The sequence below is a fragment of the Plecotus auritus genome (assembly GCF_963455305.1).
Source record: "Plecotus auritus genome assembly, chromosome: 1".
NCBI lineage: Eukaryota > Metazoa > Chordata > Mammalia > Chiroptera > Vespertilionidae > Plecotus > Plecotus auritus.
Window position 1 is genome coordinate 30,336,901 of NC_137770.1, and position 119,683 is coordinate 30,456,583.

At 49.3% G+C, this 119,683-nt stretch overlaps 1 protein-coding gene and 1 pseudogene across 2 annotated transcripts; one reads left to right on the forward strand and one right to left on the reverse strand.

The window, feature by feature from the left end:
• Positions 1 to 19,350: 19,350 nt before the first annotated feature.
• Positions 19,351 to 108,171, reverse strand: GALNT16 (polypeptide N-acetylgalactosaminyltransferase 16). Its single transcript, XM_080658295.1, has 15 exons — positions 107,866 to 108,171; positions 51,730 to 51,887; positions 49,001 to 49,099; positions 47,744 to 47,811; positions 47,178 to 47,243; positions 44,887 to 45,008; positions 41,142 to 41,229; positions 38,530 to 38,614; positions 38,153 to 38,256; positions 33,398 to 33,524; positions 32,456 to 32,548; positions 30,990 to 31,073; positions 26,510 to 26,651; positions 22,971 to 23,099; positions 19,351 to 21,556 (listed from the first exon to the last, which is right to left on the reverse strand). The coding sequence occupies exons 1-15, from the start codon at positions 108,040 to 108,042 to the stop codon at positions 21,413 to 21,415; spliced, it is 1,686 nt and encodes a 561-aa protein (XP_080514421.1). The 5' UTR covers positions 108,043 to 108,171; the 3' UTR covers positions 19,351 to 21,412.
• On the forward strand, positions 70,705 to 71,195 carry LOC308253522 (NTF2-related export protein 2-like; annotated as a pseudogene). Its single transcript has one exon. The product of its transcript is annotated as an NTF2-related export protein 2-like (transcript).
• Positions 108,172 to 119,683: the final 11,512 nt, after the last annotated feature.

Consider the following 119,683-nt stretch of genomic DNA (forward strand, 5'->3'; position numbering starts at 1 on the left):
AAACTTTACTAAACTATTGGCCTGGTGCATGAAATTCGTGCACATTAAAAGGGGATTAATTAGAGGAAATAATTTAATACTGCTATTTGCCCTTTATAATAGAAGTGTCAGAGATGAAAGAAAATTAGTAAAATGTATATGAAAACCTTCCTCCTGTCAGAGTCTGGGGCTCACCATGGGACCCAGAGTCAAGTCCCGCCCACCCACGTGCACCTCAAAATCGTGTGAGACCCAGACCTGGCCAGTCCCACCCTTGTCAAGCCCTGCCAGGCAGGGGGCATAGCCTCAGGTCCCCTGGCCTGGTCCCAGGATGGGGGGCATGGCCTGAGGTCCCCCAGCCCAGACCGGGGCGGGAGCCATGCCTTGAGGTCCTCCGTCAAGCCCTGCCAGGTGGGGGGCGCGGCCTGAGATCCTCTGTCAAGCCCTGCCGGGTGGGGGACATGGCCTGAGGTCCCTTGTCAAGCCCCATGGGGACAGGGGAGGGCGTAGCCCAGCCTTGGGCAAACTACGGCCCGAGGGCCGGATCCGGCTGTTCTATCCGGTTCTCTTGCTCTCCCCTCTGCTCCTTTACTTTGAATTTATATTAGTTCACACAAACACTCCATCCATGCTTTTGTTCCGGCCCTCCAGTCCAGTTTAAGAACCCATTGTGGCCCTCGAGTCAAAAAGTTTGCCCACCCCTGGCGTAGCCTCAGGTCCCTGCTGATTGCTCATTGAGTCTCCTTATGGAAACTTGGCCTCAGCTGTGGGTGCAGCCGTCTTTGTGATGGAGTGATGGTCAATTAGCATATTCCCTCTTTATTAGATAGGGTGAGAAAGACATGGTCTTAACCTCAATGATCTTGAGGAGCATTGGGAATCTCATAAAATGAAGAGTTGTGAGGTAAGTGATGGATCTCTGATGCCTATCAAAGGAAACTTTTTAGACTCATTTGGATTCATAATACACGAACAGGTCGCATTTGTCACCTGTTTGCTCAGAAGTAAACACAGAAGACAGCTCACCAATCCAGCATCATTAAGTTTCTCTTTAATGGTAGTGAGTAGTCTTCATGGCAGTTTACACAGCCACCTAAGAATTATTCTCTGCACCACAAATGATAGGTCAAGTGCAAGAAATAAGACACGTAAGTTTAAGAGTTACCTTGGCTTAGAAGCCTCATATAAAAACAGGTGCCACAATCTATATACAGTATATAAAAAGCCAGTGATCATAATGCCAGAACAGCCAGATGACCAGTCGCTATGACACCCACTGCGGCCAGTGAACCCAGCCCCTCCCTCCGGGCCAGCCCACCCCTGATCAGCCTCTGCCACCCTGATTGAGGGCAGGGTGGCTGGCCAACCCCTCCCATGGCCCCTCACTCAGGCCAGCCCCGCCCCCAAGCAGGGACCCCCCCCCACACCCAGATCCAGGGCCCCCATCAGGGCAGGCCAGCTGGCCCCCACCTGTGCACCAGGCCTCTATCCTATATAATAAAAGGGTAACATGCAAATTGACCCTAAAGGTGGAACAATCAGAAAGATAGCTGGAGCAGTCACTATGAGGCGCATTGACAACCTCTTGGTCCCTTTCCCCAGCGGGCAGGCTCCAATCACCTGATGGCGAACAGGGAACTGGTGGTGGGTGGCAGGGGATGTGGGAGGCACCAGGCCAAGGCCCTCACCCCGCCAGTTGCCCCCCACACAGAAGGCAACCTGCGGTGGGGTTGGGGGCGGGGGCGGCAAGCAGGCAAGAACAGCCAACTTCTCAAGTCCCTTCTCCTGGCCGTCAGGCACTGATCACCCTATGGTGAAAGGGGAACCAGGGGTGGGTGGTGGCAGGAAGCGGGGCTGGCTGTGGGCAGCTGGGGAAGATGGCCCTGATCACAGGCCAGGCCTAGGGACTGTACCTGCGCACAAATTTCATGCACTGGGCCTCTAGTCCTATCTAATAAAAGAGTAATATGCAAATTAACTATCACTCTGCTATACCCACAAGCCACACCCACAAGCCAATCAGGAGCGAATATGCAAATAAACCCAACCAAGATGGCTACGGCCACAGAGAGCAGGAGGAGGGAGGCTTGGGTTTCCCCGGCAATGGAGGAAGCCAAGCTTTCCGCCTGCCCTTGCCAGCCTAGGCCTCCACTCAAGGCTACAAAGTTTCAGTGATAGAAGATACATAAATTGAAACAGAAATGGCAGCAGCCACAGGAGCTAGAAAGAGCAGGAGGCTAGGGTTGCCCCCGGCGATGGAGGAAGCCAAGCTTTCCACACTCCCTGGCTGGCCCAGGCCTCGCTTAAGGCTACAAAGGTCAATTATAGAAGATACATAAATCCCAACAGAAATGGCTGCCGCCATGGAGCAAGCAGAAGGCTTGGCTCTGCTCCAGGCTACAAAGTTTCAATTGTAGAAGATAAATAAACCCCAGATACCAGGGCCTCCACTTGGATCACCAGGGGGCGTGGCCAGCCTGCAAACCACCACAGGCCCTTCGCCCAGGCTGCCCCACACCCCAAGGGAACCCCCACCCTGATCCGGGACACCCTTCAGGGCAAACCAGCTGGCCCCCACCTGTGCACCAGGCCTCTATCCTATCTAATAAAAGAGTAATATGCAGATTGACCATCACTCCAACACACAAGATGGCTGCCCCCATGTGGTCAAAGATCCTGCCCCCATGTGGACACAAGATGGCCACCACAAGATGGCCAGCAAGGGAGGGCAGTTGTGGGAGATCAGGCCAGCAGGGGAGGGCAGTTGGGAGGGACCAGGCCTGCAAGGGAGGGCAGTTGGGGGCGATCAAGCCTGCAGGGGAGGGCAGTTAGGGCTGACCATGCCGGCAGAGGAAGGAAGTTGGGGGCAACCACGCCTGCAGGGAAAGGCAGTTGGGAGGGACCCAGGCCTGCAGGGGAGAGCAGTTGGGGGGGACCAGGCCTGCAAGGGAGGGCAGTTAGGGGAAAACAGGCTGGCAGGGGAGCAGTTAGGCATCAATCAGGCTGGCAGGGGAGTGGTTAGGGGGTGATCAGGCTGGCAGGCAGAAGCGGTTAGGGGAAATCAGGAAGGCAGGCAGGTGAGCAGTTGGGAGCCAGCAGACCTGGATTGTGAGAAGGATGTCCGACTGCCTGTTTAGGCCCCATCCCACCGGGATCGGGCTTAAACGGGCAGTCAAACATCCCTCGAGGGGTCTCAGATTGGAGAGGTGCAGGCTGGGCTGAGGGACAACGCCCCGCTGTGCACGAATTTCATGCACCAGGCCTCTAGTCTATATAATAAAAGCCTAAGCGATCGTTACAGCGGAACAACCAGAAAACTGGTTGCTATGATGCGCACTGACCACCAGGGGGCATACACTCAACGCAGGAGCTGACCCCTGGTGGTCAGTGTGCTCCCACAGGGGGAGCGCTGCTCCGCCAGAAGCTGGGCTCACGGCTGGTGAGGGCAGCGGTGGTGGTGGTGGGAGCCTCTCCTGCCTCTGTGGCAGCACTAAGGAACAGCGAGCCAAGCAGTAAGGAGCGAGCAGGCGGGCAGTTAGGAGCAAGGGGTCCCAGATTGTGAGAGGGCACATGCCGGGGTGAGGGACCCCTCCCCCCTCACAAATTTTGTGCATCGGGCCTCTAGTCTGTTAATAATTCCATAGACATAGCTTCTAGGTTGCTGCAAAAACCATGCTCCAGTTAAGAGTCACTGCATTAGAGAAGCACAAAGCTATTTCTTTCCACCAGGTATTTACAGTTTTCACTCAGTCCAGTATAAATTATCTATTAGAGGTCAATTGTACCATATGCGATCTTGCCTAGTAATACATTCCATCATTTCTCCTTAGAAACACAGCCAGAGCTAGAAAATTAACCCAAGGTCAAATTTGTCTATACAGCAGGAATTTTGTTAATCTTTTATCCATAGGATTTAAGAAGTGAGATGTCACATCTAGCTGGCTTCATGAAAGAGGAAACATTTGAGCTGGGCCTTGAAGAATGGCTAAAATTTGCAAAGAGAAATAATAAGGGGGTAGTAAAGAACTGGGGATGTTTGAGGAACAGCAAGTAAGTTCCATGGCTGGAATAAAGTGAGTATTTAGGAGAGTGGTGGTATAAAAGCCAGGACAGCTAATATTGGAGTGTCTTAAATGTGAAGCTACAGGGTTAGTTTCATAGGCTGTGGATAGTGTAAATATTTTTAAGGCATTACTTGTCAAATCTTTGTGTTTAAGAGGATTAAGCTCACTGCTCTGTGTAGACTAGATTGGAAAAAGAATATAATGTCCTAGAAGTCAAGAGATTTTTCCAGTGAGACAGGTAAGATGAGGGATTATAAAAAGGCTTTAGATTTGGAGTTTAGGGAGTCTTCAGTAGTATAATATGAAGACAAAAAACAAAGAGTAAAGGAAATGGAGTAAGTAAGTATAGGGAAGGAAGGCAAAGTTCACTGGAAACTAAGAAGAGAGTGGTAATATGGATGGAATTAAGTTGAAGGACTGATTTTTTTTTTTTATAATAAAGACACTTCGTTCATATATAAAAACTAGAAGCCCAGAGCACGAAATTCGTGCATGGGGTGTGGGGGGGTGTCCCTCAGCCCGACCTGCACCCTCTTGCAGTCTGGGATGTCTGACTGCCAGTTCGAACCTGTGGGATTGCAATCTGGGACTGCTGGCTCCTAGCCACTCGCCTGTCTGCCTGCCTGATTACCCCTAACCACTCTGCCTGCCTGCCTGATTGCCCCTAACCACCTCTGCCTCAGCCCCCACTGCTGTGGCTTCATCTGGAATGACGTCCGGAAGGTTGTTTGGCTATCGGTCTAATTAGCATATTACACTTTTATTATTATAGAGATCACATTCTTTCCACCACAGTAATAGATCCCAAATATTGGTCTACCAACTGATACTCCACAATCATTTTGGAAGCTTTTGAAAATCAGATTCCCAGACCCTTCCTCTGGATTAAGGGTCAGCAAACATTTTGTGTAATGGGTCAATAGTAAATATTTTAGACTGCATGGCATATGTAGTCTCTATCGCACATTCTTTGTATTTTTTATAACCCTTCAATGACGTAAAAACCATTCTTAGCTTGTCATCCATACAAAAACAGACTAGGCTGGATTTGGACATCAGGCTGTAGTTTGCCAAGCCCTGCTCTCAAGAATCTGATTCAGTCCATCTGGATTAGGACCTGGGAGTAGGAATTCTTAAAAAGCTCCCCAGGACTTCCACTTCTATCCATATAGAGTAAGGACCAGACGTAAGTGGCAAATGACAAACTAAGAGAAGGGACTTTTCCAGACATTGAACAGGTAGCAAAGAGATACAGAGGGCCTGGGAGGCTAACATCAGGAGGACATTTGGGAAATGGAGAAGTTGGAAGAAGCTAGATGATGGTCTAAAGCAGCGGTCACCAACCTTTCAGACCTCATGGACCACCAGTGGTCCGCGGACCACCGGTTGGAGAACACTGGTCTAAAGGGAATTTCAGCAAGAGAAACCTGAGAAGGGGGATTTCTTAGTGATTCACTTTCTGTCTCCTCCGTTACACTGACTTGTAAGCCTGATCTAAGAAATATATTTTACCTTCAAAGGCAATAGTAATCCCTTCAGCTACATTTAGAGATCCTGTGTCAACTTACCCAGCACACTCCTTTCTACTTGGTAATTATGTGTTTCGACTGGATGTTCAGTTTGAGACATATTGGGAAGAGCTTGGTTTAAAAGCCTCTTCTGTGCCAAAAGTAATTTTCTTTATGCTTTTCAAGAGAGTAGGGAGAAGGTTAATGAGGACAGATTACATCACTTACCTGAGACAGGCCCTGTATCCTTGTCAAGAGATGTTTGAATTTAAGGTTTGAAGACTGTAATTTAAGAGAAATGGGATAGATCATGGTTTCTTCCTTGGAAGTCTGAGGCTGGAGGGGTTGCCATGGTAATGCTAACTCCTACCTTCACCTACAGAGTAGGGGAGTACCTACTATGTTCCAGGACCACCCCCTCCCCCCCGCCCCGCCCCCAGTCTTGGCCAACTATATTGCCCCTCTAGTCTTTGGGGAAAAAAGTATGGTTGAGTCTTTTAGTACCTGCTCCAGGGTAAACAGTTTGAGGAGCACCCAATAATGCTGGGCCTCTTCTTTCCAATGGCCCTTCAGAGATACCTTTGTCCTTTACACTCTGAGCCCAGATGCCTGTTAGAGGCATGGTTACCCCACTTTCTTCCACGTATAAAGCAATTCCAGGAAGGATTATCATAATGCTCTCCCCAGTTATTAAGCAAATCCCAACAAGAGGTTACAGTTGTGAGAGAGGGGGATTCCTTCATACTCCTTCAGAGGAGTGTTATGAAAGGATTTGAAGGCGCAGGTACTAAAAGGCTGTTGAGGACAAATGTTCATTAGCATGAAGGTGTTTGTTTTTTGTTAATCCTCACCGAGGATATTTTCTTTCTCTCTCTCTCTCTCTCTCTCTCTCTCTCTCTCTCTCTCTCTCTCTCTCTCACACACACACACACACACACACACACACACACACACACACGTTGATTTCCAGAGAGTGGGAGGGAGGGAGGTGGGGAGAGACAGGGAAAGAGAAAAATTGATTGGCTGCCTCCCACACAAGCCCTGACCAGTATAAGATTCCACCAGTATTAAGGAATTATTGTGAAGTGTTTTAGGTTTGATAATAAATTTGTCATTTTTAAAGAGCCATGTAATGAAATATTTACAGATAAAATGACATATTTGTGATTTGTTTCAAAGTAATCAAGTGGAAGTATTAGATGAAACAAGATTAGCCATATATTGATAGTTGTTGAACCTGGGTGGTGGGTATTACTCTCTCCTTTTTTATATGCTTGAACTTTTCCATAATGATAATGCAGGTATAACCTGTCCGGACTGCTGCACAGCTATAGTTTCGGAGGCTGGCGATGAGTGCTTATCCCTTACTCCTAGTGCTTTGCTGTTATTTACAGCATCTCAGGTTCACTGCTCCATTTGACCCGGACACTCTGCCCAGCTCCCTCCCCACAACCTGAGCTCAGAAGAGAGAATGAAGCATTCTCAAAGCAGCGCATATTTGGGTCACAAAAGTCTTTGCTCTGTACTATTTGGCTTCTCAGGCAGGAGGAACTTAAGGAAGCTGAGCTAGTTGTAGTGAATCTGGGATTTTGCGAACCTGGAGCAGCAGGGCAGTGTGGAGCCGCTGAGGCTGCATTTCTGACACATGCTAATGAGCGTCGCCCAGAGATGTAAACACAGCACTTCAAGCTAAATTCTGGTGGAATTTAAACCTCTGCTTACCCATCTCCCTAGACTGCTTCGACTGGACACAGAATGCCAAAATAAAAGGGGCATTTCCCACTTCTAACAGCTTTATTACGCCAGTTTTAAAAAGCTGCCATCTCTGCCCAGCCTCTGTTTGGGCATCCCTAAAGGAGAAAAGCAAATGTGTTTTCTGAATACCCAATTTCAAGCTTCTCAATTCATCTCCATAATCTTCCCCAGTCTAGTTGGGAAGTAAGCTGTCATATAGGGACCCTTGAGAACTGTGCTGGGAGTCAGGAGGACTCATTAAGCTGACACTGACAGCTGATCTCGTCAGACTAAATTCAGGCCGTTCCTAATCAAGGACCACCAGTCCCTGAGGCGGTTGTGATCATTGCCTATTTGCAAAATTAGGTCTTTAGCGGGTAAAGAGGCTTTGAGTGTGCACAGTGGAGTCACTCAGTTAGTTACTGGTCAGAGCCAAGGAGGCCAAGGACAAGGATGGGTTAACGCCTCTGTTCCCTGAGACCAGCCACTAAACTTGAAAACACATTCCAGTCATTCAAAACGGAGCTCATTACCCCAAATGATGGACTCTCGCCCAATGACCCCATCCAAAGCAGCTCTTCCTGTCTGGACCAGGGCTGCCGGCCGGCCGGCCAGTAAGGTTGTATTTCTCCCTCTTTGGGTCAACAAGTCTTGCTTTTATTTTTGCCTTCCTGCCTTCATTCATTCACTTCATCGTTCATTTCCACAGATACCTACCGAGCACTGTGTTATGTGCCAGGCACAATTTTAACCTCTGGGGCTACAACAGTGAATGAGACAGTCCCACATGATCCCTGCCTTCAGTTCCTATATGCTCTCCTGTTGGGCCCTCATCACCATTCCCAGTGCCTGAGTTCAGGCCCAGATCAGTTAACTCTCACCTGAATTACTGCAATAGTTTCCTAACTGACTTGGCTGCCTCAGGGCAAGACTCTGGATTCATTAGCTGGTTGTCATTCTCTTGTTAAAAATGACAGAAACCCACCTTGAATTCGCTAAGGTGATAATAGAGGTGGTATAGTTTATTGACTCCTGTAACCAGACTACAGGAATACCCAGAGCACAGGTTAATCTCAGGAACAAATGCAACCCCAAAACGTGGGCAGTCAGGAAAGCCTACCATTTCTGGTCTCTGCTTCCCTTTAAGTGTTGGCTTCCTTCTTCCCAGGGACCAGCTTCTTCCACTTAGTGAAAAACAAGCTTCCCCATTTTAGAGAGATGCCTTCTCTCTAGCAGAGCTCACAAATCCTGGTAGAAGTGCCCTTGTGTTTTCCCATCCCTTCAGAACACATGCTCCTCAGGGCCAGGGACCTTGTATGTATTGCCTACTGCTATATCCCCTGCGCCTGGAGCACGGCTTGGTATGTAGTAGTAGATGAATATTTATTGCACTGGTTCATTCAGTCAGAAGTTTTTTAATGTCTTCATGTGGCAGACCCAATGCCAGGTACCCAGATAAAATGGACACTGAGAATCCCAATGCAGGCAGCCTCATGGGCCTGCAATCCATGCAGTTTTATAGGGCTCTGTGCTTAGAAGGACCCTACACCACTATCATTTTAAAATTCTTAATAGCTTATGAATTAGGTGACCCATAATTTCATTTTGTACCAAACCCCACGAAGTACATAGCCAACCCTATCCTTACGATAACTCCAGAAACCTCCTTAGCACATTCAGATTTGAAAACAGTTTATGGACAAGTCAGTAGACCTTGTTCATTACTGTTAATAATTTAACACATTGCCTTACATATGTTAAAGCCATGTAAAGAGTAAGTGGTTTACAGAGACAGTACAGTTTAAAAATATAATTCTGGGACAGGCCCTCTGCAGTCCCTGGATCTGTCTCTTCAGTGTTTGGACAGAACAGATCCTGGGACGCTCCTTCTAGCCTACCACCCTCCACCCTCTTTTCCAGTCACCATCGTCAGAACCATCTCAGCCATGCTTGGCCTCCAATATCAGCCGACACCATTTTTTGAGTTCAATTCCTTATTGCTGACCAACCACGAGCTCCCAGATTTATCAGAATGATTCCACTGACATGGAGGCTGCCATCAACCGCCTGGTCAGCCTGAATCTGCGGGCCTCCTACACCTACCTCTCTCTGGACCAAGGGCCCTGAGCCTCTTCTTGAGGATGCAAAACCAGTGCGGCCACCACTCCGTCTTCTAGGACGTACTGGAGCCTCCCCAAGGTGAGCAGGGTAAAACCCAGGACGCCAGGGAAGCTGCCGTGGTCATGGAGAAGAACCTGAACCAGGCCCTTTGGAGCTGCAGGCCCTGGTTTCTACCCAGGCAGAGCCTCCTCTCAGTGACTTCCTGGAGAACCACTTCCTGAATGAGGAGGTGAAACTCATCAAGAAGATGGGCCACCACTTGACTCATCTCCACAGGCTGGCCGGCCCCAGGCTGGGCTGGGCGAGCATCTCTTGGAAAGGCTCACCCTCAAGCATGATTAGGAGCCTTTGGAGCCCAGAGGCTTTTGAGGGGCCCCTCTGCATCTCCCTGGTGTCTGCTTGAGCGCTTCCCCAAAACCACTAGGCAGCCTTTTAATCACCCTGGAGGGCTCTCCCATGCCTTGGACCAAATGGAAACAATATAGCTTTTGCAGAAAAAAATAATAAAAATAATATAATTCCAGGAGCCACAGAGTTAGCTTCAGAATTAAAGTAATACTTAAAACACTTAGGTCAGGTTCTGGGTGTGCCCAGCTACTCCCTTCTTTGCTCTCCCTTCTTTGGCTCCTTCCACTCTCCTCTAGACACTCCTGGGGTGGAAAAATCTGCGTCAACATTAGTGGCTGCTAACTGAAAAGAATATTGAGAAAAAAACAAGGAATTAGAGCCTCCAGGGAAGCAATAACATTTTACTTAAAAATTGCTTGAGCTGAAGACTTTGTAGATGATTTCAATTTGTATGCAAATAAACTATATCCTGAGCAGAGACATAGCCCTGGGCGAAAACTTCAGGGAGACCAGGGCTTGGACCACAGAAAAGCCTTTATCAGTTTCTCTTTGCTGCCAGTTCAAACTAAAACCATAGATAATCCCAATGCTGCAGTTTTCACTGCCTTAGCCTAAATTTAACAAATTCCTTAGTATGTAAGTAGTTTTCTCACATGGTAGGTCCATCCCCACCTGTATTTGCTGCATCATCTCTGCTGTGGTTTTTTTGTTTTCACATTTGTTGTCTAATCAGGCACTGATTTGGCATTAACTTGCAAATGCTGCGTCTCCTGTGCCTGAGGAAAAGGAATATTCACTGGTCAAACCTCACCTGATTCCTGCAAAACCCAAATCAGCAGCCAGGTTAGAAGAGAAGCTGAGAACAAACTGCCATGCATCCCAAACCCTGCGTCCCAAGACCAGACTCTCAGAACTGAGGGGGACAGCAGTTTTAATGCACACATCCATTCACGCACCACATTACTGAGTACCTGCCATGCACTGGGCACTGTACTGGCTGATGTGGACCATGCAGTGAGCAATCTAAGGGGAGCACAGGAAAGTGCAGGCCAGTCCAATACAGCCTTGATTCGAGGTAAAGGGGTGAAGTATGGATATCCAGGGAACCCCTAGGAAGGCCTCTCACCCAGTGGCTAGAGATGGAGACAGGGAATCTCAGGGAAGCTGGAGATTGTCATTCTTGCCAATGAATTACATCCATTTGTCCAACTCTCAACCTCATGCCCAGCAGGATTCCTCTGTCTGCAAACTTAACAAGCCTGATGTGCACCTATCTTGAACACATGCCCACTTTGGGAGTCCTGGGACCCTGGGCTGGGGTGGGGGTTGGAGTCATGGCCTCCCCAGAGAGGCTCTTTTTCATCCCACAGAGCTACACTCTTCATTCATTCATTCATTCATTCATTCACAAATACTTGTTGACCACATCCTCTGTGCCAAGCTCTGGGGCTCCAGCTGCACACAAGGTAAATACCTACTCAGAGTCTGGACATTCCTTTGGGCACCATGTCCCCTGTTCTTTATTCCAGCCCATTCACAAATGCCACCTCCTCCAAATCTCACAACATCCCTAAGGAGTAGGTAGTAGTATCCCTGTTTTACCGGTGAGGGGCCTGAGGTCCGGAGAGGTAAAGTAACTTGACACACGTTGCCCAGCTGGCAAGAGAAACAGCCAGGCTTCCGCTCCAGGTTTGGCTCCACTGAGCACCTCAAGTCCCTCAGGCGGACAAAGCCACAGGGGCAGGCCTGCCAGAGGGGAGTCCAGCCGAACAAGCACAAAACCAGCATCTGAGGAGAAACGATGCAGCACAGATAACCTGAATGCCAGGGAGACATTTGGGACAGCAGGTTCCCGGCTGGGAGGTGGGAGAAAGCAAGCCTGGGAGCACAGCAGCCTCGGCCTGTGGGCAGGATCGCTCAGGGGTCTCACCCTCCTGAGCTCCGGAGAAGACATGGCGCCAGGCAGTCATCGGCAGCTCATCTGTCACTGTGTCCTGTTCTCATCCTGAGTTCTGGTACTCCTCATTTCCGGCTCTGGGACTGCGGGCCTCTAGGCCTCTCAGCCTATTTCCACTTTGGTCCATTCTACCTCGGATTTCTGAGAATGACTCATGCAAGTGTTGTAGGCAGTTAGACATGAGCAGAGCAAGAACGATGGGCCAGGTACAGGAGGTCACCAGGGTGGAAAGCCCCGGGTGCCTGGCAAGGGACAATCAATGGTCCGGTGGGACCTCGCCCCAGGGTGACGTTTCCTCCCATAGCAGTTTTCTGGTCATTCGATTCGGACCCCCTGACCTTTCTCTCCTAGAGATAACATCTAGGCCTCAGTTGTATTTTGGCTCCAGGCCCAGATTAGCAACAAAACCTGCCACTGGTGACCTCAGGACCAGCTGCATTGAATAATGATCCGCACCGTGCCGGCCAGTCAGTGGAGACCACAACCCTGAATGGACACATCTGGAAAACTGCTGAATATTTTATTGAGATCCTCCCCTAAAATCTCCATCTTTAAAACCCTTAGGACCGAAGCCCCTGGTCGCTCTCTCTGCGAGGAGTAAGCCAGTGCCTTTCCCTCCCCCCCCCCCAATGCCCGCTCCCCTCCCCCTCCTCTTCCCCTCCCTACCCCAGGCACTTGACCATTACCTTCCTCACTCTAAACTCCAAAGGTCCTTCTTTTACCTCCATAATTTGTTTCCTAAGCCCAATTCTTCTAGGTATTACTTTTTCTACCTCTGTGATTTACCAAATAAATGATTCTTACAGTTTAGGTCTTGGCTCTGAATTCTTCCCTAGACAGAAACCTAGTACTGAGGCTGCTGAACCCAGGTTTGGTCTGACCCCCACCCGTCAGACACATGGTGCTGTTCCTACAACAAAAGGATGTGTAGCGTGTGGGGGGACAAGCCTTGGGCTCCCGAGTGAGAAGGAGAGCTTTGCCTGGGCCCCATTTCCTTAAGTGCAAGATGGGGAAATAATACAAATGTCAGAGTTGGAATGAGGATCCTGGGCCAGACTTCATGATTCTACATCCTGTTTCTACCCCTTACTAGCCTGGTGTTAAACTCTCTGGGTTTCAATTCCCTAGTTTGTAAATGGGGTGACAATGAAAATTCCTACCGCCCTGACCGGTTTGACTCAGTGGATAGAACGTCGGCCTGCAGACTGAAAGGTCCCAGGTTCGATTCAGGTCAAGGGCATGTACCTTGATTGCGGGCACATCCCCAGTAGGAGGTGTGCAGGAGGCAGCTGACCGATATTTCTCTCTCATTGATGTTACTAACTCTCTACCCCTCTCCCTTCCTCTCTGTAAAAAAAATCAATAAAATATATTAAATAATAATAATAATAAAAGAAAAAAAAAGAAAAAGAAAATTCCTACCTGATAGAGTTGTTATCCTGATAGAGTTGTTATAAGGATTGAAGAAGCTAGACTGTGTGCACCTCACTCAGTAACTGGTGGACACGTGATCGGGCTGGCTGTGAATGTCCTCAGCTGGATGACCCATTGAAGAGGCTTAGCCACATAACCCTGGGAATGTGTGCCCATCCCGAGGGCTGCGAGGCGCCGCACTGTTCCCTTGAGTAATGACTCTTCTGGGGTGGAAGCTTTTCTATAATGAAGTCAGCCGTATGTGGCTGGTGTTGGGAAGAAACTCATAAATCACACAAAGCAAGGTTGGCATGTGACATCTGGCCCAGCCTCATGTGTACTGTCCTCCACCCTGGAAATCCATCACAGCCCAGCGCATGGAGGCAGCCTGCTTAGCGGAGGCATGGCCTGCAGCACACAGCGTCTGCTCTGAGCCTTCTGTGCCAGGGGTGACCCATGCCCTCCTGTCAGGGGACCAGGACCCATATCAGTCACCAAACCTGGTGGTTCTCAAACCAATGTGTGCCAGAATCCCCCGGGGGACTCTTCAAACTTGGATGGCTGAGCCCCCCTCCCCGAGTTTCTGATTCAATTGGTCTGGGTGGGGCCCAAGAGTTTGCATTTCTACAAAGTTACCAGGTAATACCGATGCTGCTGGTCTGTGGGACCACAGTTCAAGAACCACTGACCCATACTTCCATGGGACTGAGTATAAACCTTTCTATTTGTCCTTGGGCAAGTTTCTTCTCCTTCATAAAGTGGGCATACCAGAACCTACCTCAGGGGAGGTGTTGAAGACTGAATGAGAGAATGCCCATGGTACCAAGTTCTGGGTGCCCAGGAAATGCTCAATCCATGTCAGCCCTTAGCATCCCCAATGCATGGTTGTTGAGGGCTTAGAGAAAAGTGGAGTTGTGAAGATACCAAGCTTTTAAGAAGTGAGAGGAGCCCACCCGGTGTGGCTCAGTGGTTGAGCATCGACCTAGAAATTAGGAGGTTACGGTTGGATTCCCAGTCAGGGCACATGCCCAGGTTGCGGGCTTGTCCCCAGTAGGGGGCGTGCAGGAGGCAGCTGATCAATGATTCTCTCTCATCTCTCTCTCTCTCCCTCCCCTTCTCTCCCTCTCTCTCCCTTCCTCTCTAAAATCAATTTTTTAAAAATTTAAAAAAAGAAGTGAGAGGAAAAAAAATTAACAAATATAAACTGAGTGCTTTCTGAATGCAATGCACTAATTACTAAATGCTGTAGCGCGCGCGCGCGCGCGCGCACACACACACACACACACACACACACACACCAAATCCCAGCTAGAATCTTTATTTTGTTCATTCGGCAAGCCAACAATTACTGGAAGTCTGAGAACCAAGCTCTGTGCTGTGGCTGTGGGAAGTTGTATAAAGCTGGCGCAACATAGACCATGTTATCAAGGAGCCACAGTCCAACAGAAAACGAGATGAGAAATAAGGACTAGATGTAGGGCCCTAGCTGGTTTGGCTCAGTGGATAGAGCGTCAGTCTGGGTTCGATTCCAGTCAAGGGCACGTACCTGGGTTGTGGGCTCAATCCCCAGTGGGGGGCGTGCAGGAGGCAGCTGATCAATGATTCTCTCTCATATTGATGTTTCTAACTCTCTCTCTCTCCTCCTCTCTGAAATCAATAAAAATATTTTTTAAAAAAGGACTAGATGTAGGAAGTGGGCCTCTGTGATCCATCTCCAGCATTGTCAACTTTAATGGAAATGGTTATTGAATTTCCCCAAGGCAAACAGAATATAGGGAGGAGGGAAGAGGATATAAGAACAAAGAACTGTGTACTTGAGCCAGCATCATGGTGGAAAAGCCCAAGGCCCGCCTCAACTAGAGAGGGGGTGGGAGAGGCAACTAGAAAAGGCCTCCGCCCATTTTTTTAAGTGGCCCAATAGGAGACAATAAGACCTAGGCAAAGTATGAGGAAACTATTAACCTCATAGTACTCAGCCAATGAGGAGCCGGAGGAGGGACTCTTGAACCCTAAGGAGATAAATAGATTGTGATCGCTACTCCAGATGTGCCTGTACAACTGGACACCCGCTCTCGAGAACATATTAAAAGTCTAGTTTTTCACCATACTTCCGTCTCCGAGTGCGTTATTTGAATTCGGACAAGTGCGCATTTCTCTCACACTAGACAAGGCAAGTCCAATTTACTGCATAAGGAGGAAGGTGTTCTCTGTGGCTGGAGAGGAACAGTAATGATGTTGAAGAAATAATCTGGAGAGATGCTTCCAAACAGGTGGGAGATCAGAGAAGATTCCCTTATGGAAGCAGCATTTGTCTGAAAAAATGGGCAGCATTTGACCCACGGAGATGACAAGGTAGAGGGCAGGAGAGAGAGCAAACACACAAACACGAGAAGGCAGAAAACTCCCAGAAACAGGACACATGGCAGTTTGACTGGATTGCAGGGTGAAGAACATGCTGGCCTGGCTGTCTGGTGCCCGGCGATGGGTGGCCCTGCCCACTGGTGATTAACAGGGCTCCTCTGAGCCCATCCCACGTCCTCTGTGTGGTCGGTGCTCAGCTCCTCCTTGTGGGCTTGATGATGTTCATGGTGATGAGGTGAGAGCCTGCATGATGCGTGCAGGCATCCCAGGGGACCTGCAGCGGCTGCCCAGAGCCTGCTCACCTTCCCAGCATCCGTCGGAATGAAAGGGAAGGTCTGCAGGATGCGAGCACAAGGCGGAGGTCTCACACACTCAAAGGAGAAGCCCCCATGCCACTCTGCTGCCCCACCTGCTGCCCCCACCACTTATTGTGACATGATTTAATCTTAACAGCCCCCCTCTCCCTCCGTCACGGAGAAGGGGCTCAGGAGATCAGCGTCATCCTGGAGCTAGGGCAGCCCTCTTGCCACCGTGAACAGAGAAACCTGGAGCTCTGCAGCTGCCCCAGAGGTCTGTGGGGCCTGCAGGACACACCACTTCAGCAAGCCACCTGCCAGGCTGGGAGCTGCCTCTAACCCAGAGGCCCTGTTAGGGAGGCTCTAAGCAGCCACCTCTGAGTTCACCCCTGCCAGTCCTGGTTTCCTGTTCAACTGCTCTCTTGGGGTGCTGGTTCTGGCCCAGACCTCTGGCTCCTACATCTGGTCCCCACATTCATTGGTTCCCAGGGGAAGTGTAACAAGGAGCACGGGGGCGGGGTGGCCTCCTTCCCCTGGGCTGCTCCTCACAGGGAGGCCGAGTGCCCTCGTGCTCACTCGGAGCCTGGCCCATCCTGACTCTCCCCTGCATGGCTCCTCTCCCTCTTGCTTCAGAGGGAGGCAGACTCGCCAGGATCACCCCGGCCACTCACCACACACATGGAAGCTAGCATGTCAAACCCGCCAGCCACGAGTTAGACATGCTTGAGCTGGAGCCCAGGAACAGGCATGCTTCAAGCACCTCATGCGATCCCAGCAGCTTATCTGGACACACCCTGAGAGACACTTATTTTGAAAGACAAATTGTTGAAAGACAAGCCTATTTTCAAATATGTGAGGGTTCAGCTATAACTGGCGCCAGGGAGGAAGGAGAAAACAAGTCTTTCTGGAACACCTCCTGGTCTTTGTATTCATTCTCTCTAGAACAGCATCACTGACTTTTCCCGGCCATCTAGCCCCACCCTCCTTTCCTCCACCCCCGGAAAGAAAACTGGGCCCTGGAGGACCCGTCACTGGCTCCAGAAGCAGAAGACATGTCTGGTTGGGTTTAAGTGGCTCTCATAGCTCCCTTCTAGAATCCTTCTATGATCACAGACGGGTCCACACCACCCCGATGCTGCGGGCACTGGGGAGTAAAGCCCAGGCCACTCAGCACTGGCCCGCTGAGCTGCCAGCTGGCCAGTATGGCCAGTTGACCTCACCAGTCCTCACCCAGCCCACCCTTTCCCAGCCAGAGCATCAGGACTCCCTGGCCCCCACCTTGCTGCTCTGATAGCTCTTGCCTCCCTGTAGTCTCTGCCAGGTGGTACGATGGTTGCCTGCTCATTTGTCCATCTCCCCTGATAGAATATTAGTTCTTACAGCAGGGACAATTGTCTTGTTTACATTTGTGTCATTGCCCCTAGCAAAGTGTCTAGTTATGGGACAGGCGCTCAGAAAACGCTTAGTAACAGTATCACTGACACTTGTCTGCTAAGCACGCAGAAAGGGCTGGGTGCTTTGTAGTCATTAATAAATCACAAAAACCCTCTAAGGCTGTGTGCACCCTCATTTTACAGGTGAGGAAACTGAGGCTGAGAAAGGAAATTACTTATTTAAGACCACACAGCTGGTAGAGTGGGATGAATCCATCCCCGATGATCAGGTCTCTGGAGTCCATACTCCTAACCAGGGGTCCTTGAACTTTTTAAACAGGGGGCCAGTTCACTGTCCCTCAGACCGTTGGAGGGCCGGACTATAGTTAAAAAAAAAAAAAAAACTATGAACAAATTCCTATGTGCACTGCGGGCCCGGGACGAGTCGGCTGCTAAGCAGGACAGGCAGCGGCACCTGGCGGGCCGGATAAATGTCCTCGGCGGGCCGCATGTGGCCCATGGGCCGTAGTTTGAGGACCCCTGCCTAAGACCCTCCTCCCACACTCCTGCAGCAGAGGGTTATCCTCAGGTGGCTCCGGGGCCTCAGCCCCCCAGCCTGGAAGAGGAGAGGGCCCCTCCCTGTTCTGCCTCAAGGTCTTTGCTAAGTGCCTGGCAGTGAAGACCTCTTAAGATGAGAGAAGCTGCCTGGACCCCCTCCCTTCTGGAGGAAACTGACTCAGAGCATCTTAGGGGACACAAATACCAGATGCTGAGAACACCGTCGGGAATGAAACTGTGGACGTTATGAAGTCCAGGTTTCCTGTCCTGTTCGCCCGGTGGGAGAGGACCACGCCCCATTCAGGGCTGGAAGACACTCCGCAGGCCTGCAAATGCAGAGCCTGAGGAGCCAGAGAAGAGTCTGTGAAAACAGCAGCCAAGTCTCAGAGGCCCAGGGAGGGAGGGAGCCCTCCCTGCTGGACAAACCGGAGGTTGGCCCCACAGTGTCCCTCCCGCCCTCTCTACCCCAGGTGCTCTGGGAGGCTTGCTCTCTATCCTGTCGGGTTATGCTAGGCCTGTTGTTACTGGCCAGCCAGAGGGCGTTTGCTGAGTCCTCCAGGAGCTGGCTAAAGGCTGACAGCCTTCGTTTCCAGGAAAAAGAAGGGGCGTGGGGTGGGAGAGAAAATGGGCCTGAGAGGTCGGTTTGGAGAAGGGTAAGGGCGTGCCTCTGGCGAAGCAGGACCAGCCCTGCAAGGTGGGAGTGAAACAGACGCAAGCGGAAAGCTGGCCCAGCCTGGCCGGGAGGGAGGCCCTCGGAGGCGGTGGGCAGCGGGCTGCGCTCCCGAAAGAATGGACGATGGACAGACTGCAGCCAGAGTCCTGCAGGAAATTGCCACCTTTGCCCAGCTTAGCCCAAGCTGGGCTCTGCAGCCATGCTGTGTGCTTGGACTGGGCACCAGCCAGCTCTCTGCCCCAGACCCTCAGGCCAGGGGGTCATAAGTTCTGGGGAACCCAGATGAGCAGCCTGAGCCAAGGTGGGGACAGGGACGAAAATGGCTGCGTCCAGGAGAGGTTGTCTCCCACTGGTCTGGCCACTACAGTTCATATGTGCACCGAAGTGTTTATTTCTACCTGGGTAAGTTCAGCTTCTGATCATACAAATGGCAGGGGCTTGCCATTGGTTTCCATGGAAACATTAGGCAGAGCATCTGCTGCCTGATCAAACAAGGCTAGGCTGGTAGGACACTTTCCGCAATTATTTTACTGTTTCTATGCAGGAAATGGTCCCACTGGCATTTTTTCCACTGCCTTCTTGTGTGGCGGAGGCGAAGGGCAGTTCAGAGGCGCTGGGGCTGGGACTGGCGCTCAGGGAAGGAGAGGGCTGGCAAAAGGCAAGCATTTGGAGAAGCCCCTTGGTTTCCCATTCAAAGCCCCAAGCAGTGTCTCTCAGTGAGGTCACAGGAGCCTGGGCTCTGGTCCCAGCCTGCCCCAGCAGCAGGGCCACCTGCTGGCTCCCCCAGAGCAGCCAACCTGTCGTCCAGGAGTCCCTGGGGTACGATGGGGCAGGTAGGCCGAGGAGCAAGCTCTCAGGTGCAGGAGGGGGTGAGACTTGAATAGAGGCCCCAACTTCACTCCGAGGCAGGGGAGGGTGGCGCTGAGGGGCTCGACTCTGGAGTCAGAAAGGCACCGGTGCACGTGTCGGTGTGAGAAGTGGTTTTATTCCAGGTGTGTGTTTCCTAAAGGCGAGGTCCTCCAGGACAGCGAGTGGCACATGCTTTGGTCAAGAAGAGGAAAAGCAAAAACAGAACAGGGCTGAGTCCCACAGATGGGGGCTGACAAGTGCCGAGCCTGGTCTGACAGGGAAGGAGGGGCCTTTCTGAGGCACTCTGAGCTGCAGTCCTCTTACATTCAAGAGAAGCCCTCACGCCCTGGCCCCAAAGGTCCACGCTGCCCGCCAGGGTGAGCACGCACCGTGGAGATGGTGGTGGACGAAACATCACAGCAGAGGATGGGAGGAGCGTGGCCCCCATGCTGTGAGACCACGGGGTACCCGCGGGGGCACAGGAACACTGCCGAGCGGATGCCAGTGAGAGCCAGGAGGTGAGAGGAAACCACTGAGAACCCTCAGGGTGGGTGCTATGGCCCAGGGACCTTTGGCTCCTGGCCCCAAGGGCTGCATGGAGGGAGCAGGCGACAGCAGCTCAGGTGCACCAGGGAGAGAAATGGGCATGGCAGCTCCAATCCAGAGCAGAGGTTCAGACCCTTTAGGGGCCAAGGGCTTCTGTAAGAAGCTGGGGAAGTCCGTAGACACTCTCCTCAGGAAAAGGCATCTATGCACACACATGCATGATTTTGGGGGCAATTTCAGGAGATTCCTAGGCCTTCTGGAATCCATGAACTCCCAAGGCTGGTCTCAGGCTGGTTTGCTTTGGGAGGGGGACCTCTAGGGGTCCTGGCACCACCAGTCTTTTGCCCAAGATCACACTGCCTGAGCCATGGGGTGGGAGGAGCACGGAGAATAGCAGAAGTGGTTCTGAGACCAGGCCATGGGGTGGGGGAAAGGCCATGGGCTGTGAGAAGTACGTGGGACCTCTCTACACAACCAGGAGTCACCAGCCAGCCTTCCGCCCACTGCAGTGACTGACCTTCTGGGGCCTCCCTCCTGAAGTGTGTGTGTGTGTGGGGGGGGGGGGGGCGGGGGGGGGAGCATGAGGCTGAGCCTGGTGACTTACTCCCTAATGACTTAGGGAACGCCGATGCTCCAGACGGAGGTCCCGTTCTTATGGGCCACCCCCATTCCATCATGCTGTTTACAAAGACAAAGGCTTTGGAGAAGGCAGGCGTCACTGCGAACGAGGATGGGGCAGCTCAGTGGTGCATGGCATGGTGGCTGCCTGTCCTTACGGGGTCTTCCTGGTGGGCCCGGACAAGGGGCACGGGGTGCCAGCAGGTCAGTAAGGCCCAAAGGGAGACGCCTTGTCCTGACACATGGCCAAACAGAAGCGGGATCTGTTTAATTAACAGTGTCCCAAGGCTGCCCCTGAAGATTGCCCTGCAGCCTCTTTCTAAAAAGTGGGGACCAGAGCATAGGATGGAGGCAGGCACAGTGCCCGGGGGCTGGTGCAGTATGGGAGGTTGGGTCCCCGGGAGGAGACCCACTCTTTGGGTGCTGTGCTGCTTTCCTGTCCATGTCCTTCTGCAAATCACCCATCCTCTGCTCCCGACCCCATCACTCCCACACCCAGCCCAGCACTGAGCTACTCACGTCCTTCTGGTTCTCCACCCACACTGCAGGCTGCCCCTCTCCTCCCAGCCTCAGTTTCCCCATCCATGCCACCTACATTCTCTTCCCATGATCTCTCAAGCAGGCCCTGTGACACAGTGGGGACCCTAGGTGGGCTTCTGTCCTTGATCTACCCAGACAACAGGAGGGCACCCAAACCACTGTCCAGGCCCCCAGGAAGGAGAAGGGAGGGGACAAAGATGTGAGGGCACCTGCCCAGTCTCTACCCAGCAGCGGTCCAGCATCCTGACCTTCTCTCCCGGGGTGAGGGCTGGTCGGCAGCCTGGGCATTGAGGCACGCCCCCCAGGCCCGCCCTGTGCAAGCTTTGGAGAATGGTGTCTCATGGCAGGGGTGTTTGCTGATGGTTCCGGCAGAAATGTGAGAAGATGGAAACGGCCCGCTTTACACTCCCCCACCCTAACCCCCTTCCAGTCCCAAAGTCTCATGCAGAAGGTACAGGAGGCCCCGGGCTGCCATCATGTGTGCGGCTGCGGCAACAGCTGCCATTGCTGGGCCGGGGCGTCAGCCTGGCACTTGCTGGTCACCAGCTGGGTGGGCTGGGCCTCCAGGCAGAGGCCGCTGACCGAATGCTGGATGAAAGAGGCTTTTCTCCTCCATCTCTGGGGGGAGAAGCAGGGAAGGCGGAGAAGGAGAAAACAGTGATTAAAAGTAAGAATAATGTTCACGCCTTCACTGCACATGTATGTAAATGCCCTGCATATACCCAGGACACCCCTTACCCCCGTTTAAACAGTCCGTGTGTCCCTTTCATTGAGCTGAGCCTCCTCCCAATGCACGCTTGTTCTGTAGTTTGGCCCAAAGTCAGTGTCTGGATCAGAGGCGCAGGGGCTGAATCTAACCCAGGGATATATTTTGTTTGGCCTGCACAGCGTTAATTTAAAATTTGGCTTAGTTGCCACAAAAGAATCTGCGTTTCCAGCCTCCTTTCATGACTGCCTGGGGCTGAGGGAGCTGCTCGGCTGTAACTGGACGGTGACCTCAGTTCACCTGAGCCTTGCCCAGGCTTCCCCACTGCTTCCTGGGGACACTGGGACACGTGAGCTTGAGTTCCTGGACCAGGTGACTCCTTCAGATGGGATTTCTTCTTCCTGCAGCTCTAAGCTTCTCCCTGGCCTATGACTGTGAAGCCGGTACCCACACCCATTAGTAGGAACTGGCCGCCATCTCTGCAGAGAGGAAGAGTGAGGCCAGCGGATGGAGTGGGCCCTGAGTCCCCATAAGAGTCATGATGGGCCTCCCGGGTCAGTGCCTTCACCTCCTGGTGCCTCCTCTTCCCGAGGCTTGACAGGGGAAGGAGGGTTGTTCCCGTAGAACATTTTGGAAGTGCCTGGATGGAGGATGAAGTGTGGCTGGCAGGACAAGTTGGAAGTCACGCTGCATCTGTGTCCCCAGTCAGCCAGCAGTTAAGAAATACTTACTGAGCGTCTACTATGAGCTGGGCTAAGACTGTGGGCTCAGCATCACTTACCCGGGTTTTATTTATTTATTTATTTATTTACCTATTTATTTATTTATTTATTATTTTTTTTACCCAGGTTTGAGCTCCACCCCATCCCAGCTGTGTGAGTTAACACTGATGTCTCTGATTTAGGAAGCCTTGGTCTTGTCCCCTATAAAATGGGTAGTGCTAGAGCCTTCGTCGGGGGTTGCTGGGAGGATTAGGTGGGATGGTCCATGTAAAACTCCTAGTATAGCTCTCAGTAAAGGCGAACCTTTATTTTGGCTGTGGGGGTTGTCAGAGGCCAGGTACGGTGTTGACAGAGTCCCTGCCCTCATTCAGCTCCCAGTTGGTAGGGCAGACATTTAACAAATACTTGCCTGAAGAACTTCCTCATAAGTAAAATCATACACGTGACTTAGATAATGACTTAGGCCTGCACAGGTCCTCATTCCGGAGGGTTTATTTGAGTCTATATGTCTCAGCCTGGGGCTCCCCTGCAAGGGGCTGCCACCCGCATTGCCTGTCCTCCTGGACATGCTGGCCATCCTGAGCGCAGGGACAAGGAGGCTTACCTGTTTGCCTTCTCTCGGGTTGCATGTCTGTAGTCCGACCGGGGATCCAGGGGAGGTGGAGGTGGAGGTGGAGGTGGCGGTCAGGCACTTCCCCTGCTGCTGGATGAGGTGGTCACTGAACAGCCATGCCTGCAAGACAGGGACCAGGAAGGCTGAGTCAAAAGTACAGCGATGGGGAGAAACCAAGATGGCAGCATAGGTAAGCACCTAAACTGCTGCCTCGCACAACAATTTCAAAACTACAACTAAAAGAACGGACACCATCCAGAACCACAGGAAGGCTGGCTGAGTGGAAATTCTACAACTAGAAGGAAAGAGAAAAGCTCACAGAGAATTGGAGGTACGGCAAAGGGGCTTTGTGCATGCAGAAAGGAAGGGCGGCTGAGAGCCTGGCTGACTTTCTCTGGCAGGAGGGGGAAGGAAGCCCCCAACTGCACTGAACCCCAGTTCCGACTGCACTGAACCCCAGTTCCGGGCGAAACCCCGTGGACCCAGGCTCATACAGAGGGAGTCTGGACTGTCAGGTAGAGAGAAAGGCACCCGGACACTTGGAGACCCGGGGGAGACCCGGGGGAGCCCCAGCGGGAAGGGGTCGGGAGGTGCATGCACCAGTGTGCACAAAGACTGCGGAGGTTGCCACAGGCTTTCCCTAGCAGAAGGGAGTCAGAAGCTCCTGACTGCACTGAACCCCAGTTCTGACTGCATTGAACCCCAGTTCCAGGCGAGCCCCTGGGGACCCACGCTCTTATGGGGGGGAGTCTGGACTCTCGGGCGGAGGCTCGGGAGCCGGGGAAGACAGAGGTCTGGAGGCACGCGCGCCAGTGCGCACAGGACTGCAGAGGTTGCCACAGGCTTTCCCTAGTGGAAGGGAGTCAGAGGCTCCTGACTGCACTGAGCCCCAGTTCTGACTGCACAGAACCCCAATTCCAGGTGAGTCCCTGGGGACCCACGCTCTTGCAGGGGAAATCTGGACTCTCGGGTGGAGACTCGGGAGTCGGGGAAGGCAGAGGTCTGGAGGTGCGCATGCGCAAGGGCAAGGCTGACAGGAAGCCAAAACTGTCTGCTCCGCCCTGAGACTCCACCCCGTCCAAGCTGAGCACAGAGGCTTTTGCAATTTGGCAAATCTAATCCTATAAGGCTGTCTCCAGCACTGAACTTCTCCCAGCATAGACACAGCTGATCCTCACAGCCAACTGGCCTGGAGGTCAATTCCTCCCAGTGATACCAACAACAATCAAGACTTAACTACAACAAGGCTGTACACACAGTCCACAAAGGGGTGCACCAAGAGTATCCACCTCAGGTTAACTGGGGAGGTCGACCCACTGGGCCATATAGGAAACCTAGCACACAAAGCTACCCTACCAACTCAGGGAAGCAGTGAAAAATGGGGAGACGAAGAAACAGATCACAGACGAAAGAAATGGAGGAAAACGAACGGCTGGATATAGAATTCAAAACCACGGTTATAAGGCTTTTCAAGAATATCCTAGAAAAGGCCGATCAATATAACGAGACCCTCGAAGATATGAAAAAGGACCAACTAGAAATTAAACATACACTGACTGAAATAAAAAATGTTATACAGAGACCCAACAACAGACTAGAGGAACACAAGAATCAAGTCAAAGAATTGAAATACAAAGAAGCAAAAAACACTCAACTGAAAAAGCAAAAAGCAAAAAAAAAAATCCATAAAGTTGAAGATAGTGTAAGAAGCCTCTGGGACAACTTCAAGCATACAAACATCAGAATTATGGGGGTGCCAGAAGAAGAGAGAGAGCAAGATACTGAAAACCTATTTGAAGAAATAATGACTGAAAACTTCCCCTACCTGGTGAAAGAAATATACTTACAAGTCTAGGAAGCGCACAGAACCCCAAACAAAAGGAATCCAAAGAGGACCACACCAAGACACATCATAATTAAAATGCCAAGAGCAAAAGACAAAGAGAGAATATTAAAAGCAGCAAGAGAAAAACAGTTAATTACCTACAAGGGAGCACCCATACAATTGTCAGCTGATTTCTCAACAGAAACTATGCAGGCCAGACGGGAGTGGCAAGAAATTTTCAAAGTGATGAATAGCAAGAACCTACAACCAAGATTACTCTACCCAGCAAAGCTATCATTCAGAATTGAAGGGCAGATAAAGAGCTTCACAGATAAGAAAAAGCTAAAGGAGTTCATCACCACCAAACCAGTATTATATGAAATGCTGAAAGGTATTCTTAAAGAAGAGGAAGAAGAAAAAAGTAAAGATAAAAATTATGAACAACAAATACATATCTATCAACAAGTGAACCTAAAAATCAAGTGAATTAAAAACCTGAGGAACAAAATAAACTGGTGAATATAATAGAATCAGGGGCATAGAAAGGGAGTGGACTGACAATTCTCAGGGGGAAAGGGGTGTTGGGGGTACGGGAAGAGACTGGACAAAAATCATACACCTATGGATGAGGACAGTGGGGGAGATGTAAGGGCAGAGGGTGGGGTGGGAACCAGGTGGAGGGGAGCTATGGGGGGAAAAAGGAGAAACAATTGTAATAATCTGAATAAAGATTTATTAAAATAAATAAATAAATAAATAAATAAATAAATAAATAAAAAAAATTAAAAAACACACACACACAAAAAAAACCCCAAAAACAAAACAAAACAAAAAAACAAACAACCCCCCCCCCCCACACACACACACAAAACAAAAGTACAGTGATGGAGCCCTAGCTGGTTTGGCTCAGTGGATAGAGTATTGGCCTGTGGACTGAAGGGTCCTGGGTTCGATTCTGGTCAAGTGCACATGCCAGGGTTGCGGGCTTGATCCTCAGTGGTGGGCATGCAGGAGGCAGCCAATCCATGATTCTCTCCCATCATTGATGTTTCTACCTCTCCCTTCCTCTCTGAAATCAATAAAAAAAATTATTTAAAAAAATTACAGCAATGGATGCGTAGGTTGGTTATGTGATAAAGCAAATATACTGTATATTGTGGTAGAGTTTTCTAATAGGCGTGGGTGTGTGGATATTCACTGTACAATTCTCTCAACTTTTCTACATGTTTGAAATTTTTTCATAATAAAATATTAGGGAAGTTTGGCTGGAGCTGGCCAGAGGGCCATGGCGGAGACGATGGCACGGGACCGGGGCAGCCAGGAAACTTGTCCATGATGGGGGCTCCGTGACCTGCTCTGGTTTTGACCTGGGTGCATTGGCATTCATATTCTGCACGTGTGTCCTGGATGCCCTGCTGCCCGCCATAAAAGCTGACCACAGCTGTGTCCCAGGAGAGAACTGGGCGCTGTTTGGGCAGCATTTCTCCCTCTGTAAGTGTACAGTGGGCGGTGCGCAGAGGGCAACTGTGTCACAAGCTGGAAAGGAGAGGGGAACGTGGCAGAAGCAGACAGACCCAAGGAGCAGAGTGGGAGGACGGCTGGCAGGGTCCCTGGGACAGTGGGTTTGTGGAGGGTGCAGACAGAGAGAGGATGAACATGAGCGGAGGAAAGCCCCTCACCCCACTCTGAGTCCTCAGCAACTTACCTGGGGTGCTGGTGGGTTCTTGGCAGACCCCCTGCAGGTCCCCACTCCGAGCAGGAAGTTACCAGCAGTGTCCTGGCCCTGGGATTCCAGGCAGTTAACTCCTTGCTTAATGATGCTGGGTAGCACTTCCTTCACTGGGACCCTGAGAAAGGCAGGGCCAGGCTTGTTTCCGGCCCTCCTCAGGGCTTACCCACGCTGGTTCAGAGGGCAGCCCCTCAGCTCCTGGGGCACCCAGGTGTCAGGGGGAAGGAGCATGGGGGGGTGGTGCTGGTGATTGGGGGGGAGTGGGGGTAGGGGGACAAACCTAGCCGGCAAGGAGGGGAGAAGGGGGAGAAGGGAGCAGGGATTCCTCAAGGAAGACAGGCCTGGGCCCCAATGGGTTCTGGGTAGCGCCAGGAGCCCAGGGACTGCCTGGAGGCTAGGTCTGGGAGGAGCCCGGGGGAGAGAGCTTAGGCCAGAAACCCAGGACTCCCCAGTCCAGAGAGAGGAGAGCCTGGGGAGAGGCGGGGGCCTGAATGAGGGCTCAGTAAGCAATCTCAAAACAACAGGGATGGGGACGCTTTAAAGAGGGCAATGTAAAATAAATATGAAAATGTGTTCAATTTCACTAAGTAGCCTTAAAGAAGTACAGATTAGACAGCACTGTTTACCACACAAGTATGTATATATTGTGTATTTATATACATATAAAATATAGTACATATGTAACAATATATACTTATGTGTATACATGTAAATATATATACTTAATATCAATGCCCAGTGTTGGCACTAGCTGTGGGATTGGATCATCTCCTACCCTACCGGCGAAACATAAATTAGCCTAACTGTTCTGGAAGGCAATGTGTTATCACTATTATGTATCAAAGGCCTTACCAATGTGCACACCTTTGCCCTGGCCAGTTGTTCAGTGGTTAGAGCATCGGCCCGCAGACTAAAGGGTCTCGGGTTCGATTATGGTCAAGGGCGCGTACCTTGATTGCAGGCTCGATCCCCGGTGCCAGTTGGGGCACGTGCAGGAGGCAACCAATCAATGTGTCTCTCTCATATCGATGTTTCTCTTTCTGTCTCTCCCCCTCCCTTCCAATCTCTCTGAAAAAAAAATCAGTGGGAAAGCAATGTTCTGGTGAGGATTAACAACAAAAACATGCACACTTTTTTAAAAAATATATTTTATTGATATTTCACAGAGAGGAAGGGAGAGGGACAGAGAGTCAGAAACATCGACGAGAGAGAAACATCGATCAGCCGCCTCCTGCACACCCCCCACTGGGGATGTGCCTGCAACCAAGGTACATGCCCTTGACCGGACCCGAACCCGGGACCCTTCAATCTGCAGGCCGACGCTCCATCCACTGAGCCAAACCGGCTTCGGCAACATGCACACCTTTGACCTCATCTTCCCTACTTCAGGGAACTGAATATCCTACGGCAATAATCATAGATGTGTGCAGAGATTTCGTTTAAAAGATATTCATCAGTGCTCGCTTCAGCGGCACATATACTAAAATTGGGACCATCTTCATCAGAGTGGCTGATTACATGAAAACATTGAAAACCCACAGATATCCAACAATAGGGGATGGACAAAGAAAACAGATGCATCTGCAAGATGGAAAATGCTTTAGCTATTAAAAATGACTGTGAAGGAATATCTGCTAATGTGGGCAAGTGTTCAGAGCATACTGTTAAGTAAAACAGGCATTTCAAAATACTATATCATCAAAACACTTTATATGCACAGCAAAAATATGCATGAACATGAACATACACACACACACACACACACACGCACACACACACACTGACATAAGACACAGCGTCTTACCCTGTGGGCAGTAAACCTAAGAAGGTGCCGGCCAGGCAGACGCAGGTTTGTATACGTGGGTTTAGGAGGTTATACATGATCTTGGATTGTGGACGCACGGGGAGTGATGGGGAACCAGGGGGGCTTAGAGTCTGGCCATGTGCCTAACCTTATCTGCCTCCAGTCACCTTGGTCGGGAAGAGAATTTGGGCAGGGACGGGGGGGGGGGACACCAGAGTACTCTGGCATTCTTCAGTGCAGACATCCTCCTATAGGGTCTTCGCCAAACCAGGTCTCCCTTCCTCAGCATTTCTCTCCCACACCCCTGGCAGTCATGTGGGCAGCTATTAGAATCCCCTTTGGGCCGAAACCGGTTTGGCTCAGTGGATAGAGCGTCGGCCTGCGGACTGAAGGGTCTCGGGTTCGATTCCGGTCAAGGGCATGTACCTTGGTTGCGGGCACATCCCCAGTGGGAGGTGTGCAGGAGGCAGCTGATCGATGTTTCTCTCTCATCGATGTTTCTAGCTCTCTATCCCTCTCCCTTCCTCTCTGTAAAAAAATCAATAAAATATATTAAAAAAAAAAAAAAAAAAAGAATCCCCTTTGGAAGGAAGTTGGTATCATTTGGGCCAGCTGATCTCCTTTCTAAGCCCTGGCCTCTCCCCCTGAGAACTGAGGCATGAGCAGTGGACTGGGGAGAACTCATCGGGGTATGAATGAGGTGTGTGGTCTCTACCTTAACAGCAATAAATCATTTTTTACTTTCACGCAGTGACAGAACAAACAGAGGCTGACTTATGCTCCCCATTTAACATAGCTGGTTTCATCCACTGCCTTGCCTTGGGATCGATCCATCCAGGCTTCTGACAGTTACAAAATACTTCTTCCTCTCGGTCCTCGGGGGATGACGTGGGACACTCTGTGTGGGGACTGGGGTGAGGACTGGAAGGACACCTTCAATCCCCCCCCTCCCAACTCCTCCCCAGCTCCCACCGAGGCCTGGAGTCCATGGCTCCATCCACATGCGGTGTGAACGCAAACAGAATGTAAAGAAATGGCCTTTCCCCTCAGGAATGACACGTCTGAATGAAACCATCCCCTCAAGAGTGGTCACTTGAGGAAGTTATTACACTTTTACAAATTAATGTTCCTCCCTTCACAGCTATCATCCAGGCAGCCTGGCGTTATCCAAGTTGCCAGCTCTATTCTGAGGATGCTGCCATTGCCCAGATGATTCCGGAATTCCTTAGAAACTGCGTCCAGTCAGTCCCGTTTACTTTTGTGACGTGTTTCAGTCTTGTCACACTGTATTTGGGACCCAGGATGATATTATCTGGGTTAATCTAGCTTATTCACTCGTCTTGCCTCTAATGTAACTATGGCTGTTTTTCAAAAATCAAATCTTCCCTTCAAAGATATGCAAGCTCTGAGGGGTGGCGTGTTCTGGAAAGCCGCCCGGCATCTTCGGGAGAAAGCCTTACCCTGGGTACCCCGCTCTCCAAGCTGACAGCTATGGGAGGAAGAATGCTAATTTCAAAGTTATTACTGAGGCTTATTGACTATGCAAGTCATTCAGTCAAAAATATTTATTGAGAGCCCATTTTGTGACAGGCACTATTCGAGGGGCCGGAGATAAAGCAGTGGATGAAACAGAGAAACACCTCTACCTTCCTGGAGCTTACAGTCAAGTGTGTACTAGGTAATGGTGACGGCGACAGAGGAAAACGAAGCACGAGTGCTGGGGATGGGGTGGTTGCAAATTCAGAGTGTTCAAGGGGAGGTGTCCCTGAGAAGGGGTCATTTGAGTAAGACCCGAAGGAGGTGAGGAAATGTGGATGTAGCCAAGACACTCCAAAGGATTTTGAAATAAGAAAGTATGGCTGTAGCCTGGCCAGCATGGCTCAGTGGTTGAGTGTCAGCCTATGAACCAGGAGGTTACAGTTCGATGCTTGGTCAGGGCACATGCCCGGGTTGTGGGCTCGATCCCCAGTGGGGGGCGTGCAGGAGGCAGCTGATCAATTGATTCTCTGTCATCATTGATGTTTCTATCTCTCACTCCCTCTTCTCTCCTCTCTGAAATCAATAAAGATATATTTAAAAATAAATAAAAAATATTTTTAAAAAGTGGCTCTAGTGCACACGCCATTTGCAGGTTGCTTCCGAATTTGCTAGAGCAAACGTTTCCCGTGATTTTCCAGTCTTTACAATTACAATGTTAAGGGATGCATAATATTTGTTTAAAATTGATGAATCATGATTCACGGAACCCAGCCCCCATTGTTAGTTGCTTCTTGATTTCTCCCCCGCAGCAGAGAAGCCTACAGTGAATGTGTACTTGTCAATAGTTTTTTTTGCTTCAGTTGCTTCATTTCCTTAGAATAAACGCCCAGAAGGGGGAGAACAGAGTGAACGGGCATGATGATTTCTGTGGCCTTTGCTACATAATGCAGTGTTGTTTGCCTAAAGAGACAATGTCTGTTTCTAGCTCTAAGACCCGGTCTGTTAACTCCTGGTAACATCCTTCCAGCTCCCCCTAAGCCTTCACATGGAGATAAACACGGTCAGCTAGAAAAGCCAGCCGGACAGCCTGGGATGGGGAGACTCGGGGTCGGGGGTCCCCCAAGCTGTCGGCCCCCACCCAGGCCAGATGCACAGGCTGCAGGCGGCACTCACGTGAGCTCTGGGTAGATGTTCTCCAAGTACCAGCGGAAGGACTTGCAGTTCATCTTCTTCCTCTGCTCGATCCTCGAGGCCACACTGAAGGAGGAGGCCAGGTTCAGGCTTGGGCCAGTGAGCACGGGAGGAAGCCGCCGGGAGGACTGGCCGGGGTCCCTCCCTCGCGGGCCAGGGCCAGGAGGCTGGGTCTCAGCCGGCCCTCCAGCCTCAGCCACCTGCCTCAGGTCATTCTCGGGCTGTTGAGTTCACCCAGGTCTCCTGGACACTCCTCATTTCTCTCCTCAAATTCCTGCTCACCTTTTAAGATCAGCCCAGCCTGCAGGGGGCCGGGCTTCAGTCTCCTCACTCCTGGAGCCCTCAGCCAGCATCACGCATACCCTCAGCACAGGCCCTTGCTTCCACAGAGAGCAGAGACCTAATGAACTCGAGCTTGCCTTCTGTGCACTGCAGTTTAGCAGAAAGGGGCTGACAGCAAGAGGAACAGGCTGTAGAGGGAAACCTAGCCAATCAGACCACCTGAGGTGTTGGTGGGCACACAGTGTGGTCTCCTCACCTTCCTCAGCGACATAGACCATAATGGCCGCTGACATGTCCCTCACCACCTCTCTGAGCCTCAATTTCTTCTCCAGTAAACGGAAGGCGTAACCACGCACCGCAGGAGGCTTTGGCGAGAACCGAATAAGTGAAGGGACGTAAGTGCCTGGCACAGGGCAGGTCCTCATAAATGCCAGCTCCCACGAAAAGAAGCAGTCAGTGATAAAACGCTTTTTTTAAGAGATAGCTGTAACTAAAGAGAGGGAGGAAGGTTCACTGATGACCACTAATCATTCTGACCACAACCTTAAATGAGAAATAGATGCATCTTACATTACGATCAAGTTTCCCTGTATGCACATTTAGGTGGACACACAGACGCGTACAACTGAAATAAGAGTTTCGCAAAAAACAATACTACCCTCACTGCCATTGCCTGTTATGTTCCATTCTGTTCTCTACTGATCTACAGTGTTCTCAATCCCTCTCATTTTTTAAAAACAATGCTAGTGACAACCCTCTAAATTGATTTCATAACCAATCTGCGTTTTGAAAATGCTTAACTAGACTGTCGTCATAACAGTCGGAGACCGGAAAATAGGCTAACAGCTCCCAGACACATTTGGAACAACAGGGGGTGGAGACAAAACCCGAAGTGTTTTCTGCAGACGGTTCATCCCTAAGCACTCCCACAGATGTCCCTCTTCCTGCAGGCAGCTTGTGCACAGACACTTTTTCATAAACAGCCCTCCCTGCTTATTCCCCCCTGCTACGAATTGCATCCTCTTCAAGGACCAGTGTCTCGTCTCTGCATTGCACACGGAGCAGGGGCTCCGTTTCTAAGCACACTGAGTGCCTACAAGCTGTATTCTGGCTAAAGTTGTGCTAACTCAGGTGGAGGAAGCAAACAGGGCTGGGGGAGGGCCCACCTGCCAAAGGCCTTCCCGATGGCCGAGGGCCGGGCCTCGTAGTAATATTGCTTGTATTCGTCCATCCATACCTCTGCAGTGCGCTTGGTATTCCTAAAAGGAGAGGAAGGAGCAAAAGAAGGTCACCGAGGCGGCGACAGAGGTAGGGTTAGGATCAAGATCAGCTCTGTGCATTGATGAGACCATGGGGTGGTGAAAGTCTCAGGAGCAGATGCAGAACAAGACTGATTGGGATGGTATAAATGAGCATAATCTTTCTGGAGAACAATCTGTCAATATCCACCAACTCATGTATACTCTTTGACGCTCCACTCCCAGGAATCTATTCTACCGACAGACCTGCACGTGGGCAATAAGGACATGTACAAGAATATCTGTTTAATAAACATTGGCAGCAACCTCAAGGCCCATCGGTGGAGGATAAGGAACTCCTTCTACATGGCGGAGTACTGGGCCACCTTGGAAAACAATGCCATGCTTGAGATGCACTGACGGGGAAGGATGTCTGTAATTCAGTGGTGAGTGGCAGAACAGCATGCTGCATAAAAATCACAGAGCAGGATCCCATTTACATAAAAACACAAACCCGCGGTGTACATGTGTGTGTGTGTCTCTCTCTCTGAACTATAATGTGAAAATGTATGAAAAGGCCTGTGGCTAGGGATATGGATGGGCAGACGTTGACCAAGTCAGAGTCAGGACATGGCGTCCGTGCCTCGTCTGTGGGGGCAGCTCCCAGTCGGTCGTTTGGCTGGTTTTCCAAGACCCTCAAGGACAAAGATAGTCAAGGCAAGAGAGACCAGGTGGAACAGCCCACCTTCATCCTCCCACCCTGAAAGCACCTGGGAGGGGGTGTGGGGGAACCAAGGCCCGGAGCGCGGGTGGCTGCCCAGGGTCACTGAGAGGCCCGGCTCCCAGCTCCGTGCTTGGTCTGTGACCTACCTGATGTAGGTGAGGGCGTTGCCCTCGGGGAAGTTGTAGGGATGCCGTTTCCTGAAGACATGGCCCACCCGGCTGCAGGGCACGATCTCCAAGCTCCCTCCGCACATCCACACCCTGAAGGAGAGCTCTGCGGGAGAGGCAGCGTCAGCAGGGGAAGGAGCCCGTGGGCAAGTCCCGCTGCGTGAAGATGGGGAGGGGCTGCCTCCCTTCCCCTGTGTCTCCCTGGAGGCACCTGCTGGGGTCGAAGCTCCTGGGCTGTTTACATAGGTGCATTCACTCCTGACCTCACCACATGCCTGTGCATACACACCCTCCCCACCTACCCATCCCCCCCCACACCCCCTCCACACACACACCCCCCCACACACACCCCACACACCCTCACACACCCTGACATACACCACATACACAAACACCCTCCACACACACATCCCCCCCCCACACCCCACACACCCTGACAAACACCACACATACACACACACACACACACCCTCCACACACCACACACACACACACACACACCCTGACATACACCACACATACACAAACACCCTCCACACACACATCCCCCCCCACACCCTCACACACCCTGACAAACACCACACATACACACACACACACACCCTCCACACACCACACACACACACACCTCCACACACACACCCTCCCCACATACCCATCCCCCCCCACACACACACCCCATACACCCTCACACACCCTGACATATACCACACATACACACACACCCTCCACACACACACACCCCACACACACACCCCCACACAGCCTACACACACACCCCACACACCCCACACACACACCCCACACACCCTCACACACCGTGACATACACCACACATACACACACACCCTCCACACACCCCACACACACCCTACACACACACACACACACACACACACACACACACACACCCCACACACACCCCACACACCTGCACACACCCTGACATACACCACACATACACAAACACCCTCCACACACACACACCCCACACACACACCCTCCACACACCACACATACACACACACACACACCCTCCACACACCCTCCACACACACACCCTCCACACACACACACACACACACACACACTCCACACCACACACACACACCCTCCACACACACACCCTCCACACACACACACACACACACTCCACACACCACACATACACACACATCCTCCATAAAAACACCCTCCACACACATCACACACACCCCCTCCACACATACCACATACACACACCCATCCTCTACACACTCTCCATACAATGCCCTCCACATACACCCCCTTCACACACACCACACACATCGTATACAGACATCTTACCCACACACCCTCCACACACTCTCTACAAACATACACACCCTCCACACAGACACCTTACATATACTCTCCACCAACACACACACATACATACACATTCTCCACATACATCAGACACCCTCCACACACTCTCCACCAACACACACTCTGAGCTCTGGGAGAGCAGTGGGAAAGCTTTGAAGAAACACCAAGACCACAAGTAGAAGGAAAAGTGAATCAAATGGCAGCATCACTTCCAGCCTCTGTCCAGAGAGCCCCATCCAGACATGAGCTAAGGAAGAATACATCTGCTCATGGGCCTGTTCTGGGCACCTGCGAGGTTGGAAAACCAGCCATCAACTAAGCCAGCTGGCTGCCCCACCTCCCTCCTGCCCAGGGTTTCCACGTACAGGCTGCTGGCCCTCTTCCTGTGGGTGTGGTGGTGACGCTGAACGAGCGTTGGCACAGGAGTAGAATCCACTCTATCAGATGAAATAAGGACAATGGAGAAAAAGGAGGCCAGTGGGGGGTGGGAGAGGGCGAGTGGCACTGGGGTGCGGGGCTACGATTTTAATTGGGCTGATTAGGTAAGTGGTCCCTGAAAGGGGACGTTTGAGCTAAGGCCTGAAGGAGGTGAGGCCCGAGTCTTGTGGCTCTCAGGGGAAGGGCATTCCTGCAGAGGGATAAGCAAGGGCCGAGACCTAGAGGGAAGAGCATGGCCGGCACGGTCGAGGCTCAGCAAGGAGGCCCAGCGGCCGGAGCGGAGTGAGGTCGGGCAGGGCCGATGGTGTGCGTTTGCCGGGGGAAAGGCAGGCGTCAGGATTTTGGGTTTTGCTCTGAGTGATGCAGGAGCCCCGGCAGGGCCTTGAGCAGTGGAGTAACAAGATCTGAGTACGCTTTGAAAGGATCCCAAGTGTGACTCCCAAGGATTTCACATGCAACCTCCCATCCCCGTCCTGTAACCCCTCCCCCCGCCCCCTACCCCACACCCTCAAGGCGGACTCTGGCTCCTGAGTTTGGCTCTCCCCAGGCACCCAGGAATGAGCCTCAGTTTGGGCATCTCCCTTTCTTCAACAAAGAGACAAAATGAAAGGCCCCAACCCACCAGCAGCAGGAGTCTCCTAGCTCAAAACTATGGCTAGCCGAGAGATTCCTTTGAATTTCTTCTAAGAAACAAAACCGTCTCCAGAACCACTCCGCGGTTCACCTTTCAAGTCTCCCCACCACTGAGCCCTTGCCTCAGGCAGAGTTTGAAGTTAGCTATTTGATCATTCACTTGTTTCTCTGTCAGACCCCAGCCTAAAAAAAAAGAAAGAAAGAAAGAAAGAAAAGAAGAAAGGCCTCTGGATGCAGGAGCGACCCTTTGACCCTTGTTTCTCAGTCCTATAAGTCCTTACAGGAAACTGGCTTTGCCAAAGCTCCCTCCAGGCTGAGACCCAGGACACAAAGGAGGTCACTTAGGCCTAAACATGTGAAAGGAGGTCAGAATGCAAGGTTCACCGCACCCCCGTTCCTAAGTTTACTCCTGGTTTCGGGTTGGGATCGGGCCTGGATTTTTGTTGTTGTTTTAATATATTCTTACTGATTTCAGAGAGAAAGGGAGAGGGAAAGAGAAACATCAATAATGAGCGAGAATCATTGATCGGCTGCCTCCTGCACACCCCACACTGGGGATCAGAGCCTACAACCCGGGCATGTGCCCTGAACTGAATCGAACCTCCTGGTTCATAGGTCAGCACTCAACCACTGAGCCATGCGGGCCGGGCTGGATCAGGCCTGTTTTAAGCCCCACTGCTCATCTGTTTCCTGATCAGGGAGAGAGAAGAAAAACCTGTACCTCGTGTCTCAGAAACACAGACTGTGATTGATCACACCTCCCAACACTTAAGAAGCTCTGGTCTAGGTGTGCCACACACCTGTTAGACATGGAGTTTCCTGACTGAAATATGGAAGGCAGCGTCCACCTCAGTTTTCTCACCTGTGACATGGGTGCGATACCACCAGCCCTATTTACTTTGAAAGAAACCTGGGTAGGATGGAAAAGAAAGCAGTGAGAAAAAGCGCTTCAAAGGACCAGGTCCCTGCAAGAGCAAGAACAGGCCTCTGATTTACAACCTCCAAGTACCTGCCCTGCTTTGTGGACACCTGTAGGGTCCCTTGGCACCTTCTCCACCTGCTCCTAGTCCGGGAGGCTGCCTGTGTGGGCTGCACCACTGGGCTTCCTATCTGCGGGGCACAGGTTCAGCCAGCAGAGGCAGCAGCAGGAGATCAGAATGGGGAGAATGAGGTTGAGTGTCCTCCCCGCACCTGGGAGCTATGGGCTGGCTACAGGTGCCCCAAGACCACAATTCCTGTTGGATGGCGCTCCTCCCCATCTTTCAGACCTGGGGGTGGTGACACCCTCAAGAGCAGTCACCGGCCTTGCCCAATGCTAAGCTGCTCCTGTGGTTCTCTCTCTTTCCCACACTATCCTTTAATTACTCCCCCTCAATTATCCATGTCGGGTGTCCCACCTTTCTCTGGCCTTTAACCTGAACCTCACCAGCAACCCTGGGAATTCACTGGTTCTTCCCTTTCCTTCACTGGTTCTTCCCTTTCCTACAGCCTCAGAAGTAGTGATAATGGCTACCAGCACTGTGCCCTGCATTTCATTTATTTTAAATATTTTTATTGATTTTAGAGAGAGAGAGGAAGAGAGAGAGAGAGAGAGAGAGAAACATAGATGAGAGAGAAACATCAATCGGCTGCCTCCTGCATGCTTCCTCCTGGGGATCGAGCCTGCAACCCAGGCATGTGCCCTGACGGGGAATGGAACCAGCGACCTCTCAGTGCAGGGGAAGACACTCCGCCAATTGGGCCACACTTGCCGAGATGCCATGCATTTTAACTCATCGTCTCACTCAGTACTCATAACAGCCCCTTAAGGAAACGGAGGCTTAGGGAGGCTTTAACTTGCCCAGGGCTGAAAGCTTGTAAGTGATAGGCTTTTCACCCAGTAACCCAGTAACCAGTAACCCAGGGTACTGGTTAAATGTAAGCAGCAGGATCAGATGGCCAGGATTTGCACCCAGGCTTACATTTAACCAGTACCCTCTACTGGACACACTCCAGACTTTCTGGCAGGGAAGCAACAGGTGTTTAAGCTGTGGTCCATGATGCAGCCTGTATGTTCTTCCACATACATATCTAGCCATGTGGCCACAGGCTCCTCCTAACCACCTAATTCTCTTTGTTTACTAGCTGTGTGGTTCTGGACAAACTACTTAACCTCTCTGTGCCACAGTTGTGTGTTTTTTAATCAGTAAAATGGGGATAACAGTACTTACCTCAGAGGGTCATTGTGAAGATTAAGTGTTTAGAACAGGGCCTTACGAATAGAAAGTGCTCAGAGTTACCTGTTATTAATATTGTTGTTAACATTTTCCAACTTACCAAAGTTCTCTCCCCCCCAGATGTCCATCTGGGCATCATACTTTCCCAAGTGGTTAAACCAGGACTTGTCAATCACAAAGATCCCTCCAGCTATGACGGGCGTCCTGGGAGCAAGGAGATGAGAGAGGCAACACGTGAGCTTAAGAAGCTGGAAGACCCTCCACGTGCCCCCAGGGCCCCAGGCCACTGGCCCCAGAATCCCCTGCTTGCAGAGTCCCTGGGGCCTCTGTCCTCGTTGTCCCTGGGGCCCAGAACAGAGTCAGCACTTAGAATGTACATCCCCAGAAGCCTCGGTGACGGATACAGCTTCCCAGCAGCCTCCCAGGCCCCTGACCCAGGGAAAGAAGGCTCTCTCCGGAGCTCACAGTAGCCCTGACCTTATGGGCTTGGTGGGGTCTGTCCGGGCAATCTTCTGCTCCAGAGGGATCTGCTCCCACTTGAAATGCAGGCTCCAGTCGAATCCTAAGGGACAGAGGAGGGTGAGGACGGAGCTCAGGGCTGAGCCTTTGGTGGCTGTTGCCCCCTCACTCTGCCACCCCTCAGAGTCTCCCGTGATCCGAGCCCAGCTCACAGAGACCCTGGGCAATTTGTGAGTCATTCCTTCATTCAGAATGAGACAGGTCTCTGCCCCTGTAGAGTTCCAATCTACTGGGTAAGATGGAGATTGCAAGATCAATCAATGAATGGATAATATGTCAGTCGGGAGTGAAAAGTGCTAAAAAACTAAAATAAAGGAAGGGTGCCCATAGTACTCTGGGAAGGGCAGTCATACATTGCCCTCTGTTGAAGTGACATTTGAAAATAGACCTGAATGATGAACTAATCCATGCGGGTTTCTGGGGAAAGAAAATTCCAGGCAGTAAGTGCAAAGGCCCAGAGGGGACGTCCCAAAGGAGAAATGCCTGGCTCCCTTGAGAATCCCACTCAATCCCAAGATCGAATTAATGGTTATGTCCACTTATTGGAAGCCTGGGCCCCAAATATAACATCCACTCTGCCCACGCGCTCCCAGCAATAGATTCTCTGGAACAGTCTGTTCCATAGAACTTTCGGCAATGATGGACATCTTCTGAATCTGCACTGTCCCATATGGTGGACACCAGCCACGTGTGGCTACTGAGCACGTGAAATGTGACTAGTACAACTAAGAAACTGGATTTTGGATCTTTTTTTTTTTTAAATATATTTTATTGATATTTCACAGAGAGGAAGGAAGAGGGATAGAGAGCCAGAAACATCGATGAGAGAGAAACATCGATCAGCTGCCTCCTGCACACCTCCCACTGAGGATGTGCCCGCAACCAAGGTACATGCCCTTGACCGGAATCGAACCTGGGACCTTTCAGTCCGCAGGCCGACACGCTATCCACTGAGCCAAACCAGTTTCGGCGGATCTTTTTTTTTTTTAAGCATTCTCTCCTTTGTTGCCTGAGAGATGCTTAATATATATATATATATATATATATATATATATATATATATATATATATATATATATAAATGTATATATATGCCCTGACCAGTTTGGCTCAGTGGATGGAGCGTCGGCCTGTGGACTGAAGGGTCCCAGGTTTGGTTCTGGTCAAGGGCATGTACCTTGGTTGCGGGCATATCCCCAGTAGGGGGTGTGCAGGAGGCAGCTGATCGATGTTTCTCTCTCATCGATGTTTCTAGCTCTCTATCCCTCTCCCTTCCTCTCTGTAAAAAAATCAATAAAATATATTTAAATATATATATATATATATATATATATATATATATATATAATTGATTTTAGAGAGGAAGGGAGAGGGAGAGATAGAAACATCAATGATGAGAGAGAATCATTGATTGGCCACCTCCTGCACGCCCCCTACTGGGGATCGAGCCCACAACCCAGGCATGTGCCCTGGAATCGAACTTGGCACCCTTCAGTCCGCAGGCTGACGCTCTATCCACTGAGCCAAACCAGCTAGGGCTGGATTTTGGATTTTATTTACATTTAATTAATCTAAATTTAAGTAGCCAAATGTGGCTTTTGTCTGTTGTATTGGACCATACAGCTCTAAAGTCTTTTTAAAAAAATATATATTTTATTGATTTTTTACAGATAGGAAGAGAGAGGGATAGAGATTTAGAAACATCGATGAGAGAGAAACATTGATCAGCTGCCTCCTGCACACTTCCTACTGGGGATGTGCCCGCAACCAAAGTACATGCCCTTGACCAGAATCGAACCTGGGACCCTTCAGTCTGTAGGCCGACACTCTATCCACTGAGCCAAACCGGTTAGGGCCAGCTCTAAAGTCTTGACCAGAGCTGTCCAAAAGAAATATAATGCAAGCCACAGTTGCAATTAAAGTTTTCCTAATAGCCATATCAAAAAGCAACAAGAACATATGAAATTAATTTACATAATACATTTTAAACAAAATATATCCAAAGTATTATCATTTCAACTTGCAATCAATATAAAAAGTTACTGAGATATTTTACGTTCTTTCATACTAACACTTTGAAACCTGGTGCGTATTTTATACTTATAGCAAATCTGAATTCAGACTAGTCCTATTTCAAGACCTGAATAGCCCAACATGGCTTATGGCTACCATATCAGACAGCACAGATCCAGACCACAGGGGGTCCGTGTTAGGAATTCACGCAGATTGAGGGTTCCCCCTCCCCCACCTCAAAACAGCTGTCATATCGTGTCCATCTGCCAGGACTTGGCCATGGTCCCTGGGCTGGCATCACTTGGGAAGGGTGTGTCAATGTTTGTGGCGAGAGAGACTAGCTTGGCTGCCACTGATCGTGCCAGGAGCCTACCACTGCTGGCTCGGCCCTTTGTCCCCACCCCAGGGCTCAACCCAACCCCTTTTCATTTTCTGGAAGAAGGGTGTCATGAGACCCTCTGGCACAGCTGGGAAGAAGAGCATCAAGCCAAGGCTGTGGCCTGCCCTCACCTGCCTGGTTTCTGGTCTAGAGCCCCTCCCTTGCGAGCAGGACCCACCTCCACGAAGGTCAGCAGATGCAGCAAGGTAAGCAAAGTTATCCAGACTGATGACGTCAATGATGGGGCTCACCACGCGGGTGTGGTCCTAGGAGAGAAAAGGTGAGATGGTGTGAGGCCAGGGACTCTGTGAATAAAGGGCCAGCTGCCTGCTCTGGGAGGAAGGTCTCTCCGAGGCCTAAGGCCATGTACTCAGCATTTCCTGCAGGGACAGTCCAGGCTCCCGGGAGGGGTCCTGTATCATCACATCCAAGCTCCTGGAGGGTCCCACCTGGGCCCCATGGGCGCAATGCTCTCCCAGCCTCTTCCTCTCACGTCATGTTGAGCCCAGCTGGAATCTCACCTCCTCACCGAAGTTTTCCCTGATGGCTTCAGGCTGAGGGTTTCTTCCTCTTTAAAGCTGCTCTCACAATTACAGTCTAGACCAGGGGTCCTCAAACTTTTTAAACAGGGGGCCAGTTCACTGTCCCTCAGACCATTGGAGGGCCGGACTATAGTTTAAAAAAAAAAAACTATGAACAAATTCCTATGCGCACTGCGGGCCCGGGATGAGTCGGCTGCTAAGCAGGACAGGCAGCGGCACCCGGCGGGCCGGATAAATGTCCTTGGTGGGCCGTATGTGGCCCGCAGGCCACAGTTTGAGGACGCCTGGTCTAGACAATTCCTGGGACAGTGAATCACATGCTGCCTGAGGTAGTTCTTCTGCTGCTGGTTTGAACTGTTGTTTTATTCATTGTAGTCTACCTTTGTACATGTTTGGGTTGGGTCTTCTCAACTGGGCCACCAGCAACTTGGGGTTAAGGACCCTGTGTTCCCTGAGTTCCTTTCATGCTGCATCCACTTCAAGGTCAGACTTACTACTCCCTTCATCACCTTCAAAACGTTGGTGGGTAATGTTGATTTTACTAAAGTTCCTTTTTTTTTTTTTAAAATCCTCACCCAAGGAGTGAGGATTTTTTTCCCCACTCATTTTAGGGAAAGTGGAAATGTGGAGTGGGGGGGAGAGAAAAATGTCTATGTGTGCCGGAAGCCAATTCCAGCATGTCATAATTGCAAGAGTTTCATCAAAAGGTTGATGGAACTTGGGGACTCAACAAGGGCTGAGTCACATATATTATCGCCTGTTGGGAATGGCTAAAGGCATTTCCCAAAACCTGAAAAGGATGATTGTTTACTGCCAGACAACTCAGAGCATCTTAATCTACATGTTATTGCCTCCTACTGGCCAAACACCTGAACAGCCATAGGCTATTCCCCATTCTGACAATGGACTCTGTAGACAAACCCTACCTTTTGAAGTGTATATCTCCACCTTGCCTTAGAGCAGTGGTTCTCAACCTTTCTAATGCCGTGACCCTTTAATACAGTTCCTCATGTTGTGGTGACCCCCAACCATAAAATTATTTTCGTTGCTACTTCATAACTGTAATTTTGCTACTGTTATGAATCATAATGTAAATATGTGTTTTCCGATGTTCTTAGGTGACCCTGCTAGCTGTTGTCAACCTGTGGGTCGCTGCTGTAGAGCCTAAGACCATTGGAAAATTACAGTTATGAAGTAGCAACGAAAATAATTTTATGGTTGGGGGTCACCACAACATGAGGAACTGTATTAAAGGGTCACGGCATTAGAAAGGTTGAGAACCACTGCCTTAGGACAATTTGTGTTAATAAAAAGCAAGGGGTCCTGAAACAAGGAGAACTTAGTTTTCTTTAGCTAGGCTCCTCTGACTCCCAATGCCTTTCATAATTATCTTTCGTCTCTGGACTCTTACTTAAGTTGCACACAGCCTTTCTCCAGATTTCTGAACCCTTCTTAATGCCGGAACAAGAACCCCGGCATATGTGATAGAGACATATTGATTGGCTGCTTCCCACAGGCGCCCCAACCTGGGACTGGGAATGGAATCTGCGACCCTCTGGTGCGAAGGCCAACACTCTAACCACTGAGAACACTGGCCAAGGCTAAAGTTCTTTTTATTGGGGGGGAGGGTGTACTGGTGGTGGTGAATTGTCATATACCATGTGAAACTTAGTGCTCTCTATCAGCCCTCTGTGGAGGGACATGGGCCAGAGCCCCTTCTTCCTCTCCTTTCTCTCACACTGCATTGACCTGAAAATCCTCTTGTCTGAAACTTGAAATCTAGCTCTGCCCCTCAGTTCACACCCCATCTCAGGACGACACAAGCCTGGGAGGTGGAGGATCAGGGAGACCATCCATGGTTTCTCTGTGGGGCCTCACCTTATCCTTCTTAGAGACTTTTATATACTGAGATATAATTCCCATTTTCATAGCAATTTTATTAGATATAATTGATATACCATAAAATTAATCATATAAAAGTGTGAAATTCTATATTTTACATTTTTATTTATTGATTTTTAGAAAGAGAGGAAGGGAAAGAGAGAAATATCACTTTGTTACTCCACTTATTTATGCATTCATTGGTTGATTCTTGTATGTGCCCTGACCAAGGATTGAACCCACACCTTTGACGTATCCGGATGTAGCTCTAACCAATGGAGCTACCCGGCCAGCGCCCAGTGGTTTTTAATATAGTCACAAGGTGGTGCAATCACTATCTAATTCCAGAACATTTTTATCACCCCCACAAGAAGCCCTGTACCCATTAGCAGTCACTCCCCTCTACCCCCGCCCTCCTACCCCTGGCAACCACTAATCCACTTTCTATTTCTATGAATGTGTTTATTCTGGCTATTTCATATAAATGCAATCATATAATATGTGTTCTTTAGTGACTAGTTTCTTTTACTTAGAATCAGGTTTTCAAAGTTCATCCATGTTGTGGTATGTATCAGTACCTCATTCTTTTGTATGGTTGAATAACATTCCATTGTATGGATATACCGCATGCTGTTCACCATTCATCAGTTATTTCCATCTTTTGCCTGTTCTGAATAATACTGCTCTGAACACTGGGCACAAGTTGCTGTGGGGATGTTTTCGTTTCTCTTGGGTTATGTCTAGCCGTGGAATTGCTGGGCCATCTGGTAACCCTGCTTAAACTGTTGAGGAACTGCCAGACTGGTTTCCACAGGGCCGCACTATTTAACATTCCCACCACCAATACATGACTGTTTTTGTCCCCATCCTCACCAGCACGTGTTACTGTCCATCTCTCTTATTACAGCCATCCTATTAGGTATCTCACTGTGGTTTGGACTTGCGAATGTTGAGCATCTTTTCATGTGCGTGTTGGTCATTGTGTATCTTCCTTGAAGAAATGTCCATTCAAATCCTGTGCTCATTTTTAAATTGGGATGCTTTTCTTTTGATAGTTGAGTTGTAATCACCTCATCTGTCCAAATCCTTCCCATTCTAGAGAACAGCAGGCACATAGGAGGGGCCCCTGCAGGGGGCCTTGAGAACACTGCTCTCTCCTCCTTCCTTCTCCAGCTTCCCAGCCTAACCCACCCCACCCCCACCCAGCCCAGCACAGGCCCCTGCCTCCCCAGGAGGAAATCAACCATGCCCTTTCCTGTCATATGTTTATGGCTCACTCAGGCTTTCCTCCCGTTTAATTCTCACAGCAACTCGATGGGACAAATATTACAATTATCCCCATTTTCAGAGGAGAAGCTCAGTGAAGTGGTCACTCAGGAGGTAGCAGACCAGTTAGGCTCCTACTCTGCCTGCCCAACGTCAAAGACGGTTCACACACCCTCATGCCAAGAACCTGACGGGCACATCCCAGAGCCAGAACTCCCCTGGGGACAGACTCACCTCCTTCACCCGCTGCAGCAGGGGCTGCAGCCACTCGGTGTTCACCTCACAGTGGCTGTCCAGAAAGGTGAGGACAGCAGCTGAGGCCACATCCGCCCCGCGGACTCGGGACCGGATCAGCCCTGCAGGGGAAGCAGAGGGGTGGTGCTGAGCCCATCTGCTTCCCAGCCATCCCACAAAGTCTCAGGGCGCTCCGCCCTCAGGAGCGCAGGCTTCCTGTGATTGAACTTTACTTTGTACTTGTTTATTTCCTCTTTTTCTTTCTCTCGTCCATCCACAAAGCATCATTACTCCAAGGCCATTCTCAGAATGCCCTCCGTGTGCTAGACACTGTGCTGGGCTCTGCGGACACACTGGTGAACAGTCAGAGCTCAGGGGATGGAAACTTCAGTAAAGTGTGGTTTGACACCAAAGGAAAACCAGAAACCAAAGCCTTTCCCCACCTCCGGGAACCTCATGCGGTCCCCTGCAGCCGCACATCATGTGTGACGTGGAGGGACTCCTCTGCACAAGGACAGGCTGGAGTTAGCACGCGCCCTTCACTCACCTTAAGCATGTTATTTAACCGCTCTGAGCCTCAGCTTATCACCTTGAGATTCAGAGAGAGTACAATCCCTGCCTGTCATGGGGGGTGCCTGGTGCCCAAGAGGCCTACATGTGCTAGATTCTGCCCTGCGTCTACCCCTTTCTCCACAGGCTCGCCCGTGGCTCACCAACAGTCTGACAGTGGCCCAGTCAGGGGTGAGGAATTACCTGGTCAGGAGAGAGGAGGCCCAGCTGGCCCTGCTAGGACAGGCTGGAGGGAGTATGGCACCTGTCCTGTCTTTTTACTCCAGAGTTAGCTATAAAGCACCTAATTTAAACCTCCTTAATTTAATTACATAAATTCACATCTATGTGGGGCAAAACCCCAGGGAATAGCATATACCCACACCTAAAGGCACCTCACAACCCTGTATAGTAAGTGCTCACTTAACGTAGTACATAGGTTCTGTGGCTTTAAGTGAAATGACATATAACAAAACCAGTTTTTTTTTTTTGCCATAAGCAAGAACTAAGTTCCTATAGCAACTCATCAATGTTATAATGAAACCACATTATTTGGAGGACCTACTATACTTAGAGATTTCTCTCTCAAGGTCCATTCCACCATGAAGGTCCCCTCAGCTTGACTGGTCTTTCTTAAATATGCCCATCACATAAACCCATCTCTCTCTCTCTCTCTCTCTCTCTCTCTCTCTCTCTCTCTCTCTCTCTCTCTCTCTCTCTCACTGACACACACACACACCCCTACCTTCAGTGGCTCCCTACCATCTGCCTTATCAAGTCTAAATGCCTTTCTCTGGCTTAAGGTCCTCTGTCATCTACCGTCACTCCGCCCATTCCCCCTGCTGACCAGGCCCGGATTCTCCTGGGAAGGGAGCGGGAGCAGGAGCAGAAGGAGGTGAAGAGGCTGGGCTTTGGGGTGAGCCCCCTCCCCGGGATGGGATCTGGGCTCCTCTATTCATCCCCACCCTGGGGAAATTACTGAACCTCCTCAAACCCCAGTTTCCTTATCTACAAAATGGGGGCTATGGGCTATTATGAGGACTGACCGTGAGAGAGCAGAAAAAGTGAACGCCTACAGCAGGATGAGCGCTCGGGAGGAAGGCTACTAGCATTCCCTGTGTGCCCTCGACCCTCGCCTCTGCCTGCAGAGTCCCGGAGCCTGGAAAGCCCTCCCTTGCTCGCTGTCTCACAATGCCCCTCACCCAATCAAGGCCCACTCCCTGATCACCCCGCTTCCTCCGGCACCCTCTCCTCTGATCTCCATCCTAATCATTATAACCAGCCTGGTGCTGTGAATGCTGACCCCTCGGCTGGATCAAAGCTCTTCAAGGGCAGGGACCACGTTTTAGACTTCTTTTGCGTTCCCTAGAGAGCACAGTCTTATGCTGTCGTTGATGCCCAAACACCTCTTAGTTAGAAATGAGGTCCGTCTGCTTTATCCTGCCCTTTGATTGTCCCAAAGCATTTCTATGTAGCCTATCTCATTTAATCTTACAATCACCGTGCAAGGCAGAAAGAGGACTATTATTATCTCCATCTCCCAGTAGAGCAACTTGCCTACAGTCATGCTGGGAGAGGGGCTGGCCTGAGAAACAGGAGGCTCTTTCTAGAGACTTTGGTTCTCGCCACAGGAATGCACAGGGCCATGCTGGTTTGCATGACACAGCACCCAAAGGGAGTGGGGCGGGCAGAGGTCTAGGCCAAAACGGATCTGCGGGGGCACCCAGGGTCCAAGAACTTACCTTCCCTCCGGTCGTTGCGCAGGCACTTGACCTTGGGGATCCTGGTCAGGAGCAGACAGTCTTCAGCTGAGGGTGGAGAGAAGGAAGCTCATCAGATCACAGGTGGTCTGGCCACCACTGGAACTGCTCAGGCCCAGAAAAAGGGCTGGGGATGGGAGGCATGGAGGAGCATGGTCATCTCCCGTGGCCCTGTGTCCCACGCCCAGGCCAGACTAAGGACTGCCTGTACTTATGGCTTTGCCCCCAGGGGCGCCCGCACGGTCACCAGTTTAACATCCGTGGAGCTAGACTGACCGGACTATCTTCTCCCCGTGACAGTTGTAATAAGGAAGGAGGCTGCTGATGCTTCAAATGTTAAAAAATGTCACCTCATTGGTGTCCCATCAAAGCAACACCACTCTTTCCCCTCCTTGCCGTGCTGGGAAGGGAACCTAGGAAAGACTGAAGACTCCAGTGGCGGGGCAGAGGCCAGCAGGTGGTGGCCAGGACCACCTCAAGAGGGCTCGCCTCGGCATTCTGGGGAGATGGGGGTTTGGAGGGTGCAACGAAAGAAGGTGGATACTTACGATCTGAACTGAAGTCATCCACTAAAATGATCTCCTGGATCAGGTTGGCAGGAGTTCGGTTCAGGACACTGGAGTAGTGACAGGGACAGAAGAGCCCAGATTTAGGGGCCACTTCTGTTTACTTCTCCCTGCCATGGGGCTCCCCCTGCCCAGCTCGGGGGCCAGCACACTGGCCAAGGGCAGCTGCTTGCAAACCTTCGGGCCCTGATCAATGAATGAGCAGCACCGTGTTCCTCAGGCTCTGCTAAGGGCCCAGCTGACCTGCTGTCTGGCCCCTCAGGCCCCTGGAACCCACCCGGGTGTGGGGTGAGGACTGCCCTAGTTTGGTTGTTGGGGCAGGACCTGCAGCTGCGCTGGCTGCCTGCCCGGGGGCCACCCCAGCTGGACAGAGCTACCTGCCTGGAAGGCTGTTGAGGCTTCTTCAGGCCTCAGGAGTCAGGAGAAGTGTTTTCAGGAAGCCCCCGACACTTTCCCTCCCATCACCCCCCACCTTCCTCTACTCCCTGGGAAAGGAAACCCCAGCTTCTTTGATCCCTGGCATACCACTGGGCATGCCTTTTGGAGTCCTATTCTCATCTAAGTTCATTAAAGAAGCAGGGTGAGCCGAAACCGGTTTGGCTCAGTGGATAGAGCGTCGGCCTGTGGACTGAAGGGTCCCGGGTTCGATTCCGGTCAAGGGCATGTGCCTTGGTTGCGGGCACATCCCCAGTGGGAGGTGTGCAGGAGGCAGCTGATCGACGTTTCTCTCTCATCGATGTTTCTAGCTTTCTATCCCTCTCCTTTCCTCTCTGTAAAATACCAATAAAATATATTAAAAAAAAAAAAAAAAAAAAAGAAGCAGGGTGAGTAGGAGTTAGACTTGACCACAGGGCCAAGCTAGGGAGGACAGAAGGGACACCTGTCTCCGAATCACTGACAGGCGCCCACTGAACTGCCATCATCCGCTTGAGGCCTCACGTCCAACCCTACCTCTCCCCGTTCCTGACCCTGAATTTCTGCCCTCCTCCTAGGAACCTGACCTTGTCTGGGACTGTGCATCTTGCTAACAACTGGACCTCTGGGGTCTCCCCAACCCTGATTCATCAGCCCCGGCTTCTCGGAAGGCAGGACTCCCCCTCTCAGGGCCCGCTGGTCTTCACCGGTCCGGCCACAGCACCTGATCTCAATATCCGCCCCCCGCCCCCCGCCAAGGGCTCAGCAGACCACCCGGGGCCTGGGGAGCAGGCCACTGAGACAAGGCCCTGAGGAGGAGCTCACCTCTTCACCGTGCGCAGCAGGGTGGATCGGGCTTCGTTGTGGAAGGTGATGATGACGCTGGTGGCCGGCAGGTCCGAGGAGTAGGACAGGGATGGACAACTGGGAAGGGAGCAGAGAGGTCAGAGGGCAGCTGTGGGAGTGTCCTCAGGGCAGGTTTTGAGGCTTGTCTTTGTCCAGCCTGCTGCCCCCCGGAATACCTCTGTGGGACAGAAATAAAGCCTGCAGCCAGCATGTGGGTCTTGCCTCTTCACACCCACATTCCACCCAGCCTGGAGTCCTTGGAGGACCCCACGGGTGGGGGACCCTCACCAGGGTTCCGGCCATGTGCAGGCACTGCCCCAGGCCCAGACCCACAGACAGAACTCCCTGCTGATGGAGCAGCCAAGAGACAAAAGCGGAGGGAGGGGGAGACACCCTGCAGCTTCTTCCTTCTCACACTCCCCTCCCCACCCGCACCCCCGGTGACATTTGGTAGGATCTGGAGAGCAGTCACCCCCAGCCTGCTGTGCTGTGAATTCCTCCCTCTCACTGCCCACCCTAACAGTTGGCTGCTGACACCAGGCAGGGAGCAGCCTTGCCTGCCTCTCCGCCTCTGCCTCTCCGGGGCTCCTGAAGGAAACTGGCCTCAGAGAAGACAGCAAAGGCAGTTCCCGCCAGCCCACTCCCTCCCCAGCTGCTCTTGCTCGCCATCCCCAGACACCACATTTTTGACCCTTGGCTCCCCCTCCCCCCCACCCCCACCATGAAAAGGGAATGAAAACACTCAAACACTCCACTCCTGCCAGCCTTCATCTGTCTTTCTGCGAAGGCGTTATTCACGCTCCTGGGGCCTGGGGAAGGCGGCCACGGAGCTGGATTTCATGGCAATCTTCTTTATTACAATTGCTCTCTGACTATTCCAGCAGTGACTATTTTCTCATTACAGCATTCATTCCAATGACAGCAGCTTACAGCCAAATTCCCAAGCCCGTTTCTTGCAGAGCAGACGGGAGGCCCACCGGCCTGGGGCCCCGTGGGAGAAATCCTGAGAGGCTGCAGAATAATTCTCCTTGAGAGGGAATGGGGTGGGGATGGGGGTGGGGGTAGGAGAGGCAGGGAAATTCACCAACCCACCACTACCTTGGATTTGAAGAGTTTCATTTTAAAATGTGTGTATCCCCAAGAGGAATTTCTCATATAAGTTCCTCAGTGAACACTGAGAGGTTCAGAGTGGGGGTGGGTGGGAGGGAGGGCAGAGGTGACTCAGGCAGCCTCTCAATTCACAGATTTGGGTCAGCAGAACCTCCGGGACCGGGGTCTAGGTTGGCCATGGTCAGGGCTGCCCATAAAAGGCCTCCGAGTGGAGGTGCATGGACATAACCTTGCAGGCTGGTGGAGATAAGGGGAGACTGCCCAGGATTGACAGAATTCCCAGGGCCTGTGCTAGCCATTAGACCTGGGCGGGGGCCTTCCTGAGGAGCGGATCACTGCCCTATTTGGTAGCATGAATTGTTTTTGGAGGCCGACAAGCCTGGGGTTAAGGACAGGGAGGACAGTCTGGGGCTCCCCCAACTCCGTATTCATCTCACCTTGCACTGGGCTTCAAGCACACCTCCGTGAGCGACAAGGCAGGTCCCCTTCTGTCCCCTTATCTCACACATATCAGCTGCTTCTGCAGAAGCAACTGGCCTGAGTTTTCTCTCCCACCCTTAAACAGGACCAGCCTGGCACTGGGTGCTCGATCACCCTCAAACCAGGACTGGGTGCATAGCTGGGTCCAACACGGCCCTATAGCCATCCAAAGCTGCAAGCACATGGGTGGGTCAACTACAACAGCCCCTTGCTGCTCAGCCTGGTGTCTGCGCGGGGAGCAGAGAAGGCCCCCTTACCAGCCTGGGTTGGCAAGAAACCCTTCCTGGAGAGAGGACACTGAGGGGAATCATGAAGGTATATGTGCGTGGAGGGAGGTTCAGGAGAGGAAACAGAGTATAAAGACGAGGAGGGTGGTGGGAGAGTATAGGAGTGGGGAGCATTAAGTGAAAGGAGCAGAGGCTCCGAGGGAAGAGAGGGCGGCTCCCACTTCTGGGTAAGGAGCTCAGACTGTTCCTGTAGGTGAGGGCAGGAAGAGGAGAGACCAGAGGTGGCGACTCATGTAGACAGGACACAAGGGCCTGAACCAAGGAGGGGGCTGATGACTTGCCCAAAGTCTGTCACTCACACTGGGCGGAGTCGGAGCTGGGATTTAACGTGTAGACCAGACCTTGGTCCTGGTCTACAGTTTCTCCTAACTGCCACCCTGCAAGCACTAAGAACGAGACTGGGAAGCTTTTCTGGGAGTTTCAAGGAAGTGAGGGCAGTGGGGCGGGAAGAGAGGAAGCAAAGAGATGCCGGGGAACGTGCACAGCCCTCCACGGTTTGCACAGTGTGGGCAGGGCTGTGGCCCGTCTTCACCTGGGGCACCACCAGCAGGGTACCAGGAACACCTGGCGGTGGTTCCCTGGCAGGTCACTCTCACTGGGACTTCTGACAGAGGTACTGAGGGGCCCCCCTGGTCCCAGCTGGGAAGGTCTCCGTGGGGCCACAGGAGTCAGGTCCATAGCTGAGGGGGAGGGTTTGAAGTCTCAATAAGGAGACTGAGTCTGAGGAAATCTTCCTCATTCCTTAAGTCCATGTAGCTGAAGAAAAACAAGCTAACTGAGGTGGGCCCTTCCCTCCACCTTCCTTCCCCACTGGCACAGTGGAGGCCACACCTGTAGTGACGGGTGTCCCGGATGGGTCGGTCTGAGGTCAGCTTGTCGCTCTCCAGCTGGTTGAAGGCGTGCTGCCTGTAGGGGTCCTCTCCCGGCTTCAGCTGCTTGGCTGCCAGATACGCCTTCTCATCAAAGCCTCTGGAGGGTGTTCCTGTCACCTGAGAGGAAGGTCAGCATCAGAGGGGCCCCAGGACAAAGTAGCCACTGTGCGGCACACTTACTGTCAGGCGGGAGCCAACAGCAAGATCTCATGTGTCCCTGATCCTAACTCCATGAGCAGGAGATAGATCATCATTTCCCCCCACTGTACAGATGAGGAGACGGAGGCTCAAGAAGTAAAAAACAGTGTTTGCACGTGTGGCGCAGGGAATATATGGAAACTCTTTGTATTTCCTGCTCAATTTTGTAAACCTAAAACTTCTTTAAAAAGAAAACAAACACCTAAAACAGCTCTTTAAAAAAAGTGAAGGCTATTTTTAAAAAAGACTGCCCTGACTGGTGTTGGTTGGAACATCACCCCGTGCACCAAAGGGTTGTGGGTTCAATTCCCAGTCAGGGCACATCCCCAGGTTTTGTGTTTGATCCCCAGTCGGAGTAAGTTCAGGAGGCAACCAATCAATGTTTCTCTTTCACATCAATTTTTCTCTCTCTCTTGCTCCCTCTTCCTTCCTCTCTCTTTAAAATATCCTTGAGTGAGGGTTTAAAAAAAAAAAAAGACCAAGGTCAGACCTAGTAAGTCACAGGTTCTTGATTCCAACTAGTAGTTTTAAGTCTGAAACCCATACTCTTTTTTTTTTTTTTTTTTCTTTATGGAGGGAAGTAAGGGGGAGAGAGAGGGACAGAGACATTGATTTGTTTTCTACTTTTTTATGCATTCACTGGTTGATTCTTGCATGTGCCCTGACTAGGGATTGAACCCACAAGCTTAGTATATCAGGATGCTGCTCTAACCAGCTGAGCTACCCAGTCAGGGCTGAAAACCATACTCTTTTGTTTGTTAATCCTCACCCAAGGGTATTTTCCTATTGATTATTAGAGAGAGGAAAAGACAGAAAAATATTGATGTGAGAGAAACATATCGATGGGTTGCTTCCTGCATGAGCCCAGACCAGGGCCTGGGCTGGGAATGAGTTTGCAACCGAGGTACGTGCCCTTGACTGGAATTGAACCCAGGACCCTTGGGTCTACAGGCTGACGCTTTATCCACTGAGCCAAATCGGCTAGGGCCTGAACCACTTCTGTGTGTAGGATATGGCGAGAGTGATTCTGGAGCATACCAGACCCCCAAGATGTGTTGTCCTGAGGAAATCGCCAAGGAGATTGGAGGTTGCCAAGCTACGAGCAGATTGACAGTCTCTTAGGGTGAACTTGGGCCTGACACTGGGCTAGGTCTGATCAGTAAAACCCAGGGCTTAGACAAGCTGCTACATAGAGAACTACCTGTGAGGACAAGCAGGCTCTCACAGGCTAATGCCGGAACTGCTGGGCGTCAAGTGCACAGACAATGATGCATCTTCTCAGGGACTTGCATTTGCTGCTGAAACAGCCTCACATCAGACCTACTGGGCCCACGGTGCTAAGTGCCGGGCAGTGATAGATGACAGATGCCATGGCCCAGACTCCCTCCTCTTAGCCACACCCTACTCTGTGCTCCCAAAGTCACTGGGGAAGACCACATCTGAGATGAATGGATGAATCCTGACATCTCATTATTTGAGCCAAACTGCTGGCCAGGCATCCCCAGAATGCCTTGAAATACCATCAGCTGTGAGCGCCTTCCGACTCCAACCCTTCCAGCTGACCAGCAGCCTCGGCTGGAGCTAGGGGCATGCAGAGGCAGCAGAAAGACGGATGAGAATAGTCCATGCACAAACCCCTGCAGGAGGACTCTGCCATAGGCCTGGTCCCTAGAGAGATGGTCCCAGGAAGGCAGCTGGGCCTGTGGGACAGGAAACCAATGCATTGGGTGAAGCTGGGGAAAATCCACCAGCAGCCCAGGGCCTCCATGTTCCCGAGAGCCCAGCTCCCAACCTCACGACAGGAATATGGAAAGCTCCAGGGAGAGCTGATCTCCTTACAGGGTGCCACTCTGTAGTGCTCCCGCCTCCAGTTGCATCCGGTCCTCTGAGCCGGTCCCTGAGCTCCCTGAGGTCAGAGCCAGGAGGGAGATTTCTTCCTGCGGCCACTGAGCCCAGCCAGCCCCAGCTACACATGGATGCTCAGGGTGTGACAACGGCCACAGCTGTCTCACTGTGATATTCTGAGTTGGTGCCAGGCCAAGGGCTGGCTGGACAGGTGCAGCAGAGCCCTTGTGGTCTCAAAATCCATTTCAGGAGAGACTGACGGAGGGAAGGAAGGAGGAAGAGAGAATGTGCTGATATGAACTCTGGATTGCTGGGAGGACTAAGCTGTCCAACTTGAGAGTGAGAATGAGACAGGTCCTCTGCCCCTCTTCCTTCCCTCCCCCTCAGCTCAGGGAGGGAGATGGAAAGCATCTCCAGTTGATGGTGGAGGAGTTATAAAAGAAAAACTGCAGAAGCTTCCACAGGGAGAGGATGCCACTTCATTATCCTTCAAGTTGAATGTGGGAAATAACATTTATTCATTTAGGACGTATGGTCACTCCGTGGGCTCAGAAAACCTCCGAGCTCTCTTCTCACACTCACCCATCACCCAATAAACACCAACAGAGAGCCACCATCCTCCAGCCACTGGGGTAAGCTTCTGGGGGTTCCAAGGCACTGGAGCACCCATTCATTTGCTTACAAATGCTTGAATTCACTCACTCACTCATTCATCCACCCATTCATTCAAGAAGGTCCATTCGTGTATCAGGAAGTGGAAGGAATGCTTCTGAGATGGTTGCCACACGCACAGCCTGCTGCCCTCCGGCACCTCATCCACAGCTTCCTCGGGGCCACAGAGAATGTTGTGGAAGAGCGGCTGCTCAGGCCAAGGCTCTCGAGAAAAGTTCCTCTCAGGCCTTAAAACTAAGCTAGAGCCGTCAGGAAACCCTGCTGCTCCCGCCCACAGACCCATAGCCCTCAGTGGTCCAACCCCCCTATGAGACAGCTTGTGAAGAAGGGTGCCATGGAAACACCAGGCCCACCCCCTCCCAGAGGCCTCAGCCCTGCTTTCACCTTGACCCAGCTGTCCCCAGGGTTTGGAGCTGAACCATCGCTTGGCCCTGTGTCCGCCAAGTAGAGGGAATACTGAAGAAGGGTGAGATGTGACCTCGGCAGGGCTGTCACTTCCTCTCCATCCAGCGCCTTCCTGGCCTCATGCCAGTCACCGCCCAGTGCTCCTCTTCCTTGGATATCTAGCCCCAGTTCACACGCCCACACCACCGCTCATTTCCTTCCAGCTCTCCAACTCTCCTTTCCCGTTGGCCCTGTTCTTTGATCTGGAGACTTCCAGGCCTTTGGATGTCCCATGGGTACCTCTAACTCAACACCTCAAGATGAATTCCTTATTGATCTCCAAAGCAGCTGCCTCTCCTGCACTGCCTGCTGCAGTCCCATCCTTTGGGTCCTCCAAGCCACAAATTCAGGGGCCCTGATGCCCTCCCCATGCTCTGCAACCTGATTTAGACCCTTGTCCTGGGTGTCCTCAGACAGTATCCTATGGGCATCCCACTGCTATTAACAAATAGTTACCGAAAGTCTAGTACATGCAGTCACTGTGCAAGAGGCTATGAAGACAGAAATAAACACAAAGCAGCGTGGCCCCCAGAAGAGGAATCTGGGAAACCGGCCCCCTTTCCTCCCCAATCCCAGGTAAGGCTGGCCATGGAGGATCATGAAGAAACACCCCACTTCCAACATTATTATTTTTTTTAAATGTTTTTATTGATTTTCTTTTTTTTTTTGAGAGAGGGAGAGAAAGAAACATTGAGGAGAGAGAATCATTGCTCAGCTGCCTCCTGCACGCCCCCTACTGGGGCTCAAGCCAGCAAGACTGGAAATTGAACCAGCAACCTTTCAGGGCATGGGAGGATGCTTAACCAGCTGAGCCACAGAGGCCCCGCCTCCAACCTTAGAGCACAGGTAGCTGGAGAACTACCTGTGGAAGGTCACCCCACCTCAACCCCAGCTGGAGCAGGAGTCTGGAAATGGCTCTGGCCCATGGACTGCGTACCAGTAAATGCTGTTCCCCTTCTTCGCTGTCCTAAAGGGGAAAGTGTGCTGCTGCTATCCCCTTTTCCCATCCATGGTGCTTACTTAGCACATCGGCACGCGAGGGGTTAATGCACCATTTGGCTCTAGGCTGTGGGACCATGAGAAGATATATCTGGATCAGCCTGAGATCCTGGGCTTGGAGCCACTTGGAACTACTACTGCTGCCCTTTCTGGAGGGGGTGAGGGTATTAGAGGCTGTTTGTGGTTTTTATATCACAGGCTCTGACATCTGTATTTACTTCTCTTCCTTTTCCACTAGATGGTGGGCTCCTCATTTTTGAGCTCCCAGCACCTGGCATATAGTAGGTATTGAGCAGGCATTTGCTGAATAAAGGAATGAATGGGTGAGTGAGTGAATGAATGAATGAATACCTAAATAATGTCTCCGCTCCCAACTTATTGGTGATCAACGGAGGAGAAAACAGCAAACAAGTGGGGTCCTTTGCCACATCACGTGACTTTCGGTGGCTTTCACTGTCCCTCAGGGCAAAAGCCCTGGAGCTCACAGTGACCAAGAGACTCTGTGTGTGGGCATCCTGTTACCTGACTGGACTCAGCTTGTACTGTTGACCCCTCTCTGGTTCTGCCCCAGCCACACTCACCTCCTTGTTCCTTGAGCCACTGGCACCCTTCCCCTTTGCCCTTTTGTTCCTTCTGCCTTCTTTCTGGAAGGCTCTTCTCCCGGGTGTCTGCATGGCCCCCCTCTTTACCCCTGCAGGGCTCTGCTCAAATGTGGCCTCTGTGAACCTGCCCCTCCACCACCTGTAGAACTGTGGCCCGACCCACCCTCAAATTACCTATCTGCTTTATTCCTGCCCTGCTTTATTTTTCCTTACAGCACTTTGTGCCATTCTATGTGTATTTTGCTTATTTATTTTATCTCTTTGACCGTTTCTTCCCACTAGAGTATAAACTTCACTGGGACATGGATTATCTATTTTGCTTAATGATGGTTCCCAAAGACCAGAACAGTGCCTGAGTGATCATAGGACTCAAAAACAATGGCTGATGAATACATGAACAATGGCCATCATGACCTCAAGCATCTTCACCCCCTGCTCCTCACACACATTCTTGTCTAACACAACACTCAGAACTGAGGTGGACCAAGGAACTGGCAAGGTAGTTTTTGCCTGCCTCAGGGATCTCCTTGCCTACTCACATGCAGTCCTGGCAGAGCTGTCAATCACTGTCCCCTGTCCCACCAACACTTCGATCACTTCCACAGGGGTGGGCACAAGACCCAGGCTAGGCTGATCTTATCACTGCACCCCCAGACACAGAGATTAGTTCAGGAATGGTCATTTGACTTACTCTGAGCCAATGAGGATCTTTCCTGAGACTTTCCTATAAGGTAAGATCTTTTTATCAGCACTGCTGAGTTTGACAGGCGAGGGTCTTCTTGCCAATGTCATGGAGAAAGCTTGTCTATGTGATGTACAGCATGGGGACTTACTGTATTGTTTATGTGAAAGTTTCGAAGATAGTAGATCTTAAAATTCTCATCACAAGAAAACGATTTGTAACTGTGTGGTGATAGATGTTAATTAGACTTATTGTGGTGATCATTATGCAATAATGTTCAGGGTGTCCCCAAAAAATGTTTACACACTTTAATAGCTGATAGCTCAGTTGATGTTTCTTTCTTTTCAGATTTAATCCATTGGAATTAATAATTATTCAAAGTGTGTATACATTTTTGGGGGACATCCTGTATAAATATCAAATCATTATGTTGAACACCTGAAACATATATTGTTATATGTCAATTTGAAAAAAGAAAAAATAGCCTAGCTGGTGTGGCTCAGTGATTGAGTGTAAACCCATGAACCAAGAGGCCACTAGTTCCATTCTCAGTCAGAGCACATGTCCGAGTTGCAGGCTCGATCCCCAGTAAGGAGCATGCAGGAGGCAGCTGATTGATGTTTCTATCTCTCTATCCCTCTCCTTTCCTCTCTCTCTAAACTCAATAAAAACATATTAAAAAAAGAGAGAAAAATATTGTCTGGGAAATGAAACCAAGAGGAAACAATCAGAGCCAAGAGGTGGAAAGAAAGAACTCTAATGATATTGCTTGGAGTTAGTCATACCCATTCCAAATTTACATTTGTCTTTTAAAAAACATATTTTTATTGATTTCAGAGAGGAAGGGAGAGGAAGAGAGAGATAGAAACATCAATGATGAGAGAGAATCATTGATTGGCTGCCTTCTGCATGCCCCCAAATGGAGATCAAGCCCACAACCTGGGCATGTGCCCTTGACCGGAATTGAACCTGGGACCCTTCAGTCCAAGGCCAATGCTCTATCCACTGAGCCAAACCAGCTGGGACTACTTTGGTTTTTAAAAAAATCTACTAGTATGTATGTATCTGTGTGTCCTTTTAAAAATATTTTTATTGATTTCAGAGAGGAAGGGAGAGGGAGAGAGAGAGAGATAGAAACATCAATGATGAGAGAGAATCATTGATCAGCTGCCTCCTGCACGCCCCCCATCAGGGATCCAGCCAGAGACTCGGGCATGTGCCCTGACCAAGGAATCGAACCATGACCTCCTGGTACATAGGTCAATGCTTAACCACTGAGCCATGCCAGCAGGGCTTTATTTTTTTTTATTATTTATTTTTTTAAATATATTTTATTAATTTTTTACAGAGAGGAAGAGAGAGGAGAGGGATAGAGAGCTAGAAACATCGATGAGAGAGAAACATCGATCAGCTGCCTCCTGCACACCCCCTACTGGGGATGTGCCCGCAACCAAGGTACGTGCCCCTGACCGGAATCGAACCTGGGACCCTTCAGTCCGCAGGCCGACGCTCTATCCACTGAGCCAAACCGGTTTCAGCTATTTTTTTTTCTTAAACTAGTTTGAGTTCAATGTTCTTCTCTAATGACCAAAAGTTCAGAGATGTCAGTCCTTAGTCCTTTCAATGAATATAAAGCCATTATCAAAAAGTAAGAAACAAAATCAGAAACAAAATGAGCCATTGATCACAATGACATGGTGTAGGTGGCAGCCATTTATTCCAAGATACCAGGCTGGTCTCTGGCATCTGGCCCAGTGACTTGAGCCGGGAGATGGGTGGGGCATTCCCAGCCAGCAGGTCTGTGGTCAGGCTTTGGGGTGGGGGAAAGTCGGGAGTTTCCATCGGGACCACGAGTTAAGAGGCTCTTGATCTGCCATGGCCAGGAACAAGGGTGGGGAGACGATGAGTGACAGCCTGATGAACCTCCCACAGCCCTCCAGCCTTTTGCTAAGCATCCTTGGTTGACATTTAGGCAGCTGTCTCCCCTCCAGTCTTTGTTCTTCGGGAAATGCCAAATCCAGCCCTTCCATGTCCAATAAGGTCAATCACATCTGAAGTTGTTTAAGCTGAAATAATGACTCTGCCCTATAAAGTGAGAAGAATTATTTCTCTTGGAGAGTCTTCTTTTCAGTCCGTCACTTCAATTAAACTTTGAAACATGCCTGACTTGCTTCACTTTTTTTCTAGCTAGATCTGCATATTTCTTCCTGACTTCTAAATTTAGAAAACAAACAGCAAAGGGGAAGGTTTAAAATAAGAAAGGACAATATTTTCCATGTCATGTTCATAAAAAGCCATTCAACCCAAATCCCCAGGCCTTGTAAACTTCCTTTTAAGACATACATGTACCCCTAAATTTTAGATTTAAATAACTCGGACTCCTTTTAAATAACTGCTGTCCAATTTCCTTTTACTGCCAGTAAAACAGGTACCTGCTGGTTTGGCCTTTCGCTGAGTTTCAATGGAACTGCAAATATAAAGGCTCTGGTCCTATTTTATGGATGCCTCCTGACTTTTTTTTCCTGAGTCTGCTTTAAACCCAAAACACCTGGAGAACAAAATGTGATTCCCTACCACTCCCCTGGGAACAAAAATCTCATCTGATGCTATGTCCGAAGTTGAAAGACTGCCATTCATTTTGAGAGCTGGGAATGGTAGGGAATCATGATTCACCATCTCTCTGAGCACAAAGTCTCAGGTTCCACCTTTCCCAAATGAAAAGGCAGGTCCCCCAGGGCCTCCCATGAGTCACTGGGTTCTGGGGAAGTAGCCAACCCCACTTGGCCTGCCAGTGTTCCTCCCATCCACACACGGGGGTGGCACAGGGCCGGGAACATCAGTTTGGGGACGGGAACCTCACTTAGGGCCTGCCTCAGACCTGTCCCCATCTTCTTCTTCACATCGCCTCCAAGGCCGTTATTATAGGGATCACCAGCCTGGGCTTTGAAATCTGACAGCCCTGGAATAGAACGCCAATGCTCACTGCTCTTACCCTTTCTGAGCAGGCTTCTTCACCTGGAAAAATGGGGATTCCTGGGAGGATTAAAGAAGAGAATGTAGACAATGTGCTTGGCACAGTATCCGGCACATACATTGTAATTTTATTGTTAGCTCGCTTGCCTTTTGCCAGTGGTTCTCAACCTTGGCTGCACATTAGAATCATTTGGGAAGATTTTAAAAATCCTGATGCCCAGGCCTTTCCCAGGACCGATTAAATCAGAATCTCTGGAGGTGGGACACATGCTCCAGGAGTTCTTACAGCTCTCCAGGCGGCTCCACTGTGTTACCAAGGCTGAGCTGCTGCCAGTCATGGGCTGGTGAAATCACAGGACCAAGAACCAGGAGGGTCCTTGGAACCCATCTCCCCTGATCCCCTTCCCAAGGACCCTCACCTTGAGTCTGCTGTTTGGCCTCTATTTGTACTGACCCAGAGCTACACCCTTAGCAGAGCTGACTGCAACTCAGCTAGTTTCCGTGGCTGCTATGGAAACCACCACCTTGCACCACCCATGCCCACAGGCTCAGGGAGCTCTAGTTTAATTACATACTCGGCAGCACAAGGAAGGGGCTGCTGGAAGCTCACCTGGGGCTCCCAGTTACATTTCCCCCATGACCTGACTGTTCCAGGAGCACTGATGACTCCACAGTTTTATGACACAAGTGGTCTCACTAGGAAAGAGGGGATACACTGCCCATTCCCTTAGGGATCTCAGCCAAACAGGGTCCTCTATTCAAGGCTGGGACAGGCATCAGACCTACCATTCCAGATGGTCTCTGCTCAGATCCAGGGTCCAGGTCGAAACACGCTCCCCAGGTCTCATTTCCTATGTTCTTCCCAACCCAGAGGAAACCTCGGGACAGAGGGACTTAAGGGTGGTTCACCCTAGAGAATGTGTGGTGTGACAGCTCAGTTTCTACCTGTTTATCGGTTTACCCAGCTGGAGTGGAGCATTCCTCGGTCTGTGAAGGGTACCTGAACCCTGCCTTTCCCTCCCAACCATACCTCTGAAGAGCATGATGAAGACTTAGGCCTTTTCTACAGAAATGAGCCGGTGCTGACTGCTTGCTGAGGATCTGCGATGAGCTGGGGCTTCGCTAGGTGCTTATTTCTGACTCCCAACAGCCCTGCCAAATAGATGCTCTTATTCTCATTTTCCAGGGGTGAAAACCGAGGCTTGGAGAAGTTAAACAACATGCCTAAGGTCACACAACTGCTGAGGGGCTGGGCTAGGACTAGAATTGAGGCTGTCTGGCTGCAGAGCCTAAGCACAAAGCTTCCTCTGTGTGCCTCAAACGACTCCTGGACCCAGATGTGCCTGGCGCCTCCCTTCCAATTCTGGGTCCCTTGGCTCCAAAGGAAGCTGGACACTGATGCCCAGAACACAAGCAGGTCCTGACAAGTGCAGCCTGGAGGCTGCCTCCCTCCTGGGCTCAGGGTCAGAGCATCAGTTCATGGCTCAGATGGGGACTTGCCCAGTGCTGTCATCTCCTGGCCTGACACGGGCATGGAAACTTCTCTGCTATGGCGAGGGTGCTATGGAAAAAGTGAAAAGTACAAGAGTTTGTATTACTCAGACCAAAAAGCAAACAACCACATTTCCTTGGGTCAGCTCAGGGACACCCTCAGGGTCCTGATGACTTTTGTTGCAATCATAGCAAAAGGGGGAGACAAAGCTGATGCCTGTTTAGGTTCCTGTCTGTTTGATGGCACCAACCCCCCAAACTAAAGTGCCATGCTCTGCAGCTGCGAGAAAGGAAACCAGTGGCATAAACTGCTGAGGCAGGGCAACCCCAAGGCTCCCTGGGCCCCAACAACACCCTCCTGGCCAACATATGGCGCAGGTCACCGCCCGTTCTGCTCTAGTCACACAAGTGTAATATGTCAACGTTTATACGCTAGCATGGCACCTCAGGTGTTTCATTTCAGAGTCTACTGAACTTGAACCTGCCAGATATTAACTGGAAAAATAAAAAGAATAATAGGCCTTATAACACACAGAACACATACTGTATGATTATTTCAAGGGTGGCGACAGCCTCCTGCTTCACCCACTGAGGTCGGGACCAGCTGGGCCAGGATCAAATCCAACCCATTAGAACTCAGCAAGACCCTGATCATGGGCTAGGCATCTCAGTTTATAACACTTTTTAGAACAAAGAATAGTAGCTGAGCCTGGCCGGTGTTGAGGGGTTGAGCGTCCACCTATGAACCAGGAGGTCACGGGTTCGATTACCGATCAGGGAACATGCCTGGGTTGCTGGCTCAATCCCCAGTGCGGGGAGTGCAGGAGGCAGCCGATCAATGATTCTCTCTCATTATTGATGTTTCTATTGCTCTCTCTCTCTCTCTCTCTCCCTTCCTCTCTGAAATCAATAAAAATATATTTTAAAAAAAGAATAGTAGCTGATGCAGTACATTATTATCATTGTGGGTCAATTGTAGAAGTACATTTCCTATGGTTCATGACTAATAATTAAACAGATTCTATCTACCAATAGGAGAAAGCATAACAGAGGCTGACTTTTAAAATCAGATTAAGCAAAAAAGAAAAAGGAGGAGGGGTAGGGGAATTGAGAAATAGCAGCCTGCCTTCTGAGTGGTTTTCTTTGAGGGCCACCTCTGGGGCAGGTACAACTTGTCCTTCAAGAGGGACCATGCCTCTGGACTGGCACCTCTCCCTGCAGCCCAGCATTTTATTTAGGTACAGCACAAAAACTGGTCATAAAACCTGGAGACAGGAATAATACTAATATTTTAATGGACAGAGCCTTTTGATGACTTCTGGGATGTACCAAAGATGCAGTTTCATTCAATGAGAAATCAGAGACACAAGTCACCTAATCACGGTGTATCACAGGTGCACGTGCTGGGACCAATGGAAACTTGGAGTTAGGCACCACATTCACTGCATTCACAGTTTTTGCACAGTGCACTGAACCATAACTGTTAATGAGCAACAACACAATGACTGTCATGTTTGTAGGATAATGTAAACAAACCACTTATTATATATGTTCTTCATATATTCTCAGTGATATAAAGATATGTCCTCCCTGACTTCATCTACAAACTCAGTGTAATCCTTATCAAATAACAACCCTGTTGCGGGTGAGGGAGGGTTCCACTGGAAGAGTTTGAATGTGAGCGAATAATCAGGGAAAAATCTGAAAACATAAAAAAGATGATCGCTGAGGGCTCTTCCACCTTGAACATTAAGTGATCTGTAACAACACCCATTCACTCCATCAGTCTTCAGCACCCACTTACTGCAGATTATGGAGGACCTCTGAGAGCTTTGTCCTATGTGACCTACCAGTGTGCTTAGCACACAGTAGGTGCTCAGCAGTGTCACATCAAGCGGTTGTGTACATTGTGCTCCAGAGACCCTGGTTCCCCAGGAACTGAAGGGAGAGGTCGGCAGCTCTGATTGTCATAAAAATGGTACTTGCTCCCTCTGGGGTCTTGAGGTTTGCACAGGAGGTAAGAATACAAAGGATCTCTCTAGCATGGGAAGCTGCAGAAAGCAGGGTAACCTGGGAGCCCCACTGGCGGCTCCTGCCAAGTGCCTGAGCTAGGCAGATGGGCACGCTAGATTTGGGAGGGACAGAAATGGATGTTTCACTGTGATTAAAGAGTCCTTTGTGGGAATGACATTATTGTGGGTTAATGGTGGATAGTGGTTTTCTTTCTTGACTAATATCTTTGAATATTACATTAAATTGTTTTTAAGCCACTAGAATGGTTATTAAATTAGTACCCTTTTGGAAAATATTCTGGCAGTACATTTCTAGTGCTATATTTTTTGGCCCACGGCCTTTTCTGTTTTATTCTGTCCATTATCTTCCCCTAACCATGGTAGACTGCCAACTGGGCCCCAAATCTCCCATATACCCAGAAGAATTAAATTTAACCTTTGGAAGGGGAGTGACATGTGTAAATATGTCACTCATTTAGGGTTCCTATTTTAATCTTATAACTAATTATAGACAATTATTAGGCATAAAGATGTTTGTAACAGTCTTATTTATAAGACTGGAAATTTGAAGACAATCAAAATGTCAAGAGTAGGGAAATAAATAAGTAAATTATGTTCTGTGAACTGAAAAGACTATATGGCAATCATTTACAATAATTGATATAGGCTGTGGGGAAATAAATACACTCTTATGCATTCTTACAGGGAGCATAACCTGGTATAAATCTTTTAGAGGTAAATTTACCAGTATGTATCAAGAGTCTGAAAAAGATGTGTACCTATGATTCAATTTTAGAAACCTGTCCTAAGGAAATGATTAAAAATGGGTTCCATTTACAGTAGCAAAAGATTGTGGAGGAAAAAACCCCTAGATTTCCAGTAATAGGAAATCAGGTCAATGAATTATGGTACACCCCTTCAACAGAACACATTGCAACTATTTAAAAAGACATAGAAATGTATTCTGTTAAACAAAGAAAGATGTTCACCATCCACAGTTCAGTGAAAAAAGGCAGGCTACAAATTAATATGTGCATTGTGATTCCATTTTTGTTTATCTGGATGTTCTGATTTGTCTTAATGAATAATTATTAGCTGTGAAATCAAGAAAAAAAATAACATTAACCATAGTAGCTATGAAAGCTCTGTAGCAGCACAGAAAAATGCTTGCTCAATAATGGGAGGAAAGAGCAGGATGAAAATTGCATATGCTCTGTGATTGCAGATATGTAAAAATTATGGACTGTGACAAGAAAGGCACACTGAAAAATAAAAACAGCGATTTGTTAGGATGGAGAGATTACGGGTGATTTTCCAACCTTTCAGTTATTACGATGTTGATGTCATTTTTATTTTTTTAAGTGGGAAAAAGAAGCCCTTTGAGACTTTTCCTCTCTAGCCTCTCCCCTCCTTGGAACAGTCGTCTTTATGGAACACAGGCTGCTTACTAAAAAGAATGCCTGACAGTGAGCCTGCCTCTTTACAGCTTATTTCTACTTCTTGGTGAGATCTGTCACTGTGACCTCTTCTCCTTTGACTGTCCCACACACTTCTACCCTGTCTTATCAGCCCTGACCCTTGACCCCAAGCACCCGGATGGTGTTAGGCTAACCAGCCCCTTTTGGCCACCCTGAGCCCCACCCATCAAACTTGCCAGCCTTGAAGCTTAATATCTCAGGGTCTCACCAGGGCAGCAAGCCAAGCCAACATAAACCACTAGTAATGGATTGATGCATATTTGACCCCTCCCAAAACAGGCACTCATATACACAGCTCTTGGGAGTATGTTCCTTTGTGGAAAACAAATTGGCAAATAAATCAAAAGCCTTTAAGATGTTTACAACCTTTGGTCTAGCAATTATAATTCTAGGATGTTATAAAATAACTAGAGGCCCAATGCACGAAATTCGTGCAAGGGGCTCGGCCCTCACAGCCATGTGGCTTGTCTTGGCCCGAGGCAACCGCAGCCAGCTGCTGCCTCGGCCCTCACAGCCCCAGCTTCATCAGGAAGGTCGTCCAGAAGGACGTCTGGTCTAATTAGCATATTACACTTTTATTATTATTTTTTTAAAATATATTTTATTGATTTTTTACAGAGAGGAAGGGAGAGGGATAGAGAGTTAGAAACATCGATGAGAGAGAAACATCGATCAGCTGCCTCCTGCACACTCCCTACTGGGTATGTGCCTGCAAGCAAGGTACATGCCCTTGATCGGAATTGAACCTGGGACCTTTGAGTCCGCAGGCCAGCGCTCTATCCATTGAGCCAAACGGTTAGGGCTACACTTTTATTATTATAGATAAGTATATGAAGATGTGGGTACAAAGATATACCACTCCAATTTTTTATACCAGTAAAACATTGGAAACAATCTAAATGTCCAACAATGGAAGCTTGGTTAGATAAACTATATAGCACATCATAAGGTGGCCACGTAAAATAGAGGCTACCCAGTTAAATTAGAATTTCAGATAAAGAACAAATACGTTTTTTTAGGATAACTATGTCCCAAATACTGCATGGGATATACTTATTCTAAATAAAACCTGTTCTTTGCTTATCTAAAATTCACATTGGAAGATAGTTGTACTAAAAAAATTATTGTTTATCTGAAATTCTAATTTACCTGGACATCTTATATTTTTATTTGCTAAATTTGGTCACCCTACACATCTAATAATAGAATACAGCCATTAAAACTCATGTTTTGAGACAGTGCCCTTGCGATCCTGGATCTGTCTCTTGCTTCAACAGTGTTTGGATGGAACAGACCCAAGAAGGGACACTCCTTCTTCCAGCCTTTGGCCACTCTCCTGCGTCTTATCCAGTCACCACCTTCAGAACCACTGCCAAGACCAGCCAACACACCACTTTTTTTTCTACCTTAATTCCTTATTGCCAAACAACCATGAGCTCCCAAAATGGTCAGAATTATTCCATCGATGTGGAGGCTGAGTCAACCGCCTGGCCAACCTGCATCTGTGGGCCTCCCACACCTACCTCTCTCTGGGCTTCTAGTTCCACAGCCACGATGTGGCTCTGTGGGGGGGGTGGGGGGGAAGGGGGGCCACTTCTTCCACAAGTTGGCGGAGAAGAAGCACGAGGGTGCTGAGCATCTCTTAAAGTGGCAAAACCAGCATGGTGGCCACATTCTCTTCCAGGACGTGCTGAAGCCTCCCCAAGGTGAGTGGGGCAAAACTCAGGATGCCATGGCAGCCCCCTTGGCCTTGGAGAGGCACCTGAACCAGGCCCTTTGGAGCTGCAGGCCCTGGGTTCTACCATGCAGACCCTCAGCTCTGTGACTTCCTGGAGAACCACTTTCTGGATGAGGCGGTGAAACTCATCAAGAAGATGGGCCACCACGTGACTAACACCCACAGGCTGGCAGCCCCCAGGCTGGGCTGGGCGAGTATCTCTTCGAAAGGCTCACCGTCAAGCACGACTAGGAGCCTTTGGAGCCCAGAGGCCTTTCAGAGGCCCCTCTGCATCCCCAGGTGCCTGGCTTTTACCTGAGCCTCTTCCTGGAACTCCTAGCCATTCTTTTAACCACCCTGAAGCCCTCTCCCATGCGTTGGACCAAATGAAACAATAAAGCTTTTTGCAGCAAAACCAAACAACAACAAAACCTTATGTTTTGAAAGCAGTGGCTTTCAAATTGTGTTTCTTCTCTCTCTGTACTCTAGCTAGAACTTCTCATCTTTCATTTATTTTATATTTTATTCTTCTACATAAGATTTGGTTGAAATCACATAAAACAGTAAAAAAGAATTTTAGGAAACAACAATAAGAGACAGTGCTCATAAAATAATATGTAGATAAAAATCAGTATAATTCTAGGTTTGCATGTACACATGTATATGGAGAGAGAATGAGAGACAGGCAGATACCAGACATTCTGAAAAAAACTAAAAACAAACAAATAAACAAACAGTCATTACCTCTGGGTGTTGGGATTGTAGATGAATTTTAGAAGATTTCCTGAAGACCTTTTCAGATTTTCTGCTATGAACTAAATGCATTTACATTTTGAAAATAATTACTATCCTATCTAATAAGGAGGGAACATGCTAACTGACCCTCACACTGTCGCAAAGATGGCGGCACCCACGGCCAATAAGGAGGGAATATGATAATTGACTGCCCCGACTTCAAAGATGGCAGTGCCCACAGCCACAAGATGGTGGTGCCCAGTCCCCTCAGCCCCGCTGGGGTCCCCCAGTCCCCTCAGGCCTCCAGCCCCCCAAGTCTGCCTGAGGCTCAGGTAACCAGGGTTGGCCGAGGCTTGCGCTGCTGGCAGTGGCAGCAGCAGAGGTGCGATGGGGCGTCGCCTTCCCCTGATCGCCAGGTCACCTCCTGCCCCTGAGGGCTCCCGGACTGTGAGAGGGGGCAGGCCGAGCTGAGGGAACCCCCAACCCCAGTGCATGAATTTTCATGTACTGGGCCTCTAGTTATAAATATTCCCTCTCAGATGACATTAATGCCTTAACATCATTAAGCCTTCATACCTATGATTCTTAAATCTGGAAGCTATGATCTCTTTGGAGATCTGATGCAATCTCTGTGTCCTCATCCCAGGTGTATTCACACAAAAGTTTGTACACAGTTTCCCCTAGCATCTCTTATTAAGATCCCCTCCCTAAAAAAAAAAAAAAAAAAAAAAAAAAGATCCCCTCCCTAGATTCTAGAATGCCATTTCTTTACTTTGCCTGCTTTTGAAGTAGCTACTTACTCTGTTCCTGTGGCAGTGGTTCTTAACCTTTTTGGGGTGGAGGTGAACAGTGGTCACACATCTACTCTGAGACCCCGTTAAAAGCAGCACCCATAAACCCACACGCGCTGTAGGCGGTTGAGGAGGTTCACACACTCCCAGAGGTCCGCTCTTGGGCTCCAGGTTCAGAACCCCTGGTGCAATCCCAAGCCTTTGGCACTCACTGGAGCCCTGACTTGGCTAATTCCCTTTAGGACCAAGCTGATTAAATATAGATTTTGAAAAAAGGGACAAAGCCAGGGATAGAATCTAGCTCAGCATTTCCAGGGCACTGCCACACAGCAAGCACTTCTAAAGTAGTGTGTGTGTGTGTGTGTGTGTGTGTGTGTGTGTGTGTGTGCAAGAGAAAATGATACCAAGGAAGAATTTATTTATTTCTTGTTAGGAAGAATTTCTTGCACACAGAGTACTGCTGAAAAGCATTAGAGTTGGGAGGGTTCCACCAACAGGAAAAAGATCCAGAAGGGAAATCCAAAGTAAGGGAAATCCAAAGTAGGGGAAATCCTTATTTTGTATGATGCCTTGAGATGGCTGAATGGGGCAGGGAGGCGGTGATGGGGTGGAATACAGGAGTACTGTGCCAACTCCAAACTGGCTGTCCACTCCCTTTAATAGCTCTCTCAAACATTTGTACCATGAACCAATCTCATTTATCTGCCTGAGAACCATGCAGGGGCCAATTGACAAGGTGAGGGAGACTGCTGAGAGCCTGGGAGGACGGCCTCACGGAGGGCTTAGCAATTTGGCAGTAGCTAGAGGAATGTTAAATGTGCACGCCCTCCTATCCAGCAACTCTACCTCTTGGTATCTCTTACAAACAAACAAACAAACAAACAAACAAACAAAAAAACAGCTTACCTACATACTAAAAGAGGCATATACTAGTACAGGGTGTTTTTTGCAGCATGTTAACCAACACAAATTTATCTCTGATCCATTTTACATTTTAAACCAACACATAATCACCAAACTCTATGACCATAATATAATTTAGACTTTACTTTGGGCGATGGGTGCATGATGCAGTGTGCAGATGATATTTTACTGAGTTGTCCACTAGAAACCTGAATGGTTTTGCAAACCAAAGTCACCCCAATAAATTCTATTACAAATATGCATTTGCATTTATTTTCCAAGGGGAAACCACAACAATATTCTGCATAGGGAAAGTTCTAAGCTCAGGCCAATGCTGCCTTTGTCTTTTTCTGCTATGTACTCACAGGATCACAAGGCCAGTAGGTGCCTAAAAGAGCCTTTGAGCAGTGGCAGGCACGGGGCCTTCCAAACTCCTGGAAGACTAACAGGGATGCCATTCTGGTGGGAACAACTCTCGTTTTCTCTCTCTTTGCTTTCATCTTAACAAAAAAGATTTTAAAAGTTCATGTGGAAGAACAAACATCAGAAAAGAGCCCTGCCTCTCTCTAGTCCCTCTGCTCCCCAACCCCAGAAAGAAAGCAAAAAACAATGGGAGAGACTTGCCTTGCCAATTATTAAAACTCTTAGAAGCCCGGTTGGTATGGCTCAACATTTGAGCATTGACCCAGGAACCAGGAGGTCGCCGGTTCGATTCCCGGTCAGGGCACATGCCCAGGTTGCGGGCTTGATCCCCAGTGGGGCCATGCAGAAGGCAGCCAATCGATGACTTTCTCTCTCATCGATGTTTCTATCACTCTCTTCCTTTCCCGTCTTCTCTCTCTAAAAATCAATAAGCCAAAACCGGTTTGGCTCAGTGGATAGAGCGTCAGCCTGCGGACTGAAAGGTCCCAGGTTCGATTCCGGTCAAGGGCATGTACCTTGGTTGCGGGCACATCCCCAGTGGGAGGTGTGCAAGAGGCAGCTGATCGATGTTTCTCTCTCATCGATGTTTCTGACTATCTATCCCTCTTCCTTCTTCTCTGTAAAAAACCAATAAAAAATATATTTAAAAAAAAATAAAATAAAAATCAATAAAAATATTTTTAAAAAAATAAAATAAAACTCTTAGAAGAGCCAAGTTCGGGAACAGAGAAGGTACTCGGAGAAAGGTACAAGGCAAAAGGAAAGATAACCGTGGGGTGTTAAAAAAAGGTTAAAAGTATGAGAAGATTTGGAAAAGTCTGGAGTCAGGGAGACAGCAGGGTATTAAGGAAGGAGTGACCGTGACCTTTATTCTGAGGAGCCACAAGCCAGCCTCCCACATGAGGGAGCCGGACACATGAGGAAGCAGTGACACCACCACCTCCTCCACAGGCTGCTTTGGGCTTCCCGATGGCCATGGCTGTGGATTCTAAAACTTATGCAGACCAGGCATGTAGAGCTGCCGAGGAACTGGTCAATATTTACTATGAGATAATGGACAAAAGAAGACGGCACTGACCCGGCTGTATCTGGACAGGGCCACTTTAATATGGAATGGAAATGTTGTTACAGGGCTGGAAGCCTTAACTGATTTTTTTTGAGGTGTGACCTTCTACTGAATTGCAGATTAATGTGTTAGATTGCCAACCAGTTCATGAGCAAGCTACCCCGGCCCAGAGTATATAGCTCTTGTTGTGACCAGTGGAGCTGTGAGGCTTGATGGAAACAGACAGCCCTCCTTCAATCAGAACCTCCTGCTGACTGCTCGGGCTGCTCCTGACAACACTGTGTGCAAGACTGCAAGGGACTGCTTCCGTTTTCAAGAGTGGGCAAACGTAGCTAACGGGGGCAAAAGTCCATTCTCCTTTGGTCCAGTAGTTTCAGCAATACAGTTTATGTGAATTAATTCATTCCATTGTGGTTTTAATTCCTAGCAGCACCTTTTCTAGCAGCTGCTAGTTTGGGCTCTTGCCCTTAAGAGCTTTAATGCTAGTTTTTTATATGCCATATATACATTTCACTAATGACATTTTTAAAAATATGTTTTTATTTATTTCAGAGAGGAATGGAGAGAGAAAGAGAGAGAGAGAGAGAGAGAGAGAGAGAGAGAGAGAGAAACATCAATAATGAGAGAGAATCATTGATCGGCTGCCTCTTGGGAATCGAGCCCACACCTGGGCATGTGCCCTTGACCATAATCGAACCTGGGACCCTTCAGTCCACAGGGCGACGGTCTATCCACTGGGCCAAACCAGCTAGGGCACTAATGACATTCTTATAGTAATATTATAAACACATGATCTCTGTACTAGCATACTTCACTGTGAGCCCAGCCTATTGCAAAAATGAAATCCTTTTTATTAAAGCACATTTCTATTGATTTCAGAGAGGAAGGGAGATGGAGAGAGAGAGAGAGAAACATCAATGATGAGAAAAAAACCACTGATCAGCTGCCTCCTACACTCCGCCCCCCCCCCCCCCCCCCGCACTGGGGATTGAGCCCACAAGCTGGACATGTGCCCTGACTGGGAATCGAATCCTGACCTCCTGGTTCATAGATCGATTTTCAACCACTGAGCCATGCCGGCTGGGCAAAAATGAAATCCTTTCATAATACTATCTATAGGATGCCTGCACAACATAACTCTCTGAGAGGAAGTGGAGCTTTTTTTTTTTTTTTTTTTTTTTTTTGGTTAGGTTAATTTTGTAGTAGAACACATATCTATTTTCAGTAAACACTGGTAATACTAGTGCAGTTTTGGTATAAGGCTTTTCCAAATCAATTCAATGAAAATACTTCTACTCTGACATATCAAAATCATAGGTAGAGATGTTCAGTGGTCTTTTTTCATGTTACCTAATGTTTTCTATGTTGACATGTTCTTATGAAGTGAATTAATCTACTTGAGAGGTATAACATGTTCTTAGTTGATACCTGAGTATTGGACATACTCAGTGACTTAAAAGCAAAACTTGTTAAAAAGATTTTTCTTGGCGGCTCCAGGTTTAAAACTTTAGGTGATGCATGGTAGTGGGACTAATAGCTTTAATGGGAGAATAGGGAGTGAGAAATAACAAGGTTGCCCTAGCCAGTTTGGCTCAGTGGATAGAGTGTCGGCATGTGGACCAAAGGGTCCCGGGTTTGATTCTAGTCAAGGGCATGTACCTCAGTTGCAGACTCCTCCCTGGCCCAGGCCTTGGTCAGGGCTTGTGCAGTAGGCAACCAATCGGTGTGTTTTTCTCACATCAATGTTTCTCTCTGCCTTTCCGTCTTTCTTCCACTCTCCCTGAAAATCAATGGGAAATATCCTCAGGTGAGGAGAAGGAAGGAAGGAAGGAAGGAAGGAAGGAAGGGAGGGAGGGAGGGAGGAAGGAAGGAAGGAAGGAAGGAAGGAAGGAAGGAAGGAAGGAAGGGAGGAAGGAAGGAAGGAAGGGAGGAAGGGAGGAAGGACAAGGTTGGCCGGAAGTTAGGAGAGTTGGCCAAATGGTAAATTTTTGGTACTTGTTAAGATAATAAGTATCATTGCCAAATGGTCGTATCACTTTTGTTTTAAAGATTATTTTTAAGGTTTTTCCAGTTCACCTCAGACTTATCACTAATATATGTCTCAATTTATTTAAGAACTTATGGAGGTGAAATGTCAGCAATAAACCTGACCCTGCAGCAGGGTCTGCCAGGAAAGCTGGAAACAAAGCCATTGCTCTCTGTTTGGGACACCCTTAACTACTACTACTTCTTCTTTTTTTTGTTACTCCTCACCCGAGGATATTTTTCCATTGATTTTTTTAGAGAGAGAGAGGGAGGGAGGAGGGATATCGGGAGAGAGGGAAAGAGAGAAACATCAATGTGAGAGAGACATCGACTGGCTGCCTCCCACACATGCCCCAACCGGAGCTGGAGATCAAACCCAATGGGGATTAAACCTGCAGCTGAGGTATGTTCCCTTGACCAGGAATTGAACCTGCAACCCTTCTGTCTGCAGGCCAAAGCTCTAACCACTGAGCAACTCAGCCGGGGTGGGATACCCTTAACTTCTAAGTCTTCCATGTGAACTTCAGGCAAAAGTCTCCTCTGTGTTATCCACTCTCAGAGTCAGTGATTTCTTTCCTGTGTTTTACACTGTGAACTACATTGTCTTTTTTACTCATTAACTTAGAAATTATTTAATTTTATGGTTTGTTCTTTTATATGACATTGTGAGCAAATAGATTTGTTTTAAAACATGTTCTAGCTATGTGGTTAAGACTTTGTCTTTTTAACAAAAAAAAACAGAGAGCAGTAGATCTTCACTAGCCCATAAACTTCAAAAGAACAAATTGATTCATTTTATGTCTCAACATCTAAAGGGAAAGAAATATAGTTTTGGTTTTTGGTTAAACTTTAAATGTATTTTCACTCCTGAATTTGTTGTTTTACTATTTTTAAGCTAGATGTACCAACTTTGTACATTGCAGCTCAAAGTTAATATTTCTTTTTAAAAAATATTACTTTTATTTTTATCTTTTTTTAATTTAAATTCTTTATTGTTTAAAGTATTACATACGTTTCCTCTCCCCCCCCCCACATTGACCTCTCTCCAGGCCACTCCCACCCCTAGCACATGCCCTCACCCCCCTACTGTCTGTGTCCATTGGTTATGCTTATATGCATGCATACAAGTAATTTCTTACCACTGTATTTGAAAACCAGTAATTCATTTACTTTTCCCCCAAACAACACATTACATTTCTGATATATTAACAAAATGGAATTTAATAGGAGAAGGGGTGGAATTGGAATTTAAACCACTCCTACTTATAGTACTAAATCGAAACTTATACTTTATTCAAAATGAACTGATTCTGATTTTGGATTGGCTTTTTAAAAACCACAGCTTTAACGGCCACAGCCAGAGTGCCCAATACTGCCGTTCCTTCGTGGAGAGCAGGCCCAGTAAAGCTGCATATAATTGGCAATAAGTAACTTGAGCGGTTGTATACTATTCATGAATTGAATGTTTTAAGACTTGTGTATGAACTGGTTTTTCCAAATGCTGTGTAATTTTTAAATGGCTAGAACTACTCTTCTATGAATTAGACTATATTTTTGATATGCACATATTTCTGTAACTTGACAAAAAATTTGTCTTGACAAGTTTTCTAAACCAGCAAGAACAACACGAATTCTAAAGCCACTATACTAAAAAACAATATGGTACTGGCTGAGCATAAGATAAACGGATCAGTGGGACAGAATATAATCTAGAAATAATGCATACAAGAACACAGTATATGATAAATTGGCATTCTAATTTTGTGAGAAAAAGTAGTTTGGCATAAATAGTGTTGGCATAACTGGCTATTTATATGGAATAAAGCAAAATTAGGCTCTCACTTCATGACAGATACTAAAGTAAATCCCATAGTAATTTAAAGTATAAATATAAAAATCAATAAAAATATTATAATAAACCTTAGCAGAATAACCAGTGAGGAAGACCCTTAAAGAGGGTGGGAAGTACATAGCTATTAAGAAAAAAGTAGACTGGATTATCCAAAAATTAAGAATTTTCCTATGGCAGAAATACTATTAACAAATTCAAAAGACAAATGATATATCATTTAATACCTCAATATTTATACCATGTTTGACAAATAAAAGGTTAATCCCTTACTTTGCCAACACCATGATCTTGGGACTTCCAGCCTCCAGAACTATGCAAATTAAAACTCTGTTGTTTGAGAAAAAAAAAAAAAAAAAGGTTAATCCCTGAAGTATGTGAAGACTCCCTCAAACTGATATGAAAAAGACAAACAATCCAAATAATAAATGGGCAAAGGATATGGATGGTTCATTAAAGAGGAGATGCAAATTGCCAAAGAACATACCAAACAAGTGACAAGTAGAAAATGAAAATAAAGGAAGATGCCATTTTCATCTATTGGATGGGCAAAAATGAAGAAAGAATAATGATCTCCATAGCCGGTGAGGATACAGGAAACACAGCAGAGGTATTCGTTTCCACCACCTTGGAAACCAACCTGGCAAGGTAAGTTCAAATTTAAGATATACAGAGTTTTCATCAGAAATCCCAGTTTGGAAGCTTACGCGACAGAACTAAAAGCATGAGTATGTAAAGTCCTACATATAATAGTTTGTTTAACATTGTGTGTGTTGGCAAACACTTGAGACGCCCTGAATGTCCGTTAGACAAACTGTGGTAGGGCCATTCTACTGAAGGAGGTTGATCTAAGCACACTGTCCTGGAGAGATGTCCCCAATATTTAAGGGAAAAAGCAAGTTGAGGAATCATTTGTAAGGTACAATTCCATTTTCTGTGTAAAGAGAGGGCAAAGGAGAGAGAGCTGGCTGTGTATGTATATATGCATTTCTATGCTCATAGAAAAAAGAATAGGAAATTACACGGCAGGCTGTTAATGCTTAGCTCAGGGAGATGGGATTGGAGAGGGGTGGGAAGAAGGGGCAGGAAGAGAGAGTTTTAACTCTTTCTTTAGAAATTATTTTTCTATACTATTGCACTCGTAAAAACAGGCATGTGCTGCTTTTGTGACTTGTAAAAATCTAATAATCTTTTTAAAAGAACGTGGCTTTCATTCTCGGTTCTGCCCTCAGGTTAGTTGGCCTTCTCAGAGGTGGGCCAATGCCCTTGGCCTCTGCCACTGGGCAGTTCAGAGACTCCACATTGAACCAGTGCCCTTCCTCCACCTCCAGCTCCTACCACCCACCAACAGCCTAGTCCTCGGCCCTCTTCCCTGGGCCCCAATCGGACTCGCAAGCCCTTCAAAAGTCAGTGAAACCCAGAAGGTCATGTCTAAGGCCAACCCACCCCACTCTCCCTCCAGCTCCACAGTGGATGCTGTGAAAATCCTACAGATGCTTCAATGGCCACTCCCCCAATCTACCTGCAAAGCTTCTCCTGCAAGCTTCACACATCATGCAGGGCTCTGGGGGGGCAAAAGCAAGAACAGTTTTCCCAGAGGCGAGAGGATGTCACCTCGCTCCCCGGGAAAACAGCAGCTCTTGGAGGTGGCCCTGGCAGCAACAGCATCACCAACAGCCCTGAGCCCAGGGACAGCAAGGGTGAGAATGGCTTCCTTCCAGTTCTGACTCCCGTCAGGGTTCCCCGTTCTGAGTCTGCATGCTTGTATGAGTCCGTGGTTGCACTGTATATGTGTGCATGGGCCTGTCTATAAGTAGCATGGGTGTGCTCATGTATGTACGTGGGTATGCTTGTGTGTACTGGGACATACATATATATATGTGTGTGTGGTGTGCTTGTGTTGTGTGTGGCACATGCACTAATGCTTTAAATATAAAAGCTCCTCAGGAAGGCAGAGGGGTTCACCCCCAAGGCTGTAGATTTGCTTATTTTGGCATTGACTTGTGTGTATGTGTAAATTTCTGAATCATCTGTGGCAAATGGCAGCACCATACGAAATGTCCGTCCCTGAAAGCGGCGACTAAGAGACTGGGAAAAGAGAAGTCCAGCTGAGGCAGGAAAGCGGCCACTAGGGGACTGAGACAAGAGAAGTCCATCTGGATGTTCATCCCTTCATCTTGCCTCTGGGGCTGTTTGCATTCTTTCATCACCAGACATAGCTCCCTCAGACTCTGATCCATGGCCACCTTGGTGTCTTAAGAGGAGACAGAGAAGGAGTCCAGAGAACGTCCCTCTGGCACCACCTTCCACCACCCCAACCCCTACCTGACAGCCGCACACTGAAGCTGGAGGTGCTCAGCAGGCAGCCCTGGGGCGCCTGGAGGTAAGGGCGGGAGGAAAGGATGGAGAGTGGGGGCAGTTGCTCCAGGCCTGGGTGGTGGGAAGGGAGAAGCTGCTCGCCTGCCCTCATTCTCAGTCCCCAAATCTATTGGAAGAAAGGATCAGTCTCTGCTTCTCAAAGGCGAGCCTGTGAACCTCAAGGATATGAGGTAATCCATCCAGGGATAGGCACAGACATGAGATAATCACTGTGCATCTTCCTTTTGTTCAAAGATTGGGGAGACAGGACATTATTTTTCCATTAAACAAGAGGCAGGCAAACTTCTCATGCATCTTTAAACAAAACAAGAGACCCCCACAGCTTTGTGGGGCCTCAGGCCTCCACCCCAGACCTTGGGAGGGATATATTCCCTCTCTTCAGTAAGGTGGGGCGGGGGGGGAGGGCTCTGGGGACAGACAGGGTGCATTCTGGGGTGTCAGTGGTGAGGGTAGTAAGTGACAGGGCTGCAGACCCTGGCAGGGCCTCCAAGGGACCTGGCCCAAGAGTTGACTCAACATGCTTTTTAGAAACTCTACAAAGCTGAAGTGAGCCTCAGGTTCTGGCAGGCAGCCAGACTGGGTCTGAATAACTTCACCCAGCCTCAACGTCTGCCCCTGAAACATGGGGACAATGACAGAACCTCCTCCACAAGGGCTTTCTGAGAATTCCATGAGCTGATTCCTACAAAGCACAGTGACGGGCACTCCCCAGATCCCAGATCTCTCACATCAGTGTTTCTTTCTCTCTCCATTGGCTGAAGCCTTTGCTGCAAGAGCATCACAGTTCCACTTCTCCCTCTGCATCCATCCCTCATGCCCAGTGAACCTGCTGCATGCAAGTCTCTGGCTCAGAGCCTGTTTCCCAGGGACCTAAGAGTCTAGGTGAGCTCCCTTAGGGAGCGATTGAAGAGAGAACGAACAAGAAGACCAAGTCCTGAGTCAGGCCTGGGCCCTCCAAAGTGTCAGCATCAGGGAAGAGGAAGCCCCAGTACAGAGAATGGCTGTCACCTCTGGTCTCTCAGAAACCAAGAGGGACAAGAAAAAGAGAGAGTGACTGACAGCGTCAAAAATAGCTTATAGGGTCCTAGCTGGTGTGGCTTGGTTGGTAGGAGCATCGTCCCATACACTGAAAGGTAGGTTGTGGATTTGATTCCCGGTCAAGACACATACATGGGTTGCAGGTTTGATCCCTGGTCCCGGGACAGGGGTGCACGGGAGGCAACAGATTGATGTTTCTCACATCAATGTTTCTCTCTCTCTCTCTCTCTCTCCATTCCCCTCTCTTTAAAAATCAATGAAAATGTCCTTGGGTGAGGATTCAAAAGAAAAAGTAGCTCGTAGAAAAGAAGGATGAGGACTGGGAGGTAACAAGGGGATCTAGTCCCATGGAGGTCATTGGTGACCTTGACAAGAGCATTGAAGAGAAACGATAGGGACAAAAACCTGCTTGGAGTGGATCGAGAAAGAATGGAAGGAGAGACGCAGCACAGCAAGCACAAACAACTCTCTCCAGGACTTTGGCGATTTTAACTATAGCACAGAGACACAGAAACAGCATGCCGCTTCCCCAGGCCACCACACGCAACGTTAACGGGTCCCCAGGGGTGGACACTCACCCTGCGCACCTCAATCTCGACCTCACACAGACTTTCTAATACCTCGTCCAGATTTTCCAGTTGTTTTCAGAGGGAGGGCTGCTCTGATACACCAAAGCTAGAGGCAGAAGTGCAAGGCCGTGGCTTTGGGTGATGTCAAGAGCTGAGCCTCAGCATCTCTGAGGACACAGGATGGTGCTCTCATCCCCAGAGATAAACCTCTGCAGGACAAAAGCCTCCAGCCTCCTCAGTCACACCCTCTGTCCGTACCACAGCGCCATAGAACGTACCCAATTCAGCCTCTACCAGATCTTCCCACTGGGCCCCGAAATTTGGCTTATTAATTTGTCTTCTGCCACAAGGACTGCTTACTCACAAGAGCTGTTGCCACGGCAACCAAACAGCCAACCTGCTGTTCTAGCTAACAAGTCATGAGCCTCCTGCTGCTACTTGGCTTGGCTAAACCCGGGGGAGGTACCCCCAAAGTCTGAGAGGCTGGAACATGGTGGAGGGATGTGGGAGGTGAGAGAGGGGAACAGGAGGGCATTCGTGACGGCAGAGTGTAGCGTTTCTGCACTTGTTTTGTAATTCCGCAACAGGTTGGGGCTGGGAGAGCTGCAAAATGACTCCTGCCAGAGGGGTCCCCACATCCTCTAGTGATGTTAGCCACTTCTCCGCAAACACATCCCTCACTCCCTCCACTCCTCTCCTGTTAGCAGGAGGGGGAGGCCCTCCAGGGACAGAGAGGAGGCCACACATCACCAGAAAATCCTGCAAATGCAGCTGATGGACCTGAGACAGCCCCCCCTCCCGCCCCCACCAGACAGAGTGGTCCCTCTGGAGCTGGTGTTGGTGAGCCCTAAAGTTGCTCTTGAGGGACTATAACCCCTGTGTCCTCCTGACTCTTTCCCAGAATGGGGTTATTTCTTTGAACCAGTCCTGAATGTCTTTAATCTGAGGTGTATTTTAGTGACCAGGGGTTCTGAAGTCACACAGATAAGAATTCCAGCCTTGGCTCCTTCGCTTGCTACCTGTTTAACTTTAGGCAAACTACTTAATCTCTCTAAGCCTCAGTTTCTTTAGCTGTGAAATGGGAAGAGGATAGCACCAATATCACCAATTATTTCAAGGAATAACTGAGATTGAGTCAAGTGTGCAACACACAGCGCCTGCCACACAGCAAGCTCACAGTACGCAGAGAGTATTATCATTATTATTGCTATTATCATCACCGTGAACGATGATTATGTTGATTAACAGACCTAGAGGTCAAAGACGTAAGTGAGAGACTTTAAAGAACTGAAGAAGAGCCTCGCTCCGTTGGTTGAGTGTGGTCCTGTGCACCAAAAGGTTGCTGGTTTGATTCCCGGTCAGCGCACACACCTGGGTTGCGGTTTGGTCCCTGTTTGGGGCCCGTACAGAAGGTAACCGATCAATGTTTCCCTCTCACAGCGATGTTTTCTCTCTCTCTCTCTCTCTCTCTCTCTCTCTCTCTCTCTCTCTCTCTCTCTCTCTCTCTCCCTTCCTCTTTCTCTAAAATCAGTAAAAACATATATTTTTTTAAAACTGAGAATGATGAAAGCAAACCTCAGCATAGTATATATGTTTAGTATCATTTTTGCTTTAAAGAATTAACAGTCAATATCTTTTAAAACATATATTTTTATTGATTTCAGAGAGGAAATGAGAAAGAGAGAAAGAAACATCAATGATGCCCTGGCCGGTTTGGCTCAGTGGATAGAGCGTCGGCCTGCGGACTCAAGGGTCCCAGGTTCGATTCCGGTCAAGGGCACATGCCTGGGCTGTGGGCTCGATCCCCAGTGCAGGGGCGTGCAGGAGGCAGCTGATCAATGATTCTCTCTCATCATTGATGTTTCTATCTCTCTCTCTCCCTCTCCCTTCCTCTCTGAAATCAATAAAAATATATTTAAAAAAAAAAACAAACATCAATGATGAGAGAGAATCAATGATCGACTGCCTCCTGCACCCATAACCCAGGCATGTGCCCTGACTGGGAATCAAACCATGACCTCTTGGTTCAGAGGTCGATGTTCAACCACTGAGCCACCGCGGCCGGGCAACAATGGATATCTTTAGATGATGGCACTATGGTTATTTTTCTTGTGTGTTTTTTCCCAAGTGTTTTGGACTGAATAGGTATAACCTCTGTAATAAATTTTTTTTCTAAGAGCATTTAACAAAAATAAATTTTTAAAGATTAGAAATGAGTATTAAAAATGAGCTACAGATTAAAAACCATTGAAAGGTATATTTTAAACAGGTAAATTGTATGGTATATGAATTATATCCCAAAAGGACTGTTAACAAAATGCTTTAAAAATGATTCAAGGTGTGTAGGGAATAACTCATTCAAAAATTCTTTACATAAAAATGTATAAACTAAAGCAAAATAAGAAGAGAAAGAAAGAAAATGAGGCAAGAACTAAAAAACAGAACTATTATGTAAAAGTTAAAAAGTTGAATGACTCATTCCATTGGTGAGGCGACAGAAACCAAATACTTGTGCATACTGCTGGTGGGATATAAATTGGTACAACTTCCAAAAAGAGAAAAATCAATGAAAATTACAAATGCTACCAAGGCAAATACTCTCTGACTCAGCAAGTCCTTTTTAGGAAATTTATCCTATAGGTATTCTACTGTGAGAGATGATGGACCACAGCATTGCCTATAATAGTAAAAAACAACAACTCTGAGAACAGCCCAAAAGTCCACCAGTAGGTGGCTGGTTGAATACGTTATGGTATATCCATACAGTGAAACAATATAAAGCTGTGAAAATAAAAATGAAAGAATAAGGAAAATGACAATCTTCTGATATGGGAAGACTTCTAAACTATATGATTAAGTGCAAAAAAATCGAGGAACAAAACAGGATATATAATAGATATGCTTACCCTTTAAGTAAAAGTGGGCAAAGACTATAGATTTATATTTCCTTACATATGCATTCTGGGAAAATACATAAAAATAAGAATAGCTCAATGGCACTGAATGAAAACTGAGCAGTTTCCAGAGTGAAACTTTTCACTGTATAACTTTTTAACTATTTGATCTTAAAATCTTATGAACAAACTGCCTATTAAAAATTAAATAAAACTTCATATGCTTAAAGGAAGAAGTTAAAGAGTAAAATGATATGATAGTTGGGAGGGGTCTGGATGAAACAGAAGGGTGGATGTTAATGTTAAATGTTGAAGCTGATCTGTGGGGATTCATGGTATGTTTGAAATTTTTCATAACAAGTTATTAAATATTTAAAAGGTCTTCATAATAGTCTAAGGATAGAAACAATCTACTAGGTCTATGGGTTAAAAAATTCGGATTTTGTAATCAAAGAAAACACAATAATCTCAAGAGAAACATCAAAAGTGCTTTATTCAAAGTAATGTCCATCGCTAGCTACACGTTTCCCCATCTTTCAGGTAATTTGTGGATACCGTCCCAATAGAACTTTCCTTGTTTTGAGTCAAACCATTCAAAGACCCAATTTTCCACTTCTTTGTATGTTTTGAAGTGCTGCTCAGAAAGTGCATGTGCCAACAATTGGAACAAGTGGTGATCTGAAGGAGCAAGGTCTGGTGAATACGGCAGGTTGGTTAATACTTCCTAGGCAAGATCTTTTAACGTGTCTTTAACTGGTTTTGAAGCGTGTGATGGTGCGTCACCATGAAGCAAAATTACTTTGCCGTGTCTTCTGGCACATTCTGGTCGTTGCATGATCAAAGTGTGGTTCAAATTGATTATTTTTTGTCGGTAGCGATCAGTATTAACGGTTCTACCTGGTTTTAGAAGCTCATAATACCTTCCTGATCCCACCAAACGCAGAGCATTGTCTTCTTTCTGAAGTGATTTGGCCTTGCAGTCGATGTTGATGGTTGACCTGGATCAACCCATGATTTTGTGCATTTTGGATTCTCAAAATATATCCACTTTTCATCACCAGTCACAATTCAATGCAAAAAAAGACTTTCTTTCGTGCCGTTGAAGCAACATTTTACTGATGACTTTTCGGTTTTCCATTTGTCTTTTGTTCAGTTGATGTGGCACCCATTTTCCTTCCTTTAAAAATTTTCCCATTGCTTGTAAACGATCAGAAATTGTTTGCTGAACAACGTTTAATTTTTCTGCAAGTTGTTTTTGAGTTTGACACACACCTTCATCCAATAATGCTTGTAATTGTTGGTCTTCAAACTTTTTCGGTTGACCTGGACATTCTTTGTCTTTCACATTGAAATCATCACTTTTAAAGTGTTTAAACCAGCATTCACAAGTATCTTGAGATGGAGCATGTTCACCATAAGCTTCCCGAAGTATTCAGCAGCACTTTTCTTCAAAATATAGTAATGAATTAAAACTTCCCGCAAATACTCTTTTTGGCAAGAAATTTGACATTTTTAAGTGTAAAAATATCTATGATGTGAACACCTTCAGCAAATTTGTCATATGAAGTTTTGAAGCTTGTTGTCATTACAAAACAAAATAGCATACATATCAAATCACATATATATCAACATATGTGTAATTCCATCTATTGAAAAAATCCGCATTATTAACCTAGTAATGCCTATCAACTGGCAAATGAATAAGGAAAATGAAGTCTCGCCATACAATTATTTATCAATAAACAGGAATAAACTACTGATACAAACTACAACAGGAATGAGCTTCAAAAACATCATGTGACGTGAAAGAAGCCAGACATGTGACCACACACTATATGATTCCATTTATATAAATGTCCAAAAAAGGCAAATCCATAGAAACAGAAAGTAGATTAGTGGTTGCCTAGGGCTGAGGGTGGGAAGAGGAAGTGACTAAACGGGCAGGGGGGTTATCTTTTGGGGATAATAGAAATGCTCTAAACTTGATTTATGGTGATGGCTCCACAACTATAAATTTAGTAAAAGCCACTGAATTGTACACTTGCAATGAGTGGATTTTATGGTGTGTAAATTATACTCAATAAAGTGGTTTATTTTAAAATAAGGGAATTGGCCCTAACCGGTTTGGCTCAGTGATAGAGCGTTGACCTGCAGATTGAAGGGTCCCAGGTTCGATTCCGGTCAAGGGCATGTACCTTGGTTGTGGGCACATCCCCAGTGGGGGGTGTGCAGGAGGCAGTTGATCGATGTTTCTCTCTCATCGATGTTTCTAACTCTCTATCCCTTTCCCTTCTCCTCTGTAAAAAATCAATAAAATATATTTTAAAAATAAAAATAGCCAAAACCGGTTTGGCTCAGTGGATAGAGCGTAGGCCTGCGGACTGAAGGGTCCCAGGTTCGATTCTGGTCAGGGGCATGTACCTTGGTTGCGGGCACATCCCCAGTGGGAGGTGTGCAGGAGGCAGCTGGTCGATGTTTCTCTCTCATAGATGTTTCTAACTCTCTATCCCTCTCCCTTCCTCTCTGTAAAAAATCAATAAAATATATTAAAAATAAATAAATAAATAAATAAATAAAAATAAAAATAAGGGAATTGGGGCTACTAAGAGGTGATAGTGGGTCCTAGCATTAGACTCACTAGCTGAAAAAGTCAGCTCTCCCAGTTTAGCTAGGCAAGCTATGTTACCTTCCAATGTCCTAATCCGTAAAGTAGGTCTGTAATAATTAATGCTTACTGTATTGCCAGGCATTGTTCCAAGTTCTTCACCTATAGTAAGCCTCACAACGCTTCTATGGTGCGGGCTACCTCATTGCACAAATGAGGAAACTGGACACAGAGAGGTTAAGTGACTTGCCCATGGTCACACAGGTCACACACCTCGCAAGCAGCAGAACAGGCAGTCTGATTTTAAGGGCCAAGTGCTTAACCACTGCATGGCACTGCCTCCCAAAGACACCACCTAACTAAGGTTATTATGAGAACAAAATAAAAACAATTCATACAAAGTACTAAAAAAAAAAAAAAAAAAAATGCTAGCCAGGGAAGAAACCACTGTCTAATAGATAAATGGCTTGGGTTTGTCTAATTGTATTTGGAAATGTTTGGAGAGTATAAAAAGCCAAGCCCGTTTAAGGTATAGTCTGTCAGAAAGGAAAGTGGCAAACCTACAGAGTAGCCATAAAGAAATCCCTTTTATGACCTCGATTCCAATAATTACAGGTTGTTGTTGTTCCTTGTGATTAAGCCCCTATCCCAGTGGTCGGCAAACTCATTAGTCAACAGAGCGGCAAACTGCGGCTCGGGAGCCAGTTTGCCAACCACTGGTCTAGACTTTAAGGGATGGAGAGAGGAGAGAAAAGTCAACACAATTCTTCATGTGTACTTAAGTGCCTGGGTTTCTTTGCAAGACAGTGGGACAATAAGCTGAGTTTAGAGCCCAGGCTTTGGAGCAAGATAGAATGTGGATTAATCATGGCTCCTCTACTGATCTGGCCATCAGATCAATGACAGGATACTTCACTTCTGTTACGTCTCAGCTTCCTCATCTGTAAAATGGGTTGCAGAAAATGGTACCAGCTTGAGGGGTGTAAGGATTACATACTATAATATGTGTACAGTGATCAGCATGTAATTAGGGCTTAATAAATAGATGTGATTGTCCTCTATCTAACCTTCTTGTTGCCTACAGATGCATTTCTCATTGCAGACCATTAAGGAAGTATTGCACTTTGTTGAGGACAATTAACCAAACGTCTTGTGCTCCCAGCACTATGCGCCAACTCTCTACATTGGGACAAAGCTGCCTCGTGGACCAACCCTGTCCTTACTCTGGAGGGACTATGCGAACTGCAGCCACTGTCCCCAAAGGCATCTGCCAGCCTCTCCACAGGGCGCCTGCAAACCAAATGGGAGACGGGGAGCCAACCTCACTAGACTAAAGAGCAAAGGCTGATGGGCTTTAGGTAGATTTGTGAGTTTGGTAGAAGAAATATTATTATAGGGAGGCTGGAGTAATTTTCCATCTCCCCAGAGTGCAGAGAAAGAACAGCTGGGTCTAGGTTGGGGCGGGAGGCTGGCTGAGTTCAGCATAAGGACTTCCTGCCCTGGCCAGTGTGGCTCAGTTGGTTGGGCATTGTCCTATGCACCAAAAAGTTTCCAGTTCGATTCCTGGTCAGGGCACTCAGACACGCTCCCCAGCTCTGGGCTGCTGCTCCCACTCCCTGCCCTGCCTGCCTTGGCTCTGGCCTCCTCTCCCAGGAGGAACAGGGCCCAACACAGGCAACACCACTAAGCAGCTGACCTACCTTTTTCCCTCCATCCCAGGACAGAGATCATAATGGGAAACAAAGAGGTCTGGGTAGGGCTAAGAGCACTAAATTAAGAATGAGACAACCTGGGGGGTGGGGGGATCCCAGCTCTGCCACTATTAGCTGTGTAGTGCTGGACAAGTTACTCAACCTCTCTGTGCCCCAGTACCTATCCCACAGGGATGTTGGGGAGAAGAAAGTGACATCATGTGTGTAAAATGCTTAGCATGGTGCTGGGCACATAGTTAACATCCCATAAATTGCAGGTATTAAGCTAATGTTAAGGCCAAGAGAGTCATCCACAGGTCCCCTTTCCTACCCCAGGTTCCTATGTTAAAAGGAACACATCAGGACACCACCCAGTCTGTGCCACAGAGGGGCATCCAAACCCCTCCCAAGGCAGCAGTGCCTGTGGGGCCACACCCATTACAGGACTTGGGCCCCCTCTGCAGTAATGACTGTGGTTCCTTAGGGTTATGGTACTGGATGTTTTGTAAAGCAGTGTCACATGCACTATCTCATTAGATAAGCCTGTGTGTATCATCATAATAGCCGTTTTACATATTTTAAAATGCAGAAATTCAAGGGGGTTCCACAGCTGAAAAGAGGGACTGACACCCAGGGCGTTGTTCTCCTGGTCTGAGTCATTCCGGGCCTTCCTCGCAGAGGCGAGGCTCTGTCCTGCCCTGTCACACTCACTCTCCTGCCTGAGCTTCTGTGTTCAGTGGTCAGGCCAGAGTCAAAGTCAGGGCTTGGTGTATGTCTGTGGAAGGCACACCCCCTCCCATTGCCCTGCCCAAGAGCAGGAGAGGTGGGGACGGGTCCTGGTCTCACTGGGTTGCATTCTCACCAACTCAGCTGTCTGTACAGCTGGAACCTAGGGTCATCCAGTGTAGAGATGTGGGGAAGTCGGCGTGAAGTCCCACCAGTGGACTTTGGGGACAAACCTCAAATACTTCTATGTAAAATTTTAAAATATTAAAATCTTACCAAAATAACAAAGACAAGCCCTTCCAAAAAGAATCTCCCTGCCCAACCGGCGTGGCTCAGTGGCTGAGCTTTGACTTATGAAGCAGGAGGTCACAGTTCCGTTCCCAGAGCACATGCCTGGGTTGTGGGCTCAGCCCCTTGTAGGGCGCATGCAGGAGACAGCCAATCAATGATTCTCTCCCATCATTAATGTTTCTATCTCTCTCTCCCTCTCCCTTCCTCTCTGAAATCAATAAAATATAGATATTCTCCACCCTCATTTTCAAGGGCTGGTAATTTTCTGAGACCGATACCATTTGGGTTGAGATCTTGTTCCCAACCCAGAGGTGAGGTGAGGTGTACATGGAATTTTCCCCAGCAGGGCTGAGTGCTGGAAGGTGCTCTCAGGAATCACATTTTTAATATGAATCTTTCAGTCACTCTCCCCAACAGCATCTTGGGGTCAATGAGAGCCTTACTATTTTTATAACCTTTTGTTTCTGTGAGTTTAAAATCAACAGTGAAACCAAAGGGCAAAGCCCATTCCCAAGTCTTGTTGTCTCAGCTCCTCTGGGGAGGCACCGAAGTCGGATGACATGGAGTCTGCCCTGCAGAGCTGTTCCCAGTGCGAGCGGGTTCAACTCTGATGTCTCAGACAGTTTTCTGTCCCCGCCCCCACCCCATCCCCAACTCCCCGCCTTCCTGTTTGCCTGCAAGGGGATCCAAGATGTTGGTTTCCAGAGGCAACGGATGCTTCTCCTGGGAGCATTGAATTGGGTAGAAGGACTGCCTCCCAGGAACCTTGCAAAGATAGGGGAGATGGTGTGGGACAAAGCGCAAGACTTGAGCATCTGATGATAACGCTGCACACCTGGGCATGCAACAGGAACTAGCATTGTGTCACTGTCTCTTGCTTTTAAGAATCTTACACATTAGATCACTGACACTGACCAACAAAGCACATTTGTTAAATTAATTATAAAAATGGCCCAGAACAATTTCTACAAGGGGCACAAACAACAGCCTTTGTTTTGGGAAGCCCAGCACCCATTTCCCCCTCCAAAGGGTACCCTGGTTTCCTTTTAGGGAATTCTCTCTCTCTTTTTAAATCTTTATTGTCAAAAGTATTATAGAGGTCCTCCTTTTCTCCCCATTAACTCTTCCAGCCGCTCCCATCCCGCCCTCCCACCCCCCGCCAGGCCCTCACCACCCACTGGCTGTGTCCACGGGTTATGCATATACGCCTACAAGTTCATTGGTTGATCTCTTCCCACCCACCCTCCCCTGCTTTCCCTCTGAGATTCAACAGTCTGTTCATGCTTTTTATGTCTCTGGGTCTATTTTTGATCATCAGTTTATTTGGTTCATTAGATTCCACAAATGAGTGAGACCATGTGATACTTACCTTTCTCTGACTGGCTTATTTTGCTTAGCATAATGCTCTCCAGTTCCATCCATGCTGTTGCAAATGGTAAGAGAGTTCTTTCTTTTTTATTGCCGCATGGTATTCCATTGTGTAGATGTACCACAGTTTTTTCTATCCACTCCTCTGCTGATGGGCACTTAGGCTATTTCCAAATCTTAGCTGTGGTGAATTGTGCTGCTATGAACATAGGGGTAGATCTATCCTTTCTGGTGAGTGTTTCCGGTTTCCTAAGCTATAACCCAAGAAGTGGGATCACTGGGTCAAAAGAGCAACCTCAATGGGGTGGGAAGGGGACGTAAATCCAAAGGACTCACCTCTCTCACCACCAACATCACCACGGTCCTCGCAGGCCCCTTTGAAGACCTCTCACTTCTTTCCACCAAACGGTAACCACCAGGAGGTAAGCTGGGCCAACAAGACCTTCCCAGGCCTTGGGCTTGAGACCAGCAACAGAACTATAGTGTCTAAGCCTTCTAGCAAAGTGAAGCTTTCAGAGGTTTTGACCACCTGACGCAGCTGGTTCCCAGCCTCCCAGGGCCCTAGCAATACAGTGCCCTAACACTGAAGTTTGCCATGCTAACGCCAAAACGGCGGTCCCATCAAAGCAATGACATCCACACAGGCTCAGCCATTCTCAGCCTCTCCAAAGCCTCAGCATCCCTCACTGGCCCCCAAGGGAAAACAAAGACCTCTGTCCACTGCTCACCAGGGCTTTTTATCCAGGAAAAAGCCCATGTCAACATCAGACCCAAACACGAGCATGGGTCACACTCGCACGCTCCCTGTCTCTGGGTGCCGACTTTCCCAGACCCTGGGTGAGTTTTAAGTTTCTGATGCTACAGAAACGGACTGATTTCCAATCCACAAACTTCTGGGTTGATGGAAACCTACAGAAACCTTCTGGTCCTTGAGGATGTACCTGTGAGGTCCCCAGAATCTCATGATCTCCGAGTGATCCCAGGTGGTGAACTCGTGAGGTCTGGGGCCCCACTCACCGGCCAGGCGAGGCGCTCTCTCAGTGAGGAGGAACGAAGGCAGTGCTGGCCCGGCTGGAGGGTTGTGGTCCCGTGGGACCAACATGTCAGTGTGGGTTGGGTTTGGTAGCCTCTCCACTTAATTCATTCACCACCGATTGCGTCAGAGGCTTCTTCGCAGCTGGCTCGCAACTTGTTCTGATTGCGTAATGGTTTGCCCTAATGCAGAACAAATGTCCTGTGCTTTTCTAAAGAGGAAGCAGGGTATGGTGGGCAGAGCTGTGGCTGGGAGGCCTGGATCCCAGCCCTCATCTGCCCAAACAAGAAACAAGCTATGTGACCCTTTCTCAGTCATTTCCTCTCTTTAAGTCAGGCCACTAGGTGGCCTTCCAGGTCATTTCCTTAGATTCTGAGGCCCTTCTTCCAGTCCCCACGGGAAGCAGGGTGTGGGGGGCTGGGGAGAGGCGGTGGCAGGAACCTTTGCTAGTTTGCTTTGGACTTGCAGGATCACTGATCCCAAGAAACATTTTGGTTCCTCAGCACCACAGTCTTTGAGGACTCAGGAGATTTCAGGGACAATTCAGAGTTCCTGGTCTATGAAGGGCCTTCCCTGAGTCCTCAGAATTAGTCACTCAATACCCAGATATGGATCAACTGGAGAATTTTCTAGTGGATTTGGGCCCTGCAGTTAGGATTTTCGGTTAGTGTATCTCACTTAGAGGCAGTTGCACCATCTCATTCTGATGGGACCGCTATTTTGGAGTTAGCAGATCTGAGCACAAGAGGTAGTGTAGGCCAGGAGAAAAAAACTGTGGAGAGGAAAGGCAAGGTCTGTATTGGCTCTGCGGCTGACCAGATTGCTGTTCACCTTCAGGCAAGTCACTTAACCTCTCTGAGTCGTTTTCCTCAACAGCAAAATGAAAGAATTGGACTTCTATTCATTTATTTATTACGTATTTCCTGTATCATTAACCACAAGGAGACAAGAAATTCAGAGTTTTGGAAAGGAGGGACTGGATACCCCCAGTACCAGTGAGGGACCCAGGCTACTGGAGCAGTTGTAATTGCCGTTGAATTTCTAGCTGCACCAAAACGGAAGCACCGTGACCTGCTCAGTTCTCACTGTTCACTAAAAGAAAGCTTACCTGCTCAAACTTTCATTTACACAGGGAACATTTACTGAGCATCTGGGAGAGGACCCTGCACTGGGCCTGCAACAGCAACCAGCCCCAAGGCCCAGGTAGGGACGGTGATTTTATCTTGGGGATTTTCACACAGTTGAATAAGACAATGGTGATCGTACAAAGAGGCTGAAAGGGACTCTGTAACAGTGAGGGTGTGACAGCAGAGCTGTGACTCTACAAAGACTTTCCAACAGCGAGCAAAATCACAAAGCACTGACCGGTACGCCAGTGACCTGGCTTGATGTGGGGACTTGATCTGGAAAACCAGGAGTGTGAGCGACTCACAGATCCTGGAGACTCTCTCAATTACTAATCAACTCATCCAGCTTTTGATGGGAGTCAGATGCTGGTCAAGAGTTGCTGAGCATCCTGCAGCAGGTCTGGTCCTAGTGCTCTGTGCTTTTGACTGGAGAAAGAGCAAGTCACATAAACTGATGGACAAAAATAGATCCAGAGACAGAGAAGCATCGAACAGACCGTCAAATTTCAGAGGGAAGGCAGGGGAGGAAGGGGGGGGGGGGTAAGTGATCAACCAAAGGACTTGCATGCATGCATATAAGCATAACCAATGGACACAGACACTAGGGGGGTGAGGGTATGTACGGGGAGGGGGAGGGCGGGGAGAGGTCAATGGGGGGGGGAAAGGAGACATGTAATACTATATGTAATACTTTAAACAGTAAAGAATTAAAAATTTAAAAAACAACTCTAAAAAAAGAGCAAACCATGTTGCAATGGCAGTCAGTGCCTTTCTTTCTTATTAAAACTTTTACATTTTATTATAAACATTTTCAAATGTGCTGAAAGGTTTGAAGAATTATATAGTAACCACCAAGTATCCATTACCTATATTCTACCATTAGCGTTTTGCTGTATTTGCTTTATCATATATCTATCTCTCTATCCACTCTTTCATCCATCAATTAATCAGTCCCTCTTAATTTTTTTTGGTGTATTTAAAAGAAAGCTGTAGACCTCAGTATACTTCACCCCTAAATACTTCAACATGCATATCATTAACTAGAGTTCAAAATTTGTTTTAGCAAAATATATTAATCTTAAGAGTGCCTTTAGATGAATTTTGATAAATGCATACATCTGTGTAACCTAAATCCCTGCCAAGAAACAGAACACGAATATCACTCTGGAGTTCCCTTGTCCACCCCTTTGTAAGGCACTCTGCCCATGCCCCTGCCCCACCCACATATCCTCTGCTGTCCTAATCTGTGTTCTGTGCCCCGTGATCCTGGTCACTCTGCCACAGCTCGACCAGGGTGGACACCTGATCCAAAAGTGGTCATCCAGGTGTTGGCTAGTGGACCTTTAACTTCCTTGCCAGGCTCAGTAGGATGAGCTGGGCAATCAGAGTCTCTCTCAGGAGGTGGGAAATGGAGAGACTGCCTGGCTGGGCAAGGACCCTGAGCTGAAGGCCATGAGGAAGATCTGGGGCTGGGTCCCCATGATCACGGACCACATGCAAAAGTACAGGGAAGCCAGAGCAAGTGGGGAACATGAGGTGACACACAGAGCCTCTGTGTGAGGGACATGGCCCTGAGGGAGGGACGGGAAAGAGGGCCTCAGTTTCCTTTCTTTGCAGCTGCAGGTCCAGGCCTCTCCTCTGAGCAACTACCACAGCCCCCCTAAAATGGAAATGCAGATGCTGGTACACAGGACAGCTGATATGAAAATTAAAGAATCGTTCTTAAATGAGAGCCATCCCACTTCATGGTGGGATGGCACCGAGGCAGCAGCTCTGCTCCCTGTGGCTGCAGAGCAGGCACCGTCCTCTGAGGAACCACAGTAGGTATTGGGATGGGAGATAAGGAAGAGGTTGGGGTCTCCAATGTTCCCTGCAACTTCTGAGAAGTTAGGGTGATCCTAGTCCCAGGAGAGGGTCAGAGATGGTGCAGCAGAGCAGGCGTGAGCACCCTGAGGTGGGAATCCATTTTTCCAAACCAGGAGGGGCAAGGCTGAGCAGAACCATTCCTCTTAGATACATCCTCCCTGGTATTTTTCTTTTTAATCCTCACCCAAGGATAAGTTTTTTTGATTGAGAAAGTGGTGGGGGGAGTGAGAGAGAGAGAGAAACATTAATTGGTTGCCTCCCATGGGCCCAGACCAGGGATTTAACCCGCAACCTGAGTATGTGCCCTGATAGGGAATCGAACCCACAACCTTTCAGTGTATGGGATGACACTCCAACCAACGGAGCCACCTGGCCAGGGCTGTCCTCCCTGGTATCTATCCATGCCTCTGTCATATCTATTCCCCGACAGGACTGCAAGCACCTTGAAGACAAGGGCCAGGATGTCTTGCTCACCTCTGATTCCCTGGCACCCTTCAGGGTTCTTGATGCAGAGTAGGTGTTTAATGAATATATCTTAAATGAATGAGGACACAACACAGGGAAGCTGAGAAATCAGAGTACGTAATTAAGGTAGCAGTTACTAAGTGCCAGGCCCCATTCTAAGAACACTCCTTTTAGTAAATAATCAAACCCTTGTATCCACCCTGTGATGTGGGTACTGAGGCACAGAAAAGTTAAATAACTTGCCCAAGGTCACACAGCTAGTAAGTAGTGGAGCTATATTTGAACCCAACATTTAGACTCCCGAGTCCATGGTCTTAGCTCCCGTGATGACCACCGTCCTATCTTCCCTGGAAAAGCTTCCTGGCATGTTATACCAAGCACCTCACCCACCTGAGCCCAGAGATCAGGACCTGTAGGAGGCCAAGTATGAAACTGGCAAATACATCAACACCCTGGCAACCAAGGCGTGGGTGATACAGCGGTCATACCAATAATGGTCAGCCTCCCTCCAATTCAGTCAATATTTAGTACGTGCCCATTAGGTGCCAGGCTCATTAGGTGTGAACAAGACAGACATGTTTTTACTCTCTAAGATCCAAGTGAATGACATTAGCCATCATTTGCGATGTGCCTGCTCTGTGCCACCTTGAGGCACCAGCTCTTTCTTTCCTTTTAAAATGGTTTTAGATTTAGAAATGCCCCATATTAAAAAGAAAAAAATCTTTTTAATATGAGCCTCGTGACTAGTTACGCCCATTGTACGGGCTCAGAGAGCTTAGAGAGGTCAGGTCACTTGCCCCAGGGTTCCTGCACGTATTTACAGGTGTCTAAGCGCAGCCCCTGCTCCGGTGGCACAGCAGTGAGTAGCACACACAGTCCTTCCTCACGTGGGCTTTGCATCCTAGTGGCGGGGTGAGATGGAGAGCAGTGAACACATAAACAAAACCATTTCCAGGGATGATAAATGCGGGGAAGGCTGGAGAGAGGGATGGAGAGAAGAGCCAGCACGGTCAGCTCTGGTGTGGGAATTGGGAGGGAGGGTGTTTCTAGGCAGAAGGGACAACCTGCACCAAGGGCCCGAGGCAGGACAACTTGATGTGCTGATGGGAAGACAGGAGGCCAGTGCGGCTGGAGCACAGTGAACGGAGGGAACAACGAGAGATCAGTAAAGTGGGGGATTCAAACCCAGGTGTGGCTGACTCCCACACACAACACCGTGCCCAAGCAGCAGTGTGCAAGAGACCTGCACAGGGATTGCCTTTAGAAGACCAGGGTGGCCCAGGTTCCAAGCCCCTCCTCTAAGGGTGTGGAACCTGACCATGCAGCTTGAGTTGTCTGCATATAAAGAAAAAAAATCAGCTAGTGCAGGCATAATCATTGCCAATTCTGATGACTCTCAGAGGTCCTTTGGGGAAAACCCCATCAGGTAACTTATGAAAATTAATAGTCCTAACACTTGGTCTTTGAAGTGGTCTTGGTATGCAAGTCCTCACCAGCAGGAAGTCATTTCAGAATTTAGCATTTCTCTCATAATCATCACGATGTCTTGGGGTTTAGACAGGCCCTGGGGGCAGCTCAGCTCCTCCACCATACCCTCATACCCCCAAGCTCGGGCAGAGGACTGTGCCTGCAGTGACAGGGCTCTGTGAAATATCAGAAATGCCACAGGCCTGTGTCCTGGGAGAAGAGAGAGCGATGCCAATGTGTTTGAGCAAGCCATGGCTCCTGGCCCATGTGGGCATGTGCCGGGTCACGAGGACGAAGGGCCAGGCTGGTGGCATGACCACATAGCCCCGCTGGAACAGAGAGATGGACTCCCACCGCTGAGCACACAGAGCATGGGAAAGTGGGGAGGGTACACACAGAGCACTGGGGTCCACAGGCTACGGAAGTGCCCGCTTTTCCTCCTGTCCTCTCCCTCCCTCCTGCCCCAGGGACTCAACTGGGAGCTTTGAGAGAGACATCGCAAACCTCACAAGGTATGGAGCTGAAATGGGTTTCCCATCTCCATATCTGAGCGCCGAGAATTGCTTTGCTGTCCTCCAGGGAAATGAACACAGCGCCGCGTTGGGGACAGGCTCTAGGGCTGGGGGGAGCAGGAGTCTGGCCTTCGGTCCTCCACTACCCTCATTCTCCATCTTCATGCAACTGACACCCAGCAGCCTTGAGGTACCAGCTCTTTCTTTCCTTTTAAAATGGTTTTAGATTTAAGATTTTTTTTTTAAATTCCCCAAAGTACAGAGACTAAGAATCACCTGGTCTGCCACCAGAATTCACAGTTTAACATTTTGTCAGGTTAGCTTCAAGCCTCTCCTTTAAGAACACAACTGAAATAAACGTTACAAATAAAGTCGGACTCCTGTTGGTCCCCTCCCTGTCTCTCTCCAGCAACACTCACTGTCCTGCGTGTGCTGTGCATCCTCTTTGATCCATTGTTATACTTTAAGATATATATATATATATATATATATATATATATATATATATATATACACACACACACACACATACTAGAAGCCTGATGCATGAAATTCGTGCACGGGTAGGGTCCCTAGGCCTGGCTGGCGATCAGAGCCAATCTGTGGGACGACCAGAGGGGCAATCGGGGAGGTGGGGGGGGGGGGGCCACTGGCACCCGCCTTGGCCAGCCTGAAGCTGCCCACTCACTGGCCCTGCCCCCCACTGCCACCCACTCACCAGCCGGCCCTGACACCCACCGCCGCCACTGGTCGCCTCCCTCTGTGGAGCAACTGGCAGGGTGATGGGAGGGGGCGCCCTGCTGGCACACGCCTTGGCTGGCCTGGGGCCTGCAGGCTGGGGGCAGCTCCTGTGTTGAGAGTCTGCCCCCTGATGGTCAGTGTGCGTCATAGCGACTGGTCATTCTGCCATTCAGTCGATTTGCATATTAGGCTTTTATTATATAGGAGATATATATATATATATATATATATATATATATATATATATATATATACATTCACACACACCCATCCAGGAACAAGAGACACAATTGTTTTGTATTATTCCAATCTGCATAAATGTATGATACTAAATTATCTCCACTCAGGGGTTCCCCCCTCTAACATCATGTTTTTAAGCTCCATCCATGCTGATATATATTGATTTAGTTCATTTATCTTATAACTGCAAGGTATTCCAGCCCAGGTAGGTGGGCCTGAATCCTTTGTCTGGAGCTCGGGTAACACCAAGGCTTCCCCTGACCTCAGAGGTTCTGCTAATTTGAGGAACTTAAACCAGTTGCATGGACTCTGCCCAGACCACATCCTTCTAGTCCATAAAACCCTCCAAACCCCACTCCAGCCCCTGGATCATCCCCCCAGCTCCTGTCCCACCCCACTGCTTTGTTTAACCTGTGAACACTTCTTCGGCTTTTTTAGGTTTTCCATCCCGAATTCAAGAAATGAGGAAATCAAGATCCTTCACAAAGTCTGTTTTCCCCTCATAAGCCATGCCAACAGGTGGTGGGCACCCTGAGAAGTTGGCATCTCTGCAGACTCTGATGCCAGACAACCCTGGTTGAACCCTAGTTCTTTTGGCAGGTGCCCTGCCCTCCCCGAGTCAGGCACCTTGTCTGTAAAGTGAAGGTAGCAAAACCCAGGTGACAAGCCGGCTGGGACAGTTGCAAGGAACGTAGATGAAACACAACTGGCACAAAGCAGGCAATCAAACAGGGCTCTGCTCTTCTGTCTCTTCTCACACCGCAGTCACAACCGTCTCTCAAAACGTAATGCGACCACATCACCCCTTTGCGAATGTGACTTCCCAGATTAGGTCAAGAAGGCTTTGCAGAACCTACCTTGGCCTCCAGGAGTGCTTGTGCTGGGGGAAGCCAGCCGCCGCGGCATGAAGACACCCAAGCAGGCCTGTAGAGAGGCCCCTGTGGAGAAGAACTGTGGCCTCCTGCCAACAGTCAGCACCAGCTTGCCAGCCATGTGAAACGGCCACCTTCGATCCTGTCCATGAGTGCAGCCCCAGCTGACATCTGACTGCAACCTCATTGAGAAACCCTCGCCAGGACCACTCAGCCAAGCCACTCCCAAATACCTGACCCACAGACACAACGAGAGAGAAGAGATGATTACTGTAGATTTAATCCATTCATCCATTGATTTGTTATGCAGCATCAAATTAGTAACATATACGTTAACATTCTGTCATATTGGCTTCAAGCCATTGACAAGTTGTATTGTTATTACTAACTTGTGTATGAATGCTAGTATCGCACTATGTGTTAGACGCTATTCTAATAACTTTACGTGAGTGAATTCATTTAATCTTCATAGCAACCATCTGACATGGGAACTATTCGTATCCCCATTTTACAGGTAAGAAAATCAAGTCACTGAATGCTTAAATAACTTGCTAGTAAGTGGCAGAGCTGGAACACAAACCCTGACACTCTGGCTCCAGCCACTGTGCCCATAACCACTATTTCGTGCTGCATCCTTGAACAAAGCCATAATCAGAAATGTGGCACCAAGCAGCAGGAAATGTTCTCAAATTTACAGAGGCCAATTTTAAGGGAGGTAAGATGAGGGAAAGAAAAGAAAAAAAGCCAAACCTTTTCTCTTTCCCCGAATCCTCCGGGTTTCTATCCTTCTTGGATTTCAGCTCTACCTACCTCCTCGGCCACCAGTCGGCTGTTCCCGGACCAGAACCAACTAACTCACCTCCACCAAGTAAGTCAAACATGCTACAAAATGTTTGCACAGTGTTTTAAAGCTCTTGTCGCATCTGCTTAGTTAGGGTTCCGATCCATGGAGGTGACCACTTTCCCCTCTGCACATCTGCTGATTCAATACACGTCTCTCGTCCCTACTTCTTCAAATTGGCCAACGTCTTAAAGCATATCAGGTAGAGCAAAATCACTCAAAGAAGACAACTTCATTAATGCAGGATCGGCAAATACTAAGCACGTGTTCTACAGACCCCTTCCTTGCCCTTTCTAGACATGGCTAATCAATCGCCTCTTTCCCACTCAGTGTGGATGCAGAAGCCTTCTGCCACCCGGCTCCCGACTGCCACTCCCACAAGTTCTGAGTTGGCAGGAGAGTTGAGGCCTATTTGTCATTCTGGCTCTAACAGGACAAAGATGAAACACCAAAAGCAACAGACTGGAACTAATCTCTCTCCTTTCCAAGGGAGTGAAAGGCTTCCGGTCTCCACTGCTCTCACCCCTCCTCCAAAACCCACCATCCTCACAGCCAGAGCTTAGGAGGGATTTTAAAAAGAGAGGACATTGCAGAAAACAGTGACCTGGGTTATAATGATGGGATGCGGACAAGGGCCCATGCTGAGAGGTGCCCCGTGCCCATAGATCAGGGGAATGTCCAGCCTGCGGGGTGTATAAGACCAGAAAAATCATTTGGTCTGGCCCTGCCAAGGCATTAGGGGTGAGCTAATTAAATGTTTGACAAAATATTGTAAGCTAATTTTTAAGTTGATAACTGTATGGGCTGCGAATGATGTTATAAATACCCAATTGGCCCTTGGCAGAAAAGGTTCCCCACCCCTGCCATAGATGCTAGTGAATTAGGAACTCAGCAGCAAATGGACCAAGAACTATTCCAAAGTCAAGGTAAACCAGGAATGCAGCCACATTCTTTATATACAACTTTCCACTGAAACCTCTGAGCACTTAAAAAATATATATATATTATATATATATTTAAAATCAATATATATAATTGATTTCAGAGAGGAAGGGAGAGGGAAAGATAGCAACATCAATGATGAGAGAGAATCATTGACCAGCCACTTCCTGCATGACCCCCATGGGGATGAAGCCCACAACCCAGGCATGCACCCTTGACAAGAATCAAACCTGGGACCCTTCAGTCCACAGGCCAACGTTCTATCCACTGAGCCAGAGCCAAATCGGCTAGGGCCCCTCTGAGCACTTTAAAGAGGGGCCGTGACCCCTTATGAGACAAGAGCTGTCCAATGGAAATACAGTGCAAGCCACATATATAATTAGTATTTTTCTACTAGACATATTTAAAAAGAAACAGGTAATATTAATTTTAATAATGCATTTTATTTATTTAGTCCAATATGTTTAAATATTTTCATTTCAACACATACTCAGTATTTTTTAAAAATCAGAGGTATTTTAATTCTTTTTTTTGTACTAAGTCTTTGAAATCCAGTGAGTATTTTACACTTACAGCTCATTTTAATTTAGATACTAAATTTTATCAGAAATAAAATTTACATTTGGAAACATAGATTTCACATATTGAAGTTCTTCTAATCACTCCTAAAAGTTTTCCAAGAACTGAAATGAGTGTCTGTGTTTAATTTAAATCAATTAAACTTAACTTAAATTAAAATTTCAGTTCCTCCTGTTGTACTAGCCACAGTTCAAGTGCTCAGTGGGCACATGTGGATGGTGGCTACTGTCTGGGCCACCGCAGGTCGGGACCATGCAGGGCTCGGCCTACCCACGGCCGGATGCTAACCCCCCATCAGAGCCCCTGTGACTATGCTCAGGGAAACGACGGCCTGGCTCCTCTGGACACTCCTGCTCAGGCCTATCGTCCCACAGCTGGCTTCACTCTCCGACCAGGCCCTTTCTTACTCTCTCTGCTTGGCTTACCCACAGCGTTGCACCAACACTGGCTCTCCGATCTCTCGGGCTCCGAGCTCGGCAGTTCTCAGGCTCGCCCACCCCACCTGGCTCCAAGCCCCAGCCCCCATGCCCTGCTTGACGGGAAGAGCTGTCTAGGTGATGCTATCTTCTCTGCTATGCAAACCAAAACAAAACAAAAACCAGGGTTGGCAACCTTGGGGTGCATCCAAGAGGAGCCATTTCCTTTTGGTGTTTGGAAAGAGGGCCCTTACCATTTCATGCCCCCAAGGTGGCACCAAGGCTGAACTAAAGCATCAGCTTCTACTCTCTCCCTTTTGGCTTTCGGCTCCAAAAGGTCCTCCATCACCTTCCCCGGTCCCTGCAGTGTGTCTGCTCTGTCCTTGGTTCCCTTTCTTCCTCTGGCCCAGCCTTGGGCAAACTACGACCCGCGGGCCGGATCCGGCTGTTCTATCCGGTTCTCTTGCTCTCCCCTCCGCTCCTTTACTTTGAATTTATATTAGTTCACACAAACACTCCATCCATGCTTTTGTTCCTGCCCTCCGGTCCAGTTTAAGAACGCATTGTGGCCCTCGAGTCAAAAAGTTTGCCCACCCCTGCTCTGGCCTCTTGGGCTGGTGAACTATGTCAGGGCTGTGGTTCAGTCCTGACGCCTCACTCCTTCAAGGCACCATCACCACCGGAGACATCACTCGGGGATCACTGGTTCTTTCTCCTGAGCCTCTGGCTGGGCTCTACCTCAAACTCTGGGATGCTGTTCCAGCCTCCCACAGTCCCCCCAAGACCCTCATCCCAGTGAGAGATTTCACAGGGAGGGGAAAAGATGGCTTTCAATTTAAAAATCTGGTCACAGACTTGTGAGGCACTAGAAGCTAACCTTCCTGGAACTAACCGCAGATTTGGCACCTTTGGAAGGTGACATGGGTCTCCTCTGGCTGTGGCACTCCAAGGCCAGATTCCCTGGAAATGAAACCCCTTGAAATGTCAGAAGCCGTTTATTTAAAGAAGCCAAAAAACCAGAGCTGCTATGAGAAGATAAGGGATGAAAATCTGAACTCTGAAAAGCACATCTAAAGGGGCATGACTGACAGGAGTCTGGGATTGAGCATGTGTGACCTGAACCACTGAAATAGAGTGCCTGCCTCCGCCGGGGACCCATGAAGCCATATCATACCAGTCACCAGGGCACCAGGGAAGCCACTTGAACGTCTGTGGACACAGCCTCAGACAGGCCTGGCAGAGACACCTTCCTGAAAGCAGCCCTTTCACCCACTGCCGGCCTGAAGAAAGCTGTGTGGGGTCCTTAATCCTGCCAGGCCTGGGTGCCCACCTCTGTGCCTGAGGGAAGGCCTGGACACTTGAGTCTTCAAGGGTCTGTTTGTGCAGAAGGGGAACCTGCGGCAGGAAAGGGCAAGAATTCCAGGTTACCGCATGGCCAGAGAACATCCTTTCCAGAGTCCCAAATGCAGCTGAGGACACGGTGAACCAGCTGGGAAGCAAAGGGCGGCTTGATCAGGCACCACTGCACGGAGGAACTCTCCATCCCACACAGATCTCGCGCTCAGGGGCAGAGCCCTCCCCGTGCATGCCTACTCCAAAATTTCAACAAGAATGCCATTAACTTTTGACTTTTAAATCTCTTCAGGCACCAGCACCCGCCATGCCCCCACACCAACTTCACACACACACACATGCACACGCACACACACACACATGCACACAAGTACCTCATTGATCTCACGTTATAAAGAAATGAAGTGTTCGGCCATGGAACATTTTTCAAAGAACTTAGGTTTACCTGTTTAAGGACCGACACTTTTTGACCATACTACTGGAAAATTTTCTGAGCTGAATGACATAGGTCCCGGATGTACCAAGCCCGTACACGGTATGTGATTTATCACTTCCTGATGACTCAGGGACCTGTTTCTGAGCCCGTCTGTACCTCAGCCTGTAAGGCCTTCCACTTGGGCCATGTGTCCCAGCCAAGCGCACCAAGCATGCACTTTGCAGCGATGGTGCCCTCGGCTTTGGCTACCTGGCACAGTCTCTCCCTAAATGCCGGCATGGCTCACTCTTTCCATTGAAGCGGCAGCTCAAACACCATCTTATCGGAGAGGCCTTTCTTGGCCATCTTCCTGTCCCCTTTTACTGCTTTATTTCCTTTTCCTCCATAAACACGCAGCTTAGGTACACTGCCACCCAGCACTGCCCTGACAAGCAATGGGCAGGGCCCTGGAAGGCAGGACAGGCCACCTGCAAACTCTCCCCAGGTTAAGTGAGGGAAATAAAAAAAGGGTTTATGGGAATGTAGGACTCAAAGAGCCTCAGCGGGGCAGGAAAACCTCTGTGGGCCTCTGTGCCCAGCAGCAGGGAAGATGCTAAAGACCAGCACTTCCTACTTTGCAGCTTTGCCTCTGACCAGCCTTGGCCCCTCTCCTTCCCTGCTTGGCCGCTCCCAAGCAGCAGGGAGGGGACAGCACAGCAGCAGCGAGGGGTTTCTTTTAGTCACCCTCCGCCTGGCCTCTGCGCATTCAGCCAGCCCTGCATCCCAGGGCGCCAGATCTCATGTGGTGCAATAATTGGACCCTATTTCAAACTGTTACAGAGCTGCCACATCTCAGGAGACAGTGAGGGCAAGGAACGTTTTCCTCCTCCTCCCACTGCTGTGGGGAGGAAGCACTGACTGCTGACAGGGAGCGTGAAGAGAAACCCTGGTCCGCCTTTGGACAATTCGATGATGGACGGGATCAGGGAGAAAGTTTTCCTTCTGGTGAAAAGAAATATCTCTCACTACAGCTTTTACTCACTAACCCCAGTTCTGTTCCTTGGAACCCTACAGAATAATGCAAATAAGTCTCCTGCCTTCTCTGTTGGCTAAATGCGAAGCATTGATGGGGGATTCAGAAATGAGAAACATGGTTAAGAAATGTACCCTTTACTTGAGGAATCAAGAATGATTTTATTCAGTCTTCAAATAGTTTTAAAAATAATGATCTTGAGCCCTAGCCTGTTTGGCTCAGTGGATTGCATCGGCCCTCGGACTGAAGGGTCCCAGGTTTGATTCCAGTCAAGGGCACGTACCTCGGTTGCAGGCTTGACACCTGGCCCCAGTCAGGGGGCATGAGCAGGAGGCAACCCATCAATGTGTCTCTCTCACATCGATGTTTCTCTGTGTCTCACCCCCTCCTTTCCACTCTCTCTACTAGTAAAAATCAATGGAGAAAATATCCTCGGGAGAGGATTAACAACAACGAAAATAATTGTCTTCATGCCTTTATCATTATAACATTAATAGGTGCTTATTATAGAAAATGTTGGGAAAAGCCAAAAGATGGAAGGGGAATTACCCATAATCCTACTTTATACTGCTAACCCTTCGTTCTATATGGTTTTGCGTTTTTTCCCCAACAAATGTTTATGGAGTGAATACAAAGTAGGGGCTGCTCTCGTTGCTCCAGGAAAGACTTGCTGATGCATCAGACTTGGATCTTGCCCTGAAGATGCCTCAGGGGAAACGAGACACAGGCATGGCCCTCAGAGGCAGAAATGCTGGGTGTCAGAGGCACGCACTAGTTGCCAGGTCAGGAATCTCTGTAAGCCTCACTTTCCGCATATGTTAACTGGATCGGATAAATGGCACCGTCCTCACAAGTTGTTGAGGGGCTTCAAAGCTTGTAAAGCACCTACCACAGCGTCCAATGAATCAGCCACCATAAATGTAATACAGAGGTAACAGCGATTACAGAGGCTGGGTGGGTGCAGAGCAAAGACCACAAGCACTTAGAGAGAGACTAAGCCACTCGTTTCCAGAGCAGGCTCTACACCAAGCATGTCAAACTCACAGCCCCCGGGCTGCATGCCTCGTTTATTTGGCCTGTGTTAGACTTTGAGTTTGACATGCTTGCTCTACACCATCTATAACTGCTTCAAGCAGGGTGTCCGATTTGGTGAACCGAATTACTGCCCAGGCGTAACCATCATTGACTCTTGCCTGAAAGCTCTGGTCCCTGCTCGTTTTGAGAAGTCTTGGGTCGATGTCTGTTTAGCTTTCTTGTGTCTTTGCCCTGCTGTTCAGCAGGAAGGTGTTTCAGGTCTCAAGAAGCAGATGGGGATAAAGCTTCAATCTTCTCACTGTAATGAATTGATTGGCTCCAGGCTCACCTCTCACCCCAGGCGGTTTCCTCCATTACAGCAAGACAGTGCCCCCGGGAATTCGGCCCAGCCTGGCCTCTCAGTGCCTTTCCACATGGACCTAAGTGGTATTTCCAGAGCTCCCCTCACAGAGCCAACAAACAGCCACCAGAGAAGAAAGCCAGGCCCAAGGCCCTGAGAGCAGCCAGGGGTAACCCCTGTTAACGCACAGAAATAAGGGACCGGAATGAGCAGCGCCCTACAACTAATCCCGTGCCCTTGGGCTCCACAGGGCCTCCCAGGGAGGTGACTCAGGCTGTCAGGGCCCTTACCAGCCTTGGTGACTCCGTGCTGTCCCGAAGGCCCACGAGCAGGTCTCAACATGACCCAGGATGGGACCCCAGTGACAGGAAACCAGGCCCTTTCGATCTGAACATTTGGCAAAAGGGGTGTTTGTGTTTCTCCCTCCCCACTCTCTTTCCCGTGTGCAGCACCTAGATAAATTTAATGTAAAATCACTTTCTGTCATTTAAGCAAATCATATTCCCACAGTTCAGAAATTCGCACGTTATAAATAAAATATAAACCCAGACAGATCTGATTGAAGCCTCCGCTCTCAGAGGGCAGTGCTGGGAAGCCATTCTTTTCTGCGAGGTAAGGAGGGATCCCCGCGAGGCCTGGGGGTCACTGCAGGACCTTCTCCTGACAGGGGGTGTCCCTCCACAAGCCAGAAGCTTCATAGGCCCCTTTGGGAGAACTCCCTTAGAGCTATTTATCCACTTCTAGAACTGAATACACTTATCTAAAGGTCAACACATCTCAGAAACCATTTAACACATGGAGTAACCAAGGTCCAGAGTTGGTGTTTTGTCCAGGGTCATTCAGCAGTATCCCAATTGTAGGACAAGAAACTCCAGTTTAGAAAAACTCTTGCCCAAAACTTCCCTGGTTCCAAATAGGAAATGTTGCAAATGAGTACGCCTATCTTTAAAATGTCTTTTTAAAATACATCTGTAAAGTGAAATTCCCTGTAACACCTTAGCATCCCCCCTTAGACTGCTAGAGAATTCCTATATGGAAAACCTGGCTCCCTAACCCATCACAAATGTTCTTCCCACTGTGAGGCCGGAAGGCTGAAGGCCGGCCCTACCTGCTTCACCTCCTGCTTTTGCTGCCATCCAGGTCCTGTGGCAGCATGCATCAATGTGGATTCAAGGGGATGTCCCCAAGCCATGGAGAAATCACAAACCCTGCCACAGCATAAGAAGCCATTGAGGGACGCAGTCAGTATCTCCCTTTAGTTTTACCAAACCCACGACCAATTTTTCCCATCAAAATCGGTGACACATGGGCTGACAGCAGGACAGAATATTAAAAATCAGGACCTCTCCGAGAAATCCAGGCCTTATGGTTGCCATGCCAACACCCCACGTTGCCAAACAAGTGCCTCTTAGGTCCAGAAGCAACTTGGCTGGCTCCGGAATAACCCAGACATGGTGAACACAGAGCTGCCCCCTGGCCTGGCTGCTCTGCAGACCCTCCCTTTCCCAGCTCAGCTCTCTGACTCCCCAGGGGAGTGATGATGACGATGCCTGTCTGAATTTTCTCATCCTCTGTCAGCAGGGCTGGCCACATCATTCTCTAAGAATCTAAAAATCCCCATGCAGCGTCCTGGCCCAACTAAAGAGAGCTGGCCGGGTTTAGGAATGGCAAGACTAGTGAGAGGTTAACCACAGAGTTCAAGGAGAAAGCCAATCCGCAGCTGCACCTGCCCCTTTGAAGTTAAACAAAGGGTTCAACTCCAGGAAAGGCTGAATATGCATGCCCTGTTCTCCTTGGTTAGGTTAAGTGGGGCTGGAGCTGGCAATGAATGAAATACGAGAAGGGTGTGAAGCTAGGACCCCTGACTGCTCCCAGGCAGAAAGCTTACTTCACTCATCAAACCAGCACTTAAGTCTTGCTGTGCGCATCCATGTGGGGATGCAAGAAGCTTCTCGCAGTCCCTGCGTGACAGCTTACATTCAACGAGGAGACGCGGCAGATGACTGAGAATAGCACTGAAGGGGAATACCTCAGAAGACCGGGATACAAGGCAAGGCTGTGACAACGGTGGTGTGTGCCTGGGGACCAATGACTATGGAACAGACACGCAGGGCTAAAGCTTAAGAACAGGAGGGAGCAGGCTATGCCCCTATGTGGCCCAAGAAGGCTCTGTCACCACTCCCCAGGAACTTCCACTCTCCCTCTCTTCCTGCACCTCCACGCCCTGGCTCCTCACACTTTTTCATGGCCCTTTTCTAATCTGCAGCAAGCAAAACCCCAGGGTCACCAGGACAGGGTGAGAGAGAGGAGGTTCACTAGAAGTGCCCCTGCCCAAGACCTTAAATTGCCAGCCCTCAAAATGCGTGCTGCATGCCTCCAGCAGTACCTTCCCCTCCCCCCACCCTCCCCCACCCTCCCCCACCACATTCTGGGGCTCTCAGTCTGAGTAGCCTTCTGGGCTGATCTCCAAGGGCCCTGGGAGGAGCCGGGGAGAGGTTCAAGAGCAAGGTCAGGATTCTGAGCAGAGGTAAATGTGATGAGACCCAGCCTGGGGTTCTGAGCAGCAGCTTCTCTGCGCTCCCTTCCTTTCCGTTTTCCCTCCTCTCCCCCTCCTCCTCCTCTTCCAGCTCTGACACTCCTCCCATCACCTCACACAGAGGCCAGAACATCTGGCCAGCCTGCTAGTCTCCTGCCGCTCTGGGCCCACCTACCCTAAGACTCAGGATATAGAGGGGGGCAGCCCATGGCGTGGAGCTCCCTCAGGACCTGGGGCCACTGCTGGTTTGGCTACTTCCACTCCAGTCTGTCAGTCCACCCAGATCCCAACACTCTGGGGTCTTTACACAGGAGGCTTTTCTTCATCAGCCTTCCTGTCCAAACATCCACAAGTGCTTTGGAACCAGTGTCCTAGAGACAAGGGACCCTCAGCCCAGAAGGGGACATTCCACCTAATCGGGCTCACTCCCAGAGAGTTCAACCAGGCAAGGGTCTGAGAATTGGGGGAGAGGGGCTGGGGGGAAAACCCCAAAGTCTCCCCAGGCAAAGCCAGGAAATATGGTTCCTTTGCCGGGGGTTTTTACTTCTTCCCAGTGGGTAACAAGTCAGAATCTGGAACAGGATGGGAATATGAGAGCACTTCCACACCGACACCCCCCCCACCACCACCACCACACACACACACACACAACCGTATTCTTGGGGCTCAGCTGCCTCAGCACAAACATCTCGAATTCTCCACACAAGCCTTGGCCCTCCTGACTCTGCACCTCCCTCCCCAGGCTCACCTCTCTTCACGCCGGAATGGCTGCCCTGCTCCACTTCCCACCCTCGGCCCCACACTTTGCTCGTCCTCCTCCTGATCCTCGTCTGGCCAGGCTGCATCCGCCCAGCAGCTGGTCCCCAGGGTCGCCCAAGGCTCTCGCCCACCACCCGCCCCCTTTGGAAGGTTGGAAGAGCGAAGCCCGCCGAAGCACGCTGCGGATCCCGCCTCAACAGGTGCCCCAGCCACGGAGCCGTCACCCCGCGCCCCGGCAGGCACGCCCCCTGCAGGACGGCGGGGACTCCGCACGCCCCAGCTCAGGTCCCCAGAGAGCCCAGGGCCCTCGCAACTCCGCCGAGGCCCTAGTCTCTGCCGCCTTTGTTTCCCCGCTCGCCTTGACCTCTCCAGGCTGACCTCGTGAAAGGGAATCTCCGAATCCGGGCGCAGACACTGCCCGCTCAGCTGTCGTGATGGGGTGAGGGGCGCGTACAGAATGAGACCTTTCTCCAACCAAGAGAACCCGGGGGTGTTAGTGGAGAGTACTCCGTGTCAAAGAAGCAGGTTCAAGCTGACCCGAGCTAAGAAGGGGACGCAAAGACGGGCGCAGCCCAGGGCGACCCGGCCCCCACCCCCACGTCCTCGGCCCCCAGGAGGCTGGAGAGGGTGCGCGGTGCGCATGGCCACCTACGCGCTTAGCCGTGCGCGGTTCCCACTGCCGGCTCGCTGAGCGCAAGGTACAGCCACCTTCCCGGGCGGGCGAGGCACCGGCAACCCTCGGCTCCGGCCCGGCAGCGCAGTGTCGAGAGAGCCGCCACGTTCCCAGTCGCGCGCGCACGCCGGGCCCACCAAACTTGCAGCACTTTCTCCCAACCCCCACCCGCTGTCACCCTCCCTCCATCCTTGCGCCCTGGCCTCGCTGGCCCGGTGGAGGTTGCCATAACAACATGCAGGAATGCTCCAACATATACAAAGCCAGCAGGGCGCGGTGGGCACACCGCCCCCGGCCCGGCCCCACGCCCTCGGCAGCCGCGCGGGGCTAGGACGCGCGCCGCGGCTCACCAGCCGGCTGCCCCGGAGCACAGAGAGGACTCACAATGAGCGGGATGGTGCGGTCTTCGCGGAGCTGCTCCGGCCTTCCTCCGGCCTTCTGCGCGCCCCGGCCGCCAGAGGATGCGGCGTGGGCTCGGTTGTCCTGCCATAAGTAGTAGAAAGTGCCCAGGATCCAAGCTACGGTCAGGATGGCGATGGCATTGGCGCGGATCTTCCTCATGGTGGGCGGGAGGGCGCCCCGAGTGGGGGCCCAGGCCGGCGAGCTCTAGGGGCCGGGGCGGGGGCGCTTGCAGCCCCAGCTGTTTGTTTTCGCTTGCGCCCGGCTGCTCAGTCCTGCAGAGCAGAAAAAGGAGAGAGGTGGGGGTTGGGGGGGTGATAGGGAGAGACAGGCGCGCGGAGCGATCCTCACGGTCCTAATGCCCTTCAGCCCCGCGCGCGCGCTTCCCCCGGGCGCCCATTCATTCGCTCGCAGAGCCCGCCTGGCGCTCCAGCCCCCTCCAGCCGTCCCGGCCGCTGCGCTCCGCTAGAGCCGCGCTACCGGTGCGAAGCGGCGAAGGAAGGCCCGGAGAGGCAGACGCCCGTGGACGAATGGCGACGGGCCAGAGTCTGTCTTGGCTCCCAACGCTTGGCGACAGAGCGCCCGGCGGCTGCCCCCGCGCGGCCTTGGTCGGTCCCGCCTACCTCCATCCACCCCCGGGCCGAGCGGCCCTGAGTCACAGGCTGGAGATGCGCGACCCCGGCCCGGGCCCGCGCGGCGGAGCTGCGGGTCCGAGCTGCGCTTGAATTGCGCTCTGGCGCGGGGTTTAAGGTGTGTTCGGCGAGTCCTTGTGAAGGGACCGCTGGGCGGGAGGAAAGTCTCGAAGTTTGTACCGGAATCCTCTTCGGCCTAGGATTCCAAGCGTCCCGAGTACCCGCCCCAGGAGAGATGGGAAGCTGGTGCACTTGACATTCGAAGAGAGGGAAGGAGACGCGATGCTGCTGCACAGCCAGTGAATGGGGGTCCACCCAACCCACATCTTCCAGTTTTTGTGATGCTTCCCTTCATCCTGCCTCAGTGTCCCCTGGACAACCCTGAGATCATCTTCACCATTCCATCAGGAAGAAGGGAGGCCAGGAAGCTTCAAGATTCGCCCTGGGCCATGCGACTAATTAGTTAGTGGGCAGAGCCCAGGGTAGAAGCTATCTCTCCATCTCTCCATCTCTCCATCTGACACTTCAGGCAAAATACAAAACGCGGTGGTGAGAGACACAGACACAAAAATCCCTGAGATTCTGCCCCAGCCCTGGCGGCACTGAGAATCCCGCGTGAACTACTTTCACTCCGCAGAAGACAGGGGGGCTAAATTGGTTCTAGGAGGCCAGCACAGCTGGAAGGCACAGCGCAGACACTAAATGAATAGATATTAACTAAACAAACCAAGTGGGGATCACAGAGGAAGATGCAATGTATTGCCAGGTTAAGGAAGGCTTCTCACAGGTGAATAAATCTTTGAATAAATTCTTAAGCGGCAGGGAAGAAGGAGGGCAGGGCACGGTATGGGCTGCATGAGTAGCCAAAGAAAAGGTTCTGAGGAGGGAAATATTTGATGGGTTCAAGGCAAAGAGCTGCCTGGCATCGCTGGGGTCCAGGATGCTGGGAAGGTCTTGATGGAAGCTGAGATTGGCCAGGTGGGGCAAGTCTGGACTCAGGAGGCCCATGAATGCCAAGGAGTTTGCTTCCTGCTGGTGCTGCTGGGCAATGGCTGATCTGAAGGCCCACAAAGGGTCCTTCTAAATCAGGGGTGGGGAACGTCCAGCCTGTGGACCCTGTAAGGCTCAAGAAATCATTTCGTCTGGCCCTGCCAAGGCATTAGAGATGAGTTCATTAAATGTTTGACCAAATATAGCAGGCCATTTTTTAGGTTTATAAGTTTGTATGGCCTGTGAAGGATGTTATAAATATCCAAATGGCCCTTGGCAGAAAAAAAGGTTCCCCACCCCTGTGCTAAATGAAGCCGCAAACAGTGGGGTCACAGCTCATGCCTTACTCCAGCCACCCCCATCATCACCACTCATTTCCCCGTTTCTCCAGCACTCAGGACTGAACTATGCAAATAATAGATGCAGGAATCCTGGGGCAGACCCAGAGGTCATGCCCTCGGTGGGAAGCCAGGGAGCCCTTGCTCCTTAGGAATCAGGCTGACAGGCATCTCCAGACAAGAAAGTGTAAGGGAACTGACCTCCTGGCATCCCCACTGCACACAGGCTTTCCGTCAGCTAGGTTGTCATTGGCTGCTCCCCTCATCCCAGCCTGGTCTATGCATGTCCAGCTGCTTTTGGTCTTGCGAGAACTAGGTGAGAAGATGTGGGATCCAAACTCATCGTATTAACCCCTAGTGAAAGGCTCCAAACTCACCCCTAGGCATGGGGGTGAAGCTGGACCATACCAAACTGAAATCAGGCTGGTGGGGTGTCTGATGGCACCAGAAGGGGGGCTCTATGAGGAGAGGGAGGGAAGGAGGAGCTGGAATTTGGCAAAATTTGGAATTTCTACAAGTCTCACCCCTTATTCCCCAGGGCTCAGTGGTGAGGATGCTACACATCTGCACCAAATTGTCACTCCCTGGCAGCTCTGTCCCAAAGAGAAGCCTTCCCCATTCTCCCCCCAACTCTCACCAGAAAACCCCACAGAGAGGCCACGACGGTGTTAGACTTCACAGCCAACCTTTCCTTAGATGGGCACAATTCATTCTCCTGGGGCTCCGGGTAAGAAGGCAGGTAATTACAATGCCCATGTGACCACGGAAATTTGACACTGAGGTTGAGCGATGGGCCCATCTCTCCTCAAGCCACTGGAAGAGATGGGCACCAGCAGCTGCTGCCTCGGCTGCAGCCCATGGTCTTTCTTCCAGAGTCTAATCCCAAATAGGCACAGAGCTGAGTCTCGGCATCCCTGATATGGATTTCCGTGTTCAGAGATGATGGTGAGCACTGTTTCCTCTGCCATCCTAGGAATGGATTCCAGCAGAACCATAGAATCAAAGCGACCACCTAAGAGACAGTGTTGCCTAACATTCGTTGAACCTTGAAAACAAGCGTGATAATAATAGCTACATTTCACTGAGTACATAGCAGGTGCCAGCTGCTGTGCGGCATCTCACACACATTATCTGTCACACACCCACACCCGCAGGCAGGACTCGGAGGCTCAGTGAGGCTCTCGACTGCAGAGTCCCACAGCAAGTAAGAGGTGGGGCTGGGTTTCAGTCCACTTTCCCTGCCAGTGTCTGGGCACTAGTGCAGGGCTTCTGAGGCCACTGGGAAGTCTGCAGGGAGGTCAGAAGTTCTGTATGCAGGGACCCCACTTCTCCTTCTGGGCCTCCACTTCCCTCTCTGTAAAGGAGGATGACCTCTAAGAGATGACCTCTAAGATCCCTCCGACTGCGCTATTTTGGGCTTCCAGTTCCTTGGGCATATTCTCCACTGTGGCTCTGCTCTTGAGCATGGTCTCCCTCTAACACTGCTTAAGCTAGCACTCAGGTAAGCTGGACAAAGTGCCATGTGTCCCTGGCACTCCCAGAGGCCCCAGGGAACTCTGCCCCTGTATTTGATGCGAGATTTGGGTGGTGGGTGGATGACAGAAAGGAAAAAGTGTATACCTCAGTGTAAGACCCTACCTCTGGAGTTTGATAGCCTGAACTGAAATGCTGGTTCTGTCACATATTAGGAGAGTGACTTGAGCAAATTCTTAACTCCTCTTAGCCTCAGTTTCCTCAACTGTCAAATGGGGCATGACAGCTCTTAACTTGCAGCATTGCTGGGAAAAGTAGGATGAGATAAAGCATGCAAAATCCAGTGCCTGGTAACTGGCCCAGTCCCCTGGAGGCCCACTCTCACAGGTGCTGCTGCTGGCTGCTGGGAGAGGGGGACTCCTGAAGGGCCTTCCAGGGCACACACACGGGACTGCTGGCCCATGCTGAGAAAGAGTACAGGCCCCAGGCAGGCCTCTCAGCTACACCCAAGGTCCATCAAGGACAATTGCCTGCCCTAAAGTGGGGTGGCTGCCTCTTCCAGTCTCTGCTGCGTGGACTGGAGGGAGGGTGGGGGGTTGGTGTGCAGGGCCCCACCCTCTGCTGGTGTCTGTTCTTGACGGCATACCCATTGCCCTTGAGACCCTGGGCCAACTCAGAAGCCTCTTGTCCTGTCTGCAGCTGCAGTGGGGGCCCGGGAGCCGGTTGAGGGGAACAGCTTAGACCCCCATGCCTGCTCTAAGCAGGAAAAGAGGCAGGGATGGTGGACAGGATGCATGTTACCATGCAACAGGCACTGTGCTGATACACGGTCTCTGAATACTCCCTCAGAGCCTGTGAGGAAGGTGTGACCATTTCCTCATCACAGGGAGAGACTGATGCCTGCAGAGGTCAGGCAGCCACCAAGTGGTGCATCTGCTCCCCACTGACAGGTGTCCACATTTAACACGCCAGTGTGTCTAAGGAACAGTTATTTATAAGTTCAGTTTACATAAACTGTATAGATGGGGGAGGAGACCTGGCTCTGTGTAAGGAGCTCAAAGAGTCAACTTACTAGTCATCATTCTGTTTGTCTGATAACCATGGCTTTTCATGTCAGTTTCTGCCACTGGCACGTCAGCTCCTTGAAGGGCAGGGGTTCTGATATGTTTTGGTTACTGCTATCTCCCCTGCACTTAGAACACTGCTTGGCATGTAGTGGTACCTAGTACATGCGCATTAAGTATTTGTTGATGGAAAGAAGGGAGGGAAAGAGGGGAGACAGAGGTAAGGAAAAGGGTAGGGTAGCTCTGTGAAATATGCACTTCTCTTTTTTTAAAATATATTTTCAATAGAGGCCCAGTGCACGAAATTTGTGCACGGGTAGGGTCCCTAGGCCTGGCTGGCAATTGGGGCTTTCTGGCTGCTGGCTGAGGCCTTCCTTCATTCCGTGCTGTCTCCTGGTGGTCAGCGCACATCTTAGCAAGCAATTGAACTCCTGGTCTCCCGGTCGAACTCCCGAGGGGACAGTTTGCATATTAGCCTTTAGATAGATAGATTGATTGATTGATTTCAGAGAGGAAGGGAGAGGGAGAGAGAGATAGAAACATCAATGATGAGAGAGAATCATTGACTCAGCTGCCTCCTGCACACCTCCTACTGGGGATGAAGCCCACAACCGGGCATGTGCCCTGACTGGGAACTGAGCCGTGACCTCCTGGTTCATAGATTGATGTTCAACCACTGAGCCACATCGGCCAGGTCATGAACTTCTCTCTTAAGTCAAGCACCTGAGAGTCCAGTGCAGGGATAGAGCCCAGAGAAAAGGAGGATGCATCTAGTATCAGTGTAGTGAGTAACCCAGGTCCCCTAACAGTGCTTCTTTGGAAGCACCAGGCTCCCTCCCCCAACCATTGGCCAGAGGCCAAACCCTGCTGCCCCAGGATGAGGGGGTGAGAAAGTCCTCTGTAGTCCCATCAGAAGTCAGGGTAGGAATGACCAATTTGGTGGATAATTGCAGAAACTATGAATGTTATTACCGATCCTGAAATAACCCAGCTGCTGCATTTAGGAATAATAGGATTGCAGAGTCTGAGGGCTAATTAGAAATGTGTCAAGTGTTTTTATCTTAACAGCAAGGAATTCCTACAAAGGGGAAATGCATAAATAAAGCCATCTGGTCAGCAGAATTAGTCTGCAGGCAGAGCACTGTCCAAGTCCTTCCTGGACACCCCCGCCCCCCACCCATTTCCACCACCTTCTTCTTGGTCCCTTCCCCTCCTCCACAACCTCTGCAGAGCTGAATGGCAGAGGTCCTCAGGTCCATGTGGCCCACAATGTGAGGCCAGTGCCTGTCACATGCCTGAACTCCCTGGAATGGGAGTTCCTCTGAGCAGGGCCTGGCAGCTTCTTTGTGTATCACCAGTTCCTCTTTGGGCATCATGGCAGCACTCACTAAACATTTGTGCAACGAGCAAATGAACGAATAAATACCTAAGGCAGTAGGCTGCTGCTTCCCCCCATTCTGTCCCATGGAAATTCTACACAGACTGCAAAGCCAAGGCCTGTTTGCCCATCGGGTGGTATTTACAAGTCCTTTTCTTTCCACTCCTTCTTGTACACCTACTATGTCAGGCACTTTTAGGTTCCAGGGATAGAAAAATGAACAAAGACGGACATACCTCCATGTGGGGCTGGGGGGGGACCAGAAGAGATAAACTAAAGAACTTACATGCTTATATGCATAGCCCATGGAATAGGGTAGGGAAGACCTCGGGGGTGGGTAGGGACTGGGATTAGGGGGGAAAGGGAGAGAGAATGGGAGATATATGTAATACTATCAACAATAAGAAATAGCCCTAGCTGATTTGGCTCAGTGGATAGAGAGCATCAGCCTGCGGACTGAAGGGTCACAGGTTCGATTCCAGCCAAGGGCACATGCCTGGGTTGCGGGCTTTATCCCCAGTAGGGAGTGTGCAGGAGGCAGCCAATCAATGATTCTCTCTCATCATTAATGTTTCTATCTCTCTTTCCCTTTCCCTTCCTCTCTGAAATCAATAAAGATATATTTTAAATTATATATATATAACAAAGTGAACAAAACCTGATCCCAGCTTCTGAGGAGCCCAGTAACTGATAATGGGGAAATACAGATAAGTAGTCAAGATCATATAATAGAGTTCCATGGAAGCCCAAAGGGGGCTTCTTCACAGGGAAGAAGTCATCTGAGAGCTGAGTCGTAAAGGATAAATAGATGGGCAAGATGTGGAAGGGAATTCTGGGAAGAGAAAGAGGCAAACGAAGGAACTAAGATTTGGAAGTGTATGGGAGCTCAGGAATGGTGAGTGGTCTGGTGTGTATGGTGTCAGGGGTGGTGATGGTAATGAGGTTAGAGAGGCAGGTGTGGACTAGTTAACTGACATCTGTTATGCCTTTGTAAGAAGTTTGGACTTACTCTGGTAAGCCATGGAGAACCATCCAAGATTTTGAAACAGGAAATGACATAACCAGTTATAAGTTTTCACGAGGAGGCTGAAGACTAGTGGCAGGGGATCACAGTGATAATGCAATTCTGTGGGCCTGGATTAGTGCAGGAACACTGGAGCAGAAGAGAAAGAAGGTAGACACAAAGAATTTGGTGATCAGTGGGAGGTGGAGGTGAGAAAAAGGATTTGAGAAGAACATGTAAATGTCCTGTGTAGGAGTCAAGTGCTTTGGTGTAGGGCAGTGGTCGGCAAACTCATTAGTCAACAGAGCAGCAAACTGTGGCTGGGGAGCCGCATGTGGCTCGCGAGCCGCAGTTTGCCGACCACTGGTGTAGGGTAATCATGAATTGACATGGGGAATACAGGAGGAGGTGCAGATTCCAGAGGCATGTTCAACTAAACTTGAGTCCTCTGTGGTCCATTCAGGAAGGCAGCTGCAGGTCCAGGTCTGGTGCTCAGAAAGAGGAGTAGAAGAGGCCAGTCAGGTAGAGATAAGGAAACCAGAATACAATTGGGGAAAGACATTGCTGGTGGCTGCCCATGTACCCAGCACCTAGGCATGGGGAAAAGGCCATGTGCATCAGAGATTAGGACCTCTGGATTTCTCATGAGAAGATGCAGAGAACTGACATTTTTTTGGTCCTGCCTCCATCAGATGCCCTGATTCAAGGGCCTGAACCAAGCTCTTAAGAATACTCATTTCTTTATCAAGGACCTCATCATTTTGTACATAGTTAGGTTGGACCGCACACCTAGGGCTGGGACAAAATTTGGCTCAAAGAGAGGTTAGATGATAAGACCAGAGGGAATTTGAACTGAAAGACCCATGGACCTGGTCCTGTGTTTCCTTCAGCCTAACAGCATCAGTATAATTGATACATCCATTTTTCTTGAGAAACTGGGAAGCAGAAATGAAGATACCGTTCCCAGGATTGGTATATATTTTGAAGCTCTCAGCAAGGCTGAAAATATCCATCGATATATTTTGAAGTGTAATTTCTACTCCCTTACCAGCTGAAATAATTGAACAGGAAGAAAAAGCTGTTAATGCAGGAGGCGTGTAACATTAGATCCACACTGCCTGGAAACTTACCATTGCAACGCAATTGAGGGTTTTGACAGCCAGTGTTTATAGTACAGTCATACATGCCCCCTCTCCCTGAGCCACCCTCTGAGGCCATCAAAAGGCCCATCAATCTGGCTTGGAGACTGAAACCATTCACAGTGTCTGGAGCTGATGTCAAAGCAGAAAGAATATTTTTAAAAAAACATCCTGCCGTTTTTCAGCGTATAAATCTTGGGGTGTTTCCTCCTGGTAGGTGCTATAAACGGTTGGGGCTGTCAGTGCTCATGAGGCCAGTAGGGGCGAGCTCTGCGGTGGCATGGCCACGCACATCCTCCCCTCTCCCTTCGCATCCCGCAGGTGTCCATGCACAGGTTGTCCTCTTATTCTAGTCTAGGGTGGCATTGCTTCCTCCAGCCCAACAAAAACTTGCCTGCCTCTGCCTCCAGCCCTGCACAGTAGGTCCAAAGGATGCAAGTTCTTCAGCACAGGGTGGGGAGGGGTGTGCTGCCTCTAGACAGAAAATAGACTTTATGGACTTTCATCTTTTGTGTCAGTGCCTCTGTGTGTGTGTGCGTGTGTGCATGCGTGTGTGTGTAGGTGTGCTATTTCCCAATTGAAATTTGACTTCAGGTTTTTCCAGGAATTACTGATTTCTTTCCCTATATTTGTGTCCAGTGATAAAGATTTCTAAATCCATGTCCAATCATTTATCTTTCCTTCCATTTCTGAATCATATATTTCGATAAAGGCCAGTATCTAAAGATGGAGCATTTAGTGTGTTCTTGGGCAAAGGGGGTGATCAGGAGGTGGGACTCCTGGGTGTGAGTCCCAGGCATGCCACTAGCTAGATGGTGACACTAGGAAGTCACCCGGATCTCTTTCTTATGTTTAAAATGAAATCTTTGGTACAAAAGGACTTGGAAAGTGCTTTCTAGTGCTAGCATTTTAGGATTCTATTTATTTATTTTAATACTAGAGGCCTGATGCATGAATTCGTGCACAGGTGGGGTCCAGCTGGCCCACCCCAATTGAGGCCGATTAGGCCAGGCTGACGGGGGGACAGGGGATGTGGGAGGTTGGCCGGCTGGACCTGCCCCCGATCGGGGTGGGAGGGCCGATCAGGGGAGGGGCTGCGGGTGTTTGGTGGGCTAGCTCAGCCCCCCGGTTGAACTCCTGGTCGAGGGGACAATTTGCATATTAGCCTTTTATTACATAGGATTTTAAACCATTCCCTGCCCCAGCAAGAATTATTGGCAATAAACTGAGCAAAATTTTCTTTATTATTATTGGCCCCCTTGCATATATTACATACCCTACATATACACCCAAAAATTTTTAAATATTCCATTGGATCAGTCTGAAAACATCTAGATTACAGCATACCTAAAAAGGAGAAATTAGAACAGTGTACAAGAAATTGGTAGGTCCAGGGATCCTCCGAGAAGGAGAACTTCAGAACAGGAGTGGGAGACTTTTCACTGTACATTTCGTACCTTTTGAATTTTGTACCACATGCATTTATTACCCCTTCCATTAATTTATTTTAAGCAAGGGAAGAGTTTTCCTGTTTCTTTCTTCTGCCATAGGCCTTTCTGCAGCTCAGTTCTCGGGGGAGAGGAGCCCACCGTGGGGCTGGCATCACAAGCTGGAAGCTGCCCCTCAGCCCAGGCCCTGCCTAAGACCAACTCCAGCTGGGTGGCCAGCAGCCTGCTCCCCCGCTGCTCCAGGCACGGAGGGGACCTGTGGCTGCACACCGCTGCTGGCTGCCCTTGCCACTGACACTCCGCTGGGCTGTCGAGCTGGTATAGGGACTCCATTCAAGGTGTGCCAGTAAGAGGCTGGCTCCCCTGGCTCCAGCAGCCAGATGGGCAAAGGAGCCCAGGAGTTCAGCAAAGGGAGACGTGCATGCAGCCAGATTCTCCAGATCTCACCATTCCCTCTCAAAGACAGACTGCCTTTTGTTTTGTTTTTTGCTAATATGAGGATAGGAACATAAAAAAAAAAAAAAAGAAAAGAAAAACAGCAAAAGGGCCAGAGGTGAGTGGGGAGAAAGGGTCATGAAGGCTCCCTGTCCTCCTGGCCCCACCCCCACGCCACTTGCCTCCACCTGGCAGTGCGGGTGCAGTGTCTGCAGGGCCCCCTCCCCTAGTTTCATCCTCAGTGCCCACTCCTCCACAGCGTTCCCGCAGCGCACTTCGCTTCCACTGGGCCTTTCTTTCCCACCTCCTTTTCTGATGATCACCTTGGGTGGGTGCGGGCCCCTCACATCTGAGTCCCCTCCTTCCCACCACCCTTCCTCTGACTTCTGATTCCACCTCCTCTGGCTGACCCAGTGCACTGCTCTCTGCCAGGAAACAGCTGCCCCCTCTAAGGTCCATTTCCCAGACAGGAGCTGTCCCCTGCCCAACTCAGGGATGGTCAAGCCGTTCCTCTACCCTCCACTTGAATGCCTTGCACCCAACTTTTTTTCAGATGGGGGTGGGTGGCCCCCCAACAGCCATGGAAGGGTGGGGGCAAGAGGACAACTGAGAGCCATGGCAGAGTCCGACTGGGAGCAGCAGACAGACGTGCACATGGTAGAGCAGACACAGACAGACTCCACAAGATGTAACGATACAGCCCAGGAGGAAAACAGCTGCAGGGAAAGATGAAGCAGAGAGCGAAGACCAATAAAGTGTCATAAGTACTAAGACCAGACAAGGCCTGAGAAGACACCATCCAGAGAGCAGTGAGAGGACAACCAATGTCGGTTGGTGGATGAGATCAAAGAAGAGAAACGGGGACGGGGTGGTCAGCGTTCGAGGGGTTGTAAGTTAGAGGAATGGTACAACAGCAATCTCTCAGCAAGGGTCACCCAGTCCCCAAGCTGTTGGGCTTATTGGCTACAGCAAGCAGGATCTGTTTAAAACATACGAGGCATGTTGCCGTGTTCTGTTTCTCTGCCCAGAAAAGGCTGGAGCCAAAGGCTTAGGGAACCATTCCAGCATTAGGACCCTGCACGGACCACAAGGCCGAGAGCAAGAAGATCCCTGCCCCATCTGGGACTCACCTGCCTCTCCACCCCCACACAAGCTGCCAGCCACTAAGCTCACAGCGTATTGATCACAGTCCCAGAGGTTGCGAGTGTTATCCACTTCCGCTGGGAAAGACTCAGGGAGCTCCTTCCGTCTTCAAGCTTGTCAGAAAGCAGATGCTGCTCAAATGTGACATCTGCTCTAAAGGGGGCTGAAAGGGAGCTCTCCGACCAGTGGGGATATTCTTAACGATGACTGGAGAGGCCCGGATGATTGGATGACAGCAAGACGAAGAGGAGAGCATGAGAGGACGTCGAGGATAAAATGGCCCTAGGGGAACCATATGGAACTCGAATTGGGAAACACCATGAACCTCACTCCTTTCCCAAGACCTACTGTGTACCTTTGGGAAGCTCAAATCTGGCAAAGGCCTGACTCCGCGTCCACCTGCCACAGAGAACAAAGTAGGCTGGGAGCTGGGAGCAGTGGCCAAGGAAAGCCATCCCTGCAAGCTCTGCTTTCCCCTCTGCCTGAGAGGGTGGGAGTGATGGGTTCTTCCTTCCCTGGCTGTTGAGCCCATACGCTGTGTGAAATACTGCTCTGCATGAGATTTATAAGTGATTTATTGGTTTGTGATCAAAACAAATTTTGCCTTCCCGAGAAGTCGGCTTTTCAAAATAAATTTGAGGTCAGTTCAATCCAATGTTTAAAGAGGAGGCCTGTGGGAGGTGAATAACCATCCCGGTTCGTGTCGTAACTTCGGAATTTTGATTGTCTGATTTGGGTCAACGTGGGTTGAGGGTGGGAC

Coding starts and splice junctions, on each gene's coding strand:
- GALNT16 (XM_080658295.1), bottom strand. CDS start 108,042: ATGAGGAAGATCCGCGCCAATGCCATCGCCATCCTGACCGTAGCTTGG. Junction 49,100..51,729: donor CGGGACACCCGTCACTACAG/GTGTGGCCTCCA, acceptor CTCCCTTCCCAG/TTGTCCATCCCTGTCCTACT. Junction 21,557..22,970: donor ACCCGAGAGAAGGCAAACAG/GTAAGCCTCCTT, acceptor TTCTCCCCCCAG/AGATGGAGGAGAAAAGCCTC.